We start from the raw sequence: 144,179 nt of genomic DNA, 5'->3' as shown, positions 1-144,179 counted from the left end.
CTGCTTGCATTTTGTGTGGCGCAGTATGTTGTTTTGTATTGAGATTTGATGTTATATCCACAAGGTCGGAAAGACTGAAAGAAGACAAATTTGCATTGGTTTCAGAAATCTGGTATGAGTTCATTGCAAATGCGTAATGTAACTACATACCTGGAGCGTATATAACCATTGATGAGCAGCTCTTGCCTTCTACATGCCGCAGCAGATTTATGCCGTTCCAGATAAGTATGTTCAGAAATATTGGATGGCCACAGACAAAGAATCAAAGTAAATAGTAAAAACTTTCCTCTACTTAGGAAAAGATGATAGTAGGCCAAATAATGAGCGCCTTGGTGATTTTGTTATAGAGCAGTTGATGGAACCTTATTTGAAGAAGGGAAGAAATGTAACCTGCGACAACTTCTTCACCTCGTTGTCTCTCTCTGAAACTTTGAGACAAATGCCACAAGTCTTATTGGTACCATGAACAGAGCTCGTAAGGAAATACCAGTTTGTGTAAAGAATGTAAAAGATAATTTATATAGTACAATGGTGCTGAAGAAGAATGATGTGTCTGACAATCTATCAGGGAAAGACCAACAAAAACGTTCTCGTTCTCAGCACTATGCATCATGACGTTCAAATTGACACTGGTAAAAGAAAGTAACCAGACACAGTAATATTTTATAGTAACTCCAAATATGGAGTTTATGTAGTGGATCAGATGGCCACAAATACTCCATGAAAGCACCATGCAGACGCTGACCAGTTCACATGTTCTGTAACTTGTTGGATGTGGCAGGAATAAATGCATGGGTTGTGCGCAATACATTAGTGAAGAAATTGAATCGAAGAGACTTCCTTCTACAAGTAGGGGAGGAGCTTGCTGAGAAATATGCATCAACGAGGATGGCAAACTTCCGTAACACTATCCCTGATGACATTCCAGAGAGACAAGAAAAGCGTACATGGTGTAAATAAAGAAAAACTGCACAGGAAACAAATCCTTTGTGAAGTGTTACGCTTGTAAGAAAATAATTTGCAAAAAGTGCACAGCAAAAAACTATTATGTGTGTTCATTATGTGACATCACCCTGTAAAACTACACAATACTCTATGTTTTCCTTCATATTTCAAATGAAAGTATTCTGTGTGTGTTAAATTTCAAATACAGCATGTAATTTCCTAAGAGAATATTTTTATATGCCGCTATTTCCATCCCTCAATTGATAATCATGAAATGGGAGTAGTGGGTCTTAAGTGACCCAACCATGGTTGATGGTAAATCTGGATTTTTTTCAGGGGGATTAACCCCCAAAATGTGAAATTACTTGTGTTTGTTAATGATTTTTATTGATGAAAAGTCAAGCAATTATAGCACTCCAGGTTCAAACACAAAGAAGTGGGAATGAAAACAATCTCCAGAACAGGGCCTTAGCAAAAAATTAATCTTCATTTTAAAACTCACCCTCTTCCTAAAACTATGCCCGAGACAAATACTATAACTACACTGTTGCTTCACACCCTAGTTAAAAGCCAAAGCTGTAAAGGGGACCTCAGCTCTGCGCACAGGCCAAATAGTACAATACCCAACCCCATAGAGAATTATACTTCCTGTTAGTCTGCAAAATGCTGACCAGGGTGTAATAATGCATGAAGAGGTTGACCTCCCCAAAGGTCACTCCATGCATCCCAGACAGGGAATCTAACTCGGATCCTTCAGCAATTAGGTCGTCTGTGTACCACTTAACATGCTCAGTCACCGAGGTGTATACGTGTGACTAATGGAATCCACAGAAGAATGCTACATGCTGTGTTGATGGAAACTGGGAGGGCTCATATTAGGCTAATTAGTAAAGAACACTTTTTACAGCAACATATACAGTTAATGACTAATTAAAGAAGTCATGGTGTACAAAAATGTTTTAGTGGTTAATTTTGGACTTTAGAAGGTATATGCTTTCTTACATTGTCAATCCAAATTCTCTAAAACTCATGAAATGTTTTTATTTCATGAAGAATGCTTTACTTCTTCCCTGTGTACAGAAGATGCCATGCATCAGAGGGAAAGCTTTCAGGACTGTGATGCATCCTCCTCCTTGTCTTTCCACCATGGAATGACCCAGCTGCTCTGCAGCATGTATTAAGCTGTGAATCATATGCAAGGAAATGATAACCCAAAGGAATATAAAATATCCTAGCTCGGCATGAATCACTCTCTATATTCTCATGCTTTTGTCATCAGTAGTGCTGAAAGATGCAAGTGTATATACACACTTAATGTAAAAATTACTCACATAAAGCAAATAATAATACTAATAAATAACATTATTGAGAGAATAATAAGTTATAAAACATGCTAAAATATCATCGAAAATGGCAAGAAGAAGGTATTAAAATTAAAAATAGAAAGTTTGATACAACAAAAAAAAAGAAAGCATCTAAAACATTAGCAACAACATAACAATGCAAATCCAGAAAAGCAAATTATGAATAAATGCACCAAGAAAGAAAGCATTTTGCCAAATTTGCATGATGCACACTTCTGTTCAGAGAAAGTAGCACACTCATTTGAATTGAAGTCCAGGCTTGGTGTCGGGCATTACAGCCGAAGTATGTGTGTGAAAAGCAGCAGTGTTGCTTACTATCAATCACTTTAACCACATGCAGGGAGTTTTGTGTCTCTCAGACTCAAAGAGATTAGCTAACCGAAAGATTGCAGCGTAAATATTAATTAACTGGACTGTCCCGGTCTAGAATCAAAGTAATGAAAATGTTAAAAATATATTTAAAGAAACGCATTTTTGATGTTCGTGAATACGTGATTATCATAATGCTTTAGAATGCAAGGGGCCCGGGTTCGAATGTGACCTGAGCATTGGTGTTCTTCTTGAGTCTCTCTTCATCGTTGTGATTGGTGAAAATGGAAGAAAAGCAACACTAAATAACGAAAAGGAAAAGAACGCAATAAGAATAAGTGAGATGAAAATAGTGCTGTTGTAACTCTTAAAAATGATGCAAAAGAGAAATGTTTCAGAAATAGTGTTATCCTAGCCTAGGAGAAGGCTTGAAGAATAAATAAACTCCTTCCCCATACACTTTGGCAAAAAGAATCGCAAAGTTTGCACTGATTATGCTTGTTCAAAATAATAGAAAGATGAGTTTATGTCACAGCCAGGGGACACATGAGATGAGGTACCCCCCCTACACGTCAGTCATTCAGACTATTAAAAATTAGTCGAAGTTAAATGAGAGGACAACCATTAACAGTAAATGGAATTCTTGTAAAATAAAAATTGTCGGGCTTTACTTTATTTACATGTGCACGTTGGTTTCGTAATGGAGCACAAAAATAGAATGATGACTCTCGTAAAATCCTTACCTACTGAATGAATGCCTCCGTAGATTCAAGAATAATGACTCCTTATTTTGAAATAAATAGTTTAAAATAATATAATATATGTGCCGTTGGTTAATGAGATTTGTTGTCACATAGCAGAATCCGCTATGTTGACGGAAGCTAGATCATGATGGTAATTTAGTGTTGGAAACTCTAACCTTCCACAAAAGCCTAACTTCCCAACATCTTCATTAATTTTCATGCACAAGGTTCACTTGTATTCTGTCAGCAATGTGCACAGCATATAAACACTACCTGATGAATCATATTGCTTTCAATGGAATGTGATTAGCGAGAAGAGACATCAAAAGTTTCTAGCTGGACAGGAAAAGATACAATCTTATGGAGAAATTACCCGAATAGCTTGGTTTCCTCACCGTGGCTTCTGGCCATCTCAGTTAAAGGTCAGTTAAAATCCTATGTTCGAATACCTTCCTGGTCGCTTTTTTTTTTACCAACTTGTGACAGACACATTAGTTATTTCATTGTCTTTGTATTTAAGTGTTCTAAAGTTGGATGCAAGCCACTATGTGCTTTGCCCGAGTATTGAACACGGGATCTTCTAACAAGTCATCACACCGATTGTAGCGTTATATTTTTTCACACGTTTTATTGTTCGTGCAGCAAAATGAAAATAAAAATATGGGACTCAGAGATCTTCTGACAGTCTAGATATTCTTGAGTTTAAACCGTGTTTTATTTTCTTCATCGTGTTGCGGCTAAAACTCGGTCCTTACAATAATCAATACTAAAAAAGCGTTGTGAAATACAATTGAAGATGAAACGTTCAATATTCTTTGTGAGAAGAGTAACTGAAATTTACTAAAAAGAAAAAAAATTGAGTTACACAGAAATATTGTTTCTTCATCAATATGCTTGTTTGTTTGAGTTTGGTGTTGAAGTCCACTCTATGCACAGCAACGATAATCAGAACTGGACCTACAGTTTGAAGTGAGATCCAAACCACTATGTCATGTGCCTCCACCGGGTAATTTTTCCACAAGATTGCATCTTTTCCTGTCCAGCTCGAAACTATTGATGTCGCTTCTCGTTAATTACATTCATTTGAAAGTAATACGTCATCAGATAGGGTTTATATGCTGTGCACATTGCTGACAGAATACAAGTGAATCGTGTGCATGAGAATTAATGCAGACGTTTGGAAGTCGTGCTTTTGTGGAAGGTTAGTGTTTCGAACCCTAAATTACAATCGTGATCTAGCTTTCGTCAACATAGTGGATTCTGCTATGTGACGACGAATCGAATTATCCAACGGCAAATGTAATCTATTATTTTAAACTATTTATTTCAAAATGAAGAATCATTATTCTCAAATCTATGGAAGCATTTATTCAGTCGGTAAGAATTTGACAAGAATCATCATTCTATTATTGTGTTCCATTATGAAAACAACGTGCACGTGTAAAAAAAGTAAAGCCCAACAATTTTTATTTTACAAAAATTCCATTTATTCCAAAAGTTATATGAGAGGACAACCATTGACTTATTTTTAATAGTCTGGATGATTGATGTGGGGGGGGGGGGGGGTAGCTCCTCTCATGTGTTGTCCTGGCTGTGAGATAAACTCTAACTCCTTTCGGATTTCTATTATTTTTCCCATCGCATATTCAATGCCAACTTTGCGATTCTGTTTGCCAAAATGTACGGGGAAGGAGTTCAAGCCTTCTGGACTAGGATAACACTATTTCCGGAAGATCTTTTTTTTTTGGATCATTTTCAGTAATTACAACAGCCCTATTTCTGTCTTGCTTATTCTAATTACGTTTATTATTTTCCTTTATTTAGTTTTGCTATTATTCCATTCGAAACGGGGGTCCTTCGCATTCTAACACATTGTGATAGCCACTTCATCACGAACATAAAAAATGCGTTTTTTTTAAAATATATTTTTCACATTTACATTACTTTGATTGTGGACGTGGACAGTCCAGTTAATTAATATTTACGCTGCAATCTTTCAGTTAACCCTTTTCTTTGAGTCTGAGAAGCACAAAATTTCCTGCATGTGGTTAAAATGATTGATAGTAAGCAACACTGCTGCTTTCCGAACACTTACTTCGGCTGTACTTGCAGACACGAAGCTGGACTTCAACTCAACCGAGTGTGCCAGTTTCTCTGAACAGAAGTGTACCAATCAGAGGCAATGACCAATATGTTTATTACCTGCTGTGCCTTGTAAAATTATTTAGTTAGTTGCAAAATATTATGTTAAGAACCTATAAACTCACTACTGAAAGTACAATTGAAATAGGTTAACTGCAATTGGTGAAAAATCCAAAATTTATGTTTTTCAAATAATAATAATAATAATAATAGTAGCAGAAGTGACAACAATCAACCATTGAAAAGAAATGGTGTACAGCAGTCAGCTCATGAGAGGATCTCCAAGTGAGGGGAAACGGGGTGAGGAAGTAAAGTAAAGAACCGGTCCATTTGCAGATTTTGGGGGTAGCAGAAAATTTTCAGCTGTGGTCTAGTGTCCATATGGAAGTGCGTGGCAGTTGATTTGCGGCTATCACATAGAGCGTATGTGTGCGGCAACAGGTTGCTGCATTTTTCTTTCTGTGTCCGCAATACTTTTGTATTGCTTATCCTGTGCATTATATAGACTGTATTTCAAAGAATTTTAATAACTTATATACGGCAACGGCTTTAGTGTTACCAGATGACAGACTTTAAAAAAGAGGACGTATTTAGATTGCAAAGAGAACTTTTGACGAGGATGCAGCACTTCGAAGACACATTTTGTGCTTACTGGTGTTTTAGTGAGCTTATAAATCTTACACAGTTTCCATATAACTAATAATAGACTGAAGTTTATAATATTTATTCATTGTGCCCATAATATTATACAGTTGTGAATTTGGTCTCTTACTTTAAAAGAATAACATAAATTGACATTTTGCCTCGGTGTTGTGTCTTCCAGGCATAATGTCAGGAAACCGTATTTGTAAGTCGTCACTAAAAAAAAAATCGTTTTGGAATGGTTGAGATCCCTGATCGACAGAACTTCACGTCTCCACTATCACTAAGAGTCCAGCAGTTAAAAATTGCTGTTTTATTTCTGAATTCTGTCATGAAACTCAAATCAAAGTAAGCCACAACGTATCTCATTTTCTTACCCATTGTTAGAAGCTGGATGCTCACCACGAGCCGCGGTAGATGTTGCAATTGCTTTGAAATCAAAACCTCACACAGCGAAATGCAACAACAGAAGGGATGCAAAAGTTCAACAAATTTTCTTTCTTGGAAGAAAACTTTCTTGTCTTTGCGTTTGCCACTGAGACTGTTGTATTTCTTTACTTTGAATTTGAAAATGGAAACAATATTAACAATTATTTACACAAAATATTTGGTTACTAATCTTGAAGTTAAGCAGTTGTCTTTATCCCAGAAGAGAGGATATTTACCTAAAACCTGCCTGGCCATTGTTAGGACCCACAAAAGGGTTTTTGTCCGAGTAAAAGAGGACGTCTGATAACCTTAAATGACTTTCGTCACTGCACTGGTTACAGTGAACCCTCCTGTGTTTCTCACTTGGGGTACACTCCCCCAACTCTAATAGTCGCTACACTTCCGTTGGGGATCATCTCCTGAGCTGTGAGCTGTATTTGCTACTCTAGTTCTAGTAAGCCATTGGTGGTAAGCCGGGTTCTCGCCAGCTCTTACAAAATAATAAAACAACGAAGAAGATTCGAACAATTGTAAATTGCCGCTGCACGGCTATTATTGCAACAGTCGATACCAATCCTGCACGAGTATTACCAGAAAGCTCTAGACAATCGTATTGTACTTTAAATTAAACATGTAGAATCTTGAAAGTAAAGCCCCTATCACACAGAACTGGATTTCTAGTAGGAATGCCCTAGTTGGCGCTGAACTAACTTTCTAGGTAAAAATCATGGCCGTCTGGATGACTGCTTGACTGGTTTTGAGGAATAGGACATGTACTAATTGCTACTAGCTTTCCTCGACTGGATCCTGTGGAACAGTCAATCAGAGCAAAGTTGCCAATGTGAAGTTAATCTGTGAGTTTGCAAAGCGGAGTTTTTGTCTGTGGTTTCCGAGTGTTGGCTGTTTTTTGTGGTTTCTCGATTAAAAAAAAATAAGGAGAGAGATGACGTGTAGGGCATTCATTTTCAGTGCATTAATATTTAGGTATTTATGCAAATTGATGAGATGTGTACGTGACTAATATGATTATCTGAAAATGAAAATCCTTATTATTTCAAGTGTATTAATAAATGTTTGACTTTTTTTGTGAATGAATCCTGTGAATCTAATGTATGAATAATGCAAACCCGAGTTAAAAAGCTTGTTCGGTACGCATTGATTACCATATTTCTTTTCGAGCCAATCTCTAGTAAATACTTTTCCTTTTTAATAAAAACACAAAGCAGTAATTCTCCTACAACATTCTTCAAATTGCTCCTCCACATTTGAGCCAGCTTTAGACGAAAGCATTTCCATTAACATTCTTGCTAGCATAAATGCTACGTAAATCCTTCCAAAAATCTTATAACAGATAGTAATTTACAGTTTTACACCAAAGCATTTCATGGATCATTTCGGTTAGCTGTTCTAATTACAATGTATAATACATACAGCATGAAAGGCATGTCGAGTTACACCATCTATGGTGAGTGCACGGTGTTTACAATTGAAAAAGCTAAAATATTCTTCCATATGTGTACAGTAAATAAACATTGTCTAGTATGTATTTTATCAGCGCCATTCTTCTTTACCTAAAACCATTTAATATGAAACGATATTCCTCTTGGTTGAATAGTTATCGTATTTTAAATGTGTGAAGTCATACGTTGTTTACATCTCATGCAGCTGCCATTATGGGAACGAAAGACTATCGACAAGTACGGTGTAACAAGTACCGTGTGAAGCGAAAACTAGCAAATGGGTAGCCAGTCCAACGTCAACTAGAGCATTCCTACTGGATATCCAGTTCCGTGTGAGCCAGGCTTAAGTGCATTTTTATTAAATGAGATTTGAAATAACTTTCAGTAATAAAGTTACAAAAGAAACTCCAAATTTTAAGTTCGTATAATATTGACAGCAATATGTTATTTAGTTACTGAGAAAACGAGAGATGAACTTGATTCATTCTTTTGCGGCGCGGCAAATGCAACTTCGTTCGCCGCAGATACGATGTGCCAGTCTTGTGGGACTCGCAATAACAAAACAACTGCCTGGCATGCATAATATGAACTGAAAAGAAAATAGCAGATATATTTGCAGTACATGCTTTCCTGATTTCGTGCATGGTTCTAAGGAAGATCACTCTCGCAGCTACAACATCACCCCTGTCCATTAATTATTTCCTCCCGACAGCTTCCTTCAATATAGCGCTAAGTTTCACTTCAGTAGAAAATTCGTCATTTGCGTACATATCAAATACAATATTATGCAATACCCCTTGATAAAAATTGCCCAAGTAACATTCTTTCGCCGATTACGACGTTTGCCAGGCAAGCAAAAAAGAACCGACCCTGTATCACAGATCGATGACCTGGCTTCCTTTGCAATAGTCTGAACTTTGCGCAGACCTATCCCACATGCAGCCGCTATACGCTCCTGACATTTGGCAACACTGCTCCCTGGCAAACACGAGGCACTGTCTGCACTGCGAGATTCACTTTCGAAGAACTGATACATTTTGTACACCATATCTCGTGCTTATTTGTGTAGCACACGACACTTAGGTGTTTCTGTAGCCATCTTGCACACGTACGTTAATAAATTATTGTGGTCACACTGAAGAAACATGAAGAGTCATGACGAAAACTGAACCGATTCTTACCGCTCGAAAAACAAAGAACGACAACGCACATTTTACACAGCAGTCTGTACCTCCTCCTTTTGGTAATGTGCATCGAGGCTTGTTCAAGGTCAGCCGCTTTCATAAAGCTCTTCGACTTTAGAAGCATTGGACATTCCATTTCTGAAGTTGTTTGGGAATTCAACATTCTTCAATCCAAGGTGTCAACGGTGTACCGAGAGTTCCTCATTTCAGGCATTACCTCCCACCATGGACAGTGTCCCATACAGCACACAAATATCCAGAAGACATCTTATGGATACCTTCTGGATATTCATCTCATACTATGGATATCCAGGAATTTCAAGTAGACATCCATTGGATATTCCCTAGAATTCATATATGCATCCCGAGGAAATTCATATGATATCCAGCAATGATATGAATTACACATTTTATGGATATTTTTTTGATGTTTTAGACATTCTGTGGAACATTTTTGGATACATTTTTAAGATTCTGTGGATCATTTTTGGACCTGTTATGGGCATTCTGTGTATCATATTTGGACATTCTATGCATCATATTTTTACATATTTTGGACATTCAAACAATGTTGCAGTCAATTTGAAGACAAATGTCTAGGGTAACCCAAAGAGGTAAAAAATTTGGATACTCAATGTATGTTTAATTCTGACAACCTGAGCCATGCTATATCCAGAGGAGAAATAAAACTTTGTAGATGCAATGATGAGGCAATTAAGCATTTCCCCAGCAATTACAGTTACAAAGATTTCTAGCAAGATATAATTGGCAAAGGAAGTTTATCAAAAACTTTGCATTAAAAGCAAAACCCTGCTACAAGCTTCTAAGAAAAAAATATGTGGAAATGGAAATGAGCAGAAGAAAAAGTATTGATATGTTAAAAGCCATTTGACATGAACTCTGGCAATAAGTCAGGTGGATTGATTTTGAGAGACCATTCTATCTAGGGACAGACGTGTCGAAGATAGGATTAAGAGCTTACCTTTACCAAAGAGGTGACAAAAAGGAGGATAGACTTATCCAGTATGCTAGCCATTCATTGAAAAACTTCAAAAGGGCATACAGTATAAGTGAATTAGAGTGTCTGACAATTTTATTCGAGATAGAAAAGTTTTCGTCATATTTAAAAGTTTAGTTGGATTGAATTCTGCAAGACAGTCGAACTTAAGACTGACCAGATGGTTAATACTCCTTCAAGAATATAGTTTTGAATTGGTCAACATGAAAGGCAAAGAAAATATAATCGAGCATGCATTGAGCAGAACACCTGCCAAGTTACAACAGGAACCAGATGAAGTAATAAATCTCTATAAGTGCTATCCTCGAGGAAGAACTCAGGAATATATTGAATTTTTCTCGGGCAATCAGCCAGGTGATTTTCAGATAGATTTCCAAGCTTTCGAGAGCTAACATCACTCTCATCTTCAGGGATTGAAGTGCAGAGATAAGTCAGGGTGAAGTTATATGTATTTGGTGTGGGAGGGGTCCGGTGTAGGTGGAGGGCCAATCAGGTGGCGTTTCTACGATATCCACACTCCCAGTTGACTATTGTTAACCAGGCTAGATCCAGTTTGAGTCCCGTGTCCCTGTTGAGGTTTTCCTTTTCCCGTGTATGGCTATTGCTTCTTTGATGAGACAGTCCCAGTAATATAATGATATATTGATTGTGAAGTCCATTCTATGGCCCTCCTCTATGAAATGTTCTGCTAACCCTGATTTTTCGAGATTAAAATTATTGAGGTAGCTGGCATGTTCTTTGCTGCGCTGTTCGCTTGTCCTCCCTGTTTGTCCAATGTAGGCTTTACCGCAGGAACAGATAATACAGTAAACCCGGGTGCCTTCTGTCCTAGGTCGTCTTTAGGGTTTCGAAGTCAGCTTCTGACTTTCGATTGTGGTTTGTGGATCGTTTTGATGTTGTGTTTTGAAAGAATGCGGCTGATGACTGCAGAGACTGAGGAGAAACTGATGTTTCATTAAGACCTATCATCAGCGCAATTGGATGCCGTATCTACAGACTCACCAAATTCCTAACGGCACAATTTAAACCTCTGACGGGCAAGTGCAAAAAGGGGCCTCCCCGATGGTGCAGTTGTACCGTCGTTGCCTTGTAATCAAATGGTCCCAGGATCGATACCCGGTGGAGTTACTTAGTGGTTTGGATCCCACTTTAAACTGTAGGTCCAGTCTCGATTATCTTTACTGTGCATAAAGTGGACTTACAACACCAAATCAATCAATCAATACCTTGTCAAAAACTGATCGGACTTCGTCAAGATCCTTCAGAACATCATCTAAGCCCTGCGACAAGTTAAGTTTGCAGCAACTTTTCGCCCATGTAGACCCAAACGTGCGCGCAAAATATAGTTCCGCTGCAATACTGCCAATTTTCTCAATGTCTGTGATATGAACAGCTCTGCGGTCGAGGCAAGACTCGCACGGGAGATGCTGAGCGCCGTTCTCACACGGTTTAATACATAAAACCTTGATATATATTATAAAATACATTATTGTATATGGTGAACTAGCAGTTATGGCCAATGTACATAGTCTGTGCATAGCAACGATTATGCATCTTGTTTATATGTCTTATGGATGATTTAAGTTTAATAATGTAATCCACCTTGTTACAAGTTTTAATATATTAATTATGAAGTTCCAATCTTGAGATAATTATTTCTGTTTATGTCATTAATATTAGGACATAACAAAATGGCGACGAGGATTAAAGAAGATAAATAATTACTACTGTAAGTAGAATTATAGTAATTAATTCCAAGTGAGCCAGTATGGAAAAACACATAAGTTTTATACCTGCATTTGAGGCTTATGACCCAAGCCAGGATATAAATTCGTATATTAAAAGATTCAAGGCTTTTATTGAGGCTAACGATATACAAGAAAGAAAACGAGTGTTTACTCTTATTTTTGTAATCGGTAGTTTACCATATCAAGAGCTGGAACACAGATTAAGTCCAAAGGATCCACAAGATTGCACCTTGGAGGAACTCTTTGATACATTGCGAAAAATATATGCACCACAGGTTAATAAATGGATTCAACGATTCGCTTTTATGCAAATAAAGCAAGAGCAAGGTGAGACAGCTACATCGTACATAAATCGTTTAAAAGTTGCTGCAATAACTTGTGAGTTTACAACAGATGAATTAGACACTCGTCTTAGAGAAAAACTTATGTTTGGACTACCCGATAGTATACTAAAAGATAGATTACTGTCAGACATGCGCAACACATTCGAAAAGGTTTGTGATGTAGTACTCCAACATGAAATAACACGCACAAATAAAAATAAAGTCAATCAAAATGCATTTTTGGTAGGTGAAAATAAACAAATACAAGGCTCACGTAGATTCGGTACAAACAATTTGTTTTCTAAAGCTCATTTTTCAAAGAATCAACAAGATACAAGAGAATCAAGATTCGGAACAAATAATGCATACAAAGGCATGCCACAATCTAAAAACCATACCGCATTGAGCCAAAAATTTGTATCACGGCAAAATCAGGCAAAGGATATAAAATGTAAGCGCTGTGCAAGGTTAGCTTGTACATTCAAAGAGAACTGTCCTGCATTCAATGCTATTTGCAGTTTCTGTAAGAAGAAAGGACATTTCTTAGCTGCATGTTTCGAAAGAAATAAACAATGGAAGGAACCTGCAGTCAATTTATCTAGTATTTATAAAGGAAATTGTGAAATGAGAAACATTAATTTGGATACCAAAGGTAATGGTTATGGAGGACGCAATTCTCAACTTAGCTTATTCTCTGTGCAAGAAGATAGTGCCTATACCTTTTTAACTACAAACACGCAACAAATATACAATAAAAAAGCAAACGAATCAATTTCTAATTTGCAACACGCATCTGATCAGATTTCATTGAGAAATGAACGTTTACCTTTGTACATTAATATTATAATACAAGACCAATCGTTAGAAGCTATTGTCGATTCTGGTAGTTTTGCTAATTTCATTTCCAAAGATTTGTTAACTAATATTATTGGCAACTTCACACTGAGTCCGTTATTAAATTCATATACTTCGATATCAGGTGAAAGATTGTGTTTATTAGGCCAATTAAGCTTAAAACTGTACTATCATGGCAAAATGTACATGATGCCTTTTGTTGTTGGCGATAAGATTAATACAAATATATTAATTGGCAGAGTTGGAATGAACATATTATTTGGTGATTGGCGCAGCAAACTTCTAAATGAGTTTCCTGAAACTGATTACATTCAAAATGAAGATTCTACACATGCTTGCTTAGGTCTGGAATCAAAAGATTCGCTACCAGATGCTTGTTCGAAAATTCAGCGTTCAGGCATAATGGATACTCCAAAGGTACATCAACAGAGGATTGATGACGTGGGTGAATGTTCACGAACATCAAATGTGCAAGGGCAAAATAGCAAAGTCATGATTCTGAACAAACATAAAGCCGACGTACATAATTCAAGTAATATAAAACAAATGAACATTGAAGACTGTCGTTCACAATTACTGACATCTTTTGCAGAATTGTTTAACGAGGATATTAGTACACCCATTAAAGAATTCAAGGTATCAATACCTTTAGAGAAGAATGCGAGGCCTGTGTTCAGGAAAGCGTACAGAATAGCATATTCATTACGAGATCAAATAAAACAAGAAATAGATAATATGTGTAAGCAGAATATTATAGCTCCTATAGAACATTCAGAATGGGCTAGTCCTATTGTGCCAGTTAAGAAATCAAATGATTCTATACGTATCTGTGTAGATGACTCGAAAACGGTCAATTTTCAAACCGATGGTTTAGTGTATCCTCTACCAGATTTTCCTGATATTTTACAAAAAGTTAAAATAGGAAAGTACTACACCAGGCTTGATTTACGTTCAGCATTTTTACAAGTTAGTTTGCATCCAGACTCACAAAACATATTATGTTTAAATTATGATTCTCACTTGTACAGAATGCAACGTTTACCATTTGGTACAAATGTTTCGTCTCAGCTTTTCCAACAGGTAATTGATTCAATTTTAACAGGATTGGAAAGAGTTGCAGCATTTATTGATGATGTTATCATTTCTGGAGATAGTCTACAAGAATGTTTCCTAAGAACAAAACAAGTTCTGGAACGATTTAAAGATTATAATGTTAAAGTCAATTTAAGTAAATCTGAATTCCTAGTGCAAGAAGTGATTTACTTAGGAAGACGTTTCACGGCAAATGGAATCACACCAACTGAAAAGCATGTGCGTGCTATTTTAGAAAGTCCAGAGCCAAAGGATAAGGTTCAACTACAAAGTTTTTTAGGGATGGTTGCATTTCAAAGCCGTTTTCTACACAACTTGTCATCTACAATACCACACCTATATCGACTTCTGAGGAAAGGCGAAAAATGGTTGTGGTCTAATCAATGTGTATCGGAATTTAAGGCTGTTAAAGATAAGATTGTTCAGACACCTGCTATAATTCCTTTCGATCCTTCAAAAGAAATAATCCTAGAAACGGATAGTTCTTGCTACGGTGTTGGAGGACGATTAGGGCACAAGATAAATGGCGAACATCGAACAGTGGCGTGTTTTTCAGCTACACTTTCACCTGCTCAGAAGAATTACTGTCAGGGAGAAAGAGAGGCATTAGCCATTGTTTCGTCTGTGAAACATTTTTACTTATATCTGGTAGGTCAAAAATTTACAATATACACGGATTCAACGACTGCGAAATCATTGCTTGATTCGAATACACCAGTGCCAATGCAACACAATGCACGTTGGCAGAGATGGAAAATATTCATGGCATCTCTGAATTACGAAATAGTGTATTCTAAGAAGGTTTCAATAGCAGACGCTTTGTCAAGATTACCACTTCCTGAAGAATTGCAATCAGATTTGGTTTTAACAGCGTATGCAGATCTAGAACAAAAGTTACAACTGTTACGCATATCTGAGATCAAGGAGCATACAAAAAGCGATAGTTTGTTGTATAAAATAACATTTTACGTTAAGAATGGTTGGCCAAGAGGAATTGATCCACAAATCAATGAGGAAGCAGCAGCTTTATGGAAGAAACGTCTGGAACTATCACCAGAAGATGGATTGTTGATGTGGGGAAATAGAATTGTATTGCCAGAGACACTGCGATGCAAGTTTCTCACTCAAATTCATGGTCTGCACAGTGGCGTAGTGAGATTAAAACAGATTTGCAGAGATTTAGTTTGGTGGCCAAAAATGACTTCTGACATTGAAAGTTTTGTTGCAAAATGTGATGCTTGTCAGACAAATGCAAGAGCTCCAGCAAAAGGACAATTTACATCATGGACACCGACATCACAACCTATGGAACGTGTACATGTCGATCATTTCTATTTCAAAGGTTATTTATTCCTGTTGTGTGTTGATGCTCACACGAAATTTTTGAATGTTTGGCAATGTTCTAATTTAACGGCTCAGGAAGCAATTAGACATTTAAAAGGCCAATTTTACATACTTGGTTCTCCAAAAGAGTTAGTATCAGATAATGGACAACCCTTTGCAAGTGAACAATTTAAGATATTCTGCCAAAGGTTGGGCATTGAACTAAAGCATTCCTGCCCATATAAACCTTCGGGAAACGGGTTGGCTGAGAGAACAGTCAATACCGTGAAAAGGTATCTAACCCTCATAGAAGATTTTCCAAAAGGGGATGTTAGAAAATTAAATACTGAAGTAGAATCACTACTGCGTACAGTAATACACTGGCATAACAACACTTCATTGCCATCAACTGGAACATCTCCAAGTTCATTAATGTTTTCTTACAACACTGCAAGTAATATAATCATTAAAGATGACACTAAAAATGTTCATTATGAATGTGAGAAATTTTCAATTGGAAGTAAAGAATATTATTACTGCCCTGAAAGAAAGATATATCGGAAAGGAGAGATTATTGAAAGATGCAGTTTTGCTGTGTATAAAGTAAGAGATGTAGAAAGTGGCAGATACAGAAATGTACACTATTCATTTTTAAAGATTCTTCATGAAACAGGAGGAGATTCAAATCAGTCAGAAATACCCAAGGAATATGACGATAGTGCATATCACGCATATTTATATCCTCCAATTAAAAATGAAATGCATCGGCAGGAACTAAGAGACAGTGAGGAACACAATGCTCACAGTTCGTCTCCGAAGCCAGAAAGTAGCTCATATCGAAGGAAGCGAGCAGACTTGGTCCAGGAACAAGTTTGTCTTCGAAGGGAGGAAGTGATTTTGTTAGAAGGAAATCTGAAACAGTAAAAAGGCCAAGAGTGTTTTACCCCTCATAAGTTTGTTTTCTCTAGAAGGGGAGAAGATTGATATATATTATAAAATACATTATTGTATATGGTGAACTAGCAGTTATGGCCAATGTACATAGTCTGTGCATAGCAACGATTATGCATCTTGTTTATATGTCTTATGGATGATTTAAGTTTAATAATGTAATCCACCTTGTTACAAGTTTTAATATATTAATTATGAAGTTCCAATCTTGAGATAATTATTTCTGTTTATGTCATTAATATTAGGACATAACAAACCTGCTACAAACTTAACCTGTCACAGGGTATAGTCAGCTTCGACGTAGAATTACGCTTCACCAAAGTGCCGCTTCAAGATTCTTTAACACTGTTTGAGCAACATTTCGCACCAGACATCACTAGCCTCTTAAAAACATATCCGGACTTCAACATACTTCAACTACAAGGATAGGTACTATGAACAGACTGACGGAGTGGCAATGGGATCCCCGCTCTCACCAGCAATTGCCAATTTGTTCATGGAAAACTTCGAACATGAGGCACTCCATTCAGCTCCACAGAAACCTTCTGCATTTTATAGATACGTAGACGACACCTTTGTCATCTGGCCGCACAGTGAAGCAGCGCTGTAGACGTTCCTGGATCACGTCAACAACCAGCATCTATTATTTGTTTTACGGGAACTGTGTCAAATTATTTTACAGGGGTGTGTGATTTATAAGCTCACCAAAATACCAGTAAGCACAAATTGTGTGTTCGAAGTGCTGCATCTTCGTCAAAAGTTATTTTTGCAATCTAAACACATCCTATTTTTTTAAACTTTGTCATCTGGTTGCACTAAAGCCATTGCCGTATATAACTTTTTTAAATTCTTTGAAACTATAATGCACAGGATAATCTGGACACAGGCAAGAAAAAAAAGCTGCAACCTGTTGCCACACACACACACACGCTCTGTGTGATTGATGAAATCAACTCCCATACACTTCCAAATGAACACTAGACCACAGCTGAAATCTGCAAATGGACCGGTTCTTCCCTTTACCTCCTCCCCCGTCACCCTCATTTTGGGGATCTTCTCGTGAGCTGACTCTGTACACCATTTCTTTTCAATGGGTGTTTGTTATTACTAGTACTACTACTTTTATTATTATTATTTGAAAACCAGACATTTTGGATTTTTTACCAATTGCAGTTAACCTGTTTCAGTTGTACTTTCAGTTGTGAGTTTATAGGTTCTTAACACAATATTTTGCAACTAACTAAATAATATTACATGGCACAGCAGGTAATAAACATATTGGCCATTGCTTCTGATTGGTACATCATGCAAATTTTTCAAAATGCTTTTTTTTTCTTGTTCATTTATTCATAATTTGTTTTTCTGGATTTGCATTTTTATGTTGTTGCTAATGTTTTTCATGCTTTTTTTTTGTTGTATCCAACTTCCTATTTTTAATTTTGATGCTTTCTTTTTGCAGTTTTCAATGATATTTTAGCATGTTTTCTAAATTATTATTCTTTCAATAATGTTATTTATTAGTATTATTATTTGCTTTATGTGAGTAATTTTTACTTTATGTGTGTATATACACTTGCATCTTCCAGCACTACTGATGACAAAAGCATGAGAAGATAGAGTGATTCATGCCCGGCTAGGATATTTTATATTCCTTTGGGTTATCATTTCATTGCATATGATTCTCACCTTAATACCTGCTGCAGGGTAGCTGGGTCATTCCATGGTGGTAAGACAAGAAGGTGGATACATCGCAGTCCAGAAAGCTTTCCCTCTGATGCATGACATCCTCTGTACACAGGGAAGAAATGAAGCATTCTTCATGAAACAAAACATTTCATAGGGCCTCCCCGATGGTGCAGTGGTAGCGTCATTGCCTTGTAATCAACGGGTCCCAGGTTTAAACTCGGTGGAGGCACATTGTGGTTCGGATCCCACTTTAAACTGTAGGTCCAGTCTCGATTATATATACTGTGAATAAAGTGGACTTAATACGAGGGTCACTATTTATATTTTGAGCCTAACAATGAAAAAACAGGAATTTGGCATTGAAAACTGCTTTATTGTTTTTCGAAGTATTCTCCTTTATGGTCAATACACTTTTGCATTCGTTCGAACCATTTGTCAAAGCTGTTATATGGTTTTTGAACGTATCAACGGCATCTTCCGCCGACGAAAATCTTTGTTCACGCAATTTATTCTTGACATTCGGGAACAAGAAGAAGTCATTGGGTTCCAAATCAGGACTGTATGGCGGATGACCCATCATTTCGATTTTTTGACTGTTCATAAAGTCGGTTGTTAGAAGAGATGTGTGACAGCTGGCATTGTCTTGATGAAGAATGATCCGACGGCGTTTGTTTCTTTTCCATATTTGACCGAAGACCTCTGGCAAACAAATTGTTGTGTACCATTCAGAGTTGAGCGTTCTACGTTCCTCTAAAGGCACAGTTGCCACATGACCAGTTTTCCCAAAAAAACAGGCGACCATTTGATTCGATGTGCTTCGAGGGTGAACAACTTTTGTTGGATTGGGTTCATCTTGAAACACCCAGACAGTCGACTGCTGTTTACGTTCCGGCTCATATGCATATATCCATGATTCGTCACCTGTTACAATCTTATATACGTCTTTTGAAGCACCACGATTGTATTTATTGAGCATTTGTTTGCACAAATTGACGCTAGCGCCTTTTTGAGTTTTTGTCAAATTGTGTGGGATCCAAATCCAATCACAGCTAAATGATCATGTAATATTTTATATATGTTGGTGGAACTAATGCCTATGGTTGCCTCAATCTCACAGTATGTCACACGACGATCTTGCAGTATTAGGTTTTGCAAAGCATCAATGTTTTCTTGAACAACAACTGATTTTGGACGACCTTCGCGAATCTCGTCGGTGAGCGAATGGCGGCCACGATTAAATTCGTTATACCAGCGTTTCACAGTGGCAAAGGATGGGGCTTCATCGCCAAATGTGGAAGTATGTTGATCGATGCACTCTTGTCTTGATAATCCACGTCGAAAATCGTAAAAAAATCATCGCACGAAAATGTTCAAGAGTTAGTTCCATTTTATTGTTGTCGCGCAATCTCCAAGGCAACATAAACAACACAAATCAAGCTATTGACAAAACATTTGAAGTATGTTATGGTCAATAATGCCAGACGATTCCGTGCAAACGTCAAATCTCGCCTAACTTCAATCAGTGTTGCCAAGGCTCAAAATATAAATAGTGGCCCTCGTACCAAATCAATCAATCAAAAACATTTCATGAGTTTGAGAGAATTTGGACGGACAATGTAAGAAAGCATATACCTTCTAAAGTCCAAAATTAACCACTAAAATAGTTTTGTGCACCATGCTTTCTTTAATTAGTCATTAACTGTATACGTTGCTGTGAAAAGTGTTCTTTACTAATTAGCCTAATATGAGCCCTCCCAGTTTCCATCAACATAGCATGAAGTATTCTTCTGTGAATTTTAACTCGCGTGCAACTTCCTGATCGATTTCCAGCCAGGTTCGAGAGGAAGATTTTAGAAAAATCTTTATTGTGTTGGATATCAACCTGTCAACTTCTGAGTGCAACACTCTTACTTCTTTGACAATTCTGTGTGTCTTGTGGTCTACATGTGTGATACGAAGGATGTTCAAGAAGAGTAATTCCAGTTCTGTGGCAGCCTTCTCCATTGATCAATGTACACCTTCTGGCAAGAGAATAGTAGGAAATTTGAAAATAACTGAGCTATTAGGAGGCATGGTAGCTCAGTTGGTAGAGCATCTGGCTACTTTGTGAAAGACCCATGTTTCAATCCTGGGCATGTAATGTGCACCAGGAATTTTTCCAGTAATTTCCCTGTTACTGCACGGCTCTGAGGCACCCCCAGTCTTGTACAAATGGGCACCTCTTGGAGATGAAGGTTGCTAGGCATGATGCTGATCACCTCATCCCAACTGTAGCCAGAATAAGTATATGTGAAGCTCTATAACCAGAACACTATGTGCACTTACCAGGTATCAAACTTGTGACCCCTTGCTCGCAAAGCTACAACGTTGCCACTACACCATAGGGAGGTATAACAACAAGCCATTGGCTCTCTCTAGTTGTTCCGATGTGAGAAGAAATGATGAGTCATGACACATTGATTTTATTGTTCCAATGATGACATTGGCTAAGTTGCATCCCATAGCATCAGTAGTTTCACCTGTTGAAATCTAAAACTACTTTTCAGCAAATTCAGCACAAATTCTTTGCAGGGCTTCTTCATAGCAGACACTTAAGTATGTTTCCCTAAGAGTAGATTCCGATGACACTACTTTAGAGTATTTCTCCAGGAAAGTCCTCAGCAACTTTTTTTCCAGGAACATATTCCTGCTTCCATGGAAAAGCTAGTAGTGTGTGAAGAAATTATCAGTGGCTTATAAATAGTTATCTACACATGCGCACATGTAGCAGCCATCTGGAGAGAGGTTTATCAACAGTACGTTGATACTGATTACCAACATTTGCAATGGAGAGTCTTTTCATAGAAGTTTACTTTGCCTATCATTTTAGCAACTGCAGTTTTATGTTTCGTTGTTGGCACATTCTCATGATTGATTTTTTTCACATGTCTTGGAGAAAGGAATAGCACCATGTGCCAATTTCTTGACACTAAAGCAGGACATGGTGCCATTTTGCAGGTGGTAATTCCATGCCAAATCATCACAAAAAAAGTAAACTTGTAATTAAAATCTTTTATCCTGTCTTTGTGGCTGAATTTTTGGCGACATTTTAATGTTTGCAAAATATTATCAGCTGCAACATTTATTTAGAGCCTAATGATAATGACACTATTTCCCAAGTAACCAAAAGTAATTTGCCAAACCTTGACCCAACCATTCTGAAAATGGTTGGCCCAACGAAAAACATACCATTTCATTCATTAATTCATTGTTTTCTGCCTAATTGGCAGGTTTTTCACTGCAATCTCCAGCTTTCCCTATTCTCTGTCTTATGCTTCGTAATAGCATATGACCCAGTTAATTTAATATCATCCATAAGCTGATACCTCTTTCTACCATGGACTTTTCCTTCTTCAACTATTCCCTCCAAGGCATCCCTTAGCAGGCAGTTCCTTCTTAAACAGTGTCTGTCCTAACCAGTTTCTTTTCCTTTTCTTGATGGTCTCCAGTATAGATCTTTTTTCACCAACTCTTTTTTTAGGGCGGCTTCGTTTCTTACCTTGTCTGTTCATTTTTCGCCATGTCCACATATCAAAAGCTTCCGAGTCGTTTTTCTTCATTTCTTCTCAACGTCTAGGTTTCTGCACCATATAGTGTTACACTCCACACAAAACATTTCACTAATCTCTTCCTTAGACCTATGTCCAAGGGTCCACAAAAAGAAATTCTTCTTCTATTGAAAGCTTCTTTTGCTACTGCGATTCTAATTTTCACTTCTTGGTTGCAGCTCATGTCACTGCTTATAGTGTATACAATGTACTTGAAGCTATCCACTTGAAGGATTCTTCTACTGTTTGCTCTCACATTAATATTCCTTAATTTCCATCCTATAACCATTGTCTTTGTCTTGTTTACATTAATCTTCATCCCATACTGCTCACAGCTGCTGTTTAACTCTTCTAACATACTATTTATGATTCTTTCATCCACAGCGATAATGCCATGTCATCAGCAAATCTTATGCAGTTTATTCTTCTTCCTCCCAATTTCACACCTCCTGTGCCCTGGAAACAATTTTTCACTATATCTTCTAAATAGATATTAAACAAAGTAGGCAATAGGCAGCATCCTTGTCGTACTCCTCTTCCAATTTCACTGCCTTCTGTTATTTAGTCTCCTATTCTCACTTTACTCGTTGATTCATGTATAAGTTGCTTAGAAGTCTTCTCACTTTCCAATCTACACCAATTTTCATCAGAATTTCTGAAAGTTTAACCTAAATCACTGTATCAAAGGCTTTCTTCAGGTCTACAAATACTACAAACACCTCCTTTCCTTTCTCTAAATATCTTTCCCCAATGGTCCTCAGTAAACCAATTGCATCCCTTGTACCTCTTCCTTTCCTGAAACCAAACTAACTCGCCACTGACCTTTGAGTGTAGGTGTCTGTTCAGAATTCATAGAAGAATTTTTGCCAAGTGTCCTGTACTCAGAACATTTTCTGGCATTGCTTTTCTTCTGCAGAGGTACCAAAACAGTATCCGTGAAATCTTGTGGCCAATCCCCTTTCTCATAAATTTCATTGCATAAGTGCAGTATTTATATTTTTCCATCCCAGACATTTGATAAGTTCAACAGGAATTTCATCAGTGCCCGTTGCTTTCCCATTCGTCATTTCATTAAGGGCTTGCTCAAATTCTTCATTCAGGATGTAGTATCCTTCCTCATCATCAGGTACGACTTCTTCGTTTTCTACATTCAGACTGTCTGGGCGATTCACTGTCTGGTAGAGCTCTTCAACGTACTTTCCCCACACATTCGATATTCCCTTTTTGTCTGTGATTTCACATCCTCCCTCATCTTCTATCATCCACATTGTTTTCCATTTCTTCTTTTGGAAGCCCAAGCAGTTTACTTCACGATACATCAAGTCATACCTTCCCCTTTTTTCCAGTTTTTCAATTTCTTCACATTTTTGTTTAATCCATTGTTGTTTTGCCCTGTCAGTTTCTCTTCTTTGCTGGTTATTCAGTATCCTGTAATTATTTCTTCCCTCTTCTGTATTTACATTCTTCCATTTCCTCCGTTCCTTCATTTTTTCCAGCATACTTTCAGTAATCCATGGTTTCTTTGCACTTTTCCTTTCCCTGTAGCCTATTGTTTCATCCACTTCTTTCTGTAAGCAACTTTTTATTCCATCCCACATCTTATTCTTATTGTTACAACTAGCTTTAAACTTAGTATACTTTCCTTGGAAATTTTCTGCAAATTTTTGTATTTCTTTTTCTTCCCTTAGATTCTCTAAGTAGGGTTTCTTGCTCACCTGATCTTGTGTTGTCTTATTTAATCTAAGATTGATTTCTCCTATTAGCAAGACGTGGTCTGAATTAAAGTCAGCTCCTGGCAATGTCTTCACATTTTTCAAACAATTTCGAAATCTTTCTTCTACCAGTATGTAATCTATCTGATATCTTTTGCTATCTCTTCGACATATCCAGGTGTATCTCCTTATCTTATGTTGCTGGAACAGTGTGTTTCCAACAATTAGGGAGAAAAATTTACAAGGCTTTCCCCTCTCTCATTTCTCTCACCTAATCCATATCTTCCTACTGTACTTCCATCCTGCCTTTCTCCTACTACAGCATTCCAATCACCCATTACGATAATGCATGATCCCTTCCTCTCTTTTTCCATCAAGTCTTCTATCTTCTCATGGTTTTCCTCCACTTCTTCTGACAACCCACTATGTGGCATATACACTTGAATTAATCTAAGTCTTTCTTCTTTCCTTGAAGTTTCACCATTATAATTCTGTCATCCACATAACGCACTGCTATAACTTTGTCTCACATGTAGTCCTACCACTATTCCCACACCACGGTTTCATTGTTGATCACCTCCAGAATAAAACATCTTGAACTCATGACTCACTATTTCACCATTTTGTTCCCACCTCACTTCTGATATTCCCATAACATCTAATTTCTTTCTTCTCATTTCCGCTTTTAAGTTTTCTATCATTCCAGACTGTATCAGGGTTTTCACATTCCGCATTCCAATCCTTAATCTTACCTTCTGTTTGCTTCTCTTTTCCCCATCAGTGTCCTTTGTCATAATGTGCTAATGTGCCCTTCCTAGACATCCCCTCCTGGACATCTGAATGGGGGCTAGTTTCCGTCCGGAATATTTTGCCTTGGAACGACTTATCATGATTGCAGTTTTTCTAGGGAAGAGATATATGCGGTAGCTTCTCATTGCTTTCCGCACACCACTCTCTCTTTCTCATCTTGAAAGATCCCAGGGTGCCCCAAGAGGTGAGGAGAGTGGATTTGGCTAAATGAGCCTTGGCCAATGGTAATTTTTACCGTGGTTCCTACGTTGGGCCAAGGTGTGGTTTTTACGTTGGTTGGCCCAACGTACTGAAAACTAAAGAATGGATAGGTTTGTGTTCTGATGTACACATAATTTATTGTGAGGCCATGTTTAACATGATTAGTAATTTGCAAATTATTGAACACAAAATATTTGCTATTTTTACCTATGGAAATTATCGGCTTTTAGAGGAACAGTATTTTAGTGTATTTACAGTTTACATATTTTCTTTTGTATGAGCTACACCCCACCAGTTAAAAAAAAAAAATATGTTATTCCTTTGAAAATTTTAGAGTATCTAAGATATTAATAAACACCACTGGATGATTTCAATATTAATGTACTTTCACCAAAAGTGATTTTGATATCTACATATTACTTATGTACAAATAATTTATTTAAGTGATTTAAATCATTTTTTTTAAAATCACATGACTTCAATCAACCTGATTCAAATCAAACAACATTGATGATGGGACACTCACAAGGAACACACATGCTCAGACCAGAATTAATACCCGAGACCCATGGCATCGTAGCATTCTATGGTACGTTGGCCAGTACTTTTCAAAAGTTGGTGCCACTGAATCCATCTAATTAATCAAAGAGTAAATAAATATGTGCAATAAATAATAATTGTTCCTGTAAACCAGGTGAAATTATGAGAACACGTCATTGATATGGGGAAAGAGATTGAAGAAAACTGTTAGTGATTTGAAAACCTGTCCACACTCTTAAATATATTGTAAGGAGAATCAATCTAACAAGCAACAGACATTCAACAATACACAGACAGGCAGCAATGGCAAATAAATAACAAGTCAATCTCGGACATCAAGCAATGCTCACGCAACCTGTCCAGTCACACAACAGACACTGAGTGACATATGACGACTCCACTGGGCTGTCGACCTGCTGCCAAATTTTTCTCTTACTTATCGAGTGTGGCTCTGCTCAGCCCCTATGTGCACTTATTCATGTGTGAGTGTTAACCTTAGCTTTATAGACGCATTTATATCTACACACACATTACTTATATTACATATTTTTTTCTTTAACACACTCAGCTGCCAAAAATAATCCCAGACTAGATTTCATTTCCAATAAATTGATGTTTTATTCTGCCTCAGCTAAAACTTAGACATCTAAATGGGATACTCTGACCCCTCTCAGGCACGGGTGGTGACTAAGGTACCTTCAGAGAAGTGTTGTCTGTGCAGGAAATAAATCGATAGCCTTTTACATTAAACAATAATAACTGCATCTTCTGGGAGGTTACTTCGAGTATTCTTTTACTTCCTTTTTATCCAGAAGATGTTTTATTTCCAAACATACAAACATATATTGCATTCAGTTGTAGTTTACAGTCCTGACAATCAAATAACATAAAACAATTATTTAAACTTAAGTACATATGTATTGAGCCGTACGGTTCACATAATTATCTCTACGTGCATGTGGCAAATTACCTTTTTAAAGCATGCAATATTAATTATATTTTGTTCATTCTCTACTTATTGTAACACTACATTTCAAGACAGTGCCCCTTCTCTATTATTCAGATGAAGAAATGATCCCCTTTCTTCAAAAATAGGAATAGTAGCGTAAGTGTGGCAAGAATCAGCACAGAATTCCAAAGGGCATCGTGAAGTAGTTTGAGTAAAATCACAGGTCCGTCTCTGGTTCAATCCCCATTCTTGGCAAAAATAAATTAGTTTACCTGTTGCTTGCTACCTACATAGCTTCGCCCATTAACATCATGATAAGATTCCACTAAACTTTTTTAAGTGTCAAATTTTTCTTGTGGTGTTCTAGCATCTATCCAGAATCTATGAACCATTCTTTTGCAACCATTTTCATTTCATTTTTTAAATCTTATATGTGTGTGTTTGTGCGTAATTTGCATAATGAATCAAAATATCAATAAATAACTTGTCTGTCTCTTTATTTCTCTGTTTAATATACTGCTCATTTGCTTGCATTTAAAAAATTAACATCTCTACTTGCAGATACTCTTTCAAGAAACCTGGGAGAGGAGATGAAATAATGAAACGCCATTTACAATCCGAAGAACATTCCTTGCTTTTAAATAACATCCATAATGTTAATATTCCAGAAGGTATTGATAAACCCAAGAGCTCCAGAATATCAATTGGTAGTGCAATTGACAATAAAGCAAGTAATTCAAAAACCCATTTAAGATTTCACACTGCTTTGAAGCCCTTTGCATGTTCAAGTTGCAAAAAAGTATTTAGATGGAATCATCATCTGCAGCGCCATTTAAGAATTCACACTGGAGAAAAGCCCTTTGTGTGTTCAACTTGCAAGAAAGCATTTACAAGGGGGGATTATCTGCAGCGCCATTTAAGATTTCACACTGGAGAGAAGCCCTATGTTTGTTCAACTTGCAAGAAAGCATTTACAAATCAGGGAAACCTACGGGTCCATTTAAGAATTCACACAGGAGAGATGCCCTATGTATGTTCAACTTGCAAGAAAGCATTTACAAGTCAGGCATACCTACAGGTGCATTTAAGAATTCACAATGGAGAGAAGCCTTATGTATGTTCAACTTGCAACAAAGCATTTACAAGTCACAGAAACCGATGGGTCCATTTAAGAATTCACACTGGAGAGAAGCCCTATGTTTGTTCAACTTGCAAGAAAGCATTTACAAGTCAGGCAAACCTACGGATCCATTTAAGAACTCACACTGGAGAGAAGCCCTACGTATGTTCAACTTGCAAGAAAGCATTTACATGTCAGGCATACTTACGGTTCCATTTAAGAACTCACACTGGACAGAAGTGCTTTGTTGGCTCATCTTGCGAGGAAGCATTTGTAACTTAGGAAAACTTATGGAGATATTTAAGAATTCCCACAGGAAAGCAGCTCTCTGTATGTTATTTGGAATAGGCAGACAGAAGAATAACTAGACAACAGCATGGATGGAATATTACAACTTCCATCTGGTAATAAAAAATATTAGTGTTCTCTCATGGAAAAGATATAACACATTATTATTATCCTCACTTTTGATATCAAGTTCCTTTATCTACATTCTTTAAAGGTATGGCGTGCAGATCATGTTCATCAGTTCTGCAAATACATAGCTGAGATTAAATCATCTAAATATTTTTTTTGGTGGAAAAGAAACAACAAATTCATTTAGAATGCTAATGTTGTGTTCATTTTGTAGCTGGGACATAGTGAAAGAAAAATCGCCAAACTCCCACATCTATACACCTAAGAATACAGTAGGAGTTGTCATTGGGGTTCTTTTATTCTTTTATTTCTTGGTTTTTAGAAACATGAATATGTAATTTTCTTTAATGGGCAGACAGAAGAGGCAATAAATCATGTCGAACTTGTATTTTCAATACCTTAATTAATTTTATATCTTCCCATTTACAAGTTTGTAAACTATTGACCTTGCTTTTATAGCTAGATACATCGGTTGAGTGAATTTATATCATGTTTTATCTTCTGTAGTTACTGAACTACTAACTATTGACAAACATGGCCTGTGCATGTGTCTCTTAAGTTTTTATAATTATAAATAATATTACATAAATTGTTATTTTTACTTGCATACAGGGTATCGAAAAAGTTAAGGTTTTGTTGTATGAGAAGTTTAGAATAATTCTAGTGTACTGGACGAGATTTATTCTTATAATTCCTTCTATGACAAGACTATCCGCTTGAGTTGTTGTTAGTAGAATCATATCAACATAGTGTTGAAAACATTTTTCTCAAGGTGGCTGTTATGTGGACAGTGCGTAGATGTTAATTCGTAAGCCACTGATAATTTCTTCGCAAACTACTACAAGTTTCTAATGAAGTCTGTGACATCCCTGTGTTAGATATTTTAAATGCAGGCATAATTTGCAAATGATATACAGGGTTTTCGTAAATGATTGTCGGGGTTACAAACAAGCACTGTATTTTACATATTGAAGATAGATGCATGCAATTTTTTGCAAAATGTTAGAAAACTCACCAAGTTTTTATGACAAAGTCACAAATGTTCCATGTGGTCGCCTCGCGATATCCTGCAGATATCTAAGCGATAGTTCATTTCCTGCCACACTCAGGATAGCATATCACGTGTAACACTGTTGATGGAATTCGTGATGCATGTTTTCAGTTCCTCAATGGTAGTGGGTAATGGGAAACTATATCTTTTACGTATCCCCAGAGGAAAAAATTGCAAGGGGAAAGGTCAGGTGAACGAGGCGGCCATGATGAAAGGTTTTCATCCTCATCACTCCGCCCAATCCAACGATGTGGTAATTTTGTGTTGAGCAATGATCGCACTTCATAGAGGAAGTGAGGTGGGGCTACATCCAATTGCATGATGAAGGTGTTGGAATCTTCTTCCACTTGAGGATAGCCACTCATTAAACATATCCAGGAATGCCAATCCCGTAACCGTTTTCTCCATGAAGAAGAATGGACCGTGCACCTTTTCTCGTGACACAGCACAAAAAACATTCACTTTAGGCGAGTCCCGAACAAACTCAACAAACTGATAATGATTTTCCGTTCCCCGTATGCGCACATTGTGTGTGTTTACTTTTCCACTTAGGTGGAATGTCGTCTCGTCAGTGGAAACGAAATTCCCGATGAAATTGTCATTGTCAGACATGAGATTTTGCATATCGCTGGCGAACGTTTCCCGTACACGACTGGCGTTACGTGTTGGCTTTTGATGCAGACTTAGGCGGTATGGTTTCATGTTTAGCCGTTTTCGTAGAACACTCCATAATGTTGTCTTCGGAATGTTTAATTCCTTGGATCCAGCAGGAATCGATTTCTTCGGGCTCCGTAGATGGGTTTCACGAACTCGCTCCACATCATGTTCCGACACTGATGGTCGACCACTGCTTTTTCCTTTGCAAATGCAACCTTTTTCTTTGAACTGTGCATACCACCTTCTAATCGAATTGTCTGACGGTGCATCTTTCCGATATCATGCACGAAAATGTCATTGCACAACTGTAACGGACCTCGTTGCGTGATATTCAAGGACACAGAACACTTTCTTACTAATAATATCCGCCATTTTGGAAAACTGCCGCCTGGCGGCAGAATCGGGAGACAGAGGTCTATGAAACAAATAAGGAACAAAACTTGTTGAGTTTCTCAACAATATCGTGCATTTGTGTTCACCGTGTCATTCGCCCAGATCGATTACAACAATGAGGAAACCCCGACAATCATTTACGAAAACCCGGTAGATTTTCTCAATATTGCAAGTTATGTAAAGCAGAAGATTGAACTTTTCGATTATTCAGGATTTGAACCTAATACTTCAAAAAGGCTTTCTTGTTTATACAAAATGTTGTAATCTACCTTAGCTATGCCATAAGATGTAGGACTGCTGTTAGAGGTGTGCTACGCATGCCACTACACAGGGCCATGCGTTTCCGAAATATTCATATAACATAATTGCATTTTTTATTCATATTAATTTTTTGTGCAAACAATCACATTAGAACAAGAAAAAGCACATGCGTTAGTGATACAGATAAATTTCTAATCAGCTTATATTGTATAGAAAAATAAAACCGAAGTTTCAAACAAGGACCCCACATGCCTGCCGCAAAAAAAGTCATGATAGAAAATTTTCTACTGTCCATAAAACACTTGAATTTCTTGTTTGTGATCCCAACGTTCTACATATGTCCTGCCATAAACTGTATGGTTCAGGAGAGTACAGCAGCAGGGTGATTGTGCTGCATCCCACTCCCTTGACTAAATTGAGAAAAGATGACTTGAAGGTAACACCGTGGCAAGGATACTTGTTCCTGTCGGCATATTCCCTTGTGTGGTAGAAATCCGCAGCTAAATTAGAAGTTAGAAACTAAAGATATTTTCATTCCTACTTCCTTAAAACCAAAAGAAGGGATGTTTGTAGATTTTGACTGATTTCATTTCTTGTTTGAAATTAACCTAGATGTATTTGAGAACTAACATGTATTTCTTTAAGTAAAAATGCTCACCCATATTGGTATTTGAAGGAAGGAGGCTGCTGTGAAATCAACTTCTAGTTCTGTATGTACTCTTTCTTAGCTGGGGTTACTCTGTTCATAATTTTCATCAAAATCCCAATGCTTCAGTGACATAGTGTATAATACAGCATGTGGATGCACTGCAGTACAGCTAGGCCAGCATCGCTAGTCCACAGCATTACGATTACAAAATTACTTCCTTAACATGGGAGAGGTCGTGCTAATTTCAGAATTTAATGCGATCGCAGTGGGTCACTGTGACCCGCAAATATAATGTCCTAATCGGGCTAATCGGGACTGGACCTACAGTTTAAAGTGGGATCCAAACCACTTGGGCCACCACCAGGTATCAAACCCGGGACCTCTTGATTACAAGCTAATGATGCTACCACTGCGCCATGGGGGAGGCCCGCATTGCTTGTGTGGTACACAATCATGTACTACCAGGTGTTTTGCCTGCAATTGTGGTATATGGCCTATGTTGCGTCATAAATCCAAGATGGCTGACGCTTCATGCACTAACAAAGAAAATCGATCATAACTTATTTAAAAGTGTTTTTGACAAATTTTTATAGACTTTTTTTTGTAAAAATTTGAAAAGGAACAAAATTGATTCTTACAGGTTTTTTTTTTTTTTTTTTTTTTTTTTTTTATATATAATTTGCAATGTTATGAAGATATATTCAGTGAAACTATTTCATGCCCTTTTCCGCAAGGATTGTAAACATTATTTATACCTTACTTGACATTCTGGCATATAAAGGGGAAAAATTACTGCCTGTGATACATTGTTGATCCCTACTATTATGGCATATGGCCTGTGTGACATGATACATTCAAGATGGCTGCCTCTGCAGACATTAACAAACATGGCCGAACATATCTCCTTAACTCCTTTAGGAGTCATTTTGACCATTTGTAAGTTTGTTGCATCTTTGCACGAAGGAAAGACATGTGTATGGAGGATTCTTTCATTTGGAGGCATGCAATCATGTATTGCTACAGGTGTTTTGCTGGAAAATGTGTTGGAGACCATACATGATGTTCGAAATCCAAGATGGCCACCATGGATGTTCAGCACATAAAGTACTGCTCATATCCTGATTTAAAGTTCATTTATAGCATTTTTCCAGAGGCATTTTCTGTTAAAAAATAACAAGTTAAAAATATTCATGATCATTATTATTATTATCATTACTATTATAGTAAAGGAGTAGTAACATCATCTGTGACTTCCGCATTGTCTTTTGGAAGTTAATCATCTCATCTGTTACAAAGATTAAGAGTGTTTGTAATCATTTGGTAAAAATCATGTCATCAATACAGTCCCTTTATCCTGTAAGTTATTTTTTTTCACACCTTTCTTCATTTTCACTACAAAGACACGTTCTGTCACAGGGACAGACTGATCCCGGCATATGCATGAACATTTCCTCTTTCCACAAGCACAACATGTCAGCTGTAATATTCTCTGGAACTCTAGGTAGTGTGAATATGACAAGAATGATCTTTCTGTCATCCTCATTTTCTACTTTTTCCCATCAACAGCCTATTGGGCTGGGTAGATTTGGATGTTTTTTTCTGCTGTTATATCACTCCAATACTTGGAAGTAACTCCTCCTGGTGAAAGGAGTGAGGCTCACTTTGGCGGCAGCATTCACACTAACTGTTAATGGTATCCCAGTTTTTGTTTGTACTTGCAAAGATGGCAAAGAAGTGGTTGTTGAACATATTTGAAGTCACAGATGATGATGTACTTGAATCTCTTGAAAATCTTAGGACTCCTGGATTCGATGAACAAGATGACAGAATGAAATAACGAATTGATTTTTTTACTTCTCGCTTCTGCTATTTTTAGCTTATTTCGAAGATGAGAATTAATGGTGATAAGATGAAATAGATGAAAGGAGGATCACAAACACATGTGGGCATCACACAACTCAAGTCCCATGGGTCTAGATGCCAGAATATTGTTAGTCTCCAAAATGCAGTCCAGGGTGTACTATGTGGAAGTGAGGTTGACATTTGGGTATCTCTTACACCCCAAATATGATGACACAATTTTTAAGAAATATATTCATATAGTATACGTATCTGACACCAAAATCAAAGATTTCGGCAAACTACGATGGTGTCTGTTCGCGAAAAGTGATGCTCAAGACTCGCATCTTTCTTCAACCAAAGTGCCCTTCACATCTTTTGTCAGAAGGAGTTACTGCCAAGTTTTTGAGTGAAATTAAAGCAGAAAAGGAACATCCAAATCTGCCCAACCCAATAGGCTGTTGATGAAAAAATAATGTGGATGACAAGAAGATCATTCCTGTCATATTGACACTGCTTAGAACCCCAGAGAATGTTGAGTGAGGGAGTCACAGCCAACGTCATTACTCCTTTACCATGATACGGTTGTGCCCAAAAAGTAGAAAAATGGAAGGGGGATATTTGTACAATCACCATAAATATTTATCATGTAGTGTAACACACATTATGTGCATAGGCAACAGAACTGCTAGTGTCAAATAGGCCCATGATTGAAAGGTAAACAGAACACAGCATATCAGAACAAGATTGCCTCATTCTGTATCGAATGCTCATTGTGATTGGAGGACAATCTCTTGGTAAAGTTTGCAATGTAGAGTAAAACATGATACAAAGACGTTAGCGAGGAATTGTTGGATGACTGGAAGCAGGTCAAACACAGACTAAAGTCACAGTAGCGTTGACTGTGCCACAGTCATTTGCAGGGTTTGGCTATGGTTCCAAGACACAGTAGATGTTCATGGTAAGCCAGAACAAGGTTGTCAACGAGTAACAACGCCACAACAGGACCTATATCTGGTTTTAACTGCACGATGAAACCGGACGATGCCTGCAAGACAACTGTAGACTGAAAACAAGAACCGAGCTAAGTGCCAAAATCTAAGTTCCGAGAAAAACAGAAAAAACATTGTCTGTATCACATTTTGTGATTTCTGCTTCCAAAAAAAGCATAAAAAAGTGAGAAGCACTTACAGAGAAACACTCATGAAAGCTTAATGTTACCTATGGAATATTATTCCTTTAATTACCTCTTTTGTCTGAACATTTTATGAAATGAGGTATGTGCCAACTCCTGTGCCATTAAAACTGGGCTAAGTGCCCTAAAGTATCACATAATGAAAGGCAAAATGTACAAGTGCAGAGTTAGCAAACAACAGGTTATGCATAAGAAAATGTTTTTTTTAATAAATTTTATTCATAAAACATAAAAAACAAGTACTTAAGTCTGAAATAGTAGACCCTAAGGAAAAAGTAGAGTGTTCTTGAAAACTTTATTATTAAAATAATTAATGTGAAAAAATGTAGGGTACAGTACTTTTCTGTACGCTATATAAAAATATTAACACTGTTAATACGTAAAAAGTGTTCTGCAAACCATGGCTACTGTGTTAGTTCAGTGTAAAATGTTTGTTTTCTTCCTTTAGGTATGGAATCTCCTTCGTTACCCTTTTTTAAAACACTTTTGTTTTCACCCACTGTTCAACGTCACTGAAAGTTTTTTTTTTTTTTTGTGTATACAGTTCCTGGATTTTCCTTGGTGACTGACCCAAACAACCTTAGCAATTCCTAAAGTTGTCGTATTAAGGCAACTTGAAGCTGCTGCGCTGAAGTCATAAAAATCGTCGTAATCCATCAATGTTGTTAGAAATGTTTTTTTGTTTTTTTGTCTAAGCAGTAGAGAGAAGTCTGACAATATCCATTTGAATCTCACATTTCTCAACACTTTTTCTTTTTTCTATGAGACCAAAGTCGCGGTCACAGCTTAAGTAGGAGTGGCCTGGGACAACATACTTACTTTGAACCTCATCAACAAAGTTCTTAGAAACCAAATATATCCACAGAAACAATAGCATCCTATTCTTATTTTGGCCACCATAGTTGTAGCTCCATACGATCATTTATTTTCTTGTTTGTTATTTTACTTTTAATGCCTCTGAATATGCAACTGGCGATTTCATTGCCTCCCCGGCCACTCAAACCCTCATGCCAAACAAAACATAAATCCCTGATTGTTGTCAGCCATGTGCAAACCCAGATTAAAACAAGACAACTGTCGTAAGTAATACATTTGGCAGTTGGTTAATGTTGGTAAAGAAAACACTTGCTGCAAGTCGACTGAAAATGTACAGGTATCACTTATGGGAGCTGCTGATTCTTCGTGATCTTGTTTCATCATTTCTCTGGCTCGCTCTGCTTTCCTGTGGTGAATTTCGAGTGAGTTGCGGTGTAGTTCTTTGTTCCTCTGGTCATTTTGTATTTTATTGTGTAACAATAACACGTATTACATGTGTGTTTTTTCGGTTTCCGAAATCTGGGATTTGGAAAGTGTTTTCTCATTGTGTCTATGTAAAACCGGTACTGAACAGTAGTATTATGATGAAGTTTTCTGAAAGCTATATGAAACTCGTTATAGTTCAAATCTTCACTTAAAAACAAATTTGCAGCCTTGGTACTGGTATAGTGGCTTTCCTGTTTCGGTAAACTTTCAATGTGGTCAGTTATTAGCTTTACATCTTCAGCGGTGTATTTTCTTTCTTTTGTTTTGTTTCCCCTACGTTCAATATAGGTAACGTCACCCCGCTTTTTTGCTGCAACTAGGGTTTTGACTCTTCGCTTTGTGATACTGTGAACTTGAAGGAAGGTTTTTTTACACACCTGTGCGTGTTTCCCTTTGCCATCAGGAAGTGAAAAGAAAAGAGTTGCCTGCCGACGACTTTCTTCTAGAGCTGTGTACAAACCATGTCACCTACGTTTAACGTCACTAACACCTAAGAGTCCCATTAAATATGAATTTTGCATCACGTTGTTTGCCAGGCTGTAAAATTTGTTAAATATATTGATCTTTTGTTCTTAACCAATGTTCTTGCATTCATAACGGCACAGGCATACAGCCTGAAAGTAAACCAACAAGGCATTAGAGGCATTACTACTATTGCCAATAATAACCTGTTTGTTTGCTACTCTGCACAATTTCTGTTGAGTGTCAGTTTCCAGAAAGCCCCGCACTACATTGGCTAACTGGCTGAACTCCACCCTGGCCCGAATTATCCTAAATGCGTCGGTTCCCGCACGGTGTCTGGTTAAGTAACAGACGCACAAGGACGATATATACATACATTTAATGTCTATAATACACATATACGAAGGACTATACAATAACTAAACAATATACACGAAGGACTGTCTGTTTTGCTGTAGAATGTCTCTACAGCGCACTTGTGACCGCGCGCGTGTGACACGGTTCTTCTCACGATGACTCTCTGATGACGACTGTTCTTTTTTCGTGGCAACGCCCAAGCTAAGAGCCTGGCTCACCTCTTGGGACGTTCCCGAATTTACCACCTCTCGGGACGTTCCCGAATTTACTTGTGGGTGTGTAAGTTCCCGAAATCAAGTATGCGGGAGGTTCCGCAGTTTCTTACTCCCACACACTTCACATGAATAACTCACACATATACACAAAAATGGAAAACAAGATAAAAAACACTAATTATATGCATTGTTCACCGAACACACTCCCCCCCGTTGAAATATTAATTTCAACCACAATCAATAATTTCAATGTAGTACACTTATGTCTCCTTAGAATAGGGGAGAGGAGCAAGTTTCACAATTGGACGTCTGTATTGCCCATCAGCTGTTCGCACTGTCACTGATCGTACTAACTTGTCTGGTCCTGGATGAACTTTCACTACTCTTCCTAGCTTCCATTGCTGTGGAGGGGTAGCTTCTTTCAACAACACCAGATCTCCTATCTGTAGATTTTCCTTCTTCTCCATCCACTTGGGCCGCTGCTGGAGTCTGGACAAGTACTCTGTTGCCCACCGTTTCCAAAAATGTTGCGTCATTTTTTGGATCAAATGCCACTTAGACAAACAATTCGACGTGGATGTTGTAAAGTCTGCTTGAGGTACAGCCAGTAACGAATCACCGGTTAAGAAGTGTCCTGGCGTGAGTGCCGTTAGGTCATTTGGATCACTACTCAACTCCGTTAATGGCCTCGAGTTAAGACACGCCTCTATTTGTGTCAATAACGTGATGAATTGCTCATAAGTGAGTAATGTTGAGCCCATAACTCTTTTCAAGTGATATTTCACTGCCTTCACTGAAATTTCCCATACACCACCCCAATGAGCTGCTCCCGGTGGATTGAAATTCCATTGTATGCCTTGCGAGGCCGTAACATCTGACATCGATTGGACGTGCTCTTTTTGTCGCATGAATTGAAGTAGCTTTTTCAATTCTCTGTTTGCCCCTACGAAGTTCGTTCCGCAATTGCTGAAGATCTGGTTAGGTTTACCACGTCTGGCCACAAACCTACGTAATGCAGCAATGAATGTAGGCGTTGATGCATCATTTACCGCTTCCAAGTGAATTGCTTTGGTTGCAAGACACACGAAAAGGGCGACGTATCCTTTGGTGATTTTTGAAGACCTGAGTTGGCAACTCTTTATTGAAAATGGGCCGCAGTAATCTACACCTGTATTTGCAAATACTCGGCCTGGATTGACGCGAGGGGCTGGCAAACTACCCATGAGTTGAGTTGCTGTCAACTGTTTTTCCTTAAAACATTCTTTGCACTTAAACACAATTTTTCGAATTAAGTCCCTCCCTCGTATAATCCAAAAACGTTGTTGTAGGACAGCGAGAAGTAATTGTGGTCCCGCATGCAAATGTTTCAAATGTTCATGTTTCACGATGAGCTCTGTAAGTTTATGTTCACGAGGTAACAGAATGGGATGTTTCTTATCAATTGTCATTTGTGCATTGTGTAAACGTCCACCTACTCTCAGAATTCCCTCCTGGTCCAGGAAAGGAGTCAAATTGAGTAATGGGTTGTTTGAAGGCAAAGGATTCCCTTTTTTCAAATGCTTTATTTCTGTAGGGAATGCTGTAATTTGTGCTTGTTTCACTAACACAAGCAACGTGTGATTAAGTTCGCGTGCTGATAGGGGTCCAAACTGACGTTCATTAGCACTTCGCTTGGTGTTATGCATAAATCTGAAGCACCAAGCCGCTACTCGTTGGAGCTTTGATAAGTTTGAATACTTGTTTACTAATAACTCCTCCACCTCGACCGAAGACTGTAATACGAGAAGACCCTTTTTTCTCTCTCTCTCAACCTCAGCTGTTGCTGCTGCGTTGACCGTGCGTGTAGGATTGAAGGACTGATTACGTAACCACTGTGGGCCGAAGAACCAAATATCACGTTTGAACAGGGTTGAGGGAGAAATTCCTCTTGTCGCCAAATCAGCTGGATTCTCTTCACTGCACACGTGGAACCAATTCTCTGCAGGGAGAACGTCGTGTATTTTAGCAACTCTGTTGGCAATAAATGTACGCCAATTAGAAGGAGAAGAGTTTATCCAACACAAAACTATTGTAGAGTCAGTAAATGCACGGATCTCTGTAATGTTCAAATGAAGAGCTTCCTTTATTGTCTGCAGCAAACGTATGAGTAACACTGCAGCACAAAGTTCGAGTCTCGGGAGAGTCACTTTCTTCAGAGGCGCGACTCTCGTTTTGCTTGCTACAAGATGCACTTCAATACTGCCGTCGCTGTATGTAGAACGTAAATAGGCAGTGGCCGCATAGGCCCGCTCGGAACTGTCACAAAAGCCTATCAGTTCGCACGTTAGCGGTTTTGAAGACACGATGCGCCTAGGCACCTTAACATCCTGCAACTTATGCAACTCCGCCCGAAAACTTCGCCATGCAATTTCTAGTTCTGGTGGAAGTACATCGTCCCAGTCAAGTTTAACTTGCCAAAGTGTTTGCATGAATATCTTTGCTTTGACAGTTACTGGAGATATCCACCCTAGGGGGTCAAATATTTTCGCGATGTCTGATAACAAAATGCGCTTGGTCAATTGCTCACGAATTGCGGGTTGCGTCACTGATATCGCGAATTCGTCACTCGCTGGATGCCATTCGATCCCGAGTGCTTTTATATGTTCATTTATGTTCACATCCAATGCAAAGTTCGTTTCTCGCAAATGTACCGGGATTTCATTCAGTACTCGTGTATTGTTCGAGCACCATTTCCGCAATTCGAAACCACCTCTTTGTAGAAGTTCACTTATTTGTTTTTGTAACGCGATAGCTTGCGTTACTGTATCACTGCCAGTCACTAGATTGTCTACAAAAAAGTCTCTCAATGTAATCGCCGCTGCTTCAGGAAAGTCTGCCTCTTCGTCGCGGGCCAGCTGTTGTAAACACCTGGTGGCTAAGAAAGGAGCACTAGCCGTACCAAACGTCAGTCTCTCTAATCTGAAGTCTCGTATCTCTTCTTTCGGTGACTTCCTCCACACAATGCGATGATATTCTGCATCATCTGGGTGTAATTTCACCTGTCGAAACATTTTGACAACGTCCGAAGTAAGGGCTATTTGATACGTACGAAAACGTAGCAACAAAGGCATTATGTCGTCTTGCATCTTGGGGCCTACAAGCAACTTATCGTTGAGGGAAACTCCTGTCGTCGTCTTCGCACTGGCGTCGTACACGATCCGTAAAGCCGTTGTAGAACTGTCCTTTTTGATGACACTATGGTGTGGTAGGTAGCAACTGCTTTCTTGGGACACAGGTAATTCTGAATTCGGAATGGCGGACATATGACCCAAGTCTAGGTATTCTTGCATACACTCAGCATACTTTTGTTGACGTTGTGGATTCTTGACGAGTTGTCTCTCCATTTGTTTGAGACGCTGCACCGCTAGGGAACGTGAAGCACCCAGAACACCGCTTTGTTCTCGGAAGGGCAATCTCACAACATAACGACCGTCGATGTCACGTGCGTGTGTTTTCCGAAAATGTTGTTCACAAAAGTTTTCTTCTTCGTTGTACAGTTTTACCGATGGCACAGTCTCTATTTCCCAGAAGCGCTGTAGGGTAGCGTCCAGATCACTACATGACGCATGATGTGATGACACTGCGCGTTTATTGCGCGGAACGTTAATTCTGCCCATAAGAATCCACCCAAGTGAAGTACTTATGGCCGTTGGTGTACCTACTGGACCTGCGACTTTCTCAGGTCTTAAAAGTAAGGGAACAATGTCCGCACCAAATAAAATGTCTATTTTCCCTGGTTTGTTGAAGGACGGGTCGGCAAGATCAAGGTTATGTAGGTGAGTCCACTGTTGATCAAAAGTGAATTGCTGCTTGGGCAAATTATTTGTAATCTTCTTCACAACGATGGCTTTGGTGGTGTACGTTTCGTTGCCCGCTTTTGACCTAAACTGTAGGTCCACCATGGAACGAGAAGTACCGATACCGGTTGCCGAAATACCGGATATGGCAACACTGATGTGTTTCTTTCGAAGGCCTAATTGCTGACTACAGTCTTCCGTGACAAATGTACACTCGGAGCCCGTATCTAAGAGTGCACGAAAATGCCGAACGTTGTTATGTCTATCCCTCACGCCCACGGTGGCTGTAGACAAGAGAACTTCCTGCAACGGAATGGCTTTCTTCTTGCTGGCGATGTGGGACGTTACTTGCCGCGTAGAACTGGGATTTTCACTAGGAGAGAAGTGAAGGGATGTGTGGTGCTTTCTAAAGCACACCATACACGTGCGCGAAGTACACTTTCCGACGTTACAATTCAATTGCAAACAGTTGTAGCACAGATTGTTGCTTTTCACAAAATAGTACCGTTCTTTCACCGACATTTGTTGATACTTCTGACAAGTATGCAACCTGTGGTGTCCGCGGCATTTAGGACACACAGTTTCAGCACCTGTGTGATACGAATTCACATTCTTCTTTACTTGACGATCAGTAGACCTGGGAGGGGGTTTGTTGGACATTGGGAGGCTGGAGGTCACCGTAGACGCTGCAAGAGCTCTGGCACGCACATCCAGGAACGTAGTCAGGTCCTCGAACTTAGGCACTTCTGCATTCTTCAGGGAAAGTTCCCACTGTTGCCTAGATTCTGCATCCAACTTGTCGGTGGTGTGAAAGACTAAAATTGCATCCCAAGCCTCTACAGGGATGTCCAAAACCTTCAGCACACGCACACACTCAGAAGTGACGTCAATGAGCTTGCGTAACCCTGTAGCCGAGCGTGATGGCACACAAGGTTGATTAACCAAGCGATTAATTGTGCTGTTCACTATCTCTCTTTTGTTTTGGTACCGCGAAACTAGCAGATTCCACGCCTCCTCGTAGTTTGCATCCGTTATTGCGATGGACTGGATTAATAATGACGGTTCACCCTTTAATGCCGAATTCAAGTACTGCAACTTCTGAGCGCCACTGAGGTGTTTGTTGTCATGAACCGATGCCACAAATAAGTCCCGAAATGACAACCATTGATGAATGTCACCACTGAATTCTGGTAATGTTAGTTTTGGTAACCGAACGTCACTTTTCGCATCACTGTTCACCGCGACCGCGACAACGGGAGAAACGGCTTCCTTCTGTTTTTGGTACAGGGAGCCCAACAAGAACTCTAATCGGTCTTGCACCGCACTCAGTTCATCGTAGTACTCAGAGAACAATGTTTCTTCGCACTGTTTAGCGAGATTCACAAGTAATGCACTACAGTCTGCACTTAGTTGAAGGACCTTGTCTATGTAGACTTGAAGTGTAGCACCTTCCAGCGTTGGTGAAACTGACTTGTTTTCAATCCGAGTAACTTCCCGTTTGAGGACTGTCTTTGACGCCTGTAACTGCTCCATGTTGACTCGTCGTACAAGAGACGCTAAACGCATATGGCGGACCGAGGGTGTGGCACGTTGACTCTTCTTCTGGCTCGTTGATTTCCCGACGACAAACTACCGGAATACGGCACGAAAACTACAATTGCGACGCATCCGGCCCGGAGGACCATTTGTTGAGTGTCAGTTTCCAGAAAGCCCCGCACTACATTGGCTAACTGGCTGAACTCCACCCTGGCCCGAATTATCCTAAATGCGTCGGTTCCCGCACGGTGTCTGGTTAAGTAACAGACGCACAAGGACGATATATACATACATTTAATGTCTATAATACACATATACGAAGGACTATACAATAACTAAACAATATACACGAAGGACTGTCTGTTTTGCTGTAGAATGTCTCTACAGCGCACTTGTGACCGCGCGCGTGTGACACGGTTCTTCTCACGATGACTCTCTGATGACGACTGTTCTTTTTTCGTGGCAACGCCCAAGCTAAGAGCCTGGCTCACCTCTTGGGACGTTCCCGAATTTACCACCTCTCGGGACGTTCCCGAATTTACTTGTGGGTGTGTAAGTTCCCGAAATCAAGTATGCGGGAGGTTCCGCAGTTTCTTACTCCCACACACTTCACATGAATAACTCACACATATACACAAAAATGGAAAACAAGATAAAAAACACTAATTATATGCATTGTTCACCGAACAATTTCCAACTAAGAAACTAAAGCCTTACAACAATCTTAAGCCTACTCACACTAACTTGGAAGATAGCCTATAAGGTTAACATTACCATTCTAGGCTTACCTCATTGGACGGGGCTTGTTTTGGAGGAACAGTTTGTTTGTTATTTCCCTCATAACTTTTCCCCTCTGACCTCCGCTTCCTTCTCCCCTTTTACGGCGTTGTTTAGGTATATCCATTATTCAAGCTCCACAACACACGTTACACACTGAACTCACACCAAACCTCAGCACCCAATAACCTCCAAGACGTCAAAGTAACCACAAAACCAGTCACATGGCGCTTGGCACTTAGCCCGTATTTTGGTACACATCAGGTGGCACTTAGACCAAGGTGCATTCTTGTGGCTAAAGTTTGAACAACTTGCAGACTTCATATCACATACCGCAGTTTATACTGCACTGGCATAGGCACATAGCCCATATTTTAGCAATAAAATGAAAATCGATTGTTGTGGCACTTAGCCCGGTTTTTATTTTCAGTCTACAACTGTCCTCAGAGCATGCAGCCGCTTTAGAGTTTCTTTCACCAAACTGTATACCAGAGACTATGGACAGCTGGTCTCTATGCCAGATGTCCAGTAGTGTGTGTCCCGCTTGATCCAGTGCACAGAAGGGCCTGCTTACAGTGGAAAAAGCATCATCGAAATGGACTCTGAACGAATGGTGGAATGCGCTCTTCACATATCAGATAAGATTCAGCCTGCAAAATGATACCCGTCGCTCATTAATCTGGAAAGAATGTCGATCACGATTTAATCCAAGGAATATCGCAGAAAGGGATCAGTTTGGTGGAGTAGGAATACTCTTATGGGAAGACATCATGCTCAATGGACGTATGGAGCTGCATGACTCTTCTGGAGGTACTTTTACTGCCCAGATGCACAGAAACAAGGTATTCCAACAACATGTGCAACTTTTCAGAGGCACAGTCAACCTAGACATCATCTTAATGGATGATAAAATGATAATACATGTACGCATCGAACCAAATTGGTGGATGACTTTCTTGAAGGTGAAGAAATCCATCTGCGATCCTCCACTAAGGACATTTCAAGAGCTTTGCACTGCTCTTCATGGGAAATGGAACCAGCTGCCCGTAGAGCTCTTGAACCACCTTGTAAATAGATTCGTAAGTTGTTGCAAGGTTGCAGAATATTTCATTAAGGAAGTAATCTTCTACTTTCTTGTTCCATTGTGTCTTTGCAGTTTGCATTTTTTGTTAGTGTGATGTTTTCAACTGGATACATCAGATGTCTTTGTATGTGTTGCAAGCGGCACAACACATCAAGGAGATTTGAGAATCTTCACAGAGGGAAGAAACGCTCAGTGCGTGGCAAACTCTACATGTGCTATTGCCTGGTATGTTATTTTGAACAATTCATTTTCTACTGACATTATAGGCACCTTACTGCATGAAGGTCATAACTTATATTGTCAAATTGTGGGTGATGATATCTTCCTGGAACCAGAGCAGCTGCCGGCAGAGATTGTTGTTCTGTCTCAAAAGATAAACTTGAAACGAGTTGAACCTGTGCTGGACGGGTGATTTCCTCTGAGAGAGTCAAATATACCAGATAGCATACAGGAGTTGGCAGCAAACTTGATGACCGTAATTGTGGTTATCTGTTTAGAGGACAAACATACACTGTCTCATTTTGGTTTTTTTGATGGGTGTTTCTATGTATACAATCCGCATGCAGTGAATGAAAGGGGTGTACAGTCGGTCCGCGATAAGAAGTGGTGTGCAATCAGAACGCAGATAGTGACCAAATTCTGTCTCCTCGTTGGCTGCCATGTGGCTGTTTTTCTAAATTGCCACGTTCACAAAAACAGGCGGACAGACTAATCAGCTGTTGGCAAGCTCGGGAAAAAAATAAAACGTCACGTGAAATTAAGCACTTACATATCAGTATGCTAATATATGTTATTTCGGTCGTAAAGTGATAAATTAACGAATCTAGAAGTTTGAATCTGAAGTTTCTTGTAGGTTAACGTTAAGTTCCCGTGTGAATTTTACTTTCTGGAAAGCATGAAACATTTTCTCTTCCTGCTCTACACAGCAACCGAAAACCTTCACTGAAAGAACCTTTGTTGTGTTTTTATTATGGTACATTGCAAGCATCAGCTACCGGCATCTTTTTACTTGTGTTGTATCGTATCACAATTACCAACAAAAGAAAATGCATCTTGTGTTATGAACAACTGTGGCAAATTGTTCTCCTTTGATTTCATGCCGCCTCTCTTTGCCTTCTCTGTCACGCCACGATTGTTGAAGCTTCATTACGTACAAATGAAATGTATTTCTTGAAAATTACGTACAACTTAGTTTCGTTAACACGTTTTTAAAATATATTTTGCGGAACTTACAAAAATTCACCTCTAAAACAGAATTTCACAGAACTGAGTTACTGTATTACGAAGAAGAATATATCATGAACAAATCAATTGTGTGTGAATTGATTGATTGAGTTGGTGTTTTAAAGTCCACTTTATGCACACTACGGCTAATCTGGAATGGACCTACAGTTGAAAGTGGGATTCGAACCACTATGTGCCTCGACAGGGCATCGAACCCAGGACTCCTTGATTACAAGGCGACGATGCTTACCCTACCACTGTACCATCGGGGAGGCACATGTGGGTGTGTGAAGTGAGTTAATTTTGGAAGGTACATGACAATACAGGCTCTGGCAATACAGAGTTCAATAAATTACAACAAATTGCTTGGCAATTGCTCGATTTCCTAAACATTAATAATACATTTGGTACATGTGTTATTAATGCTTCGATCTAATTACCTGTATGAAAAACTTAAAAAATGAATGAAAGAACAGAAGTAGTAGTTAAAGAATCAGGTTTTTTTGTTTAACCAGATGTTTAATCCTACACGTGTCTCTGTGGGCTCGCGAAAATCCTGAAGTAGGTCAATCCGGCAACGGCGCGTCACTACCAGAGCGGGTGGTTCCACGCCGGTTGCTAGCGCATCCAGACTGTACATGATATTCATTTTCAATGTCACAATCTTGCACAACGTTTTAAATGTCAAAATATTGAGTGCTTAGCGCGGGTTTTGCTAATAAATTCTGCTGTCGATGGCCTATTACGATTTTATGTTGTGCATCGCACACTCGTGGAACTCCAGCTTGGTGTTCGTTCGGAGGGGCAGGTAGGAAATGATTTCGACGTAAGGACAACAGAGCCAATGGAGGTTGCAGGACAGTCAGAATTGTCAATTAGAAATACCAGTCACAGTAGAAAGTCAGATGTTTATGTTTGAATGGCCAGGCGCCCTCCAAAGTTAAAGATAGGATGGCCAAAAACTTCAACCAATAGTACAGCGGAACAACATTGCGAAGCAGTCAAATGATATGCTGCATCCCATCCAGACATAAACAGAACTGCTGTTCAGCATTACATGCAGAAACACCCAGAGGTAAACCAGTCAGCTGTTCAGCGTTACACACAGAAACACCCAGAGGTAAACCAGGCAGCTGTTGAGCGTTACATGCAGAAACACCCAGAGGTACACCAGGCAGCTGTACAACTTTACATGCAGAAACGCCCAGAGGTACACCAGGCAGCTGTTAAGCGTTACACGCAGAAACACCCAGAGGTAAACGAGGCAGCTGTTCAGAGGTATGCCACAGAGAACGAGGACAGAAATAGAGAGGCATCTCAGTCCTACGAGAAGCGAACAGTGAGGCATCTCCCTAATTCTCTAAGGTATTGCAAAGTTATTGCTTTTTACTCAAAAGAGCAGTTACATGTAATGCAGCCTTACCGCCTGAAAAATCCATCATTACTCTCTCAAAATTGTTACAAGTATAGCTATTCTAGTGCTCCCTTGTTTGAGGAGGAGAGGAATAATCGAATGGTGTTGTGGTCTGGGTAGGTACAACATTGCGAAATTTCCTCAACTTTCAGGTAATTTCTATGAACATCCTGATTTCATCAAGAGGCCTTGGATGTACAATGATTTGTTCATCTTCAGTGCTCTGGTTATTCCACAAGGTTGGCACCATCCCAAGACTGGGCTTTCCTTTGCGAAAATATTAGGCATGACTTACCATCAGGTCTTTGACCTTGTCTACAGAGGTCCGTACCCAAATCATAGCTCAATGTATGTAGACGATGGCGAGGAGAGTATTCATTGGGCAACAAGGGAATTCCTTAATTCAAACGTGGTGAATGCAATATCTGAATATTTGCATGCTCGTAATCCCTTTATAAAAATGTTAAAACGGCTGAGTGATGAACCATCGGATGAGGCTCATCTTGTTTTTGAAACGAACACTGGAAAAACTCACGGTCCAGTGCTTGGTGACAGACCACAGAGCATGGAAATAGCAGCTGTAATTAGAACAGAGTCCCAGGTATTTAATCTTCGTACGATATTCATTTGGAAAATGAGAGAAGCCAAGCCTCGCACAATAGATTTCAACCACTCACTGTGTGAGTCCTTCCAGTACCTACTGCTGTAGCCAGAAGGAACTCCTGGATGGTACATAAACCGATTGGATAATAAAGGTTGCAAACTATCACAGCTTAAATATGTTCGCTGCCTACTAATGTCGGAACAGCGTTTCACACAATATGGTAGATTGTCAGAGACTTGTTTCGTCGATATGTACGTAAGGATAGAGGAAGAGAGGTTACGCTTTCCTAATTACTCACAAAGGAATAGTTTGAGCTCTAGTCTCAGAAGTGTCCCTTTAGATGAGGTGGAATCAAGTGTTAGAGCCACCAGGAACAAAATGTTGGACTTAGGGACAGGGACATCTGATCACAGAGAGCATGTAGTGAATACTATCCGCAGAGATGAAACCGTTCTAGGAGAGGGTGGTTTCATACCTGTTCGAATTTACCTCCCTAACACATTCACTGGTGGACCTATGCCCCGCGACAGGTTAAGTTTGCAGCAACGTTTCACACATGCAGACCTTAATGTGCGCGCAGAATATAATTCCGCTGCAATACTGCCGATTTTCTCGCTGCCTGTGACATGAACAGCTCGACGGTTGAGGCAAAGTTGGCACGGGAGATGATGAGCGCCGTTCTTGCATGAATTAATACATAAAACTTGCTGCAAACCTAACCTGTAGCGAGACTTAGATACATAAAGATGCGTTATTTAGATGCAATGGCATTAGTAGGACGACTGGGTGGAACTACATATTTTCTTACATTTACAACTTACGGTCAGTGGCCAGAAATCAGGCTATTGACTCTCAGAACATGCAAGAGTGAGCCTCAAGTGTGCTGTAGGGTGTTCCATTTAAAATTGGAGGAGATACTACGTGACCTTAGGTGTGGTGCTTTTCTTGGGAAAGTAGTATACATTGTGTGGGTGGTAGAGTTCCAAATGAGGGGATTGTCGCATGCGCACATATCTTTCAGAATCGAAAGGGGCGGTCGTAGGCAGTCTATGGATATTGACAGAGTGATACGGGCTGACTTTCCAGAATGTGAGGAAGTGGGTGGTAGACTGAGAGAGCCTGTTATTTGTCACATGATTCATGGTCTGTGCGGCCCGCCAAAATGCACGAATGTGCCATGTTGGGATGCAGAGAAACAGCAATGCACAAAATGGTTCTCAAAGCCCCATACACAGGTCACATACATAGACAATAGAGGATTTGTTCATTACTGTAGGAACACTGAAAATACTGCTTTGCTTCAGCAAGGTGGTCCGACAGGTAGATATTAGCGATTCGTGGGTGGTGCCATACAACTCTTTCTTACTGCTGAAATATGAATGCCACATAAACCTTGAGATTGCTTCTGCACGAAGAGTTGTGAAGTATCTTTTCAAATAACCCAAGGAAGTTCATTGAGGCATGTTGCTGTGGTGCTCGAAGATAAGGTTAATGAGGTTGAGCAGTACATTACAAAGAGGTATATCGGAGCAAGTGACGCAGCCTGGTGGGTACTGGAGTTTAATATTACTGGCATGGAACCTACTGTAGAAGTATTACCTGTACATCTAAAAGGAAATCAGTTACTGATATTCCAACCAGGGGAGGAGGCTGAGGCTGTTCAGCAGTCTTCATCTAAGCTTACCATATATTTAAATCGACCATCTTTGCCAGAGTTCGACAACCTCACGTACATTGATTTTCATGAAAAATGTATTGTTCATGCTAGGTGACCCAAAACTACAGCAGTCCCCATACACACGCATCCTGATGGGGAACATTTTATAACATTCAGGGGTGTAAGGGGTGACCTACCACGAAGTACACCCAATTGTCAACCTCACTTCCACATTAGTACACCCTGGACTGAAGACTAACGAGGCTCTGGCGACTGGCTGCATGGCCAGTAAAATTTTGTTTGTATTGTCCTGTTCTTTTGTCCTTATGTGCTGAGTGCCCCTTTACAGCCTCAGCTTTTAACGAAAGTCAGAAGATTTTATGATTTTAGTTCTGCAACTTTAGACTTGTTATTTGTAACGATAAGGGGCTGGACCCCGTATAATGTGACAGGTGCAAAATAGCCTTAGTGTTGACGCACCCACAACTTTAAATTCTAATTCAAATTATAACATTCAGACAACGGGGTACTGTGGTTGTTCGTCTTTTCTGAGTTGCTCCTAACAGAGGAGAATTGTATTATCTCTGCATATTGCTTTCTAGTTTCGCATCCCGTAGTTTTAGAGACCTGATTAGACGAGGAGGAGAGTGTTGCTCCACCTTTCAAGATGCAGCCCGAGCACTGGGTCTTATCAATAATGAGGAGGAACATAGAGACGCAATGGCTGAAGCATCAGTATTTATGACTGCACACAACTTGCGCTCTTTTTTTGCTTTGCTCTGCAATATTGGTGCTCCAGCTTCAGATTTTGTGGGACGAATTTCAACACTGTCTCCCTGAAGATTTCCTGGAAAGCATTTGTAATAATCCCCTCCGTGCATACAATTTGGTGCTCATCGAAATTGAACATGGCCTGCGCCGCCACAGAACTTGTTTGATAGATCATGGTCTACCAGACGTTGAAGACAATTCTACTGAGCTCGGAAGGGAGAGATTAATGTAGAATTCAACTTTTTTGCTAAGGACATTTGTAGAATATTGGAAAGCTAAATTGTGCGAAAATTTTGCCGCAGAACAAAAACATGTGATTCCTATGGAGTTCAGTGCCCTGATGATGATAGTGAAATCCGTTTTTCGCTATCACCTAAACTTTTCTCTGGAGACACAATTTTATCAGCGCACGACTGCATGTTATTGTTGTCGCGGCACTTATCAGCACAGCCTGTTACTAGGGCTCGACAGTGCATAGGGGAGGGGGTCGATATAGAAGGGATAGATAGCCACTTGGTTGAGGTATAGCAAGGTATAATGGAGTTGCAGTTATTTGCATCAGTCAGTTGCTAGATTACGCAGTGTCTGTTCCTGCAGTGTGTGTCATGCAAAACCTCTAAAGTGAAGAATCGTGTTCGCGTGTTTCTTGTGTTCAGCGATGGCTAGGAAGTGTGTTAATTTACCAAACCTTTTCTGTTATGTGTGTGGTGAGTTTACGACGAAGTCCCAAAGACATCCAATTTCCCCACTTGTCAAAAAGGCATTCGAGTTGTATTTTGAATCAAAGGTAGATGGGGTTAAGTGTTGGGCACCACAAAACTGTTGCTCACGTTACTCTTGCTATTTAAGAGGTTGGTTGCATGGAACCCACCCATCTATGCCATTTGCTGTACCACAGTTGTGGAGGGAACCTAGAGACCACATAACAGATTGCTACTTTTGTTTAATGAAACTAACTGGAATGTCAAGTAAATCAAAACACACAGTTTCTTATCCAAATTTGGAATCTGCAGGTCACCCAGTTCCGCATTCCGATTCTCTCCCAGTTCCAAAACCACCAACTGAATGGACACTGGAAGATGAAACAGACGGTAGTGACCAACCAATAGATCACGAAGATCTTGATTACACGCCATCTACATTACAGCCCCAACCACAGGCATTGTCACAGGCACAATTGGCATGAACCCATTGTTGACAAAGACAGTGTGCTGTTACCACCGCTCCATCTGAAATTGGGCTTCATGAAGAATTTTGCGAAAGCAATGGACAAAGAAGGCAGAGTTAAATTTTTACTGTCCAAATTTCCTGCGATTAGTACTGCAAAAATTAAAGAAAGTATTTTCATTGGTCCTCAGATTCGTGACTTGATGAATGACATAACGTATGAAGAGTTGCTGACAGATACTGAGAAGGCATCTTGGCTTGCCTTCAAAGATGTCTGCAACAATTTCTTGGGTAACGTCAGGTCCGACAATTACAGGGAACTGACGGAACACATGCTGGACTGTTACAACATAGGGTGCAACATGTCTTTCAAAATACTTTTCCTGAATTCTCATTTGGATTTTTTCCCGCCTAATCACGGAGATGTGAGTGACGAACATGGTGAGTGATTTCACCAAGTTATCGCTGCCATGGAAAGACGATATAAGGGAAGATGGTTACCAAACCTTTTGGCAGATTACTGCTGGACACTCCTACAAGAAGTTTCACCATCCACAAATAAACGTAAAGTTTCCAGGACATGTTTAACTTATAAATACTTTTCAAGCTTTTTGCAGCTTTCTCATACCTTTCTTTATATTTTGTAATACAAATAATTAATTTTGTTCCATGATCTGTATTTTATCCAGCTACAGGTTCCTGCTGTACTGTAATGGAGTCGTTTCCAAGTGTCGCGAAAGTTGCTACTTTGTTTTCATGAATTACAATATATTGCTTACTATATGAAATATAGGCTAAGTGGTACATGTAGCATATATTTTCCAGAAAAATTGGTACGTGATGGAACATTTCTGATTTCATTTTCGTAATCAGCGTATTTGATTTAGTAACGAACACCTTCTTTCATCTCGCGGCAAGACACAAAGTTCAAATTTGTTGCACTGTGTTATCGGAAAAACAATGTTGCATGTTTTATTATGTGGACCATATGGCAAATCAGACTAATTCATCATCAAACTACAGTCGTTCACTTTTTATTGATGGCCCTGGAGGTTATGGAAAAACGCTATTGCTACAGGTTATAGCAGCACATATAAGGGCACAAAATGGCATTGTTCTCTGTGTGGCTAGCTCTGGCATTGCAGAATTGAACATGGAGGGAAGCATCACTGCTCACAGCATGTTTCAAGCCCCTTTAGACCTAGGTGATGGAATGAGTTTTTGGGGTCTCACCAATGGTTCCCAACGTGCAGAGCTTGCTCGGGAGTCCACAGTAAACATTTACGATGAAGCTCCCATGACTCATAGGTACATAGTTGAATTACAGGACAGATCTCTCCGTGATCTGATGCAATCACAGCGGCCGTTTGAAACAAAATCATTATTTTTGCAGGAGATTTTCGTCAAATTCCACCTGTCTTACCGAATGTCCGATCAAAAATTGATGTTGTATCGGTATCATTACGGTCTTCGTATGTGTGGGATTTTTTACGTATATTTAGGCTGACTACACCACAAAGAACTCATGACGGAGAGGAGTACTCTCAATTTCTGATACTAATTGGGAACGACAATTTAAGTCATGGTGCCTACGGTAAAGGCATTCATATGTACGTGTAATATTCAAGTGGAAACCTGTTTGGAAAATCTAATTGAATTTGCTTTCCCCCCTGAAGTATTGGCAAACAAAGATAGATCATCTAATAGAGCTATCCTCTGCACACATACTTCTAATGTGGATGAGATAAATTAAATACTTATGCATTCACTGGATGGAAATGTTCATAATATGTGCAGTTATGATTACATCGATGAGGATAATGAAGATAGCTTTGATGTAGATGTGGAGATGCTTCACCATCACATGGGAAAGGAATTCCAGATCACATCCTCAAGTTGAAGGTGGGAGCTTTATGTCTAATTACGCGAAACCTAAATTTCGATAATAGACTAATGAATGGTACCAAAGTGTATATTGTGGCCAGAAGTCCTCGGCTGATCACAGTCAGGCGACCAGGAGACAACCAACACTTTGGCATACCAAGAATAGTTATCAGGTTTAGTATTGTGATTGGGAGCCCACTACGGATGTACGGGAGACAGTTTCCTCTGCAGCTGCTACGCTATGTCCATACACAAAAGTCAAGGTCAAACCATAGCTGTAGGCGTGGATCTATGTTCAGACTGTTTCGCACATGGACAAATGTATGTAGCGATGAGCCGTGTTAGATCACCTAAAAATATTAGAATTCTAGTACCCTCAGAAAAACTGAAGACAGTGTTGCGCTTGTAAAAAATATAGTGTACAGAAAACTTATTTGTGATTCTTCACAGTGGGAGAGTTAATGTTTGTTACTCGGATACTTCATTAACAAAAATATACATACTGCTTACTTTTAATTAATAAAAAGAAACATTTTTTCATGAATTACCTTACAATTTATTCATGATGTACTACAATCGTAAGCTGTAAAACATTGTTCTAAATCTCCAAGGTACAATCTGTGAAAAAATAGGGTCTCGTAACAGACTTCAAACAAGTTTGACATGCATATAAGCAACAGTCCAAACATTTATATTTGCGAGGAGAGTCATTTTTACATTTTCTTCAAGATTAACATAAATGAATCAAGTATATGTAGTAAATCATGCTTTAAAAAAGAATGACATCTACATGAGTCAGTCCAAAGATTACCTAAACATTAACAACTTACTACTCAATATAAAAGTAGGTCCATCATGGCTGTTTTAAAATTTTTACACATATAATACTTTAGTTGTTCATGAACCTGGAAACAGACGATGCTAGATAACTTTTAAAAAGAGCATGCACACACACACACGTACATTAGAGCACATACTTTTTTAAACAGTAAAAATGACCAAAGAAGTAAATATTGCTTTTTTTCATTTTATGTCGCTGTTGAATTTGTATGTATAAAACATCTAACTATCTACTTCGAAACAAATATTAACACCCATCTTATTATTATGAAAATAGACAATAATGCTTTGAATATTTGCAAAATTATTAGAGCCCAGCCACTCACAACGTTACATTCTAAAAATTTCAAATAAGAGACCATACTCACTAGTTTTCCTTACTCCATTAATATATGCTAACATTTTCAACGACATTAGGAGCATGGAGGAACTAAAAAAGTCACCGAAGGTCACATCGGCGAGCTCACAAGACTTGGCCAATAGCCACGTCGAAAGTGTCAGAGGGGAATGACGGAAAACAGTTATTTTCTAATTACATTTAAAAATGTGAAAATGACAAGAAACATAAAATATTGCTTTTCCAATTTAGTGTTGCTATTGAATTCGTTCACATAAAAAATCTAACTATCTTGAAACTGTTTTTAGTTACCCAGTTTATTATTATGAAAATAGACAATATTGAACATTTTATATATTTTACCATATTATAGTCCATACACACATATAGTTAGGTTCAAATCTTTTCAAATAAGCGAACGTACTCATTCATTTCCCTTCCTCCAATAATACACTCCAATATTTCCAAAGACATTAAGATCATTGGGGAAACCAAAACTTTGCCGGAGTTCACATATGCGAGTGCATGAGACTTGGCCAAAGGCCACGTTGAAAGTACGCGAGTCTGCACATTATATGCTGTGATTTACACATTTTTTTGTACGTACTTTAATTTTTGTATGGATGCAAAAAGTACATTTTTAGACTACATTTGGATCTCATCTGAACATTTAGATACGAAAAGAAAATGTTTTGAAATTTTTTAACATCTTGTGATTTTATTGGTTTGTAAAAAGTATGTTTGTAGGATGTTTTATTGACTAAATTAGAATGTGTGGACATTTTCCTAGCATTATATGGATAACAAGGAAGTTTTTTTTATTATATTATAATCTTTTTAGGACACTATTTAGATATTATATAGATGTATCTTGGACTGAATTGTACACTCTTGTGTGTACGAGAAAATACTATCCATTAGTAAGAAACTTGTATGTATCTAAGGGGATTTCATCTGGACTGTACTTAGATAGATTTGTGCACATACATTTACAACATGCACTCATATCTCTCTCTCTCTCTCTCTCTCTCTCTCTCTCACACACACAGACACAGATATATATATATAGGGTGTTCCATACAGGATGCCGAATTAGAAAATTGAATAAAAATAGGAAAAATATCATGAAAATAGTTATATTTCACATATATGTAAGCAGTAACATCTCCCATTTATGTATGAAAAAAAATGTCAGGCATATGTCCACCCCTACTGAGTCTGCATGAATTTATACGCTCCTCAAAATTATTGATAACCCTATGTCCGATGCCTCCAATCACCCGTATGATTTCCGCCTTCAGTTCCAAAAGGGTTCGTGCCTTTTTGGCATATACCTGTGACCGGCCATTTCTGGTCACCGTGCAAAGAGATTGTTACGGGAATTTTTCATGGAGTTCCATATCTTAACCACAACAAACGAGTCAAAACAATTGAGGCTACATTAATTGGCATAACAGGTCTGCCAACCTCGAAACAAAACAATAGCACTCGATTCAAATTCGGCGTCCTATAGGGAACACCCTTTATTACCTTCAAATTATTGTTGTATTGTTATTTAAATTCTCTTCTTGTGTCATATTGGCTAAGCATGATGAGGATAAGTGATTTTTAGATTAAATTGATGAACAGGTTGAGATTCAAACCTGGGAATTTCAGTGACAATTTTGAAATCTGATCACCTAATATATTCAGCAATCGAATCGACTATAAATTGCTGTTCATTCCCATTCATAATAATTGTAATCCTAGAAACAAAGATTGATGATAAATAAGATAGAAAATATCTTGCCACTAGTGATCCTCCCGAGTCTCCTTATCATCAATGCTTGAAGTGGAAATTCCTAGCTGGGCTGGTGGAATGCTTGGGGATAGGAGGGTGCTTGTATGAACCAACATGGAAACAATGCAGTGGGTGGGAAGATGCCTGTGCAAATTATCCAAACTGAGGGATGCTTTATGGAAATTTTTCCATGTTACCTGCCACTTTGAGCACTTGAAACAATTATAGTCACAGGTGATCCTGGATTAAATAAACCCATGCAACAGTCTTGTTAGGTTGTAAATGAAAGTAGTGCAAATGCTCCTCTATTGTATTGAGTTACAGAAACATGTGTTTTTCTTATTTATTTATTTGTCTCTTGTTTATTTGTGGCCGAGATTAAGGCTCATGCCTTTTCTTACACTCAACCACATTCAAAATTTCATAATATAGAACATATTTATAAATTGATTCATATATAAACATTGCAAATAACAATCACACATATACATTTCATGTCAAACCAACCGCGGTAAAATATATATATGTACACACACACTCATACATAGGTTTATATACATAACAGGCCACTACAATAAAATCACTCCATGAAACTTTCTCTTAATCTTCTTTTGAACATACCTATGGAAATTGATTTTCTCATTTCATGTGAAAGTGCATTCCAGTCTCTAACCACTGATACAGTAAAAGAGTTACTAAAAAATTCAGTTTTGTGAGTTTTAATTATCAGAAGATTGGAATTTTGGGATCTTGTGTGTGATAACTTTGGGTTTCCTAAGGGAAGCAATCTGTCTGTGAGATATAAAGGACTTCCTGTATAAAGTAACTTATATAGCAACACTAGTCTTCTGTACCTCCGTCTTTCCTTCATTTTAATCCAGCCTAATTTATTATAATATTCAGTTAAGCGGTCATTCTTCTTAAGGTTAAATATATATCTTATGCATGAGTTCTGAATTTTATGAATTCTCATTGCCAGCATTTCATTACAATCAGCATATACACTATCGCAATAGTCAAGATGTGAGAGGACCAAAGCTTGTACAAGTCGTTCTTTAATAACAGGCGGAAGAATTTTTTTTATTTGTATAATAGATGTAAGGAGGCATAGGCTTTCTGACATATATTATTAATGTGTTCAGACCAGGTAAGGTTTGTATCTATAATCACCCCTAGATTATTTACAGATTTAGAAAATGGTATGCATGCACCATTTAGTTGTACAGTTGAGATATTAGCCGAATTTATACGTACTAAAAGCTGACATGATCCAATTAATATGCATTGTGATTTATTGGAATTTATACATAACCCATGATGGGCAGCCCAATTATTAATATTTGACAGTTCCATGTTCATCAGCTCAATTCCACGTGATAAATTCGACAATGAACTTGATATATAACACTGAAAATCATCAGCATACATATGATGTGTAAGATTTCTTATGGTTCTTGTTATATTGTTTACATACATTGAAAAGAACAATGGACCCAATACACTACCCTGAGGAACACCGGAGTCTAAAGATTACCAGTCAGATTTTCCAGACGATGATGCAACGCATTGACTTCTACCAGATGAGTACGATTTAACCCAATCAACTGCACCCACAGAAAAATGAAAGTAGTATCAAAGTTTACTCAAAAGTATATCATGATCCACAGTCTGAAAGGCTTTACTAAAATCCAGTAACACTAATATAGTTGTTTGGCGGTTATCCATCGCTTCACGGATATCATCTGTCACATTTACGAGGGCTGTACAAGTACTATGGTTAGTTCTAAAGCCTGATTCGAAAGCGTTTAACATATTATTTATCACAAGATGTTTGTTTATTTGGCTATGGACGACATACTCTAGGGTTTTCGATAAGGCAGGCAGAATACTAATTGGTCTATAATCCGAAGCATTAACCGGAGATGATATTTTAGGAAGAGCTCGCACATATGCTAATTTCCATTATGATGGGAAAATTCCAGAGGTGAGCGAAGAGTTGATAATGTCAGTGACATATTCAAGCATGACTGGAATAATTTTTTTAACCATGGTAATAGAAATGTCTTCGGTTCCTAGTGTGTTACTTTTTATTTTATTGATTGTAACTTCTACCTCACCCTTCTGGACCACACATAGAGAGAATTTTGGACCAGAATGTGATACTGCCGAGGAATTTATATCTTCAATTGTATTTGTTTTAGTTGCATGGCAAAATATCGGTAATGTACGAAAGTGATTGTTAAGTTGATTTTCTGAAATATCAAGATTTGTGTTATCTGATTGTTTCCGGTTTACTCCGAACGCATTCAACCTCTTCCACAATTCTTTGGGATTTAATAGTGAATTCTGTAGACTAAAAGCATACTTTAGCTTAGGCTTCCGAACTTCTTGCGTACAGTTTTTATGCAACCTTCGATAGGCCTCAAATACTAAATCGGTTGTTTCCGAGGATTTCCGTAGCACCTTTTTATATTTCACGTGTTGCATATCCCGTAGTGACATAAGCTTTAATATATGCAATGTCATCCATGGGGATGGGGAATTTTTAACCCTCCTCCTCTTCACGGGTGCAATTTTATCATAACATTTTAGAATCAATAAATTCAAAATTCTTATCTTTTCATCTACAGACGGCAAATGTAGTATTTCAGGAAAAGGCAACAAGACAGCCTCTTTTGCTAGATCCGCTTCACTCACGTTTTTTAAATCTCTATATGTTATTATTTTTGGGCGATATTTCGGCACCTTCAATGAATACGAAATGAAGAGAATATCATGTCTGGGCAATATACAAGGAGCACTAACTTGGTCATGAATTAGTACATGTTTCTTATTATTTGTTAAAATAATGTCAAGCCATGATTTCGTATTTCCCCCCTCTTCTCCTTCCGGCGGCCACCTACCTCATAGAACTTTTCCTCTTGCCCAGCGGGGTCCTGGCGACGTACGCCCCTCGCGTAGACGTGGGTGCCTCTCGGAAGCGCCCCGGGTTGGGGGAGGGGGGTCCATCCTTGAAAGATGTCCCCACTCCTGCGAAGTTCCTTCCTTCACGAGGCGTCGTTGCCAGATTGCCATCCTTGGTTCTACTCTCCTCTTTCCTTTGTAGTTCTTCCAAGGTCCACGGTCTGTCATAGAGGGTCCTGAATTTCAGTTGCACTCTGCATCATTCTTCTCTGGCCTGGGACATGTATATTTTCAGTTTCCGTCTGTACTGGTGGGTTTCATAAGAAAAATCTTCCGCCACACTTACTCCTACCTCACGAAGATCCTTCGCCCTACGTAGCACTGCAGATCTGTCTTTGTAGTGAGTGAACCTTGTGATTAATGGCTGCAGCTTAGTTTTGTCTTTTGTCGTACCCAGCCTGTGCACCCAATACTCTCTTCAGTGCTGCTTCAGAATCCTCCCAGGTTTCATGTTCACTTTCCGGCACGTTGCAGAACACTATATTTGATCTTCTGGTCTGTCTTCTGGTCCCCCCCCCCCCTACTAAGAATTTCTGGCTACTGGCCTGCACACTAGTAATTGAAGATCCGAAAAGGAACAGTAATTTCAGTGCCGATTAGCCTGTCTGAGCATAAAATCAACGTTTGAAAAAGACAATCGAGAGCTCTTAGGCGTGCTGCAAGTTTTTAATTAATAAAAAGTAGTGAGAAAAAAACATGCTCATTTTTTATTCATTTTGAATTTCTTTTTACATATATCACTTTCAAGGAGAAATGTAGGTAGTCAGATGCATATGTAAGATTTCTCCTGCAAATGAAACAACTTATGAGCAATGCTCACATTTGATACAAAACTATCCATTGTATACAAATTCTTAATAAGGATTCTCTAAATAAACTTCAATAAATTTTAGGAACATTTTTCTACAAGGTTCCTATAAATATTTTGAAGCCGCTGATTTTTTCCTGAAAAAACGTACAACTATGTACCATCTCACGATTTACATCGGAACTTGTAATCAACTGGTTTCATTTAGGTGTCTTGGCATGGGAATTGAAAATTATTCAAATTTGCCAGAATTATTCCAGTAATTTACAGTACTACTCATTGATAAAATATTCCAAGTATATTTATGTTGCTTTCTCTCTCGCAGATAGAAAAATGAAACTCAAATCAAAGGACGTACAAGAATTATTTTGCTTACAAAGCCTCACTAAGTTGGAAAATTTAAAGATTCATTTTACGATTTAAATTAATGGATTTTATTTTCTACTAGCTACAGTTACCTTCCGATGAACGTACCATCAGAATAAAAATACGCATTTTTATTATTTTTTTTAGAAAATAGTGTACATTTTTCAATTCTCATTAGGCTACGTTTTCAACAAATACATCGTATGGCTACAGATTACACTGCTTTCAAAATACCAGCAGAAGACCAGTGATGTTACGTCACTTCTGCCAAGTCGAAAAATTGTTTCTCCTATGCTGAACTGAGTGGGATGCGCGAATATGCGTTTTCGCCTCACACGAAAGGCCGCGGTGGCTCAGACGCGTCTGACCACCATGCTAAAGGTCCCGGGATCGATCCCCGGCCAGTTCAAATCCGGGAACTTTTCTAACGATGGAAGCGGCCCCGGCGGCCACCCAGCGTCGAATAACATGGGTACCTGGGGGAAACCCCGGGGGGTAAAGGCGGTCAGGGGCGTGATGCTGATCACATCACCACCACTCACGACCGGATCAAGAAAGTGTGGGGCGTTACCCCCACACCCCCTGTACGCCATCATGGCGTGGTGCTATGCACAGGGGAACACTTTACCTTTTTTTACCTCACACGATACTTATCAGCGTACTTGTCGATTGACTTTCGTTCCCACACGAGGGAAATTGTAATGGCGGCCGCGTGAGATGTAAACAATTTTAAAAGCCGATAACTATTCAACCGAGAGGAATAACGTTTCGTATAAAACGTTATTAGGTACAAAACAATGGCGCTGCTTACATACATGCTTTATAGCGTTTACTGTACACGTATGGAAGAATATTTTAGTTGTTTCAAATATAAACACAGTGCTGTCTGCATAGATGATGTAACTCAACGCGCCTTTCATGCTGTATACGTTATACATTGCTGGAGTAACGCTCGTAAACCAGAGACAAAAGCGCTCCTTTGCACACTCACAGATTACCTTAACATGGCGAAACTTTGCTCTGATTGGCTGTTCCACAGAATCCAGCCTATTTTGAACTAGTACCGCGGAATCCACAAGGTGGCGGCGAAAAGTAGCAAATTGGTAGCCAGTCTAGCGCCAACTAGGGCATACCTACTGGAATTCCAGTTCCGTGTGACGCGGGCTAAATTTAAAAAGCGTTCTCCCGTGACGTCAGAACATAAGATTGCTCAATTGTTGTGAGATAAGTGAGACCCATGAAATTGCTGTTTACAAAAGTGCAAGTCTATGCAAAACTGTTTTGGCGGTTTCAAGATCAGTTTGCACAATTTGTACGCTTTAACTTGCGAAGCTTAAGTTAATAAGATGGAAAGCATAACAGATTATCTTAATTGGTGCAGACTTTGTTTAAACAAAAGCCAACTAAAAGTGAATATTTTTAAGGGAGTTGGTTTACAAAAGGGAATTCAAATAAGAATATGGAGTTGTCTCTCGCTTCCTGTAAGTACAAAAAACGGTAATATGCGATATTGCCCGAACACCTCTCACTCGTTTATTTCGTTAATTTTATCATTGATAATTACCCATTCTGCATTGCGGAAGATTCTTTAAAGTGAAGTTATGCCTTTTTCCATAAAATAGTGTCAACTTTTCATATTACGAGTCATTATTTGTCTTCCTTGTTCCGCTTGGGTAACAGACAATATGGCGTGCACTCGTCATGGATCATTGCACGTCGTGCTTGTGTTTTGTCGATTTGAAGTGGGTATGCAGTGTTTCAACCTTCACCGAAAAATACCTACTTTCGTGTTCCATATGTCATCACAAACCATTGACGGATAGCCCCAAAAACCATTCACGATAGCTCCACGAACCATTTCCGGCAAGGTTAGGTAAGCAGGGTTAGGGGCTAGACTAGTTTACATCCTTCTTGCCCGTTTACAAAACCGTGCTAGCAGACAGCCGGCATCCGTAGGGTAAGTAAGTTTTTCTTTGTACACTTTCTGTCACTAACCATTCACGGGAACGAGGTATGCCTACGAGGTTAGGTTAGGCCTGTTAGGTTAGGTTCCATTAGCACTCATTTCACCCCTAAATATGTGCTTCATCATCGAAAAATGTCCTCAGTACGTTCAATCACCGACAACATCGGTTATTCTAGATTTTCTCCTCCAAGAAATTTTTCCTCGCCTTGGGATTTACTTTGTTGAATTCCTTATAAAATAAGCTTTCCAACGATATATGACACGTATTCCTTAGGAAAAGGACATAAACTAAAGTCTTACCGGGTTAGGTTAGGTAAGCATAGTTAAAAAAAAGGAAAAAAAAATCCCTTGAAAAAAGTCATGTGTGGAAACACTGGCGAGACCGCGTGACTTACGATGCTCGCGCCATCTGCAAGTACATAATGGAAACAACGGCATAATGTTGTCGCTTTACAGAAAATGCAAGTTTCTTATATAAAAAGTGTTTTTTTCTTGTTCTGCAGCATTCTATGGTGAAGTTTTCAGTTTCCGCGAAAGAAAATACCTCGAAGAACTTCAACAATGCTACAGAAACTGATTTCAGTAAGTAGTTTCTCCTGTAAATTTGAAGAAATCCGTTCGGGCGATATTGCATATTTACCCAAAAAACTGTTTATTTTTGAAAAAGCTGTGCATTTTTTCTGTGACCAATAGAATAGACTAATTCTAAACTTGATAGAATATATGTCACTAAATCACTGAGGAACATGCAATTATAAAGTTTCACAAATCATTTAGCATTTTACTTTAGATAGCATGATTTAAATTCAATGTGTGAACCAAGTTCTGATTGTGTAAGTTACAATATTTGGTAAAAGTTGCCAATCTGCCGAACGGATATCTTCATTTTTACACAAAGAAGTACTTAATGGAATGAGTTTTTCTAGCATTTCGATACTTCATGGAGATATTTTCTTTCATTTTAACTGTTTGCCTAACCTAACCTTACCGTGAATGGTTTTTGGGGCTATATGTGAATGGTTTGTGGGGCTATCTGGGAATGATTTTTGGGGCTACCACTGATACTACTGAAGGTGTCCTGCCATATTGTGTCTTAAGGAAGCGAAAAAAGGACGAACAATAATTACTGTTTTTGACATTATTTTTGCCAGAAAAGCAAAATGTCACCTTAAATAATGTTTTGCAATGCACAATAAGTATGAACGAATGTAAAAAGTGACGAGATAAACGAGTGAGAGGTGTTCGGTTGATAGGCAACATTTAATCAATATTTTTCACAAGTAATGTAAGCATGGACAGAGATGGGGAAATATGATTGAGCCGTACTTAAACTCGAGAGTTATAACTGTTTCTTTTTAAATCACCATTTTTTATTATTTTTTTTACCCAAACTCGTCCGTGATCTTAGCACCGAATTGAAATCAGAAATAAGCGACATGAACGCAGCGGAAGTAACGCTAATACCTGGTTGCGCAGGGTTGCCAGGAGTATAAAAAAGGAATCCAATGCAATAGAAGCACAAAATTATGCAAATAGCACTTTCTCAATATGGGGGGGGGGTGCAAAACATGAAAGTCACTATTATTACGAAAATGTATACACATACAGATACAAATGCAATTGTAAGGCGTAAATTGTAAAGAAAACACCGTGGCCTGCAAGAATCTGTTAACCTAGGATTTCATAGCTACCTACAACATTTCTCTATAAGCCTGCATAGTCCACATCATCCTTCGTATGATATTCTACTTGCAGCGAATTGAAATGTCACATAAGGTATACGTGGGAATAATGAAAAACATAATGTCCCGTGGTTTCCAACCTGTGGCCCATGAGGATTTGGTTTACCAATGAAATCATAGCAGGTTCCTTCCCGAATCACCCTGTATGCTCCATATATTTCTTCGAATCTGATTCTAGGTTCTAGGGCATTTTCAATAGATGTATCAATTGTAAGCGGAAAATTTTAAAAATCCCTCATGTCCAAACTGTGGCCCACGAAGATCTGTTGATCTAGGTCATCGTAGGCACATCCTTTGTTTATCACCCTGTATAGTCAAAATATTTCTTTGAACGAAATTCTAGCCTCTAGGAAACGTCAAAATATTTCTTTGAACGATATTCTAGCTTCTAGGGAACTTGCATTGAATTGAAATGTCACATAATTGGTGCAGACTTTGTTTAAGCAAAAGCCAAGTAAAAGTTAATATTTTTAATCGAGTTGGTTTACAAAAGGGAATTCAAATAAGAATGTGGAGTTGTCTCTCACTTCCTCTAAGTACAAAAATCTATTTTCTGTTTATTTTTTAAAAAGCTGTGTGTTTTTTCTGTGATCAAGATTTTTGTAAGACTAATTCTAAACTTGGTAGAATATATGCCACTAAATTAAAGAGGAACATGCAATTATAAAGTTTCACAAATCATTTAGAATTTTACTTTTGATAGCATGTTTTAGATTCAATGTGTGAACCAAATTCCAATTGTGTAAGTTACAATATTTTTCACAAGTAATGTAAGCATGGACAAAGATGGGGAAAAATCATTGAGCCGTACTTAAACTCAAGAGTTGTAATCGTTTCTTTTTAAATCACCATTTTTTATTTTTTTTACCCAACCCAAACTACTTTTTTCATTACATTTATCACATTTTCGTGTTTATATGCATTAATTTGACATAATTTGTGTAAAACAAATAAACTTAATGAACCTTTCACATTGTTCACACATCCTGATGTTGTGCAATATGTATTAAAATTTTACTTGCTTAATATATCTTGCTGTCATTCTGGCACTTTTATGTATACTGTGAATATTGCATAATTTTGATTGAATAATGAAAAGACAATGTTTGTTGAAGGACCATAATTGCTGCACATGTGTTTACATTGCTAAATAATGTTTACATGTATTAACTGCTGTTAGCTAATACCGTTTTAACTTGTTTGTCTAATACGTTGAATTGCTAAGATTTGGAAGACCATAGCCTTCCAAGAGGTTTGTCTGAACGGGTTAAGACGTGCTGTTCAAACCTCTGCCATACATACCTGTTCATTCATAATGACTACTAAGGGACTTAACATGCCATTTAGTTAATAGATACAAAAATCATGATTGAATATTAGGTCATTAAAAGTAAATATTTATTTGTAACCAATAATGTAAATTTACCTTTTTTGCCAAATTCCCCCTCTTATAACTTTGTTATCCATGGAATATCAATCTCGAATTTTCTTACAGGTGTCTCTCGTAGAGTACTCTTATGCTGTAAATATCAGATGGGGCTGGTGACTGACTGTACTCCTTTGAAAATTCCAACTTTTTTTTCCAATCTGCTCATTTCAATGTTTTAATGTTTCTGAAAGTGATTTTAACATGCAAAAACAACAAATAAGCGAGATATTTATTGTTGAAATGTGTCCGCAGCAGGTCCAATTCGTCACATCCAGAAACTACTTTTGCCACTTATTTGTTGAAATTTTCATCATACATGCAAGAAATCAATGGTGGATATTGATGATTAACGTGTAATTACAATTGCCATGAAAAAAAAGGTGTAGCTAATTTTTTTTAAAATAACGTTTGCCACACTTCACACATTTCTTGTTCTTGTCAACTCACAAATGTGCACACAGGCTGTCTGTTGAAAAAATCTTAAATTTAAAATATCGTGGAACAACGTGACATGTTTGGTAGTAGGCTACACTTTGTATTCACGACATTCGCTTCAACGATATGTATGTAAGGAGAACAAAACCTAACAGGCCTAACCATTCCTTGTGCGTGATGTCATAACATGGACATGATGGAATGCATATGTTGTTACGTCAGGCCTGTTAGGTCTGGTTCTCTTACTATAAATATTGTTGATTGCCATAAATATCAAATTTCTGTTAGGTCCTCCACCAGAGATAAGGGACCCAAATTTTGAAATATATATGAAACTGACATTTCAAAGAATACAACTCAAAGGTTACAATACAACCAGTTACAGAACTCAAATGTTTTCTGCAAAATCTTTGTATGTTTATATTATCTCTGAAAAAGCTAAAGCTCTGATATGACATTACTTAAAAAAAAAAATCCTAAACTTCTATTTCTCTTCAAAATTGAATATCAGTTATGACCATAAGTTTCAGCAATTTGCATTAGAGTTGCTGAAAAATAGTGCGGAACGTAAAATAAAGTTCCAACATATTTGTTCGAAAAGTCTAATATTACGTATTGGGCCATGCCCCCATCATTTAACCTTTTCAGTCCCAAGGCCATTGTCACAAGTAAGCCTTTCTGTCCCGAGCCGATTTTGAGCAAAATGCAGAGTTTCAATTAAATGAGTGTAGATCGGAGACTAATTGCCCTAGAGAGATGCGTGATATACCATTGTACGCGGAATGAAGCAGAGATTCAGACTATATGAAATTTATACAAATTCGGCGTATATGTGGCGGGGGAAGGGGGCTAACTCAAAATTCCAAAATTTCGTGGAAAAAAATTGGTTCCCCTACCCTCCCCCCAAGAAAAAAGTACATGACAGTGTCGACATGCACATGGAAATGATCGCTGACATGTAAGGAACAAAAAATATTTGCATTATTATCATATGACAATGTAACTTGAGTTGTACTCCCAAAAGGAATGGTCGGCACGCCACTGATTCAAGCTTCAAAATGCAGCGGTACCTTGAAATGAATTTAGCTCAGAGACTATTTGCCCTGGAGATATGAACGATATACCGTTGTACGCAGAATGAATCACAGATTCAGACGATATATAATTTATGCACATTCGGCGTATATATGGAGGGGGAAAGGAGAAAAACCCCAAAAATTATTTTAAAAAATTGTCACTTCACCCAAAAAATGTCCTCGCACTTGGGCACAAAACGACACCTACGCAGAACATTCACGAACGAAAAGCTAGAACGCAGTGAAATATGAACGCCGATTCTTGCAGCTGCTTGAAATTCTATGGTTAGACAATGCAGGGTAACCCCTGTCGCAACTTGTGGGCACTTGTGCTAAAAAAAAAAACAAAGGTTTCCTTCAGCACGCTTCGAAATTCCATTCTCACAACGCAGATTCAAGAACCAATCTTCCCCCTCCCCCCACCCCCACCCCCTGCTTGCACCCTCACGGCAAGCTTTCATTTTGACATCGGATACTGATAAACAAGCTTCCTTCGAATGCACTTAGCAGGAGGGAGTGAAAAGCATTGCTTTAGAACAACAAAGCCGGTCTTCCTTTGTCGGCAAAAATTTTCCCTTGAAAAGAGATGCAAAAGAGAATTCCATTTTCCCGTCTTTTCCCCTCCATTTTCATGAAGACAAAAAAAATGCAACAAAAAAAACATTTCTGTTAAATACATGTGTTAGGAACAATATAAAAAAAAATCGAAATTCTAGCCAAAAATAGAAACGTTATAACATAAAAACTACGACCTTGACACAGCGTCTCGATCGACACGCTTGGGACAGTGAGGCTTACTTTTGGGTATCTCGATTGAGATGCTTGGGACTGAAAAGGTTAAAGAAAGTAAAAATAAAAGGGCAACACATCCCTGACTATGAAGCAACCTGCTGTGGGTGATTTCACGTGTATTGACCCTACTGTCACCCTGTGATGAGAATAGCAGAAAGTGCTGAAGACCAGAAATTACATGATTAGATATTGGAAGGTATTTACAGAAGAATTTTGTTGCTAACAGCCCCAAACCTAACATCGAAAGCATTCAGGAACATAATACCCCTTCATAGTTTCTTCATGTCCAGGGCTTGGAAGTTGATGACCTAAAATGACTCAGACCTTCAAATTCTTTATAAATGGCTTAAAAATAATTCTTCCTCTTAAATTTATAGTTAACTTTTTTTAATGAATTTCAAGAAAGTGGTTGAATAATTAGATTAAACACGTTGTTTGTTGGTTTATGCTCCCGAAGCAAAGGGTATCAATTAGGTGCTAATGTAGTTTTCTTTATTTTACTTCAATGTTTTTTCTATGAAGTCATTCACCTTCTTTCAGAGTGGGGCTTGCAGGACACAGTAGTCGGTCAGCATCTGAAAGTAAAATTGAGTTTCGCGTACATCAGATCATATTTTTGTTTTATATTGTGACTAACATCACAGATTAAAGTGATAAAAGCAACTTCACACAAAGTATTTTAAATTTGCTGGAGGAAAAAAAATACCACAAATAATTATAGGTATAATCCATTGCGAAATATTTCAGTTAAAAATGATACTTTGTATTGTGCTTTTCCATTCACCACATTTTCGATTAATGGCAAACTTGATAAACAGACCATACCAGGAAATTTAAATATGTAAGTTATGCTTGACACATTTAACATTTATGAAACAACATGGGCGAAGAAAAATTTACCTAAAAAATGAAGAAAAAGCAATAATGGCAAAAAATACTGAAAAATAACCCAAAAGTTATAAAATGTTGAAGGGAAGAAAATTGCAATAATATATACAATGTGTTCTGGTTGTAACTTCAGGGAAATGGACTGATATCAGGTTTAACTTTTTTTTTCAAGGCTCAGGAAAAAATATGGTTTTTCATCAATTTTAGCACCCTAGTGATGTGACACTAGTCCATATTGGAACACCTTTCAACTCCATGGTATGCAGAAAATAATGTACTTGTCACCCTTACAAAAAGCAAATGCTCACCAACATAAGCTTGCTACACATTAACAACTAAAGAAAGCACACATCCATGTATCATGCCAGGCCTGGTTGTAGATCATGAACATGCGCAGTTTAAAATCTGGTGAATATCTAAAAAGCTAGCTTCATCAACTGGTGAAGATTCACCCCATGAAACAAATTCAAATTCTTTTCAAGAAATATTTCATACACTGTCATATTTTAAAACAAAGTTTAATGAACAGACATCAGTAAAAGTTGACAATTTTGGAAAATAAAGTTTATTAATGGAATCTGTATGTAACTGTTCAGATATAACTACAAAATCAACTTGATTGTATGACAATGACATATTTTCATGTACCCTTGTTTAGAAATTTCGCTGTTTGAAGCAAATGCTCTTTTACAAGTTCTGAACTGCAAAGTAGTTAGTGGAGGAGAAGTGGGCCTTAACTATATATGTATTTTATTTGGGTTCTACAGTCCCATGTTCTTAAAATAAGAAAATTTGGAAAGGTGCAGAGTAGATACATTCTTTTATATTACGAGGGGCAGTCAAATGAAAACCGAACACCCACGTATCGATACTGCCATATCGTATCATTCTAAAGAATGATGGGATCAGAACGAGTCACTTTGCAATTAATTGCTGGGTGATGTAAGTTATTCATCATTCATCCTCTGATGAGAGCACTCATCATTGGCAGGATGAGTTAACGCTTGGCAATACGAAAGGTACAAATAAGATTTAGGAATTAATCAACCAGAAAAGACAATGGTCACTCGTTGGGTTTTCTGAACCTTTGAACCTGAATCATGGCTGGGTGTTAGGATAGTTACCTGTCTATCTGATGTATGAAGATAATTACGATGAATAAAATATACAAAGTCCTCTGTTGGCTTCTCTCTCGGTTGACCAGAGCGTCGTCTCACTTCTGCCCCACTGCTCTCCTAACCTCTTCCTCCTTCTCAAGCCCAATCCAAAAGTCCGTCTTCTCTCAGCTTGTTTCCTCTCTATATCCCTAGGCCATGCAGCTCTTCCTCCATGCCGAATCGTGTTTTTAATTGCCACTACGCAAACCGCTGACTCCATAGGTAGGAGAAACTACCTGTTTCCTGAATAGCTCAGGAGGTTTGCATAGCACAACACTGTGCATTGTTTACATGCCTCAGAGGCTGAGACAACTGAGAAAAACAAGTGAATGCCCTGGTCAACGTGAAGCATTCAGAGAGACTTTATAAAATAAACATATAATCTTAGGGATTGATACGATATGTAGGGTAGGAGAAATGCATAGTGAAAACGCACAGGTCCACACAGTTGCTTCGTCATTGCTCAGGAGGTGTGTTCGTCCAGCATTGGAAATGGAGGCAAGCAAAGAAGAGCAGAGAGGTGTGGTTCGTTTCTTGATGGCTGAGGGTGCTGGAACACGCGAAATTCATTGTCGCATGTCTGCAGTGTATGGCGAACACTGCATGTCCCTGACAAGTGTGCACGAGTGGCAGAAGAGATTCCGCGAAGGACGCACATCACTGCAATACGATCCGCGCCCGGAACAAGCCCATCGAGCCATTATGCCTGATGTGATTGCGAGGATTGGTGGTCTGATCCAGGAAGACCGACGAATCACAGAGGAAGAAGTTCGTGTTCAGGTTGGCATTAGTCATGGCTCTGTGCATGCCATTATCAAAGATCACCTGCAGTTCCGAAAAATTTGCATGCAGTGGGTTCCGCATCAGCTGACGAAGGGACAAAAGATTGACAGAATGACTGCATGTCTGAGTCATTTGCAGTGCTACGACGAGGAAGAGTATGCATTTCTGTCACGTATCGTCACAGGGATGAAACGTGGTGCCATCATTTTTCCGAGAGCAAACTGCAAAGCCAATAATGGAAACACGTCGATTCTCCCCCGTCAAAGAAATCCAAAGCTGTCCATACGAGTTCCGGTAAGGTCATGCTGAGCTGCTTCTTCGACTGCAAGGGCCCTCTGCTTGTCGACTTCCTAGAGCGTGTAGCCACAATCAATGCGCAGCACTATGCAGACAAGTTGCAGAAACTGCGACGAGCCATAAGGTCAAAACCCCCTGGAATGCTGTCTGACGGAATGATCCTTTTGCATGATAATGCCCGTTCCCATACTGCCAATCTGGTGAGGGATATGCTTGAGACATTTGGCTGGGAAACGCTTGAACATCCTCCATACAGCTTCGATCTTTCCCCGTGTGACTTCCACATTTTTGGTGACCTGAAGAAAGACATTCGAGGACGTCGGTTTCATTCGGACGAGGAAGTGCAACAGTGGGTGAGGTTGTGGATCCGTCAGCGACCTACCTCTTTCTACAAGACTGGAATTGCTCGTCTTGTCTCCCAGTGGCAATTACTTTTGAATAAAACAAACTCCATTGTCACTTTGTAGCGGGTGTTCGGTTTTCATTTCACTGCCCCTCATAATATTTTTAAAACCTGTATTTCTCAATGAATATTAACTAATGTATTTTTGAATGAGCATTACACTATTGAAGTAATGAAATACTTTTGACAACATTTTAAACATATACTCCCTTTAAAAGCTTAAATGTACTGATCATATTCTGACATTGGTTTCAATTCCAAAATTTTAATTAATGTAACTATTAACCAACAGTCTACCAGTGATTGCTTTCTGAGCAGCCAATAGTTTGGACCTAAGGTCATGAACACTGGATAAGTTTTATTACTGTCTTCATCATTCATTTCCTTTCACAGGAAGTTGTGAAGTCGATTCCTTGTTTTACATGCAAACACAAGTTTTGCTGCCCAAATGATTATACAATTTTGAGTGATTAATGCCAAGAGAAAAGAGAGACTCATTCTACACCCAGTAATGCAGGAACGTTGGTGGGGTACAAAGTTCAACCTCCATACAGACACATTCTCTCTCTCTCTTTGGGGTGGGATATTTCATTTTGTCACAGCACACATCAATTTCTTTTTTTTTTAATAGAAAATTTGGATTGCTCGTAATTTTTATTTTTTAGAATTGATGGTCATTTTAAAAATAGGTTTTATAAAACATAGCAATTGGAAATCATGTAAAGCTCTATACCTCGTTTTTGGTTCATTTGGAATTTAAATTTAATGAAATGAAAAATCAGAAGTTTGACGTAGGATATTTGCGAACAGACGTACATCTATTCATTTTAATGCAGCGTGCGATTTGAAAGGGGGATAGGGTAATTTCCTTACCCTCTGTCTTGAACCACCCAACTTGTGGATAATGCGTGACACATCTCAACCAGGGATAAATTATTTCACACTCACTTGATATGTAAAATTTATATACTTATAGAGTTCCAATTCAGTTCAGTTAAAGGCCTTCCGATGGTGCAGTGATAGCTTTGTCGCCTTGTACTCAAGAGGTCCTGGGTTCGATATTCGGTGGAGGCACATATTGGTTCGGATCCCACTTTAAACTGTAGGTCCAGTCCCGATTAGCCTTTCTGTGCATAAAGTGGACTTAAAACAATAATTCAACAACAATACAACAACAGTTCAGTTAATTTTTTAACCCCATAGTTATAATTTTTATGTAAAAATATCGTTAATAACTTATGGCAAGTGTGTACCACGCCACATGTATTCTCTATTACATACCATGTATTCGGTATTTTCCCAGACTTTTAGCACTTTTCCATCGAATACTAAAACTGTGCCTTGTTTTTGATGTATGTTGGGCCGCTTCATCCTGTTCGAGCACTTCTTGAAAGCTATAGTGTTTTGTTGTATCTTTTTTTTTAAAAAAAACAACCTGAGTTGTCATGGTTCTGATAGTCTTGCAAGATATCCAAGTAACACAGGAAGTTTGTAATTTGATGTCATGGATTTGACTAATTTTTGGTATACAAGTTTCTTATCATCTGAAATATTGAATTTTGAAAATTGATAAAATTGCCCAAAAACTGCTCACAGCTGAAGCTATAAATACAATTTACAAGAAACCTGTTTCAACTACAGGGTGGGCATGGTCTCATTTTAAAGCTTATGAAGAGAGCTTTCATTTGATATACAACATGCTTGGTTTTTCACAAAAAAAAAAACATTTTTTTTTTTCAAAATTTTTACACATATTCGTACACATCTTGAGGTAAGTTTTGAACACTTACAGTTGCGCTATGCAAACATAAACTCAGTAACACACCCTGTACATTAAATTGGCTAACTGAAGTTGTCCTGTAGGACAAATTCCAATGAAGAAACATATGTAAAGTATACATATTGTAATATACAGGGAGAGTCAAAAGTCCCTGACCACCCCTTATAAAATGAAAGGGAGTGTAGATTGCAGTAATTGGTCATGGTAGTAATATGTTGGGCCTATGGGGAAAGTTTTGGTGAATGTCATGACAATGTCCGCCATGTTGTTTTGGGCTAGAATTTCACCAGGAATTCAGTAGTGAAGTCAGATTTATGAAAACTTTAATGGTAAGGAAGTTATGGGCATACGAAAGTTGCACAATGTGTTCAATATGCCGTCCTTCTTTTGCTATGCACATGTTGAGCCCGTTGTCCCATTCTCTGTGGACACGGGGCAATATCTCGGGTGTGATTTGCGCACAGGCATCCAGCATCCATTGCTCCAAGTGACCCACATCCCGAATCTTTTCAGCATACACAATTGACTTCACATGACCCGACAGGTAAAAATCGAGTGAACAAATCTGGTGATCAGGGAGGCCAATCCATCAACCAGTGAACTGGAGGTCCAGATAGTGACAAACCTGTCGCCTATAATGAGGTGGTGCCCCATCCTGCTGAAAATATGAGGTCAAGCTGCTATTCTCCATCAAAACTGATGGAAATATGTGTTCTTGTAACAACTGCAAGTAGCCCTCTGCATTTAAATTATCATGAGTGAAGAATGGGCCAATGATAGGTGTCCCTCAGATCCCGGCACACACCATAACCCTCCCAGCACCAACCATATTGCTTGGATCTCTCCACAACGGGTTCTCGGAGGACCATGCATGTTACTGCATGTTCTATTTATTAACTTCCCCATTCACATAAAAATTTGCTTCATCAGAATGCAGAATATACAGTGCAAAGTTTGGGTCCTAGCGAATTTGCTCCACAGCCCATTCACAAAACTGCATTCTCCTATCCGGGTCGTCCTCAGAGACTGCCGTAGCATCATCAGTGGCAGTTCTGAGCCTACCAGATCGTGGCCTGTCCTATACTGTACTGCTCTCTTCGAACCTGGTCAGCAATTGGGACACTGTAATGTGTGACACTGGGTTCCATTCGTTGAAATCACGAGCTACAGCACATGCACTTCTGTCCCCCACAGCCTGATGATCTGGATTCGTTTGGCCTTGGTCAATGGCATGGTTCAACACCGAAAATGATACGTAATTATCACTTTCATATGCCCATAACTTCCTTATCATTAAAGTTTTCATAAATCTGAATTCACCACTGAATTCCTGGTGAAATTCTAACCGAAAACCATACTCCATATGCCCCTTTCCCATTTAAACAAATGAAGTTGGATCAAAGATGTCTGTCACCAAGATGGCGTACGTTGTCATGACATGCAACAAGAACTTTCCCCATAGGCCTAACTACAGTGCCTTGAATAACGTAGTGTGGAAAACGACCGAAGAAACTGGTTCCCCAGACGGTTGAGAAACACAGATGGCAGTGCGATCAGTGTCGGTGCTAATTTTCTTATGAAAGTAATGCGGCTTTGTTAGTTTTTGGAATATATTTGATCTAGGAATTAATTAGTGTGCCTGGACAAGAGATGGCGTAACGAGCGTATCGTCCCACAGTTCCGTGTAGCCACACATGCGTTGAAAACTCGTCAGCGCGCATCGTTCGTAGTATAGGGCAGTTGATTGACGCGTCAACAACAGCATTTTGTAGTCAACTGAACATGGTGCAGTTCATGTGATAAAGTGTTTTTGCAGGGTGTTCTGCTTCATTACTTTAACATGCAGAAAAGTGCTACCGAAAGTCATCGTATTTTGGTGGAAGTGTATGGTGGTGACCATGTGCTAGCTGAGCGCACGTGTCAGAAGTGGTTTGCACGGTTTAGAAGTGGTGATTTCGGCCTGGAAGACCAAGAGCGACCTGGACAGCCAAAAAAATTTGAAGACGAAGAATTGAGAGCATTGCTCGATCAGGATTCATGTCAAACGCAGGAAGAACTTGCAAAAGCATTAGGCGTGGATCAAACAACAGTTTCCAAACGCCTCAAAGTCATGGGAATGATTCAAAAGATGTCACATTGGGTTCCACATGAATTGAAAGACAGAGACTTTGAAAGACGAAAAACCATTTACGAATTGCTGCTTCAAAGACACAAAAGAAAGGGGTTTTTGCATCGCATTGTTACTGGCGATGAGAAGTGGATCCATTACGAGAACCCGAAACGTAAAGGCCTAGGTGAAGCCAGGTGAACCAGGTCCATCACAACCGAAACGAGATATTCACTGTGCGAAGGTTATGCTGTGCATATGGTGGGATATGAAAGGTGTGGTGTACTATGAGCTGCTGCAACCGGGTGAAACTATTAATGGAGAACGTTATCGACGACAATTAATGCATTTGAAGCAAGCTCTGGCCAGGAAACGACCAGAATGGGAGAACAAACATGATAAACTTATTTTTCAACATGATAACGCTCGCCCACATGTCGCAAAACCGGTCGAAACCTATTTAGAAAATGTCGGATGGGAAGTTTTATCCCACCCGCCGTATTCACCAGACGTTGCTCCTTCGGACTACTACTTGTTCGATTGCATGAATAACGATTTGATTGGACAGCGGTTCACTTCTTCAGAAGATATCGAAAAATGGGTCTCTGACTGGATCGCTTCAAAGGATGAGGACTTTTTTGCCACGGAATCCGTAACTTGCCTGACAGATGGGCGAAAGTGGTGGCTCGTGATGGACAATATTTTTCTTAAGGTATTTATGTATTTTGTGTTTGAACTACAGCTTCAATGTGTGCGTAACAACCGCACGAATTAATTCCTAGACCAAATATTATGTAGATTTGTTTGTCTTGAAAGGCGGTACGTGAATTGATGGAAACAGTTATATTTGTGGAGTGATTTGCAGTCACGAAATGGCATTAATTTCCGAGGCGACAAACCACAAGTGTCGCTTGAAAGGGAGCAGTCTGTAATCAATGCAGCCTTTCGAACCGTAGGGACACAAACTTTGACTGCACAGTTTCCTCAAGGAGATTTTACACCAAAGCAACATGCTACAAATTATACGAGGATTTCACACCAAAGTGACACGGGTCCTTCGGTTCAAGGCAAGTTTCATACCGAAGCGAGACGCGACACATGTTGCTTGGAAACGAGCCAGTCAAGAGCAACATTTCACATTGTAAAGGCATGACGGGCAGCACAGGCCAGCGTTTGGTTGGTGAAATCCTCAAGCGATAAGTGTTGCGTGCCACTTTGTTGAACAATATCCGTAAAGCAAGACACTCATTGCATCGCGCATGCGCGAACAACAAACCACGGCAACACGTTGCAAGCTATTGAGGAAATGGCCCACTTTGAGCGACAAAGCTTTCCGATCGAAGAAACAAGTACCATGCGAATACGACATATGAACGTGTCATTTGTTGTTTCGACCCTAATGGGCAATGAATGCTATTTTACAGTCTGGAAGTGTCCGTGTCGTTTGTCCCATTGGTCTGAAAGTTTCCTTATACTGATGTCGATGGCACTCCCCTTGTCGTTTCATCAATCATCATTATCATTATTGCCGCGATTAGTTTAAAGCGGAAGAAAATAGACAGTAAATATAAAAAAATGTAAATGCTTCAGTGTGTATATCTTTAAAAGAAATGATGATGATGATAATTATTATGAACCTAATTCATACATAAAAATTTAGTTACCAAGAGCATTTCACGCATATATTTTGATCCGTATTATTAATGAAAGCAACGATAACAGGGTGTGGTTGACTGTCTAGAATGTTCATTAATATATTCGCAATCAGTGTACCAAATACCATACCAATTATCACATTCATAGAAATGCTTCATGTAAAAGAATCTGACATTGCAAAGAAAACTCCATTGTTATAAGCAGATGAATGCCATGCACTGAGACCAACACCAGCACCTCTAGCGGTATCATTTTTGAGTGTAACCAGCCAGAGAGGCCAGAACCGTGCCGTTTTCCACACTACGTTATTCAAGGTGCTGTAGCCTAACATATTACTACCATGACCAATTACTGCAATCTACACTCCCTTTCATTTTGTAAGGAATGGTCAGGGACTTTTGACTAGCCCTGTATATTACAATATGTATACTTTACATATGTTTCTCCATTGAAATTCGTCCTATAGGACAACTTCAGTTAGCCAACTTAATGTACAGGGTGGTGTGTTACTGAGTTTATATTTGCGTAGCGCAACTGTAAGTGTTGCAAACTTACCTCAACTTCTCCAAAAATTAACCTTTTCCCCAATTTTCTTATTTTCTTCTTCTTCTACAAATTTGGCATGATAGATCCCAAATGTACCTCGTTGGAATCTGCATTCCATAAGCTTTCCAATGAGGTACATTTGTGATTCTGGGATAACCAGTAGAGAGGCACAAAGGCCACCAACATGAAGCTCTGAGATTTCCTTCAAATTTTGGCTGGAGTCTAAGGGTTGATACTATAACTGGCATTATTTCTAAATCTGAGGGTGCAGGACAAAAAAACAAGTTCAGATTCGTCTTCAGCAGCTCGAAAACTAAAAGGAATACCTTCTTTCATTCAAAAAGAATTTTCAAAATTTAATTTTGTTGACCAGTGTTATTTTCTTTGAATAAAGCATTTTCCATATCATCAATCTTCTAGCTACTATTCATCATATTCGTTGTGATTAACTGAATGTACAGGGTGTCTGAGAAGTCTTTCAAAAATTAACTGTATCCGCTAAATGCAACATGGACATGATAAAATGGTACCAATATGTTCAGAAACTATTCAAGTTTTATTGGCAATAGGAAAGAAATCAATAAATCTCCACGTGAGCACCCTTGGTAGCACCGAGTACATCTAGTTGAAATTCAACTTCTCGCCATGCATTAGCCAACATCACAAGAGGGATTGATGTGATGACTTGGGTTATCCATTGTTGCAGAGTTGTAAGATCGGATACAGGAATTCTGTAGACATTGTCTTTCACATAACCCCATAGAAAAAAAATCTAAAGGGGTTATGTCTGGAGATGGTGCAGGCCACGCTATCCGTCCATCTCGACCAATCCATTTTACAGGAAATGTCTGATCAAGGTAGGAATGAACCTCCACACTTCAATGTGGCGGTGCACTGTCTTGTTGAAAGATAACATCTTGGTGTATTCTAGCACATGAGGAACAGCAAACAATTGCAACATGTCGAGATACACTCCAGATGTTACGGTGTCCTCACAGAAAAAGGAAATTCCGATTATTCTGTCATACAGCAGTGCGCACCAAACATTCAACTTCGGGCAGCCCATAGTCGACTCGACTCCCTCACCTCATGAGCGGGCTCTTTACCCCAGATATGCACGTTGTGTCTATTCACTAAACAACTGACATGAAAGACCACCTCGTCTGAGAAAGCAACACATTCCAGATAGCCATTATCAGCGTCAATGTGTGATAACATTTTCACTGCAAAGTTATACCGACGTTTGCCGTCATTGGGCAACAAAGCCTGCAGGATATGCACTTTGTATGCACGAAACAGTAAACGTTTGTGTAACACATCATGAACAGAACGTTTTGGCATCTGTAATTCACATGAGGCCATATGCACAGATTTCTTCGGACTACGCACAAAAGCCACTCTGACACCTTCCACCCTTTCGTCTGAGGTTGATGATCGGCTACTTCTTGGTGTGTCAGCAACAGATCCTGTGGTCTTGAATTTGTCATACCACGACTTAATGCTCCTACCATCGGGCGTACGATATTTGAAACTGTGTCTGCACTGTTTTTTGTGATGCTGTCATGAAACCACAGGACACAGCTTTTTCCCGATTTGTGTACATTTCCGGTTTGCTGCACACTGGCACTGCTACACTACTGCAATGCTACAGAAACCTGAAACAAAAAAAAACTTCTATAGTTTCAGAACATTTTGGTACCATTTTTTAATTTCTATGTTGCATATAGTGGATACAGTTAATTTTTGTTTTCATACAAAGACTTCTCGGACACCCAGTAAATAAAGTGATGCAAATATAAGAAAAATACAATAAATTACCGAAACAATATGCACTTGTGCCATCAAGTGCATATGTGTATTTTCATCATGTTGGGTGCCTATTTGCCTGCCGTTTTAAAAGTTTTTAGCATCTATAAATCTACACCCCTGATCATTACTCTAAGAAACAACAACACTACATGCTTTGTAGTACTGATTACTGAAGTATGAGATACTCTGAAGGCAGTTTCATCTTGATGTCAGAGAAACCCTCCTGCGGTTGTAAATACAAGAGGGCGGAAAAGAGCCCATTGGACCTTCATCCTTCCTCAATTTGGTCACACCCTAAATACAAGTGTGCGGGGCAGTACACCCTCAAATTTGTCTGTCAGCTTGAACACACTAGAATCACGAATATACCTATGCTTTTCATAAATAGTTTATGATGGGAAATCGGTAGAAATTTTGTTTCACAAATAAAATAAATATGCCGCTGTGTGGTATGTTTTTATTAGATTTTCATGTCCTGGGAGAGTTATTTTATTTAAGTGAGCTCCGGCTATCATTAGTTTAACGTTTTGACAAGTGGTACAAACACATACAGCGTGGGTACCACTGGTTCCTGCTTTTATGCTACTCTTTGGTCTTAATTCTACAAATTTAGAAAACCAAATCTTAAGTAGATCTAAAACTATTTGACATAGAGAGCTCAAATTGGTGTCATTCTCTTTAGCTTTTAATGAGCTTTAATTTGAACATGACTGTTGTGACGTGAATATTGCTTCTGTATTTATAATGTGGTTAGGTATGTAAAATATGTTAACTTAAATCATCGCATGGTCTTGAAAGGAATTCACTTTTCATGTGATACCAAAGAGATACCACCTTGAAATTTTGACTGAACCTTCGGTAGTTGTGTACCAATGGTGTAAAAATTTTGAAAATTTAGTTTTTTGGAAATTGCCCCATGCAACAGGACACAACACAGGCCTCACAGTGATATTGGCTACTAGTCCAGGCACCAGAGCCTCATTACTCTGCAACAGTGCAAGTGGGGTTGACATTTGGGTATCCAAAAAAGGTCACCCTTTACACCTCACTCTACAAGTACAATCATTGTACAGTGTATATGTAGACCAAAATCCTTCAGTTCTTAGAGCAAAGCAAGAAACTGACATGGCTAGAAGAACTGTTGTGTTTCTGGGGAACGTCTGGCAAACATCTATAAGCTTATTGAGATAGTGATTATTTTGAACGTTAGAATTGAATCACACAATTGATAAAAATGAGAAAAAATTAACATGTTGATTAACAAACTGTGATGAGTTAAATTTACCCATGCAGTGTTTCTACGGCCCTGCAGTCTGTGAGGCATGGCACCTCATTTGACCAGTAGTGTCCTAGAACTAGTGAACTAACCAACAACTGATTCAAGGTCCAAACACTTGGAAGGGTTTATTGGAAAGGTAACAGAATAATCGGAAGTAATAAAAAAATATAAAAATATATTCCAATTTGATTGGATTAAATAACTTTTACCCATGAACTCATACTTATGGATTAAACACCAGATGCAAGTTGTCAGTGCAGTTACCGTGATGTTACTTGATCATTCTATATAAGAAAATTCCATCGCATTGACATGCAACACTTTATTGTTTAGGTGCTGGGAGAGGGCCAAAGGATGCACTGTCTGAAGCTCATGTTGCAGGCGTCATTGTTGCTCACTTATCAGTAGTGTTTTGATCGTTTTAGCGTGGCAGTGTAATTTCTGTCTGTTTATTTTAAGTGTGTGTGTATGCACATTTGTCCAGTGTAATAAGTCTCTCATAATTCACATACAACGTTACTTTTGGTGTAACTTTTTTTCCTGTGTAATCCAGTGTGTGTGTGTGTTTGTGTATGTGTGTGTTTAAATCCAAGTATTGTTTTCTGTATGCCTTATATTGTTGTTGACACACTGAATTCTTGTTGACTTATTTCTCTATTTGTTGAAGAAGCTTTGCAGCACTTGGATGTGTTGCGCCTGTAACATTTGATTTGATAATGAAAAACTAAATATGCTGACCAAGGCAGTAATTTTATTTTATTAAAAACATAAACTAACGTAACGTTTCAACCTTCTAGCAAGGTCTTCTTCAGACTCTGTATCAAGTACAAAAGTAACCTGATACAACAAAAGGGCAATATATATACACAAACATTACTCCCTCCAGACTATTTAGAAAGTTGTTTGGAACTTCCTAGCAGATGACTTTCACTTGCCAACTTTACTTTCACCTAAAAGGCTAAACACAATTACTTCCATATAGAATGCGGTTGGACTTTTTAATCTCACGCTCTTTTCCCTTCATTTTCCTTCCTTCTCCTCTCCTCTTTTTCTCTTGTCCTTTCCACTCTTTCCAATATCTTCTTCCATTCTTTGTTTAACTTCAGTCCCCCATTCCAGTTCATTGTGTCTTCTTCACCTTTCTTCTCTATTTCCTTGGCTTCCTTCCATTTTCTCACTAGCATTCTCTTCTCCCTTCCTATCTGCTTAGCCTCATCCCACTCTATGTCATGTCCTGTTTCTCTCGTGTGTTTAAATATTGCATTTCTCTCTCTCTTAAGTCGCACATCATCCCTATGTTGTTTCAACCTGTCTTTCAGCCTTTTTTCGTTTCTCCTATGTACACACTCTGACATTCTTTACATTTTACTTCGTGGGAGTGGTTTGCAACACCAGGAGATGGAGGATATTGGTTCAGAAAATGGAAAAAGAACTGATATGGAATGAAATAAGGGCAAGAAGAAAGGAGATAAAGATAATAAAGGAGAACCTGACAAGAATTGAAAAAGCTATTGAAGATGGTCTCACCATTTTTACGAGAGAATATACATTTCATGAAATGAAAATCTGGCAGGAGAAATTTAGAGAGAAAATGAAAATAAAATTGAAGAAGAAAGGAGAGGGACTAGGATGGAGAGAAGAAAGAGGAGAAGAGGAAGAAGAAGAGGATACCAGAAGAAGAGTTGTGGTCATAGGGAATGTAGACCTAACAAAAGAAGAGGAAGCTTTTTTAAAAGTAGGCAGAGGTTTCAAAGTTAAAGAAAGAAATGTAGATTATGAGGAAGTTATACAGGGTGGTGCAAAATTCCGTTTACAATGCTTGGGAGGTGATTCGACAAGTAAAAACAAGGAAAAAATGCCATGTGAAAAAATGTCGAAATCGGCACCGTTTTCGAGTGACTGGCGTGCGAAAATCGCCTCACACCATGTTTATAGCACAATAACTCAAGAAGGAAGAAAGATATCAATGTCGGAATAAAATAATACAAACAAAATCGTACCTGACGAATACAATGGTGCAGCAATTGAGGCCCAGTGTAAATTGCGCAAGGGGACTCTCAAAGAAAGTGGGGAATCCCCTGATGGAAAATACAGGAAATTTACTACTATTTTCTACATAATGTTGAGATCGGAATGTAGGCAGTAAAAAATGACGACGTATGTCCACATGTCCAACTACTGTTGGGACACCGTCCCACACTCGGGAAATAAGAAAATAACTGCAAATTTCCTGTTGTACACGGTTCACATTGCAGTACGAAGAAGAAAAGAAACCAATTTGTCGCATGTCCCACTACTGCTGGGACACAATTCCAAATGGAAAAAATACGAGAAAACACTAAAAAAACGTTTTCAATCCCTTAATGTTGACACACTACTTTGCAGTACAAAAAACAAAAGTTAAACAATGGCCACACGTCGTCAGGCTGTACATACTACAAGAGAGCTCCCCAAAGAAAGTGGGTAATCCTCGAAGGAATGAAGAAGGAGAATGGCGAGAAAACGCACACAATGGCATGTAACATTTCCGGACACAGCACATCTTGAAGGGATTCCACTGAGAAGCGCACAACCTCCGCACATGCAGATCGATGGTATGAAGTACAGCGATCTCCAGCATCTTCACTCGCACCATTCACTAAAGGACACTATGCTATGCTGTTAGGGGCTCACAAAGACCGGTATACTCAGAGACTTTGTTGAAAAAGTCCGCCATTGACTTGAAGACAAAGATGGCATCGGCGAAGCACTGATTGTCTGGTAAGCGAAAATACCTTTGGCATGTCAACAATTGTCCCAGCAGCGGCACTAACACGAGCAACGAGATCCTCAGCACTTTCCACATGGGTTCCATACACGAGCCTTTTCATTTCTCCCCACACAGAGAAATCCAGTGGTGTGAGGTCGGGGGAACGAGGTGGCTACGGTAAAGGTCCACCCTTGCCAATCCAACGATCGCCGTAAATATCGTTGAGTAAGGCCCTGGCTCCCCGGTCGAATTGTGCAGGGGCGCCGCGGGGTGAAACCAGATACGTTGTCTACCTGCCAGTGGCACGTTTACCAAAAGTTCAGGTAATACATCATGTAGAAACACCCGATTATTCCCAAAACACAATGTAGAGGGCAAAATGCACGGGCCTATCAAGTGGTCACCTACTAAGCAACACCACACATTCACTGCGAACCTATGTTGATGATGGTGCACAATGATTGCATTCGGATTGTCCATAACCCAGACGTGGCTGTTGTGGCTATTGAACATGCCGTCTCTGGTGAACATTGCGTCATCGGTCCACAAAACTCTTGTTGGGAAATCTGGAATGGCAAGAGTTTGTTGCACGTACCATTGGCAGAAATCCATGCGTAGGGGAAAGTCCGTGGGCAGTATGTAGTGCACCTTATGCAATTGGTATGGGTGCAATCCCTCCTCCTGAATAACGCGGAACATATTGCTATGGTGGGATTGTTGCGTACGAGCAATGACACGTGTGCTGGTGTCAGGACGGTCTCGTATCGCGTCCAACACGTCCTCTTCAAATTGCACAGTGCGCACAGTGCGGGGTCTTCCACAATCCCACCTACGGGGTAGTAGAGATCCAGTTTCACGCAGTCGAGCATCAAGTCTTTGAAAGAGTGCATGTGCTGGTAACCGCCTATTGGGAAAACGTTCGTGATACGAACGCCATGCTTCATATTCCTTGGAGCAATTCAACCACACACACACGCCAGACTAAACCCTACGCTGCGACAGGCAGAACAGACAGGAAGAACAACGGTCGACTACACTCTCTACGTAGTATCCACCAACACTAATACGTAACAGGTGACCTACACTCCCACAGCGCCTCTAGTGGGGCTTTCTGTATCAATCAGCTGAAATCAATCTCAGCGTAATCTGACGGTATAGCGTCATTTTCGGGTGAATTTCCTATTTCCCGAGTGTGGGACGGTGTCCCAGCAGTAGTAGGACATGTGGACATACGTCGTCATTTTTACTGCCTACATTCCGATCTCAACATTATGTACAAAATAGTAGTAAATTTCCTGTATTGTCCATCAAGGGATTCCCCACTCTCTTTGAGAGTCTCCTTGCGCAATTTACACTGGGCCTCAATTGCTGCACCATTGCATTCATCAGGCACGACTTTCTTTGTATTCTCTTAATCCGACATTGATATCTTTCTTCCTTCTTGAGTTATTGTGCTTTACACATGGTGTGAGGCGATTTTCGCATGCCTGTCACTCGCAAACGGTGCCGATTTCGACATTTCTTCACATGGCATTTTTTCCTTGTTTTTACTTGGCGATTCTCCTCCTCCAAGTTGTAAACGGAATTTTGCACCACCTTGTATATGACATTGAAGTAGCAGTGTTCCATATAAAAGAAGAACCAGAAAGAGACAAGATTAGAAGAAGAACAGCAGCCATACTGAAGAAAGAAATGGGAAAACCAGGAAAAGTAGATAATTTGAGTCAAAAGAAAGGGAAGGGATTAAGAAAATCAAAACAAGAAATGATGTGGTAATAGAGCAGGCAGATAAAGGAGGAGCAGTTGTGGTGATGGAAAGAGAATGGTACGAGAGGAAGTTTGAAGACCTAAAAGAAAATGGATATGAGGAGATTTGTGGAACAGGTGAAGAACAAACTATAAAAGAAAGAATCATAAAAGACTGTAGGAGGAGTGGATTCAAGAAATGCATAAAGGAGACAGGAAGACTACCAAGTTTGAAAGGCTTTCCAAAGATACACAAAGAGGAGATAAAGTTAAGACCAGTAATGAACTGCAGAAACAATATTTTGGAACCCTTAGAAAAGAAATTAAACAAAGTTATTGACGTGTTAGTAACACAGCAAGAAAGCAGAGCAGTTAAGAACAGTGAACAAGTAGTAGACCTCATAAAAGGACTTAAGTTAAATGAGATGAAGATGACAATGTTTAGCTTAGACGTGAAAAGTATGTTCCTGAGCATCAAGAGGAGACACGTTTTGGACATTATTAAAAAGAGAATGGGACAAGAAATTATAGGAGAATGGGATAGTGAAAGGGTAGTGAAGGCACTGGAAACCATTTGGAATAACGGTTACAGTATAATGGGAAATAAAATAATGTTAATGAGTGAAGGACTAAATATATGTTCTAGTCTAAGCCCAGCATTGGCTGATTTGGTTATGAATGAATGGGAAAAGAAAGTGATAGAAAAGGGAAGTGACAAAATGATTCTGTTTTGCAGATATGTGGACGACTGTTTTGGCAAATGGAAGGGAACGAAGAGGCAGCTTGACATTTTTGCCAAAGAAATTCAAGATCAAGAAAGAGGGATATTATTGGAACTTGAAATAGAAGAAGAAGACAAGTTAAGCTATCTAGATATATTGATGAAAAGGAAAAGAGGACAAGAAATTGAAACCGCTTGGCATCAGAAGAAGTGTGCAGCAGGGGTATTCTGCCACAAAAGAAGTGATGTAAGTGAGGTGACAAAAATAAATTTTATAAAGAATATGCAGGACAGAATCAAGAAAATATGCATGAAAGAATGTGAAAAAGAAGGCAAAATAAATAGCCTATGGAAACAGCTGAAAAAGAATGGCTATGAGAAGCAGGATAGACTGGACATAAACAGAAGAAGTAAGAAAACGGGCAGGGGAGAATTGGAAGAGAAAGAAAAAGAGGAGAGAAGGTTTGGAATAAGGAGTATGGGGAAGACCACAGAAAAGATATGCAAAGTGCTTAGGAAAGCGGGAATTAAAACTTACAGGAAGGGAGGGAGAAGCATCTTAGGAATAGCGAGGAATGCTAACAAGAAAAAGGAAAACAGAGAAGAGGAAGAGGAAGGGATTATCTACGAAGTAAAATATAAAGAATGTCAGAGTGTGTACATAGGAGAAACGAAAAAAAGGCTGAAAGACAGGTTGAAACAACATAGGGATGATGTACGACTTAAGAGAGAGAGAAATGCAATATTTAAACACACGAGAGAAACAGGACATGACATAGAGTGGGATGAGGCTAAGCAGATAGGAAGGGAGAAGAGAATGCTAGTGAGAAAATGGAAGGAAGCCAAGGAAATAGAGAAGAAAGGTGAAGAAGACACAATGAACTGGAATGGGGGACTGAAGTTAAACAAAGAATGGAAGAAGATATTGGAAAGAGTGGAAGGGACAAGAGAAAAAGAGGAGAGGAGAAGGAAGGAAAATGAAGGGAAAAGAGTGTGAGATTAAAAAGTCCAACCACATTCTATATGGAAGTAATTGTGTTTAGCCTTTTAGGTGAAAGTAAAGTTGGCAAGTGAAAGTCATCTGCTAGAAAGTTCCAATCAACTTTCTAAATAGTCTGGAGGGAGTAATGTTTGTGTATATATATATTGCCCTTTTGTTGTATCAGGTTACTTTTGTACTTGATACAGAGTCTGAAGAAGACCTTGCTAGAAGGTTGAAACGTTACGTTAGTTTATGTTTTTAATAAAATAAAATTACTGCCTTGGTCAGCATATTTAGTTTTTCATAATCATGGAAACAAGGCTTAATGGTGTTATAATTGATTTGATAAGGAGTGTCTGAGTAAAAGTGCTCTACTTTGGAATTTTCTGAAAACTGCATTATAAATACTTTTTTTTTTTTTTTTTTTAGGTGAGAGAAGATGATGAACTGTCAAATATAATATGCTATTCCTGTCTTGCAAAATTGGAGAGTTTCCATGAGTTTAAGGACATGTGCAGTCAATCTGAAACCCTTATTAGAGGGTATAATCCACATGCAGAAGATGTCAAGGTGAGGTTGATTTCATGTTGCTGATTTCTTTGTGTCACTGCACTGACATTTCTTTGCAATATGCATACTAGCATCATAATGTTAGACTCACCCGTAAATTTCACAGTACATTACAATGAAAGCTATTAGTTTATCCTTTAGTGGATGGCAGGCTTCGAGGAAAACCACCCAAATTATGGCGTTATGTCAGTTCGTGCAACTGGTTTTGATCAAAACAACTTCCATTAACACATACTATCTTTATAACTACACACGATATTTAAGTTTTCTTTTTTGTTGATTAGTATACATATGAAGATTATTCTCGAATTACAAAACAATATATCAATTTTTACTATTATTAAGAAGCTGTGACTGAAAAAGTACTTTGTTTTGCCTGTAATATTATGGGAAAGATTTACGAAAGTGGCTGAAATTTTCTTTTTCACACACACACATTCACTCACTCTCACTCTCACTCCCTCTCTCTCTCTCTCTCTCTCTCTCTCTCTCTCTCTCTCTTTTTTGCAAACTTTCCAAAATTATGGTGTATATTTGGAATTAACACCACTCATTTTAAAACAATTACAAACAGTGGAAAATTTTATTACCTTCTGTTACTTGTATGTACTTCCAATGCTCTCTTTCCCTCTCACTCTAAGTCAAAACACATTTATTCTGTGACTTATACTGCGATGAGCATTGTTCAAGTTTGCTCAGTGAGCAGGTGAGCATCGCTCACCAAGCAATGCAAGTCAAGTAGCTGAGCGATAATGTGGCCCCCTGAGCACTCAAGGATGAACCACATCCAGGAGAAGTAACTGTCGGGGAAGTGGAAGCTGTCTGGCAGGGACAGCTGGGTATTAAAGAGGATTGTGTCCAAAATGCATAACACCATCACTGCAAAAGTCTCTGCAGAATTGAATACACACTTGTCTGAACCTGTTTCTACCAAAACCATCTATCGAGAACTTCATAGAGCCAACATCCATGGTAAGGTTGCTATACTCAAACCCTTGGTTACCACAACCAATGTCAAAAAGTTGATTGACTGGTGCCACCAGAGCAAATCATAGACATTAGACAACCTGAAAAGTGTCCATGTTCTTGGATGAGTCCACCTTCACTTTTTTTCCAAAATCTGGAAGAGTTTACGTGTTGAGAAGTCCACCCGATTGTGAATATATTATTCCCGGATGGTGGTGCAGTATTCCAGAATGATAATGTACTGATCCACACTGCTACACAGGTCAGAGTTTAGTTCAGTTAGCATGAATGTGAGGATGAACATCTGCCTTGTCCTGCCCAGTTGCTAGAACTGAACATTATTGAGCCTATTTTGGGTCTTTTAGAGGATTACATGTAGCGGTGTTTCTCTCCACCTAAATGTCGTGATCTCATCAGTGTGTTCCAGGAGGACTGGCTGCAAATTCCTCTCACCACTGTGCAGGACCTATGTTGGTTCTTCCCAGACATGTTGCTGGCAGCCCAACACTCTACTAATAAAGGTTGGTGTCTTGTGTTCCAGGTGTTTCAGTTTGTGTCCACCACCTGTACACACTACCTAATGCAAATTGAATTGTGTTTGCACAGCACATACACATCTTGCCTGATTTTTTATCACCAGTTGAATGGCAAACGATTTGCAGGAAGTGTTGCTAACTCAACACGCTGCTTCACTGGCATGCTGCATGTTCCACCAAAAATAAAAGTGATCGGAACCTGACCATTTTCCCCCACCTTGATTTACTAAATCAACATAATACACAACTAAATTATTTCTCAGTTGCAAGAGGGATGAGTTTATGAGGAGGTATTTTGAATGTACCCTGAGTAGTGTGAACATTCACTACCTCTACAACTCCATCATATCCTGTGTAGACCTCTTCAGTGACTCCAGTCCTCCATGTGCGAGATGGAATGTGGTCGTCCTTGATTAGCATAAGCATCCCTGGTTGAAGATTGTACTTGCTTGTTGTCCAATTGGTTCTCTACTGCATGTTGTTGAGATAGTTCCTGGACCATCGCTCCCAAATGTGTTTGTTAATCTGTTTAATGTTTCCACAGATCCAGACAGTTTTCTGCTTTATTTGCTGCTTGTGTTTTTGCCCAGGAAATAATTAGAGAGCTACCTATTAAAAATGATTTGGCATGATATAACTAGTGTCCGTAAGGTCATTGGGCATAGATCACAGAGGTTATATCAGATTGTTGTATTGGGTGGATGTTAAACTCTTTTGAAACCCAGAAACTGTCAAGTTGTTTTTAGTGCAGGCTTCATCACTATAATATGCCAGTCCAACTGGAATGAACGTAATTATATTTCTTGACATTTTCATTGTGTTTTTGGTTGCTCTTTTCTACATACAACACACAAACTTTTGTATACTAATAGTTCTTATTTCTTCATTCATTCAGTGGTTGGATCCAGCTTTAGAATTAGTACAAGGCAAGAATTCAAACATTGAGGAAGCAGGGGCCTCCTTACCAACAGCATTTTGTCACCAGGATTCCAGTACATTGACTGAAGGTTCCTGCAAGAGTGCAAGTGAAGGATCTAATGCAGGTGAAGTGGTAGCTTCAGAACAAAGTCTTCACAGACCAGAAGAACATATTAAGACATTGGATACTAAAGTTGGTATAGTAGAAGAGTATAAATCCGATGCCTCCTTCCTTAACAATATAAAATCAGAAGTTACTAATGAAAAACAAAATTATATTTTAAGTTATATTAAGAAGGAACAGAATCAAATTTCAAGTAAATGTGTGGAGTATTCATCAGAGACTGCAAGTAGTAATGGGTCAACCAATGTGAGGAAACAAAACCAAATTTTTGTGACATCACAGGGAGAAAGTAATAATGTAACACCTAAAACAGAAGTGGATCCTTTACAAGATGCAAGTAGTAATGTCACATCTAATGATGAGAATGAATACAAAGTGTTGAAACAAGAAGAATTTCTTCAATCAGATAACCAGATTACCAATTCAGTAAATTGTGAACAGAATGGAAAATGTGCTGTACATCCTCCTGAAGTGTAAGTACTTGCCTTTTTCCTTACTTCAGAATTAACAATACCCATATAGTTTATAAATAAAGTGGACTCTTTTTAATTTGAATTGCTAAGTAATTTGAACAGAAGTTTATTCTCCTTGAAATTATATTAAATGATGTGAGAATTTAGCTAATTCAAATTTTGGATAATTAGTATGTTTTTCGTGTCCCATTGCCATTCAAATTAAAAAGAATCCACTGTATTAGGAATCGTGATATCAAGAATGAGAAAGGTGAAACTTGACAATTAAAAAGTAATGAAATATTATTAACTTGTGTACCACATAAAGACATTTGTATAGAAAATGATTTTATATTCACGTACAAACAAGCACAGAGAATAAACTGTACAGGTGCAGTGACAGACACTTATGGGTTGTAACGATACCGTTGAAAGTCAGTAGAATTGTTACAACCCAGAAGTGTTCGTGACTGTACATTTCAAGTTGAAAATAGTATTTAGTCCATTTCAATCCCACTACCTTCAAGATAACATCAATGTTCAACCACCCAAGGGTATGATTGTCAACAATGAAAACATTTCGCTTTTGAAAGTTGTAATGATTGTCCTAGTTAATTTCATACCCATTCTATGTGATCAAAAGTATCCGTACACACCGTGAAATGTTTGCTTCTCATAGAAGGAGAGCAACACAGTACTGTCGTCTACTGCATGGAACACATGGTCAGCGATCTTAGTAGTCTGCAGTCAGCGCAAGACAACAGTATGAGAAGGTCTGAGGAACTCACTGACTTCCAACATGGTTAGGTGGTTGGGGTGCCACTTGTGGAAGAAGTCTGTGCATTAGATTTCCACCCTCTTATCATCCCTAGGTCCACTGTTTCCCATGTTATAGTGAATTGGAAATGTGAAGGGACGTGTACAACTCAAAAGTGTGCAGGTCGATCTCCCATATTGACCTCCATAGACCGTCGAGTGTTGAAGAGGGTCATAATGCATAATCATCAATCATCCACCCCCCACCATAACACAGGAATTTCAAACTGCATTTAGTCCATAAGCCAGGACCTCAAATTTAGGTGACTGTTACCACTTGGTGGGGAGTGGGGGGGAGGAGATGGGTTCTCATGATTTTTTTGCAAGGTGTGTATGCCTGGAACTGGAAAATGTGCGATAGCATCTCATAACTATTTGCTATTTATATAATATTATTGAATTAGTAACCATAGCCGAAAAATAATGGTTTTTCAGACTTTTTATAATTGGTTTAAAAATTCATAAAATATTTGAATAAATAAATTTAATTTCAGCAGACTTATTAAATTCAATATTATTTTATAATAATTATAATTATTAAGTGTAATAATATTAATATAATCCTTATAATAATAAAACTTTATTAAATTGCTTATATACTGACAGATTAAATGCATAAAATTTACTTAACAATTTTCAGTAATAATCATGGCTAAATCTTAAATATGCATGTATGTTATAATGTCACATAAACAAAATTTTATTATTTACATTCTCCATCATGATCTTCTGGTAGGTGTCATCGCTCATTGATTTTCATATGTAGGTAGTCTGCACTTGTCAGTGCACCTGATTTTATTTAGAGAGAAGACGCAGTTTGTAGTTTCTAACGGATTGGTTGGTTGATTGATTTGGTGTTTGAAGTCCACTTTATGCACAGTGAGGCTAATTGGGACTGAACCTACAATTTAAAGTGGGATCTGAACCATTATGTGCCTCCACCGGGTATCGAACCTGGGACAGTGATGCTGCCACTTCACCATTGGGGAGGCAGTTTCTAATGGAGTTGCAAGCTAGTAGGTCTAACACAGTTTGAGATGCTGGTTGCCACTCCATCCAGTCCAATACCAGCTCCTCTGCTCCATCGTATTTTTTCAATGGCCACCTTCTCCCACTTGGACTAGGTATACATGGTCATTCAGAAGACATCTCTTGCTCATAGCGGCTTCATAATTGCACTTTAAGCATGTTTCTTAAGACAGTTCCTCCAAGGTGCAAGTTCATAAATGTCTATCTCACCCTTCTTTGCACAGAATAGATGTCATGCCATGTCATCCACATAATGTACGGAATATTTTACAGCATACATTAAGCACGAGAACTACAATTTGCCCATTACTTTTTCAATAAGATCCCATTGATCTCTGAGACTGCGAAAATATTGTCTGTTTGCAAGAATGATTTTCAATCCACTTACTTTTCCTTTTCCTGCAAATGCGTATGGAGACTTATCATATCTCGACAAACATTTTGAATACGAAATAAAGCTATTTTCTTAATACCAAGGACCATCATGGGTATTTTGGTACAATATTTCAGAAACAATTTAACCATGGTTCTTTCATGGAATCTCAAACAATAGTACACACATCTGTGTTATCTGAGCCTCTCATTACAGCTTCATACCCCTCATTAGCAGTGGCAGTATTCACCAACAAATTACTATCCGTTCATCATATTTACTGTGAAGATTGAGCACTTTGGGGCTTCCTTCAGATGTGCAAGTACGTCTCTAAAGCCCATAGTAAATGTTTCTAAAGCCCCCTGCACACGGGGACAGTAGTGGCGGCCAGTAGTACTAGCCAGTAATGGCCGCTACTAATTATCCCTCTACTGTCCCCGTGTGCAGGGGTACTTCCGCTTCAACGTCCAGTAGACTACTGGCGGCCACCAAACCACCACAGTTTTGATTCCAATCCACACCATCAGTCCACCGCCTCCATTTTAGAAAGTTTGTTGCAGAAAGCAGGGTTAAAGCATGTTCCATATACCCTCCACATTAGGCATGTCTTTTATAAGGCTGGAGGATGAACCGCAACTCATCGGAGAACACCGCTCAACCCCATTCGTTGTGGCCCCAATTGTCATGTTCCTCAGCCAAGTTTCTATGGACTGAAAGCTGTACAGTGATGGAACACATACCATGGGTCTATATGCTTAGAGGCCATCTTTAAGAAGGCAATTGCATACAGTTTGAGATGACACCTGTGCCCTATTGCTGTGAGAATAACATGTTGTAGTTTCAGTGCATTCTGTCGTCTGTTCAAATCGGTTTTTCACAAGAGGTACCCATTGTCTCTTGCTGTTATTGCTCCCAGACCATGCCTTCGTCGAACATTTCCCATTGTTTGGAACCGAATATACAGGCTAGAAATGGCACTTCGAGACTATGGCTCTCCACTCCATTAATCAAGGTAAATCGCACTTCACAGGCATTGTACTATTCACACTCAATTTTATAATGAAGACTGAGATGACATTTTAACCTCTAACATGGGATTGGTATGATAATTGAGGCTATATATGAAAGTAAAGTGCTCCCATGAAGGCTTATAGGGGGGGTGGAGATAGGGCCCCACACTTTCTTGATCACGGCCGAAGGTGGGGGTGGATGAGAAAAATTCTAATGATTCATCACTTATTCCTACATTAGCCGAAACCAGTAAAATATTAGTTAATCCGTCCCTTCTGTACTAAAAGCTTTCTAATTCTGGGTCACTTCTCTGACATAAAGGGATTCTCACAAAGAAATACCCAAGCCCTGGCCCAGACTTGAACTGGAACCTTTGGTTATGAGATTATCTCATGTGTTCAGACACTGAGGTAGCACTAAAAATATTCTAAAAAAAAATAATGTTGAGGTTGCATAAAACACATATTTTAGGGTACTTTAGTATTATACGGACTACCTCATTTCAGACCGTGCATTTAGGGACTTTTTTAATGCTAAGAGAACCAAACCTGGCCTGCCTAACCTAACCACATTTTGTTCAATCTATGCTTTTGTGGTCAGGTTAGGCAGGCCAGGTTTGGTTCTCTTAGCATTAAAAAAAGTCCCTAAATGCATGGTTTGAAATGAGGCAGTCCGTATAATACTAAAGTACCTATTTTAGTGACTAACATGTGTTGTATCTACACTGTGTTGGAGCATTATTTTTACTAGCTGCCCAAATGCAATAAGTACTGGGTCTTGCACACAAGCAAATGTGCCACCGAGAACTGGAAATACTTTAATAAGTTTACTAGTGAACTAGCACAAATGCAGAGCATTGTCGCTATATTTTTCTTCCTAAAATACACTGGCTTTAATTCACAATCTAGATTTCTAAAATTACTCAATTGCAGTCAATATGTTTTGGTTAGTAAATTAGAAAGAAGCAAGAATTGCCTGAAAACTTGTGGAACCAGAAGAGTGATATAGTGGAGTTAAAATTTGAATGTGGTTTCTTACCATAAGGGAAGTAATCCATATCCAAAGCTGCATGAAAGTATGAGAATATGGTTGTCAAAACAAGCAGTTCGTTTGAATCCATGCAATTTTCTTCATAACACTCACACTATTAATCACAAAATACTTACTCCCTTGTTTTTCATGTACCGATCCGAATATAGTCTTCTCATCTTTCCTTTTTGAATAAAGACGCATTACATCTCATAAAGAAAAAGGGCAAAAGGCACTACATTTGGAATTTGTCACAGTGTATCACAAGTTTTTCTCACTTATATGCATCCGCACACAAATGAAGAAATGGCAGCAAGAACAATTAAACTTTTTAAGGATCAAAGCACTCACCAATTACTTTTTTCTTGAGGTAAACTATGCACCAAGAAAATATCAGAAGATTTTGGAACGTTGAAATATATACTAATTACTTTATTGGTGAGGCAGTAAAAATAAATTTTTATCACATTTCACACTTGTCACTAAATCTTAGTAGAAATCACTTTTATGTTATGTATGGACACTGCACAGTATTTCTCCACATTTTGTGGTTCCAGGACTGCACAACCAATGGGAACATCTGTAATACAAAAACATAAGTTAAAATTGCCTTGATTAGATTCATAATTTACAGTTCTATGTACAAATACAATCATATGCATTCTAACAAGCAGATCTAAACACACACATGTGTGCATATGGTATTTAAGATCTGAAGAACTTAGAATTTGTAAAATTTTAAGGTTTTCACACAATGTTTATTTTTATATTTTATTATATCATTTAATTTAAATACTATGTGTTATACAGAGATGTACTTGATTTCCTTACACACACACACACACAAACCTGTTTTCCCACCCGCGCGCGCACGTACACACACACGTACGTACACACACGTACACACACACGTACGTACGTACACACACACACACACACACACACACACACACACACACACACACACACACACACACACACACACACACACACACACACTCTCACTCACTCACTCACTCACTCACTCACTCACTCACTCACTCACTCACTCACTCACTCTCACTCTCTCTCTCTCTCTCACACACTCTCTCTCTCTCTCTCTCTCTCTCTGTGTTTATATTTTTTTCTTCAATTTTTCACAAAATCTGTATTATAGAAGCATTTATTAGTTAGAAATGATGGTACAGTGAAGCAGAAAAACCTGCTTCACAGGTTGAGCTTCTTGCGTGTCGAACTAACAATTTTGCCTCCAAAGGGGCTTGGTATGTTAGAAGTATTCTTAAAGGCCTCCTTTAGATAGGGGGAAAAAATCACAAATTTGGTGGTGGACTCCGAATCACCGGATATCCGTTCCTTTTGGTTCCCTTGAGCTCCAGCCGTCTTGTAGGTCAAAAGTGTGAAATTTCGTGAAAATAGAGGGTGGACCAAAGTATCATGCATCTGTGTTATAATTGTTTACAACCTATATATGTACTTTCCAATATGTTTACCTTTGCTGATCGCATTTTATATTAACAAACTAAGAATTTTCTAACTACATTTTCCTAATGTCTCGTAAAATTTATTGTACATACCTGTCTGGATCCTTCGGAATTCTGAAACGCAAATTTATCCACGCTTCAGATCTCGTAGATTTTTCCCGTAAATCAGACCAACTCATAACTTACATCTACGAGGCATGGTGGGCTTTGAATTACACTTCAGTTGTTGCTAATCACCTAAAAAAATACAGCCAAAAAAAACATGGAAACACCAAGCCAAATTTCGCACGAAATGTCGGCGTTCTACTGACGCGAGCAACATCGACGGTTACTTCAAATTCAAACTTACGTGCAACGCTTCCTTCACTTGTTAACAGTAGAGCGCTGCATTAGTCCGTGAGTTTTGGGGGACCAGGACGAGATGCCGCTAGTGTAGCTCAAGTCCCCTACCTCCCCTCCATTCCCCTCCTAGCAGACAACGTACAATTTCCACATTAGGGGCTGAGTGCCAGCTCTCATCCTATTATTCGCTTTGATCAGCTGCATCGCTAAAACTGTCTGCCCTCTCTCAAGCTTGCTTACCTCGGCATATCCGTTAAGTCACGCATCCGATGTAGTGATACAGAGAGCTGCCGTAATAGCGGAACAGGTGCTGCCACCAAACGGAACTTTTGGGAACTAAGTCATTTTATGTCGTATTATGAGCGGTTCACCGTTAATTGCACATGGTGCTGGAGATTGTAGGGTTTTCGGTAATATTACAAATATGATCACAGTTCTTTACTGAAAATCGCTGCACATCTTCGCCATTAACGAAATGCGACAAAAAGCGACTCTTGAGTAACAAAAATCAAATCAACTCATTTTTTGATTGTTTGATTTTGTTTATTATACTTCGCTTTTCTGCCACTTTTGGCTATTCGCGAAGATGATACAATAAAATTGATTAAGGAACAAACACAAAGAACATCCATGGCCAAGCCGAGATTCTAACCCGGGACCTCTGGCTAAGTAGTCAAATAGTTTTAGTAGAGGGGAATAGGGAATTCAACGACATCCTAGTACTAGGATGATTAATATCAGGGCCTATTAAGCTATATTTTCATATCTTCTGGTGGATTTAGATAATCTCTAAGTGTTACAAATTGCCTAATTCTTGCTCATCATACTACGAGGTCTAGATCCTAGTACTACGATGATTAATATCAGGATGATAAAATTAAGCTGGTGAATTTAGCTAATCTATAAGTATAACGATCCTGTGCTCATCCTACTACGAGGTCCAAGGGGGCTTAGACTGTGATCCCAGAATAAGGGCCAGGGTCATGTGACCCTGTTGATTGGTTTGGTGTATATGTATTAGTATGTCCCCTCCTCCCCTCTCGCAGATTTTGAGAACGGGAACTTACACCCGCAAGTGATATTCGGGAATGTCCCGAGAGCTGAGCTGACTCTTTGCTCGGGACATTCCCGAGAGCTGAGCTGGCTCTTTGCTCGGGACATTCCCGAATTTCACTTAGATATGCCACTTCCGGTTGCTATTTTGGCTGACTTAGATTTTCAGGCCTTACATATTTCTCAAACACGAGAAATTTGCTGATTTCAGCTAACTCCACTGAGAATAGAATTGTGTTATATTGATTAACACTGCTCAACAAAGAAACCTGATTCAACTCAGTTTAAAAAATATATACGTAAGGACGCTACACAGCCTTCGCTGGTTTGGCAGAGGAACCCAATAGTGGGGGGTAGAATTCAAAAGGACTCCACCAAAATCATAGGAGACTAGAAGCATATCGTTTTGTGAAATATTCTGTGTAGAATCACGTTTTTTCATGTTTTTTTTTTAAAGCAATAGAGAGAGGGGGGGATAGAGGAAGAGACATACATCACCTCCACTCTCGATATTGACCGGGCGAGCTCGCGTAACAGTTCAGCTGTATTGACCGGTCGGCCAGAGTTGACTGTTGAGCAGCAACTCGTGCTTTGTAATAATATCTACGGGGACAATCAGTCCACTGGCTGGGCTCTCTCGCAACAATATCTCCACGGTGTGGACTGCACTCAACTAGTTGCATGGGTGAATTGTAATAATACCTACATGGACAGTGTCGAGAGCAGCAGCAGCAGTGGTATAATTACTTCCACTTAGACTAGACAGACTGTGTAGCAGAATAGTTACCCAAAACGAAGCGGTGAAAACTCTGTTGCCTAAGCACATACAGAGTTTGTCAAAATTATTGGCTTAAGTGAGTTTTTCTTCACAGTATTATGCTAGTATTGTCTAGTAAATTAAGAGCTAGTTTGATTCCCGTGAGAGGATACCCTGTCTGGACTTTGGAGTTTCTGTATTAAAATTGTTCTCAGACAGCAGTGTATTAATGCTGTGGCCTAGTAAATTAAGAGAGTTCTGGGTTCGATTCTCGGCAACTGGACTTAGGAGTTTGTGTAATAAAATTGTTCTGTGACTCGCTCATTCTTCACACCATATACAAAAGTCTTGTCTGCGATAAGAATAACACCACACAAAGTGTTGTAGGGCAGGGGCTCATGGAATTTGCACACAATCTTGATATTAGTTCTATCATTGACCACACGTGTTTTCTTTTCGATGTGTTGATGACAAACATAGGTCTGTCCGCCTTGAATTCGCTGGGATTGTAGTATACATCTGTTTCCCCTCAGTCACTCTCTTGTATGCAGTGTATGCTTCATATAATTTGAGATAATCATCCTGTGCTATGTCGAGATTATAATTTTCGCGAGGAAAAATTTCATTACTCCCATTTTTTAGATAGCCATTTTTGATCTTGAAATCGTCGAATTTGCTGGAATCTTTTTCCTGATTGTTCTCTCTCCCGTTCTGGAACAGCACAATTACGAAATCTGGCATATCATATTGTATACTACTGAATTGGCATCAAATTCGTAATGCCCACCAGAGGCTGGTTTTTGGACACACTGGTTGGTGTAAAACAGGATGGGAACTTATGGATTTTTCAGAATATTCGGTTTGATTTTGAGGGGGCATAACGCACACTCGGAATTTGCAACACCCCACTACTATTTTGAGTGGTCTGGAAATATATCACACACCATTCTGGTTAAACTTGGTGTGTTCATAGTGCTTGAAGAGCTGGTGCACAGTCTCAGTCACTGTAGAGGCTTTGAGGCTCAATATTGCCAAGATTGGTCTGTATGGTCTCTCTCTCTATATAAATACCAGTACCAAAAATAATTTTACTATTCTTGATACACTTAGGGACAGACCCATCTCTCCAGTATAAATACCAGTACCCAAAAATATTTTGCTATTGTTGATACACTTACGCAAAAACTTGTATTTCCAGTATATATACGAGGTGTTGCTAGAAAGAAACCGGATTGATGTTGTCGACAAACGGCAAGCACGTCAAGGTCAAGCAGTGCATGAGTGTATAACGTGATATCCTGCCTATCTACTGTGTGATTGCCCAGGGTGCGCAGCATTCAGTTGTGCTGTAGCTTGTCGACGAAGTAAACCGTACATCTGTGCTCCGTCGGAAAAAAAAAGTGAAGTGTGAAAGTGGAACATCGTGTCAATGTGAAGTTTCTAATGATACTCGGAAAATCCGCCATAGAGACTTATGGTTTGTTGAAGGAAGTGTACGGAGATGAGTGTTAATCACGCACACAAGTGTTTAAGTGGTTTCAAGGGTTTAAAGGTTGATGAGAAGGGATCGCGGGCGACTCGCATCCTAGACGGCCTTGCACGTCAAAAACGGAATCCAACATAGCAAATGTCGGTGAATTGATTCGAATTGGGTGCCCGAAGGTCAAACTGTCAACCAACATATTATTTCATTATGGTGCTGACGAGCCTCCGTGAGCGAGTTAGAAGATGACGACCTGATTTGTGGAAAAGCGAGTCATGGATTCTTCATCAGGGAAATGCTCCTGTCCACACGGCATTGTCAGTCAAGGCTTTTTTGGCCAAGTGTGGAATCCTAGTGTTAAAACATCCATCCTATTCGCCAGATCTTGCTCCGTGCGACCTTTTTTCCCCAAGGTCAAATCAGCACTGAAAGGAACCAGATTTATGACCATAGAATCTGTGTAAACAAAAGCGACGGAGGTCATGAACATGGTTTCAGAAAATGATTTCCAGCATTGCTTCCAGCAATGGAAGATTTGTATGGAGCAGTGTATCGATAGTGCAGGGCAGTACTTTGAAGGGGATGATGTTCGTATTGTACAAAATAACCAATAAAAGATTTTGTAGCAACAGTCCGGTTTTTTCTAGCCACACCTCGTATGTATACATACACCAGTGCCCAAAAATATTTTGCTATTCATGTAATATTTAGACATATACTTGTGTCTCCAGCAAAATCTATTTATATAAATACCAATACCAAAATATTTTACTATTCTTGATACACTTGGGCATAGATTAGTTTCTATTCAATTTTTAGAAGTGTTTGTACTAAATATATTATCTCCAAGCGAGATTTAAATATTGACACCCTCTACAGTTGTATTGTCTCCAGAAAAATTTGTATATAAATGCCAAATAAAAACAACGGTAAATCCCTCCCCTAAAACTGAATGCCCCAATTCTGGTAAATTCATATCCAAAACAAATTTGTCAAAGCACCGGGCAATATGCAGCGGTCAACCGAAAAATACTTCATTACCAACCCAACCCTGTCCCTATTGTGGAAATCCCATTAGCATACCAAATCTGAACAGACATAAGAAGGGTTGTAAATCTCAACCATGAACTTACCAGACTATTCCTAGAAAAAGAAGAGCAGATATAGCTCCAACTGACGGCCCTGAAACAAGACAAACTAGATCTTCGATCACACCTAGTGCTACGGCTTTCGGTGGTCGACTCAATGATCACTCCTTTGAATCGGAGCCATGCTGTGATATTAACAATTTCTTGAACAACATAAAATCTTCAATAATGGAACTCCTGAAAAATGAACTTAAAGATAAATCTGTTATGTTTCAATATTGTTCTATCCTCTGAATATGAAAAACCTGATGAAACACCTTATATATTTTGCCATTGTTCCAAGACCCAAACTACATTTGAGTGACACCCATAATTCGGAACATATCTATGCCCAGCTTATGGACACACTGCTCACGAAATACGAGAAATTCGAGGCCAGAGGATCTGCTTGGAAATTGTGCGGGTGTCCACACAAACTGGGACAGAAAATAAGCCAATTCTCATCCCTCTCTCCTTCTACCTATATCCCTCTTCCGGTGGATATTCAGAATAAGAAAGCAGTGCTCAAGATAGAAAATAATGATAAGTGTTTTCTGTGATGTGTTGTTTGAGTATGCTATGTGCGGTAGCGAGTATCCTGTTGCTATATCCGATATAACAAAATTTGAAAATCTGGTAACCCTTGGCAATCAATATGTATGCCTATACAGCACACAATAATTTTGTATATCCCCTCAGAATAATTGATTGATTGATTGATTGATTTAGTTTATTTTACTTCGCGTTTTGTGCCTCTTGGCTAATTTGCGAAGATGGGGATGAGTGATGAAATTGATGAATGGACATTCACAAACAACCAAGCCCGACCGGGATTCGCGATGTGCTAACCACTCGGCCACAGGGTCGGGCCCCTCAGAATAAGCACCATCGATGATGATCATGCTACTTTCATCGATTTGTTACTAATTTCAGAAGATAATATTTTCCATTACTGTCTTATTCACAAACTCTCTTGTGTGAGTAGAAGCCAAGAAAGCAAGCATCACAGGGAAATCAAGATTTATCATAGGTGTTTGACCACATTTGATAATCGTGTTGCAAGAAATTGCTATCCAAAAACTTGAAGAGCACAAGGTGACAACAAGCCTGTGCTTATGATTATGCTCAAACCAGAAGAGGTCGAGAAATTCAAACAATACAAGGCCCTCTTGGAGCATCTAGCTGTAATAATAGCAGATTTTGAGGCATTTTTGAAACCAGTTAAATAATCCAATTGCTTTTCTGATCCTGAAATCTCTTCGACTACACCTTATCAGCTACATGAAGTCTGTAGTTATGGATACGTAGTTGTGTGGTGCAATTCATCAAAACCCAATGAACCTTAGTATACCGAGGACCCGATGCCATCAAACACTTTTTCCAAAAAATGAAGGAAGAGGTTGCGAAAATTGGTAGTGTATTATCTGTGTCGAAACCAAGAGCCCCATTATCTGCTGCCGAAGACCAATTATATGATGGTACTGAGATCTGCCCACAATGCAATTCATATTTTACAGATGATAAAAAAAATTCATCACCAAGATCATTTTACGGGGGAATATATTGGGCCTTTATGCAACAACTGCAATCTCAAAATACAGAGAAACAAATTTGTCCCCATATTCTTCCATAATGGCAGTGGTTATGGTTTCCACCATTTGGTTAGGCATCTTGGTTATGATACAGAGTGCATATATGTCCTAGCAGAGAATCAAGAAACATATATCAGTCAGCAAAAGAGTGAAGATTGCTGGAGGCACTTTTGAGATGAGATTCTTGGACTCGATGTGATTCCTTTCTGCCGCCTCGATGCTCTCGCCCGCAAACTATTTGATGACCAGTTCCAAATCACAACCAATACTCTTCCTGGCTTGCCATAGAACACATTAGACAAAAGTTGGAGTATCCATATGAATATGTGACTGGCCATACTAACTTTGATGATGAGTCTCTTCCTCCTCAAGAGGAGTTCTACAGCCAAGTCAGAAAAAAGAATATCAATATCAATTAATTACCCTTTGGTGTAGCCTCATCAGATGCCCCCTGTGTGTACCAGTGTCCTATAAAAAATTGTTGACTTAGATATGATGTTCAAATTATCCCAGATCAGTTTTGACAGCAAGACAATAGTCATGATACGAATAACCAAACATCTGAAAAATAAGAACATAAACTTCAGCGGTTTCCAAATTGGATTTCGCGTTAAACTTTAGTGCTTCTCGAATCATCTCCGAGTGATCCGTTGACAGAATAGATAAGATTATTAAAGCAAACATGACATGATCCCCAAATTGCGAATTTGTGCAGTTATAATTTAGGATGTACAATACCTGCTTTGAATTCGTTACCAAATATTTTGCGCCTAGTGGATGACAGAGTAGTGTCATTTCATGTCAAATCATTCAGAATTTTGTGAAAATGTCACCCACCATCCCCGATTTTGATGAAATTCAGTATACTTATAGAACTCTTGATGCTGATTACAAAAATGACAACTTTTTTTCAAATTGGTCAAGAGGTTCAGAAGTTACGTGCTTTTTAAGATCTCCGTGTACGCCACATGTGGCTCCACTTTGAATGACACACATTAAGTTATAAACGATTGTATCTTCCCTCGGGTTTGCCGTAGAAACTTCAAGTTTGTTTTCTTTTGTTCATAATAGTATAAGCTTTCATTTAAATAACGTTTCAGATGAATTCATTAATAAACATGTATTTTTATATGTAGTTTTATGTATTTTTTAGAAAAATAAATGACTAAATTCAAGAGCTAATTTCATGCAATGCCCCCCCTTCAATTTCCCCCAAATTTTATATGTAGGTAGCTCAGAGTGTGTACTAATGCCTGATGAAAAAATTGGGATGGGCGGTTCTGAGACAGGGTGATAAAAAAATAATTTGCATAAAATGACATTAAAAGTAAATCTTATTAAAATGCTTTGTATTTAGCACAAAGCCTGTAGTACAATATGTTTCAAGCTACAACATTCAAAATTTATGTTCATTATGTGTGAATGTAAGCATAGGCGTAACCTGGCGGGGGCAAAGGGAAGCACTTGCCCCCTCCCAAATTTATATATTAATTAAAATTTACAAGTTAAATATATTTTGTGGCACCTCCTGGCACTTGAGGAACAAAAGAATGAAGAGTAATAATTGTGATTTTTCAAATGTATTTATCAAATAATCCTGGACACTATTTTTATGCGATGGAAAACTTTGTGATTATCTCAACCCGAAGATAGTCTCCAAGTGACATCCATTAAGATAGTACTTAAAAATTGTACTCTATGCATTGCCAAAATTTTATGTACTATAAATTGTGCCGTTCACATTTTAGATGGTTATTTTGACCATTTTAAACACACTAAAGTATTTGACTTATCACTAAGTACATATGTCCATCCATTTGTGTTGTTAATGTCCATTTGACACAGCATACATTTTGGCCAGTAGTGGGAAGTTGATGGACGAAGTGGATGAAATAATTTAATAGCTGCATCTCCATTTTCACGTGGACTTTTCAAGCAATCCTACAAACAAGTTTGAGTCGCGCACACACATGCTACTACATAAATGTTTACAGTTGGAATTCGGAAAGCCACTTCTTCACAAAAGTCAAACCATACAGTTATACAAAACATATTACATCACCACTTACTATTTTTGCTCTGACTGTTAAACAACTAGTGTTTCGAAGTAAATAGTTACAAAGTTACAAGTACAGTTACTTTTTATTTAGGAATTCTAACTGTAACTAGCTACTTTTAAAAGTAAGTACCTGTGACGTTAACAACGGTAACATAGTTACTTTTTGCAGTAGGGAAATAGCTAAATTGGACAATTCTGTTCCAGACTATAAAAATAAAATATGTACCTTCTCCAGATGCTACGTGAAAGGATTTTCTTGGAATTGCTGGCAAGGAAGCTATACTTTGTTGCATGCTAAATTTAGAACATCCACGCTTTACTGTAATTCATTTCTAACTGTATGTGAAAACTCCATTGTTTTTGGTAGACTGCTGCGTTCGTTTGGAATGTGGTTGTCCAGCTAGAAAAAAGTCATTGTCGAAGGAGAGGATCTTTGGATCTTGTTGAACTTGGAATGGAGGAGAAAGAAATAGGTGCAAGTGGAATCAATGACACCATATTCAAAATACCGTGGTCAGCATACAAATGATTTTTTTAAATTATAATCGTTCAAGCAAAGCTGACTGTGTTTTCCATCATTTATTAGCAGTAATAATGTAAATATATGAATACATATTGTGTACTAGAAAGATAAGTATAACACGGAAGTCTTCATGATCATTGATTTTGTGTAACGTTTAAACAAATCAATGATCATTGACAGTACGCTACTGTTACAGTAACTGTAAAAGATACTCAGTTACTTTCAAAGTACCAGTAACAATAACTGAGTAACTTTTTAATGATTGTCTGTAACTTAGTTACTTGTAAAAAGTAACTTACGGAACCTGTAAGTTCAAAATAGTGCATACTTCCTGGTACTGTTGTAGTACTTTGCAATCGCTGACACATTGTACTGTGGATTGTTGTCATTTCACCCTAGATGATTACAAAGAAATTTATGCCTTGAATGCTATTTGTATGGAATTGGTACATAATTGCCGTACTTGTTGCTTTATACTATATAAGTCCATACGAGTATTTTTACTGTTCCAACCATCCCGTCACAAGGATATTTTCTGTGGTATGTGGCGAAAAAGCTCCATTTTAAAAAACTTCAATCAGCACAAATGTGTAGTATTAATTCTTACTTCACATTACGTATCCCCATGAAAGGTAGCCAAAGAAGAATTTCCATATTGAGATAAAATGCACAAAAAGAATGTTCTCGAAGATAAATTTGCTAAACTTGGGAATGTTAATAATGATTATATAATTATATAATATATAATTTTTTTTAAAAATGAAGACTGTTGAAACTAACTTAGATACAGTGGAACCTCGATTTTAGTTATCCAGGAGACCTAGCTGAAAAACTTAATACGCGGGAAAATGTAAAATCTTGGAAAATTTCTAAACAGACCACCAACATTGAATGCAAAATGAAGAAAAATGTAAAATCGAGGTTCCACTATAATTATTACTTCCAAATTTTAAATTAAATTCGCCAGGTTACGCCTATGCTTACATTCACACATAGTGAACATAAATTTTTAATATTGTAGCTTGAAACATATTGTACTACAGGCTTTGTGCTAAATACATAAGCATTTTTAATAAGATTTACTTTTAATGTCATTTTATGCAAATGATTTTATTATCACCCTGTCTCTGAACCGCCCATCCTAATTTTTTCATCAGGCATTAGTACACACTCTGAGCTACCTACATATAAAATTGGGGGGAAATTGAAGGGGGGGCATTGCATGAAATTAATTAGCTCTTGAATTTAGTCATTTATTTTTCTAAAAAAATACATAAAACTATATATAAAAATACATGTGTTTTAATGCATTCATCTGAAACGTTATTTAAATGAAAGCTTATACTATTCTGAACAGAAAACAAACTTGAAGTTTCTACGGCAAACCCGAGGGAAGATACAATCGTTTATAACTTAATGCGTGTCATTCAAAGTCGAGCCGCATGTGGTGTACACGGATATCTTAAAATGCACGTAACTTCTGAACCCCTTGACCAATTTTTTAAAAAGTTGTCATTTTTGTAATCAGCATCAAAAGTTCTATAAGTATACCGAATTTCATCAAAATCGGGGATGGTGGGTGACATGGCCTGGATGAATTGACGTGGAATGACCCAGTACGTAAAATGATTGCATTTTGATCTTGCCAATGAAGTTCCTCGGTTCAAATCCCCTTGTGGGCATGGGTGCCATTTGTGAGTGTCCCGTCATCACTCATCCTCATCGTCGCGATTTGCTACATATGATTAAGGAGGAGTAAAATAACAATAAAATGCATTGCCTTTCCTTACGTGTTTATTATTTTCTCATTTGTTTAGTTCTTCCTTATTCCTCTGAAATTTCTGCATAACATAACATTCGTAATAAAATAGATGTTTGATGTTTAACATACTCAAACTCTTAACAAGAACATACCTACCATCGTCTGCTGCCATTTGGTTTTGTACTTACTTAGGTGAAGTGAAAATATAGTTGTCGCTCTTATGCCAAAGATAAAACAACATTTAAATCTTAAATTATTAAACAAAATTTCAATGAAAAAATAATATTAACTAAAAAACTGTAATTCCTTAAAATTTGGAAATTAAATATTGCTTTCCGTACTGTAAACTATCGACTAAATACTTGAAAAATGTACATACATAAACGCAACCAAAAGTCCATAAGCATTCGCCCTTGTCATATCAACGATTACAGTGCTAAACGCCTCAAAGAAAAGTCCAGGAACCCTTGAATCTGAATACTCCTGATATCCGGATAATCTGAATATACGGATAATTTGTACATCTGAATAGAAAATTATTCAATATCCTGATAAAGTATTATCCTGATTAGGCTTTTCCTAATTTCTACAAGCTACTCCCATGTCACCGTTTATATTGAAAAGTTTTATTTCGATTGCAATCATGTAAGTACCTAGAATTTGTATTCTACGTGCTTACAAGGCCTTGATGGTTTGCATCCCCACCTCGCTCACCTCTCCAGAATTAGAGTAAATTTCATCCATACTCATCTATGAGTTAAAAAATTATGGGAGAGAGAATAGTACCCATTACAATGTTTACATCGTCGTCGCTGTGTATTCTAGGAATCCCTGGTTGGATATGGTGCGAGGAGTTCTGACTCATATAGTCATATACAAACCACGTTTTCAGTTTTTTAAAACTAATCCAGGAATTCATTAAATGTGGAATTACATCACGCTCATGAATTTGCCGGTATCTCAGGAAATCAGCGGAGTGTCGGGAATTTGAGGCATCGGGAAATCCCGAGGTGTTGGGAAGTACAGAATTGTCTGGAAATTCCCGAAGTCGAGAATCACGAACCCTCGGGAAATTCTCGAGCTCATGAATCCCACCCAATACCTTGGAAATTCTGAAGAGTCGGGAAATCTTAAAAGTCAGGAAATACCGGCACTCGGGAATTTCTGAAGTGTCGGGAAATCTGAAAGATCGGGAAATTCCGAGGCTCTGTAAATCACGAAAAGTTGGGAAATACTGAGTCATTTCCCATACCGACTTTTTTTTTCGAAAATCGGGATTGTTTTTCTTTCCCGTCCCGACTCAGAAAAGTTGGTACCGCACACCCCTACATCTCTCCATTGGAATGCTAGATGTAATTATTCCATGAAATGCTCGAAATGATGTCCTTGAACTTCAATGCATTTGTTGATCCGTTGTTCAAATGATTGAACACAAATCAGAAGTGTATTTGCATCAATGTGTGCGCAAGCATTTCTTATTCGTTCGTTCATGTTTGCGCGGATTGTTGGCACATCTTGATACACACGTTTTTTCGGATATCCCCACAAAAAGAAATTCGGCAACTTAAGGTCTGGAGATCTGGCAAGCCAATGATCCGGACCGCCTCTGCCGATCCAATGACCATTGTACATGCAGTTTAATTCCTCCCTTGTTACTATTGCATTATGTGCTGGACATTCGTCATGTTGGAACCACATGTTCTGTCTCAGTGCAATGTTTACGTCTTCAAGCAATGGCGGTAATTCCTCATGCAAAAACGTTTGGTATTTGTGCCCGTCCAGTGTACTGTCAATACTAACATAGGAACCAATCAGCTTGTCGCCTATGATTGCACACCACATGTTAACCGACCAAGGACGTTGACTTTCAACTTCATGCAACCAATGTCGGTTTCCCACACTCCAAAAATGATTAACCTGACCGTGGTTTGTGAAAGTTGACTCGTTGGAGAAAAGTACTCTATGAAAGAACTGCTGGTCGACTAGTATTTGTTCGCGTGTCCATTCACAAACCACCACTCGATTGTGAAAATCGTCGCCATGAAGATCCTTATGCATGGACACGTGATAGGGATGGATGGCATTTGTGACATTTCAATATTCTGCAAAGACTATTGCGAGAATTTCCTGACTGCAATGATATTACTCGCGTACTAGCCTGAGGATTATGAGCCACCGTGGCTAGGACTGTAATTTGATTAATTGTCTTCAGTGGCAGTTGCTCTACGAACCCTTTTATGTTTAGGTTGTACACCTCCTTCGGCATGAAATGGTTTGACCTGACTCGAATAAACTAAATCGTAGCCTTTCAGGGAAACTTTCCGCATAAAGGGTCACAGCATCGTCGATGTTCCTTCTGCATTCACCATAAGCAAGGATAATTTCAATTTTTTGCTTCTACGGATAGAGAATCCATGACGTTGAATACTCCACTTAACTGTGTCTTTTGACTCTTTGCGGTCACACTGCACTGACCATTACAATCACTGACTGCTGAGAGCGGGAGCACAATGCTTCTATGCCACAGTATCCCTCCTCCCACACTTGCCAGCCACTGCATTTGCGAGACACAACTAACACGTTGCGCTTACGACGCCATCTTTCTATCACGAATGGAACAAAATGTGTCGGACAAAACCTATGTATTTTCGGACGTCTAATTCGAATCTGCAATATTTTCTCCTGTAGTCTCGCGAAATCCATGGCCATTATTCGGGAATCTAAATGCAGAATGAACTCATTAACTTAATTGAATCTAGACAGTCTTTAAAAATCCATGTATTTTCTCTTACGTTAGATTTGAGACACCAAAAACAATGTCATTAGTCCTTACTCTTTAGATTTTTAAATTTTGTCGAAGAAAATTGAGATATGGAGATAACCCTCTACAGTGGGCTTGTATATAAAAGAGTGCTGGAATCAGCTGTACAAGTATGACAACAGTGCGAGAATGAAATGTTTATGTAATGAGTTCAAGCTATCTCATGTAGGTATATATTTTATACCAGAATCGAATCCGGCACCTTTTATTTCAAGGCGATTACGTTAACCACAATTCTGTGGAGCAGGCCCAAGTATTTTGTGGCATCGGATTGTACACATTGGAGAATGATTACGATACATAAGTAATGTTATGCACATATCTAATTTCTTAAAATTAATATTCTGTGTGTGCAATACTGGATATGTGATGGCAATGGAAATAACAATATGATTGCACTCTCGTCTTTGGTACGACAGGTTCAAGGTTCGATCCCTGGCAGGAACTCCAAAACTTCTGTCTGGCCCAACATCGTGAGGACAATTGGGGAGCTACTTAAAAGCAATGTGGAAGCAATTCCTCTCTCAAACCTAAATGGGAGTCAATTTGAACATGTGTCACCGAATGGAAAACCACTTGGCAGACCTTGTCCCTCAAAATTAATTTTACTCACTAAATGTAGTTTTCTGGAGGACCTAAACATGCCCTTTTATGCACCTTAGGTAGCTAATTTTACAGTTTTCTTCCAAAGGATTCCACTCCCGACTCGTAATCATAAACCGCTATGAAACCAGAGGTCCCAGGTTCAACCTTGCTTCATGTCTGTCCCATCGCCATATCATTGGGTCGTCATTCAATCTCATCATCGCATTTTACTCAAGAGGTAGAAAGCTGTGTAAAATAAGCCAATAGAAATGATTGATTGGTTTGGTTTATTTTACTCCACGTTTCTAGCACTTTTTGGATAATCTCGATGATAAAGATGATTAATGACATGATGAAATTGATGAAAGGACACTGACCCATGCCCAGGCCGGGAATCGAATTCCTGGACCCCTGGCATTGCTGCGCGATGTGCTAACTACTCTGCAACGAAGATCGGCATACAATAAGTACCATCACAAATAAAAAATATGGCCAGGCCGAGATTCGAACCTGGGACACCTGGTGTCGTAACGCCACCTGCTAACGACTCCTTATGGAGGTGTTGGTCCAAATAGAAATGAAAATTAGAAAATGCCGTCTTGAATTTGCATGAACCAACTTCACCACTCACGCGTAGAAAATTTTCACTCCCACTACAATAGGCAAGTAACAGAAAATGCTTGAAAAGCATAATTATATTATGTAAGTAACTATTATTCACTATATAACTTCGGAATAATTTCATTTGTATGTCTAGTCAACTTTGCTACCTAAGCAGCAGCGGCAGCTCAGAAAGATATGCAGAATTTTGAAACGTATTATTTCTAGAGCATGCAGACTACTGTAAAATTTTCATTACGTGTACATGTCTAGTTTTCTTCCTCAAGTGGACTGTAACTTATATTTCATTACTTGTGAGATCAACCACCCTGGGAGTCAAGCCTGGACTCCTGTGTGGTAGTCGGACGCCCTTTTAGAACGTCAGTGTGTTGAGAACATTTGCTCCATCAGTCAATCCTGCTCCATTTTTCTAGAGGAAAACAAGCTGGCAGCTTGACACTCGAGATTTCACTCGCAATGTATGAGAGCAAGATCAGAAACACTCCGTGATCCTACCTTCTCGCGTTCACCACTCGGATCAATCTCTACTTCAAACTAGCTGACAGTCATCAATTGTCCACCAAATCAACAGAGTAGGGCAAAAAGAGGCAGAGGCTTCTTGAAAATGAGTGGGAAATTATCAAGGAACGATGTGAAGTCAGTACATAAAAAGGCTTATTAGTTTACCACAGACTAAAACTTAGTCGAAGCAATAAAACCCCAAGTTCTAAGTGAATTTCACGGTAGCAATCGACCAATCTATTCTCTGAATTTTCAGAGAATAATCTTTCCCTCCATTGCAAAACATCCGCAGAAGTGTTTGTGCGTGTGTGTGTGTGCGCGCGAACCTGAAGAATCCGCCCAGTTACTGTCAGTATCTTTGTTTGTCATTAGTCCCTGCGCCAGAAAAGGGAGAAACAGTAGAATTTTGTCTCTCGCAATTTGAAAAGCATAGGGGAGTCCTAAAACCATAAAATAATATGTTCCCATTTAATAAATAATAAAACTACATCCCATATTATACAGTGTGTAAAAGTTGTGGTGCAAATAAAGAGAACAAAAGTACTGCAGAAATTTCTCCCCGCGTTCTTCAACATATTTATAAAGGCATCGAGGTGAAACCAATCCTCCATCTGTTTCTATAGGCGATAGACTGGGGTACTTCAATCCATTACCTTTCGATCATTGCAGTAGGGGTCAAGGGAGATAACTAACTAACTAACTCTCTAGCCTTCTTAAACCCGAAGGTTCATGGCTGCAGCAACACAGGCCTTCCATCTTTCCCTATCTTGAGCAAGATCTATATACTCTTTTCCATCCCTACCGATTTCCCTTAGGTCCATCTCAACGTTGTCCCTCCATCTTCGTCTTGGCCTTCCTACAGGTCTCTTACCATCAGGTTTCCCAACAAGAATCCTGTATACTCCTCTTTCCTCTCCCATTCGTGCCACATGGCCTGCCCACCTAAGTCTTCTTGATTTAATTATTCTAATAATATCTGGACATGAATACAAATTATGTAGTTCTAAATTATGTAACCTTCTCCACTCACCTGTCTCCTCATCCCTTTTAGGTCCAAAGATTTTCCTAAGGATTTTATTCTCAAATACTCTCAATTTATGTTCCTCTTTCAATGTAAGGGACCAAGTTTCACATCCATATAATACTACAGGCAAAATTACTGTTTTGTATATTTTAACTTTTAGTTTCTTAGATATTAAACGAGAAGACAAAAGTTTATGAAGAGAGAAGTAACATGCATTTCCTGAATTAAGCCTACTTTTTATTTCCTCTTTAATATAATTTTCATTTGTTAATATTACTCCTAAGTATTTGAATTTGGAAACTGGTTCAAACGAGTTGTTATCAATAATTAGATTTTGATTATTACCTAACACTTGGTTTCGGCCTGTAAGCATATATTTAGTTTTCTCTTTGTTAACTTCCAAACCTATCTCTTTAGCAGTTTTGAAAAATATTTTAGCATTATTCTTAATTGTATTCACATCATCCCCCAGTAAGTCTACATCATCTGCATATGCTAACAACTGAGTCACACCATTTAATTTTAGTCCTTCTTTAGTTTCTTTTACCTTACTTACAGCATATTCTAAGGCAAAATTAAAGAGCAAAGGAGATAATGCATCTCCTTGTTTTAACCCATTATGAATTGTAAATTTGTCAGACATATTAATACCCACACGAATTTTACTTTCTGTTTCACTGGTGCATATTTTTATCATACTAACAAGCTTCTTAGGTATTCCAAACTCTACTAATATATTATATAATTTATCTCTTTTGACCGAATCATATGCTTTTTTGAAATCAATGAATAGTTGATGGACATTTTGATTATATTCCCACTTTTTTTCAAGTGTCTGTCTGATGTGAAAAATTTGATCTGTAGTTGATCTGTTACGTTTAAATCCACATTGATAATCACCTATAATTTCATTAGCATATGGGGTTAGTCTTGTTAAAAGAATGTTAGATAATATTTTATATGTTGTTGAGAGTAGAGAAATTCCACGGTAATTATTGCAGTTCATTTTATCACCTTTTTTAAACACAGGGACAATTATGGATTCTTTCCACTGTTGAGGGATTTCTTCTTTATTCCATATTAAACAAATTAATTTATGAATTTGACATATTAATGAATTTCCACCATACTTAATTAACTCAGCTGGTATTAAATCAATGCCAGGTGCTTTGTTATTCTTTAGCCTTTTAATAGCATCTTTAACTTCAGTCAAGTTAGGTTCTGGAACTAAAGGTTCTGCTGTGTGTACTTCATTCACTACTGATTTATCTCCTACATGGACATTTAAAAGGTCATTAAAGTAGTTCTTCCATCTATTTGGAATATCGCTTGGGTCAGCAAGAAAATCACCGTCTTTATCTTTTATCAAGTTTACTTTAGGTTGCCACCCCTTTCTAAACTCATTTACACCTTTATATAAATCTCTGATATTTTTATTTTTGCTGTTTGTTTCAATTTCGTTAATTTTGCTTTTCAAGTAATCTCTTTTTTTACTTCTAAACGTGCGGTTAACTTCTCGCTTTATTCTATTATAATTGTTTAGATTTGTATCATCAGAGTTATTTAACCACCCAAGTCTAGCCTGATTTCTTATTTCTATTAGATTATGACATTCATTATCAAACCATGGCTTACTTTTTCTCGGTTTATGGTATCCTATACTTTCTTTAGCTGCTGATTCTATTGCATTACGTATGTGCTCCCAATTCTTATTTACGTCTATTTCATTTATATTTTCATCATCATTTAAATCCTGCAAAATATCAAATCTATTTGACAGTTTAATTTGGTAATCTTTCTTAATTCTTTCATCAGTAAACTTTCCTGTATCAAATTTTAGAACTTTTAGATTTTGTTGCTTATGATTTAACACTGAGAGTCTTTCTCTTAATTTAGCAATTACTAAATAATGGTCACTGGCACAGTCCGCACCTCTATGTGTACGAACGTCAATTATACTAGTATGTCTTCTCTTATCAATGAGAATATGATCTATCTGATTATGAGTTTTACCATCTGGAGAAGACCAGGTATATTTATGGATATCTTTATGTTTAAAAGTGGTACTTTTCACAATTAAATTCTTTGAGGTTGCAAAAGTAATCAATCTTATACCATTATCATTACTTAATTCATGAAGACTTTCTTTACCAATCGTAGGTTTAAATGTCTCTTCTTTGCCAATCTGTGCATTACAGTCACCTAACAGAATTTTCATATCATACTGAGAAAATTTATCAAAGACCTGTTCTAACTCTGTATAAAAATCATCTTTAGTATTATCATCTTTATCTTCCGTTGGTGCATGTATGTTTATTAAAATAATTTTACACCACCTACCCTGTAAAACTGCATATGATATCCTATCATTAATAAATTCTACTGTTTTAAGAGTCGAGATAATTCTATTATTTATAAAAAAGCCTGTTCCAAAACTATGATTTTCAGTACCACCATAGAAAAAAGTATAATTTTTAGTTTTACAATTCCCTTCTCCTGGCCACCTAACTTCCTGGACAGCTACTACATCTAATTTATACTTAACTATCTCATTAACTGTACACTGAAATGCCCCAGGCCGGTAAAGGCTGAGAACATTCCAGGTGCCTAATTTAATATCCTTATTCCTAATGTAGATCTTATCCTTAGTCCAGAGACCTCCCAAAGTAGTCCCCACCCGGAGATCCGAACGGGGGACTATTTTACCTCCGGAATATTTTACCTTGGGAACATCCATGGCCTTATATTGCTGATTCTTGACATGGCTTTTTACAGTGCAGAGTTGTCAGCTCTACGCGTAACCCCCAATATGAATGGAGGAACTACTACACAAGACAAACACAAACACATTAGACAGCACAATTACTGCACAAGATGAACACAAACACATTAGATAGCACAACTACTACACAAGACACACACAAACACATCACAACTATAACACAATATAAACACAAACACCCCATAACTACTACACAATATAAACACAAACAAACTACACACCACAACTACTACACAAGACAAACACAAACAAATTAGACAACACAACTACTACGCAAGGCAAGACAAACATACTAGACAGCACAATTACAACACAAGACACATACATACACACCACCGATACTACACAAGACAAACAGAAACACAATGTGTGGGGCTACTCATTTTTTTTTCTAAACCAATTGTTAACTATTCTAACCTAAACGTGACTGAACCTACCCTTACAAGTAATGGTTCGTGGGGCCATGCGTCAATGGTTTGTGGGGCTACGTAGCAATTTTTTTGTGGAGTGGGGTAGAGGCAGAAATCGTATCTTTCCCTTCCGGCGGCTGTGTCTACCTGGAACTGGTGGGGCAGTTGAAATGCCAGCAGTAGCTCCTTCCTGCCTTACCCACTGATCACACCGAGGGACAAGAAGAGAGTTGAGATTGATTAATATTTCACCGCTAGATAAGCTACTCCTCGGGATGTCCTTTTAAAACCATAGAATAATAAAAATAATTCAAAATTTCTGCAAAAAAACAAAACAAAAACAAATGAAATTGAATGTGACATGCCCATGAGCTCATCGAAAGGAAAACCAGAAGACTAATCTACAGAGGTTGTTCGCTTTATATCCGACCATTTTTGACAGGTACTCACCTTAAGAGATACCGTGTCGCCACCACCGATCATGTTCTAATGGACCCCCAGCATTGTGGACTATCGCCCGGCATCGCAGTTTGCATTGCAGCAAGCTACGGTGCAGGACAGGCACTCCTCCCTGCAAGCTTTCCATAGACCACCCAGGGTGCACGAGCAGCGAATTTGAAGATGTCGTTTCAACAGTCCAAATGCGTAAAAATCCATTGGACTGACATCTGGGCTTTTCACAGGAATGTCTTCAAATGGAATGACACAAATTCCTAATTCCTCTGTCATTTCCTGATAAAAACGTAGTGATGTTCTGGCGGTATGACTCGAAGCCTTGTCCATATGGATCATCATCTGATTCGCGTCCATTCCATACAATTGTGGGATGTCTCTCCGATAGATAGGTGTCAGAATGGAGTCTTGGAAGTATCTGGCATTCACCTTCACGTTTTTGTCCACCTTGCATATCATCAACTTACCCTCATATCCGAATCCCGTCACAACCATAAAGCCACGAGGGAAACTTTCCCTGCACTGACGAACAAAGTTGCTGCGCCCCTTCCCGTCAATGTCACGGTATGTGATCTCCCGAATGTGAGTACCACCAGTGAGATGGACATATAATTCATCCATTGTGACAACTTTCTTCCATTTGGAACCCACCAGGTACTATTCATACAGTTTCCTGCAGTTCGCCTTACGTTCGGCAATGTGACGCAGTAGAAGGTGGTGTACATGGCTTGCAGCCCTTCTCCTGGTGGTTTTCGTGGGTGAATGTTTCACAACGGGCCACAATAGCTTTCGCAGTAGTCACCCCGAGTGTTAACCCATTCTCCCGAAACTGTTTCACAATGCATACGTATGAAAACTTAGCATGGAAAAGGGCCATTACGTAACCCTCCCAATACCGGTTGATTTTTGGCGCCATTTGATAACATTCACTGCCATCATTCATGCACCTACAAGGTCAGACACAACACTACTCCTGCCAGCAGACCCATAGTTCCAGCATGATTCGCCAGGTGGCAGCACCGAATCGAAAATGGTCGGATATAAAGCAAACAACCTCCGTATATTTAAATATTTTGCTGCTTTACCAACTACCAGAGCAATAGACGTATCACTAGAGATCGAAAAATACCGAAGCGGTTTTAGTTATGGTATTGGCGAGCGATTGTGTACTGCAGACTTTTAGATGCTTTCTACAATCACTTTGGGTGAGTTGGAGTTTCTGTTTAAAAATCATGTTTTGCACAACTATGTTAATCGGGACTGGACCTACAGTTTAATGTTGGATCCGAACCACTGTATTACTCCGCCAGGCATCGACTCCGAGTTTCCTTAATTACAAGGCAACGATGTTATCACAACACCAATATGGGAGATTCTACCAGTCAGTTTGAAACGTAACTATCGGAAGAAAGCTTACGCATTGCTTGTGCTTCACTCGATTTAATATCGATAGTTCAACAGCTTTCATTGCAAATTGTAGTGAAATCAGAGAAATTAAAATTTTCTTGTAGAGTAATTTTTACTTAATACCTTACCTTCATTACCTTAATAATTTTAAATGCATTTGAGCATTATAATTTGTTCATTACCATATAGGTAAGACCTTCCATTAGCACTATAACATATTAAAATTATGTTTCTAGACTTGTATTATTTTATAGATTTGAAACTGTCTATAATAATGTATTTCTTCCTTTTATAAAAGAGGTGCTCGATATCAACACAATTCCAACAGGGATCATCTGTTTTCTAAGGATGATCCATGATGTTTTTCGTCATGGATAAAAGCATGATTAATGTTATTACCCCCCCCCCCCCCAAGCCGACTGACGAAACTCCGCCTATAAATATTTCCTTACATCCCTGTGACGAATGTTTTTTTTAAAGCATGCAATATTAATTATTAATTTTCTAGTGTTTGAATCTATACTTATTCTAATACTATCTTTCAAGAGACCACCTCTTCTCTCGGATTCAGAAGAGCAATGCTCCCTTTCTTCAGAAATAGGTATCGTAGCGTAAGTGGAGCAAGAGTTCACAGAATTCCAGGGGGTAACATGATGTAGCTGTAAGCTCATTGCATTTGTAGTAAGATCACTCCGTCGTAGGTTCGATCTCCATCCCTGTTAAAATAGGTTGCTTTTACACAGAGTGAGTTCACATATCATTAAATAGCTGTTGCCTGTCTCTTTAAATGTCTGTTTAATATACTGCTCATTTTACTTACATTTAAAAAATTAACAACTCTAATTGCAGGTACCCATTCAAGAAACCTGGGAGAGGAGGTGAAATAATCAAGCGCCATTTGCGATCAGAAGAATACTCCTTTCCTTTTAATACTAATAATCCGAATCCTACTATCATAGAAGATATTGATAGACCCAACAGCTCCAAAATGTCATTTGGCAGTGGGACTGGAAATAATACAAGAAATTCCAAAATGCATTCAAGACCTCACACTGGAGAGAATCCCTATGAATGTTCAACTTGCAAAAGAGCATTTACAAATCAGGGAGACCTACAGAAGCATTTAAGAATTCACACTGCAGATAAGTCCTTTGTATGTTCAGCTTGCAATAAAGCATTTACAAGACAATCAAACCTAGAGGTCCATTTAAGAATTCACACTGGAGTGAAGCTCTTTGTATGTTCAATGTGCAAAAAAGCATTTACAAATCAGGGAAACCTACAGATGCATCTAAGAATTCACACTGGAGAGAAGCCCTTTGTATGTTCAACTTGCAAGAAAGCATTTAGAAATCAGGGTTACCTACGGAACCATTTTAGAATTCACACTGGAGAGAAGCCCTTTGTATGTTCAACTTGCAAGAAAGCATTTACAATGCGAGGAAACCTACGGGTCCATTTAAGAATTCACACTCGAGAGAAGCCCTTTGTATGTTCAACTTGCAATAAAGCATTTGCAAATCAGTCACACTTACGGGTCCATTTAAGAATCCACACTGGAGAGAAGCCCTTTGTATGTTCAACTTGCAAGAAGGCATTTACAAGGCGGGGAGACCTGCAGGTCCATTTGAGGATTCACACTGGAGAGAAACCCTTTGTATGTTCAACTTGCAATAAAACATTTAAAATTAAGGCAGACCTACGAAAGCATTTAAGAATTCACACTGGAGAGAAGCCCTTTGTATGTTCAACTTGCAAAAAAGCATTTACAGTTCAGGGAAATTTACAAAAGCATTTAAGAATTCACACAGGAGAGAAGCCCTTTGTATGTTCAACTTGCAAAAAAGAATTTACAAGTCAGTCATACCTACGGTTCCATTTAAGATTTCACACTGGAGAGATGCTCTTTGTGTGTTCAACTTGCAAGAAAGCATTTCAAACTGAGTCAAACCTAAAGGCTCATTTAAGAATTCACACTGGAGAGAAGCCCTCTGTATGTTCAACTTGCAATAAGGCATTTACAAACCCGGGAGACCTACGGAGGCATTTAAGAATTCACACTGGAGAGAAACCCTTTGTATGTTCAACTTGCAATAAAACATTTGCAAATCTGGTAAACCTACGGGTCCACTTAAGAATTCACACTGGAGAGAAGCCCTTTGTATGTTCAACTTGTAATAAAAGATTTAAAATTAAGGCAGCCCTACAAAAGCATTTAAGAATTCACACTGGAGAAGAACCCTTTGTATGTTCAACTTGCAAGAAAGCATTTGCAAGCCAGTCACCCCTACGGGTCCATTTAAGAATTCACACTGGAGAGAAGCCCTTTGTATGTTCAACTTGCAAAAAAGCCTTTACAGATCAGGGACCCCTACGGAGCCATTTAAGAATTCACACTGGAGAGAAGCCCTTTGTATGTTCAATTTGCAAGAAGGCATTTACATATAAGGGAAACCTACGGGTCCATTTAAGAATTCACACTGGAGAGAAGCCCTTTGTATGTTCAACTTGCAATAAAGCCTTTACAGATCAGGGAGCCCTACGGAGGCATTTAAGAATTCACACTGAAGAGAAGCCTCTTGTATGATAACTTGCAATAAAACGTTTAAAATTAAGGCAGACCTACGAAAGCCTTTAAGAATTCACACTGGAGAGAAGCCCTTTGTATGATAAACTTGCAAGAAAGCTTTTACAAGTCGGGCAGGCCTACGAGTCCATTTAAGATTTCACCTTTGAGAAAATCCCTTTGTATTATCAACTTGCAATGAAGCGTTTACAAATCAGGAAGACCTACGGAGACATTTAAGAAATCACGCTGGAGAGAAGCCCTTTTTATGTTCAACTTGTAATAAAAAAATTAAAATTAAGGCAGCCCTACAAAAGCATTTAAGAATTCACACTGGAGAAGAGCCCTTTGTATGTTCAACTTGCAAGAAAGCATTTGCATGCCAGTCACCCCTACGGGTCCATTTAAGAATTCACACTGGAGAGAAGCCCTTTGTATGTTCAACTTGCAAAAAAGCCTTTACAGATCAGGGACCCCTACGGAGCCATTTAAGAAGGCAGTTACAGGTCAGTCAAATCTACGGAGACATATGAAAACTCAATCAGATAGCAGCTCTCTGTACGTTAATGCAATGTAACTCAAATAGGCAGAGAGATGGAGGTAATAGCAACAGAAAGTAAGAAATGTTGTTATTCCATCTAGTACTAGGTGTTGGTCATAGTAACCAATCACATCACAGTTAGTAGTTGTAGGAACATCTGCAAATATTTTAAAATATATTAGTGTTTCCATCAAACCAAAATATAGTACACATTTTTATCCTCCTCAACTTTGCACCCCTACAGTGTTAACAAGTTACTATATCTACATGATTGAATAGTATGGCATTCACATCATGCTGATTAGTTCTGCAATTATCTAGCTCAGATTAAATCAGGTAAATAATATTTTTTGGCAGGAAAAATAAGCAAATTCATTGAGAATGGTGCTAGCGATATATTAATTTTATAACTGGGATATACTAGCAGATGAATCACCAAATTTACTCTGCCAAGAAGCTACTTTACACATTTAGAAATACAGTACAAAAAGTATATGCAAGGGCATATATTTTTCCCTCTGTTTTTTTCATGAATGTTCGTTTTTGATTCTGCAGGACAGGGAAAATGGTGACAGCAAATGTGCAGAGAAGTGCGTTGAACAAATTTGTGAGCACATTGTTGTGGTACCAACACGACCGTACTGCATATCGTGGCAACAGTATAGTGAAAATTACCCATCAGAAAATGTTGAAGAGTATATTCGTCGGCAAATGTTTGTGACCTACCTGGTTTCACTTATTACTGCCTTGGATCTACGATTTTCACCTGATAACCATCATTGTCGGGAAGTGTTCATTTTCATCCCAAATACCCCAGACTATTGTCATTTGATGAGTATAGCAAGTTGGTAACAAAACTGATAACCTAGAGGCTGAGGCTGCAAGCTGTTTTTTTTCCCTTTTTTGTCAATTTAACCAATGCAAACAACTGATTCTCTTATGCTGTGAACTTTCGAGAATGTGGCTCATACCGCCTCAATGTTTTTTTCTGTAGCTATTGCCGAAATGATTACAGTGACTTTACCAGCTACAACATGCGCTATCTAGAGATCTTTCAGCACACTGCTTCTACGCATGAAGACATGTTTGAAATCAACCATGTTGCAGGATCGACTCGCAGGATTGTATATGTTAAGCGTTCACTGACTAAAAGTGCAAAGTGATCCAAACTTTCATTGTAGGGTGATTGACTAATTTCGTAGTTTGTGTTGTGTTGCCTTCTGCAAGTGAAGGATGTGGTAGGTGCTCATATATTTGAAATGTGTTCACACATTTAGCTTTGAGTTTAGTGTTTCATAAATGAAAGGCACCTGGTTTTTCTGAGTTTGCCCCATTGTACCAAATTTCCTGGCAGCGACCATCCGAAATCCCATGGGTGCATCGTATATATATATATATATATATATATATATATATATATATATCTTGGCTTACAGATACAAAATACAGTGTGTAATTATTTTCGAGGAGGCAATAAAACATGTTAAACTTGTATTTGTAATACCTTAATTCATTTTGTATTTTCCCATTTGCTAGCTTCTGAACTATTGACAAGTCATTTTAGATTGTTTGTTGTATTTTAGAGCTAGAAAAATCTATTCAGTGAATTTATATAAAGAGCCTTGTTTTTGGCCTTTATCACAACGGTTTAAATTATTTTCCAAATTCAAGTACTTAGAATTAATACTAACAAATGAAAATGATATTAATTTATGTCAATTTATATTTAATTGCATAATAATAGAATATATATATATATATATATTAAGGAGGGAATAAAAAGCAGACATAATTCAGGAAATGCATTTTACTTTTCTCTTCATGATATTTTATCTTCTAATATAATATATAAGAAACTAAAGTTAAAATATACAAAAAAGTAATATTGTTTGTAGTATTATCTGGAAGTGAAACTTAGTCCCTTGTATTAAAAGAGAAAGATAAATTAAAAGTATTTGAAAGTAAAATCCTTAGGAAATATTTGGTTAATTATATATATTAGGTTGCATAATTTAGAACTACTCAATTTTGTAACGGTCGGATTGACCATTACTGGTTTTGGTATATTGTAATAATTAATTGCTGGCCAGCTACAAGGTGTAGGGTTAAGTAATATGTTTCCATGAGTGTACTTTTATGTTATTATTGCATGTAAGTGTATATGCTTATTGGATTGTGCTTTGCTGGATGTTAGATTCCCCTGTTTTTTACCTCCCCGGTTGTGGGAGCTAGCTGTCTTACAAAAGACTGTTGGCAGTGGAATTTTCCAACGCTATGGGGTCCACGTCCACGGACGTTTACCCCGACTATAAAAAGAGCCAGTGGGCTTTAGCGAAATACAGTGTTTCCTCATTGATCGACGAAAGAGGAACGTCTCCTCAAGTTTAGTCCACTTATGGTGGCTAGACTGGATATAATACTGTAGGATCTGGTTATGCCAGCCCCTGTTGCTGTCCCAAGTCCCCTTTTAGAAAAAGCTTTGAATATGTGGATATTTCCGTATTGAATAATTGATGCCCAAAGGAAGGAATTCAGAGGGCCGGATAGAAACGAAGGATAGGAGGGCCGACGCTTTCACATATGGGGGCTCCATTGTCCAGGATATATCTTGTATAAAATGTTGTCAGGTCTATAGTTTTGAAAGATAGACGGACTGACGGACGGATAGATTTTTTAATTTTTACAACGAAGATCGAACAGAAGTGAATGTTATTACGTAGTGGAAACAGTAAAGTAGAAAAAATGGCAGTACAAATTGATAGAGATTTGCTTGGACAGCTATTGGGTAATCAGGATATAAGCGATAAATCTCAGGAGGAAATTATTAGAGAATTAAATAATCTTGCTTTATCGCGCACTGAACAGCAGAGTGCTAAGGAACAGGAGAAAAAAGTTCAGAAAATTCTCGATAAGTCAAGTTTACCGATTGCAGTCTTCACAGGGAGCGATGACAAGATTTCGCCGCATGATTATTTGCAAGAGTTGCGGAATTATAAAGATGTCATGGAAATTTCGGAGAGGTCATTGTTTGACAAGATTCTTCCGTTTTCGCTAAGGAGGGCTGCAGGGGATTGGTTTAGATTTTCACGCCCGTTTGAAGATTTCAATAGCTTTGAAAATGCTTTCTTAGAAGAATATTATTCTGTAGATTATAAAAATGAGATTGAGAGATTGATTCCGAATCGAATCCAGATGAGGAATGAACCTTAAGTATTGTTTGTACGTCGAATCAGAAAACTGTTTTCTATGAGGCAAAAAGAGACAGACGAATGTGAAGTAATCGAACATATTCTATCTCATGCACACCCTAGTTTCCGAAGGCATTTGTATGGGATGCAATTTAATACTTTGAAGGAATTGGTATCTGAAGCAGCAATTGTTCAGAGGAGGTTGTTTTCAGAAAGGCTTTATTATTCACCACTCGCCGGTAAGACGGAATTATCTTTTTCTGAAGTTTGCAACACTGAAGAAGATACCTCGCGAAGAATAGGAGTAAAATATTTGGCTTTGTCCGCGAGGACAAGCGAGGGGGGAACCGAGAGTGACCAGCTACCCTTATTCTCTCTCAATCCAGATTTAGGAAAAAGGATCAGGGACAAGCGAAGGGTCATTGGCGGTGATGCGACCGTAGGGCAAAAGATACCCTCTTTTGATGCAACTTTGGGCAAGCGGGGGCCAATAAAAATTCTGCAAAGTTAATTTGTTGGGGCTGCCGTTGTGAGGGCCATAAACTTCAAGACATAATCGTTGGAAGGTTTTTTTTGAGGCAGAGTGGGATAATTTTGCACATTGAGGAGAACGGATGGTTGTTCACAGATAGCGACGTGATTTACACGTTCTCGAAGCGTGCATGTAAACGAGAATTCGCTGTTACAGTTATGCAGAGAAATAACGTGAATTCGCTGTTACAGTTATGCAGAGAAATAACGTGATACAGGAAAGGAATAACTCGTCAGATCACTCGCGCCTGGATGGATGCAACACACATGCACAAGAGAATAGCGGGAAGTCTACGAATGAGGATACGGGGCAATTAGTCGATTCCCAAGGACTCGAAGTTCAGAAGACTGCAAACGCTGGTGCATTATGCTCTCTGAAAATCTCGAGAGAGGTGAAGAGAAAACGGAGGAAGGGAATAAAAAGGGAATGCAAATTTCCTCGAAAAAATTCCATTTCTACGAACGAGAAGAACCATTCATTATCATTGTTGCCTTTAGCTTTAGAGGACAATGAAAAGGATGAATTACTGGTTTCTGAGAGGCTACAAAAAACTTCATCGCTTGTTTCAGAGCAAATGAGAGACAGTTTGTTATCTCATATAATGAAGCAACTGAAGGAAAAGCATTTCTCTGGGAGTAAGAAGTATAAGGAGAAAGTTGCTAAGTTGGCCAATCAATCGTTTTTGGATGAGGAGGGAGTTTTGTGCAGGAGGATAGTCTGCAAGCAAGATTCTAAGGGAACAGTCGAGATATGGGTCCCGTTGAGTTTGAAATCTCAAATATTGACGTCACATCTCGATTCTGAATTTGCAGGACACAATGGGAAGCAGAAAACTTTGTCGAAAATCAAGGAGAAATATTCGTGGCTTGGAATGACACGAGATATCGCTCGCTACGTCAGAAGTTGCGTTTCCTGTACTGTTTCCAGCAAAAGGAAGACAGAAGAAGTGAGACTGAAATACAAGAAAACGAGCCCAGCTTTACATAAAGTGTTCCCGATTGAAGAGAACGAGATCAAACGTAGGCCATGTAAATTTCGCATTTGAGGCAAGGTGTGGCTGAAAGAGCACACTACATCTGGTAGATTGCGTGGCGTTAATGGTGAACTTGAAACGGAACACTCAGGTCCATGTTTAATGTCTGGAAGGATTAAAGAAGATACTTTCAGGGCAAAGAATGGGAAGGATTGTCCGATTGTGGAAGGTGAACCAGGCCAGTTGTCCAGCCATAAACCACCAGCTTTTTCTGTGAGGTGGAGGGACAGAAAACAGCCAAGGGGAGCCACGTGACAACTCCTAATGAGGGTTAGGAAGACTACCGTCGGGCCGCCTAGCCAGCAATCCAGCTGTCATAATAGCCGACCGCGGATCTTCTTTTATTGTTAATTTTTTTTATTTAGTTTTCATTTGTATATAACTTACCCCCATTTTCTTCATTCACACAACACAGTTTATTTATTTGCGTGTCTCCAAGTTGTAAACAGAAAAACACATTGTGGATTTAGGTTCGAGAGTCGAACCAGGACTCGGTTGAGACTCGAACCAAGGACTCGGTCAGGAGTCGAAGCCAAGGACTCGGTGAAGAGTCGAAGCCGAGGACTCGGTGAAGAGTCAAACTAGGGACTCGGTGAAGAGTCAAACCAGGGACTCGGTGAAGAGTCAAACCAAGCACTTGGTGAAGAGTCAAACCAGGGACTCAGTTGGGAGTCAAACCAAGGACTCAGTCGGGAGTCGAACCAGGGACTCGGTGGGGAGTCAAACCAGGAACCAGAGAAAACCAACTTCAAGGAAGATGCTGCCAGGAAAACTTCATCCTAGAGAGGATACTTCAGTGGCAGACTTCACAAGGAAGAGGAAGCTTGGTGAATCTGTGAACATTGTGGACAATGTGATTTGGTGAATGAACTAGTAACTATTTTTAATTTTTCAGATACTCTGAGAACAGTTGAATATCTTTAGTGTGTGTTGTGTAATTGTGTTGGATGACTTTGTAAATATGGTAATCTTGTTTTGAGTGTATTGTTTTTTCTTGTTCCTCGTGAAGGGGGAACTATGTAACGGTCGGATTGACCATTACTGGTTTTGGTGTATTGTAATAATTGCTGGCCAGCTACAAGGTGTAGGGTTAAGTAATATGTTTCCATGAGTGTACTTTTATGTTATTATTGCATGTAAGTGTATATGCTTATTGGATTGTGCTTTGCTGGATGTTAGTTTCCCCTGTTTTTTACCTCCCCGGTTGGGGGAGCTAGCTGTCTTACAAAAGACCATTGGCAGTGGAATTTTCCAACGCTATGGGGTCCACGTCCACGGACGTTTACCCCGACTATAAAAAGAGCCAGTGGGCTTTAGCGAAAAACAGTGTTTCCCCATTCATCGACGAAAGAGGAACGTCTCCTCAAGTTTAATCCACTTATGGTGGCTAGACTGGATATAATACTGTAGGATCTGATTATGCCTTTCCATATTTGATTAATTGATGCCCAAAAGAAGGAGTTAAAGCGTAAGGAAACGCATTTGTAACGGAATATCATTTTAGCTGAGGATAGGCCCACGGAGATAGTTATGCGCATATATATTATTAGAGATTTGGTAATTTGATCTATGCAAGACACTCTTGGAAACGCTATGTAAAATATGTATATATATAACTACGTATAATAAACCAATATATCCTACGAGAATGTTATGATTTCAAGAACTACGGTACTGTCCATTTAACAAGTTGTATATTCACTTTCTGTACATGTGTAAACGAACCAGGGACATAAAAATATAAATTCTATGTGAAACCGCCCTTTTGTACAAGGGTTGGATAAGAAGTAATGGCAACACTTCTGTCCCGTGAAAGGGGTGAGTCACAGCACCACAAGAGTTTCGTGGCTGATAAAAGAATGTCAGACGAGGAAGTACAGTGAGTGGGAGCGATTGTATCTTGTTCAGTCAAAAACTGCAGTGCTCTGAAGCAGAGGACGAGAGTGCAAGCGCCCTAACAATATGTTTAGGCAAGAAGAAAAACGTCTCTCAGGCAGACGGTCAACGCAGCCTACTTCTGCACCTTCTTGCAACACCACCTTCGTCTCGCATTAAGAATGAAGAGACGGCACGGTGTCCCATCATCCTGCTTGACAATGCAAGGTGTCGCACTGCGAACAATGTGACGGCGCTCCTGCATAACTGGTAGTGGTAGGTACTGGAACATCCGCCGTATTCACCGGTATGAGACCGTGTGATTACGACCGTTTTGTCAAAATGAAGGAACCACTGGGCGGGAAGCACTACGACACGCGCGAAGCCATCATACGTGCTATAGGGCGGTCACTGCGGGACATCGACAGAGATGGACGCGCTGACGGTGTACGACGCCTTCCATACGTGTGACAGAAGGTCGTAGAGATGAGGGGCGATTACTTTGAAGGAATGTAACACGTCCTCCTCTGCCAATACAGTCAAGTACCAGTGTTGCCATTACTTTTTATCCAACCCTTGTAATTCCGGCGCAAATATAATCTGCTCACTTGGCACCCAGGGTCAGGTGAAAGGAGAGATTGAAGGATTAAAGTAGATTGCTGTCCAGAAATTATTAGAATAATTAAATCAAGAAAACTTAAGTGTGCAGACCAAGTTTCATGAATTGGAGAGGAAAGAAGAATTTACAGGAGTCTTGTTGGAAAACTTGTAAGAAGGCCAAGATGAAGAGGAGCGATAACGTTAAGGTGGACCTAAAGGAAATCGGTAAGTATAGGAGAGATTGCATTGATCTTACCAATGATAGGGATATTTGCAAGGTCTGTGTCGATGCAGCCATTAACTTTCGGGTTTAAGAAGGCTAGAGAGTTAGTTAATTACTTAGTTTTTATCTTCGGTAGTTTACTGAACAACAGCAGCGCCGGCTGCTTAGGTGGCCAAGTTGCACAACCGCCTCATATTTCTGGATTTACACAGATAATTGTTAAACTTACTTTGTAGAGAATAATAGCATTGAATAGTTAGGTTATAGAAGGAGAAGCTACATTTAAACCTCGCTGCGCTTGGAAATTGCAGTTCCGTCGGTGGTCAATAGATGGCGCGTCCATCTTCTTTTGCTGTTTCCAGCACAAATTGGCGGGAGAGCTCTTTCGGTGACAGTCACGTGGGTTTCAAACGTCCTTATTGGTCAGATCTCTTGCATCCCAGCAAGGCTGTTACCAATGGCAATCGCTTTCTTTTTCGCTGGTTCCCTTCCAAGCACCGATGTTAGGGATGGGGTAAAGAGATGGGATGGGTGATGCGTTTCCGCCACCGCAAAGTTCTTCGGAATCTTTTACTCGAAAGTAAGGTTGCCTTTCCTATGCAATTGTTAACAGATTCTTTGACTTTATTTGAAGGCGAAATTGGGAATGTAAAATGTAGGCATTTTCAACTGGCGCCTGAATTTTCAAATTCAGTTCTCAAAAAACTATTTTTTAAAAAATATTTCTACTTCGCTTGTGGAAATTTCCATTACCACTTTTGAAATAACGAGTACAGTGTGTGTGGGCCTCCCCGATGTAAGACTTCTACCATATCACTGACACTAGACCACATGTCAGACTTACGAAATTTCCTTCATTCCCTAGATATTTAATTTCTTCATATAATTCCGATTCTACGCATTCGCACACACTACTGTCTCAAACAAGAGTGACTTGAAAATTGTTGGCACTCTGGCATAGTTGTAAAATTCCAAATGATAAAGGCCCTCAGCAGCACTGAGCAAAAAGAAAAAAATAATGATAACTCATAACTGAAGTACAAACTGGGCGCGGCGAATTTCATGCACCGGCGCAACAATCATTTCTTGACTGCAACAATCCTTACTCGCCACCGCCGCACAATAAATGAAAATGAAGTGAATAACGTGAAATTCACATAATTTTTGTTTCACTATGCTCGAAATAAAATCGTTTCTTTAAGATAGGGTGACCATTCATCTCTTTTTGACCGGGACAGTCCCGTTTCATAGGCGTGTCCCAGTCCTGTCGATATTATACAAGAAACACTATTTGTTCCGTTTTTAAAAGTCTAGGAGTTAGCTTGAAAACCAAGTCTAGATTTGAGAGATTCTTAAAAGGAATGAATTTCTGTGTCTTGACGGAAATTCAAAAGTCAAATCCCGCGTTTTGTGTTAGATATTGATATGTGATGCAACTTTTTTGGGTAGCTTTATTAACAGTTATTAAAGAATAAAGTTGTTCTCAAGAAGATTGGTTCTTCAAAATACTTCTGGCACTCGTCAACTTCAGCGTAGGACCAACATCAAAGGCTGATCAGAAGCCAGAAACACTATGTAGTCATACCGAGATTATAAAAATGAATAGCTCTTGACAACGAGAGATCATATTTTACATAGATATTGTATCATTTATGTGATCCATACTATAATAAATAATAAAAAAGGTAAAGTGCTCCCCTGTGCTTTGCACCATGCCATGAAGGCGTATATCGGCCAAAGCTTGGAGTGATGTGATCATCATCACGCCCCTGGCTGCATATACCCCCCAGAATTTCCTCCAGGTATCCACTTTATACAACGCTGGGTGAGCGCCGCAGCCGCATAAACAGGTGGAAAAAGTCTCGGCAGAATCCCGAGGGGATGGAGGGGAATTCCACCTACCAACGATCTTGTCTTTTTTGTTTTAACAACAAATATAAGCAATTAGTTTCAGATTCGAATATACATGAGTAGTGCAAAATAGACAGTTCAGCAACCGAAAATGGTGAATTTTATGCTACCTTAACGAAAAAGTGTGTAAGGCAATGCGAAAATGGTGAATCAGCGTAGCCTTTTACGAGCTAATTTAACCCCACACCCTACACCCCCAACCCCATACCCCCTACCCCAATCCTATACCCCCACCTCTTACTTCTTACCCCTACCCCTTATGAAAGTGGTGAATCAGTGTAGCTTTTTACGACTTAATTTAACCCCACACCTCATACCCCACACCCCCTCACTACTGGTTAACAGTATTGAATAATAATAATAATAATAATAATAGCTTTTCTTGAGTTAGACCTTTGACATGTTTGTCAGTATACAGCATAAAAAGCCATGGGCCCTCAAAAATATACATCGCAAAAAGCTACGCTGTTGTTTTAGGCACTTGCCTTAGGGGTGAGTTGTTATAATGTTCTCTTCCCCTCTTCTCTTGTGAAAGGCTATGCTGTTGTTTTAGGCACTTGTCTTAGGGTGAGTTGTTGTACTTTATTGCCCGAAATATAGCTCGGTGACCCCCAAACAGATTTTTCCTAAGTCTTACCGTTTCCAACATAACCCTGTTTCCGGTCGCTATTTTGGATTTCCGAGCATAGGTTCTATTCATATTTTACTCACATATAGGCGTACATGATGAATCCGCAAACAGATTTTTCCTAAGTCTTACCGTTTCCAAGATAACCCCGTTTCCGGTCGCCATTTTGGATTTCCGAACATAGGTTCTATTCACATTTTACTTACGTATAGGCGTACATGATGAATCAGCAAACAAATTTTTCCTAAGTCTTACCGTTTCCAAAATAACCCCACTTCCGGTCGCCATTTTGGATTTCCGAACATAGGTTCTATTCATATTTTTTCGCACGTATAGGTGTATATGTTGAATCAGCAAACAGATTTTTCCTAAGTCTTACCGTTTCCAAAATAACCCCACTTCCGGTCGCTATTTTGGATTTCCGAACATAGGTTCTATTCATATTTTTTCTCACGTATAGGTGTACATGATGAATCAGCAAACAGATTTTTCCTAAGTCTTACCGTTTCCAAAATAACCCCACTTCCGGTCGCCATTTTGGATTTCCGAACATGTTCTATTCATACTTTTTCTCACGTATAGGTGTACATGATGAATCGGCAAACAGATTTTTTCTAAGTCTTACCGTTTCCAAGATAACCCCACTTCCGGTCGCCATTTTGGATTTCCGAGCATAGGTTCTATTCATATTTTTTCTCACATATAGGCGTACATGATGAATCCGCAAACAGATTTTTTGCTAAGTCATGAATTGGAGGGTTCTATGACAACCTATATTAATTCTCGTAAGAGAACAGAAAACACACACAAAAAAAACAATAATACTGTGGTCACTACAACAAATAGTCTTCTTCAACCCCTATCCAACAAACAAAAAAAAATCATCCTAACTAGAACCATGTAACTATCTACCATCTGTTAGATGTTTTGTGAACTAAGTGGTGCTTTGTTTGTGTGTAAAAAAATGCAATGCTTTTTGCACTTGGTTATCATCACCTAACATGTTATTAATTGTTTTTTTTTAAAATTAATTACAACTGAAAACTAATAATTAATATTTTCTAAAGTTACTAATTAATATTATACAAGTAATTGATATAATTTTTTTGTTCTTGTTGCTAGTGTTGGGTAATTATAGTTGTTGCAAAATATAGCTCTCGCGTATGACAGTTGCTGAGTTTTGTTGGGTATATAGAGACGAATTGAAATTTCACTTATGTTAAATTGTATGTTAGGGTATATGGTAGGAGAAATCATTGTATATTAGAGCGCTCTTTTGATGATTTGCCTATAACTGCATACAGGCAGCCGTAATTTAGCATAAAATATCCTGATCCTGTTTCTTCTAGCATGTGCGCCGTTTGTTGTGGTGGGATCATTGGGGGAAATGTGATTCTTCCATGATGTCATCTGACTTACTAGCATATGCGAAACGAAGAACAGGTGTGTATGTGGCTTACTAGGATTAGGCTCATGGTAATGAGGTCCTAGTAGCTGAAACGTTGTTGGGGTATTTTGCAAAAATTTTCCTTAAACAGTTAACAAATATAATATATTTTTTTAATTCAGACATTAAATGGATTTTACAAATATATTTAAAAAAATAGGTTAGGTAATTGTGGCTTCTACAGCTCGCCAAGCAGGGTGCTCTTGCATAAGCTCTTATCAGACTGTAAGTTGTAATATATCAGCAACAAGCAACCTGCGCTAGAGGTAGATGATCTTGACATTGTGTTCATGAAAAATAAAAGCTTGAGAAAATTTAGCTAGTTTTCGAGTAACTTTTTTTTTTTTGCTCTTGATATTGTGTTTTCTGATTAGTTAAAAAATACGTAATGTGATGATTCATATCTTCTGATTGCGCGACTAGTTATTACGTAATGTGATGATTCATATCTTCTGATTGTGCAATAAATTATGATGTAATGTGATGATTCATATCTAATGTTGTCTCTTCTGATTGGTGGAAAAATCCGTCATACTTTACGTGGTCTCTTCTTATTGGAGGAAAAATACGTCATAAATAAATCGAGGTTATATAAGGGGTGCATAGGGCAGTCAGTCATAGTTTGCGAGAGCAGCTTGAAGAGTACGGATATCTTGTTGCAGTGTTCCTCGTAGATTTGCGTTACGTGGTGAATAGCAAAATATTTTTTTTATACAATATAATTAATTAATTATAATTTGTAAAATTTTCTAAGAACAATTATTTTTTTCTTATAGTGCTGTACCTAATTACACAACAGTACGTGGGAAGCAATTGTGGATTCGACATCTAAAATCACACATCAGTATATCGGCATATATATATATATATATAAATAAACATAACCCCAAAAAAATGCATCCTACAAAAATTTCTCTTACATGTAATAAATGTATTTCGTATGCTCATTATGCGAGACATAGTCGTACCTGTGTGCCTGGCAAGCATTTATCGGCAACAGGGATGTGTCCTAAGTGTTACAAAAGCTTTACAGTTGCATATGTCAAAAAGCATCAGCTTAATTATAAGGGTACTGGAGACCCGGCGTCAGAACCATCGACTTCGGTCAAGAGGAGGACTGAAGCAGATCCTCTTGGTGTGTTGCCACCTGCCAAACGCGTTAAGACATCATCAACAAAAGCAAACCGGTATGCCTTCAATCACATATTAGAGGATTTTAATTTTACTTCGGATAGCTCATGCGACGTGCAAAGTTTCTTGAAGAATGTGCGACAGAAGATAATTATTGTTTTGAGCGATGCGCTGGCTGCGCACTCTACTAAATTTTACGCTTCTCTTGAGTTGTGAATATAAAAATCAATCCGATGAGACCTACACCTTCCACCACTGCACGAAGGCGAAAACGTTGCATTTGGCAGATGTTGCCAAACTTGAAAACATCTATGATGAGTTTGTTGAGGAACTGGTAGTCAAGCAAGAGGAGCATCAGGCTAAGGGTTCGGGTGGTTCATTGTGTGGTACCCCACATAAACTTTGTGTTAGTCTTAACAAGTTTGTGCCACTAGCGGGGTCCAGCTACGTTCCACTGCCGGCAATAATTGTAGTCAAGAAGGCTGTTTTGAATATTCAAAACAGCGATTCAAAATGCTTCCTCTGGGCTGTGCTGGCTGCCTTGCACCCGGTCCACAAGAAAAATCAACCGCATCGTGTTGCCCACTACTTGCCATACGAGTCAGAACTAGAAGATGCGATGGTTGTGATCGACTACCCAGTTCAGGTATCAAATATTAGCAAATTCGAGACCCGTGCGCGCAACTTACTAAACCTGCAACTGGCCATCAATGTTTACGGACTTGTCAAGAACACAAATATTGTATACCCCATCAGGGTGAGTGATATGGAAGGTGATGCTGTACAGGAAATCAATCTCTTGCTCATCAAAGACGAAACTTGCCATCATTATACTCTTATTCGCTCCCTCTCACGGTTGGTCTCAGGTCAGAAAAATAAACATGATGGTCGCATAGAAGTCTGTCCACATTCGACAATCAACGAAAAGACGAGAATGATTGCCAGTATATTCGTGGGCCTAACGCTGCTGGCCAGAAGCTTGCCCGTCACATGCGCTATTGCAATGCCAACGAGCCTGGGTTAGTAGTCTTACCCAATCCTGGTACTGTGGAGCAATTTCAAATGCATAGTGCTATGGTACCACACCCGGCAATTATTATTGCCGACTTCGAGGCATTCCTCGAACCTCTGTCCACCTGCAAACCCAATCCAAAAATTTATTCAACCACGCCTTACCAAATTCACGAGGTCTCAAGTTTTGCCTATGTTGTGGTGTGGCGAAATAAAAAAAATGCCCCTCTACCATATGTGTATTGTGGACCTGATGCGGCCAAGCATTTTCTGGAGAGAATGGTTGTGGAGGTCAACAAGATACGAGAGGTACTGTTGGATCCTAAACCCATGCTAGACTTAACTCCCGAAGAAGAGCGTATGCACGATGAGGCCACCAAATGTCCAGTGTGCGACAGATTTTTTAATAATAGTATTAAAAAAAAGAAGGTTAAACACCATGATCACTACAGTGGAAAGTATATTGATTCCAGGTGTAATGGGTGTAACCTGAAGGGGCGGGACCTGCGCTTCGTTCCCGTATTCTTCCACAACGGCTCCGGATATGATTTTCACCACCTCATCAAGCATCTTGGTTACGACGATGGAAGAATTAAAGTTCTAGCACAAAACGAAGAGCGCTACATCAGTGTGAGCAAGTGGGTGCAAGGCATAGAAATTCGGTTCCTCGACTCTTTGAGGTTTCTTCATGCAAGCCTCGATACCCTTGCTGGGGAGCTTAGCGACGAGCAACTGCTTATTACTTCAGCCAATTTTCCGAACTTGGACATTGGACTCATAAGACGTAAAGGGGTTTACCCCTACGAATACGTCACTGACCCTACCAAGTTCGAGGAAACATCACTGCCTCCCCAGGATAAGTTTATTAGCCGGTTGCGAGGCTCGGGCATCACCGACGAGGACTACCAACATGCTCGGACTATGTGGCGTCGATTGAATTGTAAAACTTTTGGTGACTATCATGACGCCTATTTAAAGCTTGACGTGACCCTTCTTGCCGATGTATTTCAAGCATTTCGTACAACTGCTATAAATATCTACAGCCTGGACCCTGCTTACTTTTACAGCCACCCTGGACTAGCGTGGTCGGCCATGCTTCTTGTGACGAAAGTAAAGCTTAAGCTTCTTTCGGACATAAACATGGTACTGTTTGTTGAACATGCTAAGCGAGGTGGCATGGTCCAGGTGTCGCAACGCTATGCTTGTGCCAACAATCGTCACTTGGCCACTGGTTACGATCCGTCCCAACCTACAAGCTATATCATGTACACGGACGTAAATAATCTTTATGGACACTCCATGATGCAGCCACTCCCATACGGACATTTCTTCTGGGATGATCCAGCAAACTTTAAAATCGAACCTTTCGATGATGAGGAGTACGAGTTCTTTGCCGAGGTGGACCTTGAGTTTTCCGAAAAACTACAGGATGTATTTTGTGACCTCTCGCCTGCTCCGGAATTCAAGTGTCCACCCGACTCGAAGCAGCCCAAGCTCATCATGGATTTCAAACCAAAAAAGAAATATGTGCTCCACTATCAGAGCCTTAGGTGGTTAATGAAGCATGGGGTCTCGGTCACAGCAATTCACCGAGTGCTTGTGTTCAAGCATTCTCCATGGTTGAAGCCATACATCGACCTCAACACCAAACATCGCACATTAGCTACCTCTGAACTTGCTCGCAAATTCTTCAAATCAATGAATAACGAGGTGTTTGGCAAAACCATGGAGAATGTGCGAAATCGTGTATATGTGAGGCTGGTGACAAATAAAACACAATGTAGGAAGCTTGTCGCAAGTCCACTATTCAAGTCAAGGACGATATATAATGAGGAGCTTGCTTTGGTACACATGAATCGTGGTGGGGTAAGGCTCAACAAGCCGATCTATGTTGGTGCTTCCATATTGGATTTGAGCAAGCTGCGGATGTTTCAAATATATTATGGTATACTACGCTTGCACTATAATAATAATATCAGCCTTCTCTACACGGACACAGACAGTTTGGTGTATCATGTTCGCACAGCCGACGCATACAAAGATATAGCTACGATTCCAGCCTTCGCTAACTTGTTCGACACGTCGAGCTATCCTCAGCCAAACCAATATGGAATCGTGGCTCGAAACAAAAAAGTGCCTGGCAAACTCAAAGACGAAAAAAATTGAGATGTGATTGTGAAGTTTGTCGGGCTTCGTGCCAAGGCTTATGCGATTCGAGCAGAGAGTTCTATAACAAAAAAGGCGAAAGGTGTGGCCAGGCAGGTGGTTCGGAAAAATCTCAAATTCGAGGACTACGTCGAGTGTCTCGAAACCAAGAAGTCGATCATGCGAAAAGAACATCGCATCCAGAGTGTTGAGCATGTTTTGACAACTAATGTTGTCAGGAAGGTTGCGCTGGATGCACACGATGATAAGAGGTGCATTCTTGACTGTGGGATCCATACCCTACCATGGGGGCACTATCGCCTGGAAACAACCAAAGCCTGCTCTGAGTGTGCTACAAAACAAGTGGACTGAATATAATACAAGTATTGCAACACATGAACATTAGCGTTTGCCCTCGAACGCAAACGGGTGGAGGTGGGATTTTTTTTAAATATCAATTTAATTATACTTATCATAAGTTCAGCCAACAAACTTAAAAATGTCTACAATATATGTGTGCTACAAACAAAAAAATTTTTTTGAAGAAACGGAACTAACTCCCGTTGTGTCGTACGGGACGAAAATTTGGGCCATGTGCAGGGCCAAAGGGGGTGTTTGGCGCTCCTTTGCGCGCTCAAACATGTTTACTTTTAAATACCTTATGATTTAATTTTATTGTATTTTTTTTTAAGATCCTCATTGACTGGCAGAGTAATGTGAAAATCGCATATATTTTAAGAAGATGTTGCATGAAGTATGCTCAATTATCAACCTCCACTCCTTGGAGTACGTTCTGGACATTGCAGGTTAACAAAAAACCTACGGTCAGTATTATTTTTATAGAATTATGTAATTATTTTTTTTGGTACTTAGAACTGTTGGGTCACTCGTTCATTCTTGACATCGTACACAAAAGTTTTCTCTGCGATGAGGATGACGCTACACAGAGTGTCGGCAGGCAAGGCATCGTGAAACGCGCACACAACTTTTATATTGGTGCGATCGTTTACGACCACCTGCTTCCTCTTCGACGTGTTTATGACAAACATGGGCCTGCGAACTATGAACTCGTCGGGATTGTAGTAGACGTCCACGTTGCCGGAAGTCACTCGTTGGTAGGCAGTGAATGATTCTTAAAGTTTAAGATAATCATTGTCTGCAATGTTTAAGTTGTAGTTCTCTCGGGGGAAGATCTCGTTCCTGCCATTTTTGAGGTAGATGTTCTTAATCTTGCAGTTATCGAACTGACTGGAATCTTTCTCCTGGTTGTTATCCTTCCCAGTTTGGAAAAGCACTGCCACAAATTCTGGCATGTCATGGCGTATGCTGTTGAACATCGTAGTCAAGTCAAATTCGAAATGATTGCCGGAAGCAGGTTTTTGCACGCACTGGTAACCGTAAAACTGTATGGGCACTTGGGGATTCTTCAAGATGTCAGCTTTGTACTTGAGGGCATAGTTTGATTCGTATTCTACGACGGGTATGCGTAGTTCCATGCTCTGAATCACACACATGGCAGCGTCGGGTAGTGTGTTGGGAAGCGGGGTGGTCCCTTCCGGGCCCAAAGTACTGTAGCGTATCAAAGCGTCGTTATCGTTGGCAGCTCTGCGAAAAGTAATGTGCAAACCTCCCTTCCACATAATTTCTGTAAAGTCGGTGAAGAAACCAGGCAGCAGACGCATGGGAAACAGAACCGTGTGGCTTCTGGTTTTAATTTTTGCATCTGCTTCAAATCCTCCTGCCTGGTAGTAAGCAGCATCGGCTTTGGAAAGTTTTAGCGTTCCTACAGCCGTAGAGGTGATCCCAGGGTAGTCGACTCGATCGATAACGGTTCCGTGCTTCCTGACTTCCACTTGGGAAAACAGGTAAGGTACGAAATTATCGACGAGTCTCAAGTTTGCATCGGTAGGAAAAGCTTCTCCACTTTCTTTTTTCACCACGTCGAATTTAATGTAAAGGTCGGCCCTGTGAGGATGGATAAACGAGTCTCCAACGTCCACGTCATGCTCGATTTCGCGATTTGCCTCGTTCAAGTTGGCGAACGTGCGATGATTGGGAGGGAAGGATTGCAACTCGTAACTTTCGATTTGTTCCATGGTAGTTATTTATTATATGTTAATCTCCACGATGGCAGTGGCCGTGGCGCCGGCAAAATTTACCACCTCCCCCTTCTCGTTTGTCACTGCCAATTCTATGTTGTCTATGCGATTACGAGACACGGGAAAGTATATCGGTGGCGAAGGTGTGTAGATGATCGGCTCCATAAATTCTGAACTTGGTTTGAAGGTGGCAATAATGCCCGTTTGCTTGTGACTGCCCGGGATGCCGTCCGAGGATTTGGTGATCATGCCTTCTGCCACATTGCAATGAACGTGCAAAGTTTCGATGGCTAGAAATTTTGGAATATTGGTACCGATGTGCTTAATAGCAGGTTCGAGCTTGGTATTGTTCTCGAATCCCAGGAGCTCCCCGACCGTATCCAAATCAATAATTTCTGTAGCAGATGCAATTTCAACTCTGTGAGTTACCGAATTCTGAGAAAGCAACACACCTCTAGGTAAGTGTGCTTGCAAAGTCGAAAGATTGTACTGTCCCGGTGTGATGACTATTTTCTCCCTTCCAACAGTAATTTTATTATTGTGCTCCGTGACGTTGGGTATCAGGTACATGCTGTAGAATGCACGAAGAGCAATAGATTTAGGATAGATAATGTCGTCATGTAACGTAAGTTTTAGAACCGAAGTCTCGCTGGTGAGATGGAACACTCCCATTGTGTTTTAGGTACCACAACACTTTTTGAAAATCTTCCACCGAGGGGTTATTTATTTGTGACAAGAATGCAAGAACAGAAAGGCATAGGTGGCCACAGTTTACATCTCCGAAACCTTGAATTCTCTCGTCGTTGTAGTATAGCTTGAGAACACGTAGATACTTTACCAAGCCAGCAGATGGCACACCTCCGAATGAATCGAAAACAAACGCTATGCTGTTGCTAGGCTTGTAATAGCATATCCAGTGCGTGCCAGAATTTTCGTATTTGTCTAAGTTGACCACACCGCACTCTTTTTTCTTTGCGGCAGATAGGAGGGAGTCCGACATGAAAACCCCCCTAAAATGTTTTATTTTCAATGGTCCAATCAAAGCATCAATGTCGATGTTGGACAGGCCCTCTTCTTTTTCTAAAATTTGTTCAAGGCTTTGCGTTGTTTGCCAACGCCCTTCCCCTTCTTCTCCATGACCAGGTTGTGTCGTTTCTGCTCTTCCAGCTCTTTCTAGTTTTTCTTTGCATCGATGACAGTTTTGGCTATGGCGGCACTGCCTCCTGCCAAGCTGCCCACGGCCCCCAGAGCTGCCAAGATGGCCGGGATGCTGAAGATGAAACCTCCAATTTTTTGTTGCTTCCTCGTCTGTTGCAACTTCTTCAGTTGAGGGGTGCTGAGCAGTAACTTCATTCCATGACCTTTAGCAAGGCATGCATGCTTTTTCTCTCGTTGCTTTTTGGTGAGTATCCCATCTAGTGTATTCAAACTTTTGAGGTGGAGTAAGGCACCTGGTACACGACACCCTTGGGCTTCATGTTGACGCAGTATGTTATTTATATATTGTGAAGAGGGGGGGTGTTAAACAAATTCTATCACATGCTCAGATTTGTTGCCCGAAAGTTCTTTTCTCCCCTTGTACACAATTTGAGTTTTATTTTTAATTAAAATACATAACTCCTGATCAGATAACATGTTGGCATATCGATCTGGTAAGAATAAGCTATATTTATCGTCGAGCACTAAATGCACTTTGGGACCATATTTAGTTGTGGCAATCTCACCAGAAGTTATCTTGTAAGGTTTGTCCACTTCCAATTCCTGAATTTTTACGTACTCGAATGATTTATTTAGAGTTTGCTTTAACGCTAAAACACCTAGTGCTGGTTGTTTATTCATTTTTGATAGTATCTTATTTATATGACAAAACAATTATTTTATATAGCTAAAAATTGATATATTTTTTTTGAGAGTCACCTGAGGGATTTTAATACATATAATTTGAATTGTTATTTATAGACCCCATCCAAGTTTACGTTTTGTGTTCATTGCAATTGTAGTACCTAAGGCTGCAACCCGTTCCCCCAGAGAAGCATCTCTGCTGACCAGTCTTCCGAATGCTGCTTGCTCCAACTTTCGATCGGCCTCGTGACGCACGTAGAGATTGGTATGTGCGTTGTAGGCAATGTCGTGATCCTTGCATGCTGCGTCCAGAGGGTTCACACCCCTGTCGCCTCTCTCCACCTGCTGTTCGAGTTTGGTACCGGGGCCACAGTACTGGTAGCCTGGCAGGTGCATCTCGAATGGCAACTTGTTGATGATGTCGTTCACGAGACCTCGACCCTCGGCCACATTTCGAAATTTCGGAGGCAGGGTGTTGATGATTTTGATGAGGTACCCTATGCCTTTGTCGTCATTCACAATAAAATTGGCAAGCTTGGAGCTAACCATGTCCACAATTCCTACCTTCTCATTGCGAAAGTTGCTGTTGCCTGCATTCTCCTCTCCTGCAATAACCAACAACCTGTCTATGAGCTTGCGCACGTCGTCCACCCACACGAACTCTTTGGGCAGGGTGTTGTACTGTTTGATGCCACTACCCGTTTTCACCTGGTTCCAAATTGGTTTGATGAGATTCCTGTACTTCTCCCCGCTGCTAGATTTGACACGATTCTGACTGGCATCATTGTTTTGGTAGAGAGCATCCGACATGATCAAAATTTCGCTGTAACTCTGGTAATTCTCGTCCGTGTAATCTTTTGGATATTTTTTGGTTACAAGTTCCCACAGTCCCACAGTTCCAAGGTACCTAGCCCAGCTGTTTCTCTCGTCCAGATTAATTTTTATGTTGTTGCCTTCGAAGGTAACTTTCGATTTGCCAATTTTCCAAACTACACCCTCGCCAGTTTCCATGGTAGGGTACAGACCAAACACCTGATCCTTGTCGAGTTTGGGAGTGCTCAAGTAGTCTCGTGCCAAGGGTCCCAACTCGATTGAGGGGGTTGTAGGCTCCTGGTTTATGGATAATGGTGGCTTTTGGAATTCGAGTGGCGTGAGAATGCTGGACAGCGGCGTGGGCAGATAATCATAATTTTTAGCTGCAAGTGGTACCAACTCGTTTATGAGGTTCTTGTTTTGTTCGGTAACACCTTTGATTTCTTTTCCAAGTCCACTGTTGGCATCGATGATAGGTTGGTCCTGACGCTTCTTCTCTTCGTAAATTCCACGATTCTCCGATTTCCAACCTCTAAATCGTTTTGCCAGATAGTCCCGTAGCTTCAAGTTGTCGTCGGCAAGTTTACGTTTCATCGTAGTTATTTATAACACATCAAGACGTTTCTCGTAACGTTGCAACGTTTAAGAAATCGTTAATTTTATTTCGATATTTTCCGTCGTTGGGTTTCCTCGTCATGTCTATCGTGACGAATCCAAAATCATCATGATTCCAGCACGAAGAGCAAAATTTCGAAAACTGATTGTAGTTCATGTCTCCGCCTACGTAATCGTCGTAAGCATGTTTCAAGTTGGTGTGGTCTTGGCGAAACAAACAAATAAAATTAGCATTGTCCCGAAGCAGTTGCTTTGGTATTTTGGAGAAAGTCTGAGCAAGGTAAAAACAGTCCGTACTCTTGTGCCGACCCTGGGTAAAAAAATTGCGAATCTCGTTCTACTTCTCCAGGATCACATCGTCGAAGACCGCCACCGAATTTTCGAGGCAACAATCTAAGGGCATCATTTCGGAAGAAAAGGTAGCTATGCCCAGTCCATCGTACAGTTTCATCAGCTGGCAGTATTTAGATTGTTCCAAACTTTTTGAGAAAACATAGAGATGCCTGTTCTTCCAATCTAACCATTTGGGAGCAAGAAGAAAATTATCAATAACCAAGGTTGTCTTTCCGCATCCGGAAGGTCCAACAACAAGGCAGCGAATGTTGTCAGGCAGCAACTCACCGTTTTTCCCAGCCTGAGGATCCGAGGGAGGATCTGGCAGTCGCCTCACCACATCCCAAGTACTCGTTACACAATCACCTCGTTTGCGTCGATCCAACTTTTTTCCTCGAGTCCCAACCATTTGACAAGCAGTTTGTTACCTTTCCTGCGCACCACTTTTTCGATGAGATACGTGTCGGGATATTTTGTTTTAGAAAGTTCCCACTCGCAGAATCGTCCTTTCAGAATTTCGTCGCGATTATCCTTTATTATATACGTGTGACGGTTTCCGGGTAAGACTTTACTTACTGTAAAAAGTTCAGTACTCCAATTTTTAGTGAAGCCCTTCTCGAAAGTGCGCTTGAACTTGCTGATCCTGACCTTGTCTCCAATTTTAAATTTAGGTTTTTTGGTTGTAATTTTGTACTTGGGACAATAAATAGTGGAAATCAAACGTTGCTCGTCAGACTTAGTTACATCAGCAGGTTTCATGCGTATCGTGCTGTGATGGGTGTGGTTGTAATTGTTCACAAGTTCCGGTAGTATGTCGACCCATTTGTAGTTTCCCTGAAGCGTGACTCGCTTCCACATAAATGTTTTCAAGGTTCTATTGAAACGTTCCACGATACTAGCTTTTACGTCACTGTAGGTTGAATAATGCAGGATGTTATGCTTTTGAACAAATTTACGAAATGTTGAGTTGTAAAATTCCTTTCCATTGTCAGTTTGCAGGTAGCGTGGTAACCTTGAATCTCGCTCGAAAATAGATTCGAATGCATCCGTAATGCATACACCGGTTTTAGCTTTCAGAGGCAGAGCTCATGCGTATTTGGAAAATGTATCTATGACAGTTTAGAAGATATTTGTACCCTCTGTTAATCTTGTGAAGATTTTTTAAGTTGCCACTACTTAGTTCTACCAGATCTGCCTGCCATAGGTCGTCTATGCCTTTGGTCACCACCACCAGTCGTTTGTAATTGCGACGTGCAGGTTTGTGCAACTCGTCAACGATAGCCTGCCTAGACATTGCGCGAAAATAAGAATATAGCTTGGATAGGATTTCTGGCTGCAGACAATGCAGGGTTTTCTATGTACAGTTTGTCACCTACTTCGATGTCGATAATTTGAGTTGCATCTTCGGCGTAGACCGTCTCTCGAGCTTCGGGGTGTGTAAAATCAACCAACTCCACTTCTCTTATTTTAGGTTCGTCCCCAATATTCGTCACAGTCATGGTAGGGTAGTGTGTAGCATGAGACAAAGACCAGTACGAAATCTTGACGAATTGAAGTTTACCAGCAATGAAAAATTGGTAATAAGCTTTGGCAGGAGTCAGCATGTACAGTTTGGATCTTGGATTGAAGGGGGAGGTAAATTCTCTGTTCGGAATGCTGTACAGTTCAATAACAATCGTGGACTTGAGATTATCAATGCTGGCATTCAGAGTATTACGTTGGCTCTTACCACGCTCTCCACGTCCTCTATTCTACCATTTACCGATTCAAGATGTTCTTCAATAGCAAGGACAATAGTGCGAGCGTCAACTTGGAGTTTTGAGCTGCGAGGTCGTGGACCTGCGTCCTGATCTCCGCGAACAAAGCATGCAGCTCACCGACATTCTGGTTGGTAGGCAGGGTGGCAACAGCATCCCGAAGCGTTGCAATTTCAATTTGAATGTTTTTGATGTCGTCGGATTTGAGTATTCGGTTGAGAGCCCTCTTCACGCTTTTAAGTTCCTGCGAGGTAGGCAGGGTGGCCACCGTGTTTTGAAGCAATTCCAAAGCTTTCTTCACGGCATCCAGCTCCGACGCATTCGCAGTCGCACTTATGCCTTCTTGGAGTTTAGTTATGTCATCCTGGGTGGGAGTGGATTGCTGCAGTGTTTCCAACTTGGTCTGTATGTCGTCGATCAAGTGATGAAAATGCGAGAATTCTGATTCGGTGTTTAGATTTTCCAATTTGGTAATTTGCTGTTGAACAATAGCCAAAGTGTCCCTGATGCCTGGCAGTTTGGATTCAAGTTCCTCGTGAACGTTCGCCAGATCATTTTTGATGATTGCAAGTGCATCCTCGATGTGGGTTATAGTACCTTGCAGTTTACCAAAATCCTCGTAGGTCTCGAGTTGGAGCTTGATGTTGGCCACACTATATGCTATAGCATTCAGTTTGCTAGACGAAGGCAAGTTGTTAATGAAATCTTCCAACGTTTTAAGTTTAGTTTGAGCTTCGGTGATGGCTGCGTGCAATGTATCAGTTTGAAGCTCAGCCTTGATGCTTTCCAACGTGGGAATTTCAAACTATTGAAACTGATCGTGCAATTTGGCAATACTGGCATTGACGCGATCGTAGTCGTCTTGAGTCTTGATGCTCTGTATGATGGTTTGCAGTTCCGTCTGGATAGTGGACGTTTGGTCCTGCAATTGCTGCTTAAGCTGTTCGACATCGGAGGTCTGCCTTTGCTTCACCTTAAGAAGTTCGTTTTGAAGGTTGCCTATGCTCAATGCCAGGTTTTCGAGGTTGTCTATCGATGCGAGGTCCGTGTATTTTTGCAACAGAGATTTGAGTTCAGCATCAATTTTTAGTACTGGGTCCAGGCACTCAGACTGCAGGCTGGCTATCTCAGTTTGAAGGCTGGAAGCGTAGACTGGAGAGCCTGCAGGTCGCTTCGCAGCTTCTTGACCCTGACGTCGAGCATGAGAAGCTCGTCGCCGTGGTCGTCGTGTTTGGTGTGACCGAAAATATCGTTAGGCATTGCTGCTACTATTGTTTATTTATTATAGGGTAGGTGATTTGCAACTCCAGGAACAGAGGGATGAGTTTGTCGTAATCGCCCAGCAACTCTACGTACAAGCAATCGTCGGCAGACATATCGTACGTGGTGGCACTGTCCATCCTATCGTGCTTGATGCGATAAATATTCTTACCGAAGAAAACTTTGACTTCACCTGCATTCTCCGGATTCACAATCAACTGAAGTTTGCCGTCGATCGGAATCTTGTAGAAACTTAGGTTGTTGTTGAAAACATAGAAAGTTTTGCCGACATCCTCATCGTATTTCGTCCAAATGCTGTTCAGGTGAATAATCAATAATCCACTCGATTTAAATAACATAGACGGCAACGTGTCAAAGCTTGCCGGTGCAGCTTGACTCGGTGTTTCCATGATAGTCTGCTTCCTGAACCCAAACAAGTTCATAGGCATGGTTATTTTTTATGCACAAGAGTAAATTGGAAAACACTCTTAAACATGCAAAAGCCACCCCGTAATAAAATTAAGAGTATAAAACATATACCGTTTCACCCAGTAAGGGTTGGCCCAAAGGCTCAGTGTGTGTGCGTGTAGTCCCGAAAACATTGCCTCAATCCTAAAATATTTAAGTCAAAACTGCCAGCCCTAACAGTGTGTGTGGCTCGGTAAAAAAAAACTGCTGGATGTTTAGGTTATGTTAATT

The 144,179-nt window shown here is 39.2% G+C and overlaps 2 protein-coding genes across 2 annotated transcripts; one reads left to right on the top strand and one right to left on the bottom strand.

The window, feature by feature from the left end:
- Positions 1-36,191: 36,191 nt before the first annotated feature.
- LOC145992363 (uncharacterized) lies at positions 36,192-41,300 on the bottom strand. Its single transcript, XM_083128745.1, has one exon. The coding sequence runs from the start codon at positions 41,298-41,300 to the stop codon at positions 36,192-36,194; it is 5,109 nt and encodes a 1,702-aa protein (XP_082984871.1).
- An 18,749-nt stretch (positions 41,301-60,049) lies between these two features.
- Positions 60,050-120,379, top strand: LOC145991989 (uncharacterized). The gene is made up of 4 exons (XM_083127979.1): positions 60,050-60,461; positions 85,753-85,893; positions 88,291-88,910; positions 116,780-120,379. The coding sequence occupies exons 1-4, from the start codon at positions 60,327-60,329 to the stop codon at positions 118,515-118,517; spliced, it is 2,634 nt and encodes an 877-aa protein (XP_082984105.1). The 5' UTR covers positions 60,050-60,326; the 3' UTR covers positions 118,518-120,379.
- The last annotated feature ends 23,800 nt before the right edge of the window (positions 120,380-144,179 follow it).

Source organism: Lepisma saccharinum, chromosome 9, assembly GCF_977018435.1.
Source record: "Lepisma saccharinum chromosome 9, izLepSacc3.1, whole genome shotgun sequence".
NCBI classification, from domain to species: Eukaryota; Metazoa; Arthropoda; class Insecta; order Zygentoma; family Lepismatidae; genus Lepisma; species Lepisma saccharinum.
The sequence above is the reverse complement of the archived record's forward strand: the minus strand, read 5'-3'. Positions and strand labels throughout refer to the sequence as shown.

What these genes read in the sequence shown, in the direction of transcription:
- LOC145992363 (XM_083128745.1), bottom strand. Translation starts at nt 41,300, where the DNA reads ATGGAGCAGTTACAGGCGTCAAAGACAGTCCTCAAACGGGAAGTTACT.
- LOC145991989 (XM_083127979.1), top strand. Translation starts at nt 60,327, where the DNA reads ATGGAAAGCATAACAGATTATCTTAATTGGTGCAGACTTTGTTTAAAC. An exon ending in GGAGTTGTCTCTCGCTTCCT is followed by an intron (nt 60,462 to 85,752) that starts GTAAGTACAAAA and finishes TTTTTTTTTTAG; the next exon opens with GTGAGAGAAGATGATGAACT. An exon ending in CACATGCAGAAGATGTCAAG is followed by an intron (nt 85,894 to 88,290) that starts GTGAGGTTGATT and finishes TCATTCATTCAG; the next exon opens with TGGTTGGATCCAGCTTTAGA.